The sequence below is a fragment of the Engystomops pustulosus genome, chromosome 5 (assembly GCF_040894005.1).
Source record: "Engystomops pustulosus chromosome 5, aEngPut4.maternal, whole genome shotgun sequence".
Taxonomy (NCBI): Eukaryota; Metazoa; Chordata; class Amphibia; order Anura; family Leptodactylidae; genus Engystomops; species Engystomops pustulosus.
In genome coordinates this window covers 45,782,914-45,927,092 of record NC_092415.1, presented here as the reverse complement: position 1 = coordinate 45,927,092, position 144,179 = coordinate 45,782,914, and the positions used below count along the sequence as shown (strand labels likewise).

Here is a 144,179-nt window from a genome sequence, read left to right as displayed (position 1 = left end):
GGTCAACCCCTTTCGATTGCTCCTAGAGAACTATCAAATAAATTGCAGCCCAGCCTCAATTTAATAACCCATCACGTGGCTTTGGAAATGATTGCATTGACTCTATCAATTTGATAGAGGCAACCAATGGATGGGCCCAGTCACAAGCCCCTACCGGTCATGTAGGAACCAGAGCAGCGTGCAGTGCGAAATGAAAACTTGTCTTAAAAAAGGAGTATTCAAAGATAGATACTTTAAGGTAGATCTTCAGATAATATACAGGCAGTCCCCAGGTTACATACAAGATAGGGTCTGTAGGTTTGTTCTTAAGTTGAGTTTGTATGTAAGTCGGAACTGTATATTTTATCATTGTAATCCCAGACAGAACTTTTTTGGTCTCTGTGACAATTGGATTTTAAAAATGTTGGGTTGTCATAAAAATCAATATTAAGACTAAAGCTTCATTACAGACACCTGTGATAACTGTTACAGCTGATCATTGTAGCTTAGGACTAAAGTACAATTAATTACCAATATCCAGGGGTCCGTTTGTAACTAGGGGTCGTATGTAAGTCGAGTGTTCTTAAGTAGGGGACCGTCTGTAGTCATTTACTAATATTATGTTATCTAGGAGCGTAAAGCATAAACCTCATAAATATTGCATGTCGTAGTGGTCACTGATACCAATGTTTCTGTGTCAAGAATCACCTTAGTCGTTGAGCAGAACCTGCCAGTGTTAGAGGGTAATACTATGGCCGCTGAGGTGATAGACACTGTAAATACAGAGTTTATTCTTAGCCAGAGGTTACAACTTCCGTGTCTTACTGGATAATCTCAACAAGCCTAATCTGGTTCACTATTGAGACAAATTAGTAGCCTTTCTATCCTGAGAAGTAACAGCTTAAAGAGGTATTCCAGGACAAAGAACCACGTAACCTGTAGTATTATGCAGATTGTTCTACCCAGAGGAAGCAGGGAACTCCTTCAGCTGTACATAACAGGATTCTTAGTCCTACAGTAGGAAAGTATGTATTCATCCGACATACAGACATTGACTACTAGGAGGTGTCAGAACAGTAACATTAACAAAATGTACAGTCGTGATCTTAAAAGAACATTGGGAAAACAGAACTGTAAATTTAATAAATGGACTGAAAATTATAGAGATACATGATAAACGTATATAACCTAATATATACAATTCAATATCAAAGGAGTTGAGTTAAATGACATCTACCACCAGGATGCAGCATTGTAAACCAAGCACACTGACATACTGGTGTGTGCATCCTTCTTTAAGCTTCCTATGGAAATAAGCTTGATGGGCTTCAGGCTCCATTAACACCTATGTAGCCCAGATCCCCTTGCAGAATTATAAAAGCATTTTGTTGTAAAAATCAAGGCTTAAGAAGCTAAAAGAGGAGCAGATCCTGCAAGAGGGGGCACACACCAGTATGTCAGTGTGCTTGGTAATCCTTGTTCCTGGTGGTAGATGTCCTTTAAATGATATAAGAAATATAACTGCATTACATAAAACTTAAAGGTGTTGTTCCAAGTTTATAAGGTATCCTGTCCCCAAGAGATGGGGACAACAAGTCAAATGGTGTGGGTCCAACTGCTGGAACTGCCACTGATTACGAAAATGGGACCGTTGAGTTGCGGAGACCTAGGATCCCATTTTAATTGATGGAGCGGCAAAGCGAGAATGTGCACTGCCGCTCCATTCACTGACTATGTGAGTGCCAGAGATAGACTCTGCTATCTCCAGTACTCCAATAGAATAGAGTGAAGGAGCTGGGCACCTGTTAACCAAAGCGGCATCCCTGTTCTCATGATCAAAAACAGCAGTCTGATCTGCTCCTTTGACAGGGTGAGTCTCTGTTCACTGCGAGTGAATGAGGGAGAGACACTCTGTTCCCCCACATCTGTAGACACGAGAGTGGAGCGGTGGTCTATGCCGCCAGGGGTTCATCTACCTCGGCTGCACATATCACCTTCCACCGGTCATACTTCCACACCTGGCTCACCGATCATTCTGTTATGGGAGATGGAGGGCAACTTATAAACTTGGGACAACCCCTTGAGGTCGGACCCTTACTGTTGCCAATTTATACCATCCATTTTGCTACCACTCTTAAGGTCAAAAATTTGTACTGTCACTGTACAAACAGACTTTTCTATAGCTCAGTATTGCCAGTGACTGGTAGTAAGCCATAAAAGGAGAGAACTCCAGCTCACTCTAAGAGAACAAATGGCAGTTTCCATATACAATCTTACACCACTGTGTCCTGCAGTAGAATGTCTGATGGTCAGTGATAAATCTAAATCTCCACAAGAGCACAGTGATCTAAACCTATCACCGAAAAAAAGTCACATCTTATTTTCCAGGTCCATAAGGACGTTTAGTGCCCTAAATAAGCCCGACTGGCTTCTTCAAAGGAACCCCATTCTAAGGCTGAATTCACACGACCGGTGCCCGCCGTACCGTAGCACGGCGGGCACACGGCAGCGCGCGGGGAGAGGAGGAGGGGGAGAGCGCTGCTCATCCCGGCCCCTCTCCATAGGGATACATGGCGCACGGGGCCGTATGCCCTGAGAAAATAGGACATGTCATATTTTTTTACGGGGCACGGGGCGGTACGGTGCCGCGCGCCCATTGCCGTCTATGGGGTACGTATATCGGTCGTATATACGTCGGCCGTATATACGTCCCCCTTGCGGTCGTGTGACTGCAGCCTTACACTGGTCCTCTGTTGTACAGCATACACAGTCTAAATTGCTCTAAAGTATTTAGAAATTGTTTCCTGTTAGCAGGAAAAATATAAAAATATATGTTATATTCCATAATTCCAAGCAAAAAAAAAAAAATAGAATTTGTGGAGATGACCTCATTACAACAAGGAGATGCATTGCTGGCTGAAGTCTCTACAAAACAGAAGTGTATAAAGCAAATACATAGCAGTATTATGTAATTGGTATTACTAGCACATAGAACCTGACACCAGTTTCTACACATGCATTGTATTAGCTGATTATATTGTGCCTTGTTATATAGCCAGTCAGCAAAAATATGATCTTTCGGAGACCTACAATGACTTTGGAAGAGCAAACATCACTATCTTTCGCCATAAATCCAATAACTTTGCTGAAAAACTACATACAAGGCACAAATCATGATGCATCAAGGAGCATGATGTAAGCAAACCACGTCCAGCTCTGCAGTTTTACTGGTTGTAAATAACCTTAACTAAAAATAACGGCAATGTGAAAAGTGTATCCCCCTTCTTTGTCATTGTGTATCTGTATTACTTCTGTATTAATTGTAGAACAGCGTTGTGATACTTAAAGGGATTGTCCAGTCATAACAAGTTATCTCCTATTCACAGGATAGAGGATAACTTGCTAATTGGTGGGGGTCCATAATAATAATAATAATTCTTTATTTATATAGCGCCTACAAATTATGCAGCGCTGCACAAAGCATGTCAAATTGGTCCCTGTCCCCTGGGGGCTCACAATCTAAATGTGGTGGGACCCATGCAGATAACGAGAATGGGGGTCTGTTGTACCCCAAATAAATGGAGTAGTGGGTTGGACATGTGCACTGCTGCTCCATTCATTGTCTATGGTACTGACGGAGATAGTCGAGCACAGCACTGGGCTATCGCAGTCAGCACGTAGAGATGAATAGAGCAGCAGGGCGCATGTGCAATCGGCAACTGTTCATTTGGACTATAATATAATATATTTTTACCAACTTTTTTAAGGTGGTTGTCAGGGGTTAATTTTTTTTTTTTATACTAGGCTGAACTCACATGACAAAATACAAATTTTACACATTTTTTATGTTTTAATCTGTATGTTCATGTCTCCACTGATCTCCCAATCCACAACTTGTAGATAGCTAAAACATGCTGCAATTTTTTTACAAGGGGATCGTGGATATTTGCAGAAACATGGTTGTAAGCATTGAAGAATGCACTATAATTGCAGTCTATTGGACAATTGCAACAGGTTCGAAAGTCTATGTCACCTTTTAGCAAACATTAGTTCTGTCTCTGTCTATGGGGAGTGTCACTACAACTTCTTTTCTTTTTCTTCTGCAGGTTCTGTTAATTTGCCATTTTCTGATAGCTGGTGGATGAAGAACTAGCTGCTTTGACTCTTCTCTGCGTAGAGCTTCTATATTATTTGACACTTCCATGAGCTTTTGTCATCTTCTTAGTAAGTTAGAATTCAGTTGTTTGACTAAAAGCGGATAAGCAAGGAGGGTGATAGGAGCCAACCAAGTGGAGAAAGAAGCTCTTTACTCTGATAAAGATATATTAAGAACTTTCCGTTGTCTACTTGTAATATCGATTTATAAAAACAATTTGTTGAAAAGTTATTGTGTAAACTTTACTGTTGGCAATTTACTTAATGTGTTACTTAGTGTGCTATGATGCTTACCAATTACTACCTACGCTTCAGCTATATCTCAAGATGATATGAATATGATGTGATCGTAAATACATAATGGCATATATACAAATTATCACACAAACAAGCCATGACAATTAAAACGCCAACTTAATTTGCATACATGAATAAATTCTGTTAATTATAGCCTTTATATACATTATCAAATGTAATTCTCCCCTAACAAGTGCAAGAGCAAATTATTTCTCCCCAAGTCATAAATAAGGTACTTCCACAGTTTATCAATTAAAATAATGGGTGAATATGACAACTGGCCTTTAAAAACATCAGTTGTCCTGACCCTTCACTGCCACAGCAAGGTACGGACATATTTATTTCATATCACAAGATTATTGTGTCGTCAACAAACCATATGGCTACTGTATACTTTAGATAGCTATCAATGTCTATACCAACTCCCTTATGCACAATTGACTTGGCCACAGGTCCACGTGTAGAAAGAGGAGAAAGGGTCATGAACACAACAGTATTGTTGATATTTTTTGTAGAATTGTTGTATTTTTTGAATTTATTGATCTGCATAGCTCTTTACTTTACCTTCAAAATAAAAAATCTACCTTCAAAATCAAATACCAAGGACACTGTCTCGTAGAACCAGGTACTATGACTGTGGTAATCTTCTTATATATCTATGGCCTCCTTGTTTCTATAATCATCTTTTAAAATTATGCTAATGAGCCCGAGGAGCTGTGGGGGTTGTTTTCAGAGCCCCTCATGAAGTCTTTTCACAGGCTGTTACAATGGTCAGAGCTCCTTTCCCTGCACTTCCAGCTTCTGCTAGGCTACATAGGCAGAGGGAGCAGGGAGAGTGCATGGGGGGGGGGGGGGGTGAAACCTGTTCTGTTTATTGTAACAACCAGTAAAAAGAAATCACTGAGAGGCTCTGGATACAGCCCCCAGAGCCCCTCAATCTCATAGGCATATTTTTAACTGTTTATTTTACAAGTAAGGAGGCAGTGGATATCAAATCTAAGAAGATTACCACAGTCACGGTGCTTGGATCTATGAGTAAGTGGCCCTGGTTTATTATGATGGATTTTGATGGTAGATTTCCATTCATTGTCTCAAGTTTCATAAAAAAAAAAAAATCTGTCAACAAATTTAATTTGTATGGAAATTAAGGGGGGATGTCTCTATATATGTGACATGATTGAGTCCCTGTGGTAGCACACAAAGGCCATGGGGCTCCATACAATCTGTGTGCATAACCTCTTAGAATATCTCTCTGTAAAGTCATAGATGGAGAATATTGGAATTGTCTTTTGTTTGTAAAACTTTGCAGTCAGTTTAATGCATTTATTCATTTTTCTTCAAAGAAACTATCAAGTAAATTTTTGCTAGATTCTATACCTGCAGTGTTACAACCATGACGCACTAAAGGATCCTCAGGTACTCTGGTGGACCAGTCCTACCCAATATTGGACCTTAATGGACCAGGAAAGGACAACCCATTTGAAGGCTACTAGGATCTGTTATTTTTATGTTAACCCCTTCACGCTCCGTGGCGGATATATCCGCCACGGAGCGCAGTGACTTAGCGCTCAGTGGCGGATATATCCGCCACGGCGCTTATGCCGCCTCGGCTCTGGATCAGAGCCGAACCGGCATCGGGAAACACGGGGTGCCGGCTGTAACTAATAGCCGGCACCCCAGTGTAACACCCGCGGTCGGAGTGGGCTCCGATCGCGGGTGTGTAACCCGTTAAATGCCGCGGTCAGCACGACCGCGGCATCTAACATGTCTCTGGGGGGTCTTTCCCCCACGATCGCCCCTCCCGAACCGTTTTCGGGGGGCACCGATCGCTGCTATGCCTGCAGGCACTGCCAGTAAGATGGCGTCTGTGACGTCATCTTACTGGCATAGTGCCAGCCTATGCAAGCGCATAGGCTAACACTGATGATACCCTGCAATACATGATTATTGCAGAGTATTATCATGAACAAGCAATCAGATGATTGCTTGGTCATTTTCCATGGTGGAAAAAGTGAAAAAGTAAAAAAAATGTTATTCAATAAAAAATAAAGTAATAAATCAATAAAAATGCCCATAAGCCCCATAACATATAAAGAGACATATAACCCCAAAAAAGTCTAAATCATAACAAAAACCCCAAATATATAGTATCACCGCGTCCGTAACAACCCGTAGAATACAAGTAAATCATTATTGAACCCGTACGATGAACGCCGTAAAAAAAAACTATTGAAAACCCACCAAAAATTAACATTTTTACCTATTCAATCTTACAAAAAATGCCATCAAAAGTGATCAAAAAAACATATGTACTCCATAATGATACTGCTGCAAAGTACAGCATGTCCCGCAAAAAACAAGCCATCAACCAGCTCCCAAGTCAAAAAAGTAACAATGTTATGCCACTTGGAAGACGGCAATGCAAAAATTATAGATTTTTTCCCACATTCCGGTTTTATTTGACAAATTTAGTAAAATGTAAGAAAATATATTCAAGTCTGGTATCCCCGTAATCGTATTGTCCCATAGAATAAATCTAACATGATTATTAGGCTAAACGGTGAACACGAAAAAAAAAAAAAGTCAAAAATCCAGTACAGAATTTATGCTTTTCTACTCATACCCTCAAAAACGAGTTCCTAAATTTTCAACAATAGGTGATACCAACCCCAAAATGGCAACACTGGAAAAAGCATCTCATCCCGCAAAAAAAAATGCCAGCACATGGCCCCAATAACGAAAAAGCGAAAATTTATAGCCTACAAAAGGGACCAAAGAGGAAACTAAAATCCTGGCAGCTGCAGGTCCCTCCTTCCATTCTGCGCCTCGCTGTGCCCCCATAACACAAGTAATGTCCACATGTGGGGGGTCTCTGCACTCGGGAGAAATTGCAGAACAAATTGTATGGTGGGTTTTCTATTTTTATCTATTGGAAATGTGTAAATTTTAGGGCTAAATAAGCATATAACCGGAACAATTTGACCAATCTAAATTTCACCTCCATTTTGATTCAATTACTATGAAGATCTCAATGGGTTAACAATCTTCCTAAAAGCTGTTTCTGATGGTTTGAGGGGTGCAGATTTGAAAATGGGTTGATTATATACGGGCGTTTTGATACTAAATATGTAACATTTCATTCAAAACTGTATTTATCCGCAAAAGAGTAAATTCTGAAAATACGGAAAATCGCTATTCGATTTGTAAGCCGAGCGACATCAAAATATATTATCCAGACATTTCAAAAATTATGAAAATGTAAAGTAGACACATGGGAAATGTTATGCAGCAACTTATTTAGGTGGTAAATCTATCTACCTGAAAATTTAATGATTTTGAATTTCAAAAAAGTGAGATTTTTCAAAAAATTCATCATTTTTTCTTTTTTTGGAAAATAAACACAAAAATTATCAGCCAACATTTACCACTAAAATGAAGTACAACATGTGGGGAAAAAACAGTCTCAGAATCGCTTTGATAAGTAACAGTGTTCAAAAGTTATAACCATATAAAGTGACGCAAGTCAGAATCCAAAAAATGGGGCTGAGCCTTAAGCTGTAAAATGGCTGCGTCCTTAAGGGGTTAATGGAGGATATACCCCTGTTATAATTTTATCTATCTGGTGGACCAAATGAACTGTAGTCTGAAATAACAATGGACAGACTATTGCATAATTATAATGCATGTCCCTTACATTTTTGGACCAGTTAGATTGGAATTTTCAAAGCAGACTTCTGTGGGGATGTGTTTATTTATGCATTTTTCAAACAAATAAAACTGAACAGAAAAAAGAAAAAACGCAATACGGAGCATGCTCAATGTGGAGTATCGCCTGTGACATCACAAGGGCAAACAAAAGCACTTAAAGCAAAGATACAGATGATCAAAATAGAAATGGCAACTAATCAAAATGAAAAGAACCAACACAAAGGATGTTATACAGCAGTGATCAAAACAAGATCAAATGAAACTCTTGTGGACATTGTTGATTGGCGTACACCGTCCGGTAGTGGGGCACATACTTGGTAACCAGGAAAACCCAATGCTTTAGGACAGGTGGATCATGATCCTTCTAAGTCATTGCTACAACCTTGCATTGTAAAGGGCAAAGCGATAGCAACTTTTTATCAAAATTCTATGCACTAAATTGTTAATAATACCCAGAGGCATATACATGTCGTGGTTACTCCACGCCCCAGTAGCCTCTTTGAGCCTCCTACCAGAAAGCTGGTTCCGCGAAGCCGGAGTTCTGCGCAGAACGCATGCTCGCAGCTGCATGGTCACTGCTCCGCCTTCGTGGACGAGTGCGCGCAGCTCCTCGAAGCAGCGCACTGAAGCTATCTGGTAGGAGGATCAAACAGGCTACTTCTGGCGTGGAATAGCCGCGATTTGTAGGCTCAGCTCCGGCTACTCCATGCCTTAGTAGCCTCTTTAGAAAATTAGCATATTAGGGGATTTAAAATTTATAAAAGTTGTGGGCCACGCCGGAATTAGCAGTAAAAAGAGCTATACTACTCTACATTAGAGGAACCTGCCACCGGATCTACCTTAATAGGTAGATCCGTGGTGGTAGGTTTCCTTTAAACAAGATTCTTGGGAGTAAAACCAAGTGCAACCACCAATAAATTGTTGACCATTTAGACATACCAAAGGAATGTATGGCTGTCTTAAGTAATAGACACACTTATTGTGAACAGTGCAACATTTGAAGTAAGTAATAGTAATTTTTAGAAAGCAGGTAACTCGTGTTCCTTGTATGGTGACCTTTTGTTTGGTGGGGGGAGGGGGGGTTGTAGAAAACTGAAATATAACAGGGCTTTCTGTCCTCTGCTCAAATGAATGGGGGAATAGTTTTAGGATGCTAAGGTTGAACCCTTTAAAGGTTGGTATGACAATATAATTTTTTGTAGCCCTCCTGAAGCTCCACTTCTATATCCTAGTGAGTCTCCATCCCTCTTTTTAGTGGGTTTAGTGAATGAGAGAAAAGGAAGGCTTATGGGGCGATTGCTAACCTATGTACAGGTTGGTATCATGGTGGTGTGTTGGTATCTGCAAAAGGGGATCCCTGTCCTCTGTGTACCCCCTGCATTGGTTATATATTACCCCTGTTTATTTCCATCTCCATTCATGAGAATGAATGCCTGAGTGTAACCTATTGCTTAAGTAGGCTGATTAAGTAGGTTGTGTATTTTTGAAGTGGACTGAGGTGTTTTAGGCAGCTCCATTTACATCTGTATAAGTACAAGGCTGCCATTAATATGCTAAGTACATGGCCTATTATCATGACAGAGATGTTCCACTTAATGCTTTTGAGATGCTATAAGGCCACTTTTACAATGGAATACTCTAAAATGTAGCTTTGTTCCTACCTCCCCACCCCCCATGTAGAGCTGTAACATATACTGTAAATACATATGCGCTTTGTTTCCTTGCTTCACACTAACACAAGGATAATGCACATGCGGATTTGTTTTGAAATGACTGCTTCCTGCTATATAAATCTCCTTCTTTTAAGACATTAATTAACAGGGACCATGTGTTACATAATATAACACTCAAGGAATCCCATTTACATGTTACCCTGTAATTGTTAAGAAGTGAGAACTACTTATATATTTCTATTTAATCATCACCACAAATCTAAATGCTGGTGTTAAAAGGTTAATTTTCATTTATCTTGGCTGTATCCTATATTAGAACAGTGTGTTCTATGCTAACACCTCAGCTAGATCACATAAATCTATAAATAGTCACTAACACCCGTCACCCACTACCTCATACTGAACATCTTATTTATAGATGATACAGTAGTGTATGCTACACCGTGCACAGAGGAAAGCTACAATCTGCAAAGGTACTGGCTCCACTGCATGTAACGCTGATCAGGACTATTGGTTTCCACTGTCCTACAAGAAAAAATGGTGCAGAGAAATTGATAAGAACATCTGTCGCTATGTCCTGACCTCAAGTTTTGCATTCCGCTAAAATATCTAGAGCTTGTTCTCTTAGGAGAGTGGTGGCGAACCTATGGCACGGGTGCCAGAGGCGGGACTCAGAGCCCTTTCTGTGGGCACCCAGGCCATTGCCCCAGCATACCAGACAGGACTTAAAGAATCTTCCTGCAGTTCCAAGCAACTTAAAAGATGCTGCTTTCAGTCATATATTTAAGTGATATACGAAAGGTGCAGAAACAGAAAATAAGGATGGCACTCACCAGATTGTAGATGTGACTAAAATTCTTCTTTTATTGCATCAAGTATTTATACTCACAGACATAAGTGCAAGGGAGGGAGTGGGAGCTGAATACCCAAAAGAGGGCGACGGCCGTTTCGCGCTGGACTGCGCTTCTTCCGGCCCCAATTGTTAAGTGATACTTACTTCGCTACTTGGGTGTATAGGAAGAGGGAGAATGAGTAGGCAGGACCAAATTATCTTTGGAAGACCTTCTGCTGGCCCCAAAATTCTGTGTACAGAGGAACACTGGAAAGAAGCTAAAATGATGCAAATTTTCCATCTTGTCCTCAGGAGGCCAATTTGATCAAACGTTGTTGAAGAACAGGGAACAATAAGTTACTGCTTTAGTTTTTGGTTGGCACCTCGCAGTAAATAAGGGGGGTTTAGGGTTGCTGTTTGGGCACTCGGCCGCTAAAAGGTTCGCCATCACTGTCTTAGGACTTTGTTGTTGTTTTCCTATTTGAATTTTACTGTGCCTTGACCGCAAGCATTCTAGCGGGCAACATGTGAAAAAAAGGGTTTCCCAATCTGCTTGCGTGTCAGGTTGAGGTGTGGATGCCCTAGCCGGCTGTATTTCTATAGTCTCCACCAGGAAACACTGACCTGGTGGAGATTTCAATCCAGCAGTAGAGCGCACCCCGGATCTACTAAGAGGTGAGTAGATTACCACAGTCATGGTGCCTGGATCTTGTTTGTTGTCTGTTACCATGAAGACGCATTGCATGCTGCAAAACATATTGGTAGGAAATCAGTACATTAGATTCCATTGCAAACTTGCGATGACAACACTTGTTTATAAAGTATTCCTACAATAAGATTTAGTGATTGAAGAATGCAATGTACAAAATTGAAATAATAATTAAATGTCAAGTGCTTTTCCGATACAGGCGGTCCCCTACTTAAGAACACCCGACTTACAGACGAACCCTAGTTACAAACGGTCCTCTGGATGTTGGTAATTTACTGTACTTTAGTCCTAGGCTGCAATAATCAGCTGTAACCGTTATCAAAGGTGTCTGCAATGAAGCTTTATTGTTATTCCTGGTTCTTATGACAACCCAACATTTTTAAAATCCAATTGTCACAGAGACCAAAAAAATTTTGACTGGGGTTGCAATTATAAAATATACAGTTCCGACTTACATACAAATTCAACTTAAGAACAAACCTACCGACCCTATCTTGTACGTAACCCGGGGACTGCCTGTATATGACATTATAAGCTTAGAGCTTCGATCAGCTCTCCCGACATGTATGTTTTAGTCAGGGGCGGAGGATTAAGGCTGCCATGGGCCCTGGGCTGTATAGATATTGCAGTCCCTACAAGACTGGAGTCATTTCCTACATAAGGTGCTAGAATCAAGCTTCTTGGGTAATGGAGAATATGTCTGCCTGCTTTGTCTGTGGTTCCAGGACATTTTAAGTGTATTGAGAACATAAACAGATCTATAAGGATTTCATGGGTGAATGTCCTTCTTGGTATAAAATGTAGTGGGTGGGGCCCCTGGCTGTAGTAGGTATACTACATATAAAATGTAGTAGGTGGGGCCAAACCACCTATATTATAATCCACTCCTGCTTTAAGTAAATACAGGCAGTCCCCAGGTTATGTACAGGATAGGTTCTCCAGGCTCGTTCTTAAGTTAAATTTGTATGTAAGTTGGAACTGTATACTTTATTATTGTAACCCTAGTCAAACATTTTTTGGTCTTTTTGACAATTGGATTTAAATTGGATTGTCATAAGAACCAGGATTAACAATAAAGTTTCATTACAGACACCTTTGAGAACTGTTATAGCTGATTATTGTAGCCTAAGGCAAAAGTACAGTAAATTACCAATTACCAGACATCCGTTCGTAACTAGAGGTCGTCTGTAAGTCAGGTGTTCTTAAGTAGGGGACCGCCTGTCCTCATACGAATGCAGTAAAATCTTTTCTCTAAACTGCTATATGTCATCTCCTGTTATTCTACCTGTTAATGGGGGCAATACATTAGCCATTGGACTTAAATTACCAGCATCAATGATAGTATATTGTCAGAGATATGTAGAGTCTTGGAGAGACTTTCTAAGCTTCGTTGTGTTCCTTCTTTTACCCCTGCTTTTCTTCCTTATTTAAATGGTTTGTGTAAACTAGCTTTCTGTCCTCCACCTACTGACAGAGATAAAGTATATTATTAATGTTCCCAATGATGACTCTTAACAGACATTCCCTGGATATTCTAATCTCCTTACAGAGGGAAATATTTTTGGGGTATGGAAAGAGTTAATTATTAACTTGCTTATCTGTCTGAATTGGACAGACCTCAAGGGCTTTCAAATACATTGCTCACTGCAGGAGAAAAGGGCACAACAAAGGCGAAGAGAAGCAGTGCTTCCTAATGTGAGTAAATTAGAGAGTTTACTATAATCACCTGCAGTAGTCATTTAATATGATTTTTCAAAGGTTTAGTTATGTATTAAGTTAGTTATGTATTAACACAACACAACGTCTGATCTACAACTACAGTTGTCCAATCTAAAGTACAGTTTCACATGTAAAATATTGGTGCACCCTCCTTGTTTTAATCTTCCCTTGAAGAAGGGCTTCTCATTGCTGCAGCTTTCCCATTAGCCGGACATTTCTGACCATAAAATGGCTGCAGATGGAGGGTCATGTGATCTCTAACTTGTCCATGTCCAATCGCCAGTTAGAGATTCATCACATGACTCCCTATCTGTGGCCATTTTATGGTCAGGGATGTCTGGATGATGAGGTAAAAGACAGGAGGCTTCACTTTACATATCAAAGAAAGCAGAGCAGAACCTTTAACAGATGTATATTGGTAAATTACCTAATATCCTGCCCCCACACTTAACCTCATGTTTTTGTAATGTGTGTGTAAGTGGCCAACCCCTTTAAGTTATAGGGGCCACTACTGGTATTGTAGCAATGGATAAAAAGCCACCACTATAGTCCAATTAGGGAAGGATTTCCTAAAGTGTGTTACAGCATGTGAGGTGGCACCAGTGTCAGGCTTTGATCAAATTATATTGGGGGCCCACCAGAGATCAACCCCCATGAAATAGAGCCCACTAGCCTACAAATTAGGTTGCCCTCTGCTATATCTCTGAGGTCAAATATAGGGTTAGAGTCCGGACCAACCAAAGGATTCTCTGGTGGACCAATCCAACACTGGGTGGCACCGTAAATACCTAAACTGGGTCCTAAGTTGACCAAAACCTCACTTCCAGTAGCTGTAAATGTAACAATGGTGCAAAATTTATATAAACATTTATTGAAAAGAAAAAATGTTGCGTAGGATGTAATAAATTTAATTTTAATAATCGGATCACAGTATAATGCATCAGTGAATAAAATGAATCTTAAGCAGAACATTTTTAAAAAATCAGGGAACGTATCCAGCGGGAAAATATTAAGTAAATAATGTATGCATATGCTAAATTTATATATTCTGGGAAATGAAAAGCCTAAACAAACATTATTGTGACTGATTGTGGAAATTGACGTGTTTCAGTACAAATAAATAGTTTACGTTGCTAATATACTAAATAACCAAAATGTGAACTTCCGAACATCCCATCGGTGTGTATAAATAATATATCTGTATATATAGAAATTCATGAACCTACAGTAAAATAAAACTATTAATACCTACTAATTGTATAGAGTGTGCAACTGCAGTAATATCCAATATACTAATGGTATAGAGTGCAATATCCAAACTGTATTGAACCTGTATCTTTTTGTGTTAACAGGTTAAAAGCACTGGAACATGCACAGGTATGCCAAAGTATCAAAATTTACTTAAAATGCCCCGGTCATTAATACCTTTTAAGGCCTGGTCAGAAAGGGGTTAAAATATCTTAAGGGAGGATTGTTGCTGACCTAGAAGTGATGATATCTATTTTATGATTGTAAAAATATATTTTCAAATTATCTGAAAACTCATATGATGTTTTACCATATTGATTTATGTCATGTTTTATACAGACAAAATATTCTGTTATATTATAAAACAAAACGAAAAACAAATGCTGAAAACAACTATAAGCTTCCCTATCCATCTACACTCACCAGCCACTTTATTAGGTACACCATGCTAGTAACGGGTTGGACCCCCTTTTGCCTTCAGAACTGCCTCAATTCTTCGTGGTATAGATTCAACAAGGTGCTGGAAGCATTCCTCAGAGATTTTGGTCCATATTGACATGATGACATCACACAGTTGCCGCAGATTTGTCGGCTGCACATCCATGATGCGAATCTCCCGTTCCACCACATCCCAAAGATGCTCTATTGGATTGAGATCTGGTGACTGTGGAGGCCATTTGAGTACAGTGAACTCATTGTCACGTTCAAGAAACCAGTCTGAGATGACATGGCGCATTATCCTGCTGAAAGTAGCCATCAGATGTTGGGTACATTGTGGCCATAAAGGGATGGACATGGTCAGCAACAATACTCAGGTAGGCTGTGGCGTTGCAACGATGCTCAATTGGTACCAAGGGGCCCAAAGAGTGCCAAGAAAATATTCCCCACACCATGACACCACCACCGCCATCCTGAACCGTTGATACAAGGCAGGATGGATCCATGCTTTCATGTTGTTGACGCCAAATTCTGACCCTACCATACGAATGTCGCAGCAGAAATCGAGACTCATCAGACCAGGCAACGTTTTTCCAATCTTCTACTGTCCAATTTTGATGAGCTTGTGCAAATTGTAGCCCCAGTCTCCTGTTCTTAGCTGTAAGGAGTGGCACGGGGTGTGTGGTCTGCTGCTGTAGTCCATCTGCCTCAAAGTTCGATGTACTGTGCGTTCAGAGATGCTCTTCTGCCTACCTTGGTTGTATCGGGTGGCGATTTGAGTCACTGTTGCCTTTCTATCAGCTCGAACCAGTCTGCCCATTCTCCTCTGACCTCTGGCATCAACAAGGCATTTCTGCCCACAGAACTGCCGCTCACTGGATGTTTTTTCTTTTTCGGACCATTCTCTGTAAACCCTAGAGATGGTTGTGCGTGAAAATCCCAGTAGATCAGCAGTTTCTGAAATACTCAGACCAGCCCTTCTGGCACCAACAACCATGCCACGTTCAAAGGCACACAAATCACCTTTCTTCCCCATACTGATGCTCGGTTTGAACTGCAGGAGATTGTCTTGACCATGTCTACATGCCTAAATGCACTGATTTGCTGCCATGTGATTGGCTGATTAGAAATTAAGTGTTAACAAGCAGTTGGACAGGTGTACCTAATAAAGTGGCCAGAGAGTGTATAATCCAATACAATATCCTAGTAAGCTGAATAGGGATCTGAGCTCCAACCAGGAGCAATTGGAAGTTGCGCTCACAATGCATCAAATCCGTGGTACAGGCGGTCCCCTATTTAAGGACACCCGACTTACAGATGACCCCTAGTTACAGACAGACCCCTCTGCCCACTGTGACCTCTGGTGAAGCTCTCTGGATGCTTTACTATAGTTCCAGATCAGCTGTAAGGTGTCTGTAATGTAGCTTTATTGATAATCCTTAGTCCCATTACAGCAAAACATTTTGAAACTCCAATTGTCATTGGGACAAAAAAAATGTGTCTAGAACTTCAATTTAAAAAAGTACAGTTTCGGCTTATATACAAATTTAACTTTAGAACAAACCGCCGGACCCTATCTTGTACGTAACCCGGAGACTGCCTGTATAGTTGTACACAATAAAGTGGTTCTTTTTTATATGTAGCTACGCGTTTCGGTCCAGAACCAGATGCCTGACGAAGGTCCAGGTTCTGGAACGAAACGCGTAGCTACTAGTAAAAAGAACCACTTTGTTGTGTACAACTATACCGCGGATTTGATTCGTTGTGAGCGCAACTTCCAATTGCTCCTGGCTGGAGCTCAGATCCTTATTCAGCTGACTCATTACCTGTCCGTCTTTCCCTGGACAAAGAAAGGTAGAACTAACGAAGATTGCAGCCGAGAATCTTAATACTACATGCACACTGTACTGTGCTACACGATGAGCACCTAATTGTACGATCATTTTATTCTTTATTTTTTTTAACAATACTACACGAGGAGAGCGCCCCTGTCTTTTTTTGTCTCCCTTCTCTATCTCCTATTGGAGGCATAAGACTTGAAGTAATTTCTCAGGCCTTAATATCAGTATCCTAGTAATGCATTTCATTCATGAGATATAAACTGTCTGCTGATGATTTGGAAGGACCAGTCAAACTCAATATTTCAAATGTTACTCTCACAGGAAGCTATCAATGACTGGAGGTGAGAAAGCTTCACTCAATATCAATATGGCGTTTGGCTAAAACGTCCAATTACACTTTGTTCATCGTTGTTTTAAAGGCAATTCAGATAACATATATAAAGGGATAGCCTTAGGCTCTATTGATATATGTCCATCGTGCTGTAGAAGAGATGTCTTTGTCAAATGTAAGTGATTAGAAGACAAAGAAAGGAATAGTATCTGTGAAAAATAGTATTTACCATACTTGGCAATATGTGTAACATATTTCTATATCATACTGGGTGTGTATGGAGCTTTCATATTAAGGTTCACTTTTCAATTAAAGAAATTTGTATTCTTTTACATGTTAATAGTGATTTACTCCTAAGCAACCCTAACAACACAGTTAGAGGGATTCTCTCCTTTTATCAATTTCCCCCAGAAGATAATTGCAGGGGGCATATTCCTGAAAGATTGGGGCCTCTCTCAGATCAGCCTAAAATAGTAGACATATCTCCCATTAAGATTCCCTTACAGTACATTTTAAAAGAAAAGGTTAACTAAAAAGAAAACCATATGTGAAAGTATTTTACTTGTACATTAATACCGAAATAACAACCTATAATTAATCTATATTAAAGGAGTGCTCCATATGAATCAAGTGCTGGTGTACATGCTCAAACAAAGCTACATTTACTTGTATAGGCCTTCAGCACACCTATCTCCTGCAGCCCCTAGAAGTGAAAGGACTGCTGGTCGAGAGAACACGGAGCACAAGTGAGCCCTTATAGCAGTGATGGTGAACCTTTTGGAGATAGAGTGCCCAAACTACACTCAAACCCCACTTATATGTTGCAAAGTGCCAACATGACAATTTAAGCAGTAACTTATTGATCCCTGCTGTATCACAGATCTTGTTCGTATTGGCGTCCTGAGTTCAATATAGTAGAAAGATGATGTAGCTTCCCTCCAGGGTCCCCTGAAAAGGAAAAATAAGGGGACCCAGAGCAGGAGCTCCAATGATAATCCATCTCTGTCCATACCTTCTTTCTCCTTCTGTAGTCCTGGGAGCCAAGGATGTTGCTTTAAAATAGAGCTGAGCTTGGCACATCCTGGTATGTATTGGACCACAGGAGGAAGCCTGAGTGCCCACAAAAAGGGCTTTGAGTGCCACCTCTGGCACCCATGCCATGGGTTTGCCAACACTGCCTTTATAGGCTCCATTTCTCAGCAGCTGGACATCCACCAAGCATACTTATCAGTACTACCTCCTTTATCCTGATACCTTGCATATCAGGTTAATGGCATGCTGCGGAAGGTCCCATTATGCACAACACCAACATGTATTTGACTAAGATATCTGCTGGTTAATTTTTTTTTTTAATCACATTTAGAAAGGGTACCTATATCTATTCAACTTCTGGAGTCCTAGTCAAGGTCACATGTTTTCAGTCAGGACAATATTGAGATGCATAGAAGCCCCATCATGTGCTCCATTGACCTCTATGCGACTTACGGATCTGCGTACAATGTAGTCAAATACCGAAGTCCACAGCAGATCGGGGGATCTATGATTCTCCATAATGCTGACTGGGCAGGAAGAAGAGGTCCAACAACCGAGACCCACATCATAATATAGTATATTGACCGGTGAATGTTAGGATTACTAGTGGCACAAATCCTAACATTCTCATTATTATAAATGATGGACATGGATCACAATATGGTCTGAGGGGATCCATCTGCCAGGACCTGCATGATTATCAGAATAATTGTTACAGCTCATTCAAGTTCTCAGGCTTTACAGAGCTTCAGAGGTCTGATCCCATCAATTATAACATACACTAGGAAGCTAGTAGTATGCCGAAAGAAGACGACTCCAGGAGGAAATTAAATTCCTCCAAGCAGAATTATATCCTTTGGAATCGATATGCAATCTGGTCTCCAGAGGTTCCAAAATGACTTTCAATATTTAGATGGAGTAAAACCTCTTCGAGACAATCGGACAAAATTTCATTTCAGTGGTCATCTTGTGGGATGGTCTTCTAAAAGATGATGGCCAGAAGGCATAATATATGCTGAAACAGAACAAAAAAAAAATCCTCTGAATTAGCAAATATTTAGAACCTCAGACATTTTTCTTGGTTTCAAACTTTATTTTCCACCGTTATCAAAGAGGAGATTAACTTTATTCACAATTTTTAGTTTTAAAAAGTTCTGTGCGCTCTTAGTGCAGTGATGCACGTTAGCCCTGTAGCTGTCACAGGTCTAGAGTGACAACAGATCTGATATTTGATGTCTGAAATGAAATGTCTTGTTCAAGGTCATAGTCACTGACAAAGGCAGGATGACTCATGCGACTATAACATTAGTTAACAGGTCCACAACAGTCATAACACCTAGTACTTAGAGCACGCATTATGACAGACTTTTCCCACAATAGTGTCAAGCCAAAGCTCAAAATGTGATCCATCAGCCTCAAAGTAAGCTGTCACCAACACGCACCTGAACATTATACAGATAACCAAGGAAGCATATAACTAACACCATTCTATCATTTGCTGTGTCTTATAGATGTACACCTTCTATTGTGGTCTCTCACAATGTAGTTGGCCATCTTGTGATCACTGAGTATCATGTATTGAGTACAGGCAGAGGCAAGCTCACTGAGGGATATATATTTAATACAAGATCTATTTGTTAAAAGACAGGAATTCTTTATAGCAACAAATAATATATTAACAATGGCATACTCAGGAGCTATAACTAGCTGCAGCAAATACTATTATGAGCCAACGACACATCATACTATTAGAGATTGGCACCACATCCACCATGGATCAAAATTAGGGATGAGCAGTTGGTGAAAAGTTATCACCTCAGCGTTTTGCAGACAGATTAATCTCCTATTACAGGATACATTGAAGCTACTGAGAAAAATCTGGAACGTTGTGCCTTCATAAAACTGGTGTCTACCTATCTGGAAGTCTGTGGACCTTTAAATACCAGGTCCTAGTATCAACTGCATTTCCTTTTGCTACACTCCTCTATTAAGGAGCCTCATGTTAAAGGCTTAAAGGAGTATTCTGGGAAAATAAAACTTATGATAGAAAAATCTATACTGCTATAAATAAATGAATACAACAAAACTCAAGATGGCCGCCATCTACAACTACAAGTCCCATGATCCTTAAGTTCTCAGTAACTCCTCCTCCCTGTTATGCATCGCTCCCAGTGAACAAAATAACAGACTGTCCTGCTATGTTACCATAGTAATGGTGAAGGAGTTTTATTATATGGTGGCACTTAATTTCTTGATCCATTAGCCTCTTTTTTTTTTTTTTTTTTTTTGCTATTTCAAGGCCCATTTGCACCCATCAGAGCCTAGTCTATTGACTTATAACTAATCAATGCAAAAACTGTTTCCAACTACTACTACTGTCTTCTACTGTCAACTTTTCCGACTTTTTTGAAAACTTGAGCAAATGTTTCATGGGAAGATATTGAAGTTGAGACTTGCTCCCGTTATTATCTCCGGCTTGTGTAATGAGTGCCCCACAGTGCTTGCATGTTCTGTTATCTCCCTATTAGGAAACATATAAGCCACCTCTACTGCCATGTTTGTTGTGACAGATCTAATAGACCTTGTGATGAGCCAACTTGTCGACTCTGGCTTTGGAATAGATGTACAAACTTCATTTTATATTCTTCCAACCGTCATGGAAGTCACTAAGATGATGCAGTTTTTCAATTTTCTTGGGCAAAAGACCATTATCGATGAGCAGGATGAGGCTGATTCTCTATTGTGAAAAATATGCCAATAAACTGCCTAAGGGTAGTGAAAATTTCTTTACTTCTCATATATTCACATGGATAGGTTATGCTGTTTAAATATAGCCACTTCCAGCAAAATAAATGCCAGGATGGGCAAAACTATTGATTTTGACCATTATGATTATAGTGTCCACAAAATCTACCCTATTTTTGTGAGACCAAAAAGAAGCGACCTGCTGATACAGAAGGATGGTTTTAAATAACTCCAGGCCTTTTCTAGTTTTACACTAGACCTCACTGGCAGTGGCTTCTCCCCTTAAAGGGGTTTGCCCACGAAAGAAAGTTCTAGTATTTTAATCCCTTAGTGATGTTTACAAAATAAAGCTCATTTTAACCCCTTACTTTACTATTTTGCTCAGTCAGAGATGGTCAGTGTAAAATTCCTGAGTGTGGGTGGGGACTCTCTAAGCAGACACTTTATGATCCCTCTGTGCTATGAGATGTTGTGAGCTGACAATGTGCTTAGATTATCAGGTTACAGGGTTTATTTACACTTTTATTTAACTTCTTAACATTCTAATAGTATTTGACACATGGAGACAGAGGAGACAGGTCAGAGATGAGAGATCCATGAGATCCATTGCTCCTGTGACCTACGTCCTGGGTCGCAGGGGCACCCGTGAGATTTTAACATGCTATGTTTTTTCGTGTTTTTATGCTTCTAGATTCTATGGAAACTTCCTCCTTTTGGGTCATCGGAAAGACGCCACCTAATATTCCCACGATCACCGGCTTTTTTCTAATGTTAAGGATAATCACAACTGCGATTGTCCCCTCACGCCTCTATTACGTCTTTCTCGATCTCCCAACAGGACACACCACTGTGTATATTTTACTCTGTTTCCCTAAGTATCTATATGTCTCGGACCCACACAGTCTTTGCTTTGTCTTTTTTATCCTGCCAAATGTAATTTTTGTATATGATGCACTGATAATACTATGCGCTACCTGTACTTACAATTGTGACTGTGTCCTCCCCCATCTCCACCTCCGGATGGAATTCCGGAAACACGTCGCAAATTACATCACCGGGGGAGTGTCCGATACCTATACACCTGTATAAAAGTTTGTCTTTAGCTTGTTCATATTAGCCATGACTAAGGACGGCTAGTCCGTCCGAAACGCGTTGGCGTTTTTTTCCCTGCTGTGGATTTTAAATATGTGCCTCAATAAAGAATTTTGCAGTGTCCCGGAACTAGCTGGATATCGGATCTTTTTTTCATAGTATACCGCCCGCACAGAGGGGCGATCCGTGCCGTACAAGGACACTCATGCTGGAAGGTGAGCTGACCTCCAATTTATATTCTCTGCACTCGTGCCCCTCTCTGCTCCCTGGGACCCCCGCTGTATTCCTTACCTTCCCGCAGACCATTGCTGGCTCCTGTGGCACCAGCTCCTAACTGCACGCGCCAGCTTCCGGAGATTGAATGCATGCTCATAATTGGCGCTGGCCGGCTGCCTTTTCTGTTAAATGTTCAGCCCCTTCCTGTGTCCCTTGCTGGATCTTTTTGCCTCATGCCTCAAAGAAAGCTCATCCCTTATGCCGAGTGCTCGTTTTGTGAATTCCCGTTATGACTACACTCCTTTGCTGCCTGCCCACACCACCTACTTTTCCTTTTTATGTTGATCCTGTGCTGCCTGTCTCGACCTTCTGCCTGTCCCCGACCATGTTTCTGCCTGACGACTCTGTACTTCATCTTGGCCACCACTCCGCACAAAGCCCCACCTGTGGACCGACCTGGTGGTACCACGCCGCAGCAAGTCTTACCCGATTTGCGGTGGGCTTTGGTGAAAACCGGGTGCCACTTTAGACTCTGCTCCCAGGTGGCTTACCTTGTAATAGAGGGGGATGGGCTGGATGCAGAGCACTGCATCGTGCAGACAGGAAAAGAATTGAGAAGAATCTCTCCTGTCTGACCATTGTCAGAAGATCTACGGCTGGATCCCGGGGCAACCAAAATTGTATACACCAGGACTGATACAGACAAGTTGGAATTATATCTGTGAAATGCTGTATTTTTGTTAATAACAGTGAGTTAGAGAATATGTTATTTTGTTATCCTGAGTATATTTAAGAATCTTGTCTTTGTGGGAATACCACTTTAAGAGTCAAAGCGTCGGCTGGGATACTAAAGCTGTCAGTTAAGTGAGTGTTTTTGTCAAAAATTACCAAAACTTGTATGCCTATCGATACTTGTCCACCTTATTTTGTGTGGTTTTAATGTACTGACATTATCTATATATTATACTTTTACTAGCACACTTTTTTTTTTATAAAGGATTGAAAACTAATAGCAATCACAGCTTATAGTGTATTCATCCTATAACAAATAAGAAATTGTGAATGTGTAATTCAGTGCTTGTATTTCCTTTGCTAGTTGAATATCTTTGCAGTCATAAAGAGTTACATGAGCAGAGCAGATTCTCAATTCCTCATTCTAAATCTAGCATAGTCAAAGGGATTAATTGTTGCTGTGAATATCTACTATTGAAATCATCCCACTCCTCATTAAATGACTATTATTGTACTTCTTGGAATTCCCCACCTAAGACCTAGCAAGCCAAGTGTAAGATGTTTAGATCTGAAAGGAGGGTGGGTCTCATACATTTTTTGTCCTGATATTTAGAGCACACATTACTATAAACGGCCTGAAAATATGTATCAGAAATAAGATTTATTTGCAGCAGCGGAAAAACTTAAAGAGGTTGGCCATGTAACCTCATGTTTTTTTTGTAATGTGTGTGTGGGGGCAGGATATTAGGTATTTTATCAATATACATCTATTAAATGTTCTGCTCCACTTTATGATATGTAAAGTGAAGCCTCCTGTCTTTTATCTCATCAGCCAGAGATTCCTGTCCATAAAATGGCCTCAGATGGAGGGTCATGTGATCTCTATCTGTCCATCTGTAAGACAATCAAGCAACTGTGACATCATAAGTGTGCATTAATCTAGAAAGCAGCGATGACATCATAACTGTGTTCTAGGCAGGTAATCTGCCTTGGCATGATTAATAGGTTTTCCTAAGGCAATCTACTATGGCATAACATGTCTATATATGACCAGTAGGCATATGATGCCATAAGTGTGTCTTTATTAGGAAAGCTACTGTGACATCACAACTGTGTTGCATTTAGTATGCTGATGTCAGGGGAACTTCTGAGTACTTCATAGTACGGGCTGTTTCAGACAACGGTGATTGGTCTGTGAATGGCGGAGCGTTCTGTGTCCTGTTTCATGGCCTGACCACAGCGCCAAGGACAGGACTCTGTGAATCATAGCAATATATAATGCAAGGAATAGCAGTACCATACACTAATCTTGATTACAGTTGTTTCACAGGGAAGAAGGGACTACATACATCAATATGATGAGTAATATGAGTCCTGTCCTCGGCACTGTGGTCGGTCCATGACATCACAACACCTGGCCGGTCCTTGGTATCACAACTGCTGGCTGGTTCTTGACATCACAACGGCTTGCCGGTCCTTGACATCACAACTGCTGGCCGGTCCTTGGCATCACAACGGCTGGCCGGTCCTTGGCATCACAACAGCTGGCCGGTCCTTGACATCACAACTGCTGGCCGGTCCTTGACATCACAACGGCTTGCCGGTCCTTGACATCACAACTGCTGGCCGGTCCTTGGCATCACAACGGCTGGCCGGTCCTTGACTTCACAACGGCTTGCCGGCCCATGACATCACAACTGCTGGCCGGTACTTGGCATCACAACTGCTGGCCGGCCCTTGACATCACAACTGCTGGCCGGTCCTTGACATCACAAAGGCTGGCCAGTCCTTGGCATCACAACTGCTGGCCGGTCCTTGGCATCACAACCTTCACATAACAACAGCTGGCAGTCAGTTTATCTCTATGAATATGTCTTGTCAAACTAGTCAGGAGTCAAGGAACCCGCTAACCAGTCTTCTTGATGTCAACCCTTGTTTACAATGTGATATAGTGTTCTGAAAATCCTATATTACATATAAGTAACTTTGTGGGCTTCTGTGTGGATCCATTCTGCATACATTGTTGTAGCATATGCTGGTGCTATATAATTAATACACTGTGGTCTTGACCATTTATGCAAACGTGTTAAGTAACATATGTCCCATGCTCCCAACATCACGATCCCTATTTAAATCATTTTCTTATGATTCATAATACTTCACTCGATGGCATTTAACCATTATCTTTTCATAGATGCATATAATCATATCATTAAGACTCCTAATTGCCCGTAGTGAAATTTCTTACTTCTCTGGCCAGCTTTAGAGCATCACAGTGAAGCACCTGAGACTCTGGCCATTAACTGAATGCAGTTTTCGGTGCTTCATATGCGAAGGAAGCTCTCACTGCTGCAGAGGAGAATGGGCAGGAGAATCAGAACCACGGGAGCTGTAAACTAAATGAAGCATCTGCCAGAAACTGCTGCCATCCAGCCAGGCTCTGCACTTATTTCATGACTATAATCTGAGCAGCCGAAAAGTTCACCAGGTACATTTATCTTCGCTAAAAAGTCTGGCAACCTAAAAATATATAAAAATATAACGATTGCTATTGAATACAACTGTGAAAGATGATTATTTTAAAGCACTAATTGAGATCAAACTTGTGCTGAGAGTCCAAGAGATAAGGGAGACTATGGCACGGTGGTGAACGGGGGGGGGCATTGTTTATAAATATACATATATCAATATGGATACTCATTAGTTGCTATATATTTCCTGCTGATTACAATCCAAAAAGCTTATTTAGACAAAATTCTTCCAGACAAAAATCCCCTAAATTATGCAGATTAGTAGGGGTGTACAACTGTTGTGACCCTCTAAAATGACTACGGCACTGAATAAACTTCATCGTAGTGATTAGTAGAGGAAGCAAAACTTAGAACCCTTAGCTGTCCTAGAAATATTTTACCTTTAAATGTTAATTGAATATCAACATGTTAAGGACTGCCTAACACACAGTAGCCTCACCTCATGTCTCTATCAACCCCTAATATAGATTGTGAGATCTCATGGCAGGGCCTTATAATAATAATTCTATAGCGCAAACAGATTCCACAGCGCTGTACAGAGTTTGCCAAATCAGTCCCTGTTCCCAGTATGTTTTTGGAGTGTGGGAGGAAACCGGAGGAAACCCACACAAACACGGAGAGAACATACAAACTCTTTGCAGAGTTTGACCTGGATGGGACTTGAACCCTGGACCCCAGCTCTGCAAGGCTGAAGTGCTAACCACTGAGCCACTGTGGCCTTCTTTCCACTTGTTTCAGATCTCTGTAGTTTTTGTATTTTTTACTTGTATTTGTTCTTGTTTTACTATAATGTATGTGAACCCCTTATTGAATGTACAGCACCATGGAATAAATGACATAATTAATAAATAATACTGCAAAAAATTTTGAAGTACTAGTAATGGTTCCTTGGCGGTCCTTCCATAAAAATTTCTCAACTTACGGCACCACTGAAAGGCGAGAGGTACAATATATGGATCAAGATAAGAACACTCAGGTTTTAGAATGGACGGCACACGGCTACACTATACAATACCTTTTACTGCATCAGTACCCATGGGCGTTATTTTAACTGATTGTGTGAATGATTTGTTAACAAGTAGAGTGTTTCCTAGCCAGAACTGTTTTTCACTGATCCCTCAAAGGCTATAGTTTATAGGGATATGTGAAAAATGGACACCAGACTAAGACCAATGTAGCAGAATACAAGTTTTTCACGGCCGGATTCACACATTGGTCTGTAGAAAGCGTTAGTCTTATGCACTGAATGGCGCAGGTTTGACTACCATACAGGTTAACAGTATAAACCAATATCCAGGACGTTTAGAGCTTGATGTCTCTTTGGAAATTAGTGCCTTGTATCTGTTTTTATATAAGTGTCCAATTAAGATGTCTTTTTCCTCCAAAACTAGCCCTGTGTGCCCCTGATACTGTAAAGCTTTAGACATGGCTCATTTCTTACTTACCATGAGAACGAATCATACTTCATTTCTTTCATCTGTTTCTCATGCTTTAAATTTCCATTTCTTATGATGTTCAATAGTTTCACAACTTGTATTTCATATGAGGACTTTCCTTCTCCATATCTCACCCTCGTTCTAATTCTGTTTATGACTGTAGATCCCATATGTAGATCCAATGTGTCATCAAGGGCATACAAAAACTAGAAAATGAAACAATGTACATCAGTGCCACAAAAACGATTTTGAACATACTGTAAGCAACGTGTACTGAATAGAAAGATAGTAATGAGTGAAATCAATTAGAAATAAACTGCCAAGATAGATCATATAGATTACATAGATAATGTAAAAAGGTTAGATGGATCAATGGATAGTAATGGACAGATAAAAAAGATTATCTGGATTGGTGGCTAAGAAAATATTTGATAAAAATATTAAAGATAAAAAAGATAGAGTTTCATATAATCGATAGATAGATGGATAGATGGATAGATGGATGGATAGATGGATAGATGGATAGATAGATAGATAGATAGATGGTACCAGATATTGATTATAGATAGATAATAGATGATAGACAAATGATTGAAGATAGATGCTAGATAATTGAGAGATTGATGATAGATGATTGTTAATAGATTATAGATGGATAATAGATTGATAGTCATAATAGACAGACTGACGATAGATAGATCATTGTAAATAGATTATAGATTGATTATAGATTGTAGAGAGATAGTAATGAGATATAAATAGAAAGCAAACGATAGAGAAATGAGAGACAGATAAATAGTTGAACCATCCATTTTAACACTTGTATTGCCGTTATTTCGTAAGGTACTTAATACAAAATAAATTAGATGATCGATATGAGAAAGGGGTTAATAAGATAGAAAATAGATGAACAGAGAGATAAAATACATCATATTTATATTAAAAAATATATATACAGATTGTAATCGTTATGAAATAGAAAGCACGAATATCAAACAACAAATTGTCTGAATTCCTGGTGTTTTAACCCTTTCCTAGACATTTTTTTTTTTAATATAAGAGATGCTAGCGGTAGATTTAAAGCGGATTATACTGTCTCCTGTGCCTGCAGTGTTAAACTTTGCATCCCTGACCATAAATGATTTTTATACCTTCGACCTATTTTACAGCGAAAGGCAATTTACACACACAGCAAAAGGACGGGTACAGTTGAATTGTGGCTGTGTGTAATGGAGAGGAGGAAAGTGCAATGGCACTGGCATCTTTTTATTTTCAGATTACTGCTGCTCAGATAGAATGATAATACCAGGGATGATCTGTATCAGGGATATTTAAAATGAGACTGCGGTCGCTATAAGAAACAAAGATGTCGGACTATAAACCAGCTACATCATAATATCAGCGCAAACCTTTACCACTCCGCTTCTGTCACCTGTATATAAGCATAATACTCAGCTTGCCATTTATATTCCACTGCCCCTGAATTTTAAGAGACAAATGGACCTTGGGGGGGTTATCTGCTTCTCAAATGCCTTATTAAATTAAATATAAAGGTAGTTCTATGGTAATAGGGGCAGTCTCACAAATGCCACCATTACCAATTAGCTGAAGTAGAATATCTGTAAGAAGATCTCTGGGGAACCTGTATATCCATGCATTAAATGATTAATCCATTGATTTCAATAAGCATAACATAATTCTCCATTTTTCCTGTGGAGGCGCTATAAGAGGATTGAACACGTGCGGTCTGGGTTTCTTGCAGGTTACAGTTGATCCCTATAAGTGGGAGGATCTGCATTTTCAGAGAGATACTTACAACAAATAGGGATTGTCAAATACAGATGTCCCTTTAAATAATATGCCTCTTCCCCTAGAAATAGGTAAACATACTCCATTCTGTTCTTATGACTTTTATAGGTCATCCAGGACTACAGAAGATCATTTAGCCCAAATCATATGGAACAAGAAGGCTTTGACCGTGATGCTCATCAATACCCATCATTATCACAGGAAGTCCATGAAATTTAATTTCATGTCATCTATTATCTATCTTTCTCTTTTTATGCAAAAAGATCCTATGTAGATATACATATTATATCTGGGTATCCCAGTTTGTTTTCTTATCCAAACAGCTGAGAATGGTGTAAAATAATGACTTCAGTAACATCTTGGCCTTGTCCTACAATATCTCTGCCAAAAAACATGTTATGCAAGAACCTCTGAGGTCACTACTGTGGCTCATGATTGCCAAAAAGAGACAACTTTACAGGAATCAGGTAGACTTAGACCAGAATAAGAATGGCTCTGGGTTGGTAAAGTCAATTTTTTTGTAGATGTTTGTAACAAAAATTTCATGGGAATGGAAATTCCCTTTAATCCATGTTAGCTATTGGAAGTCTGTAGAGCAACATTATCTTGTACTATATAGTTTTGACAGTCAAGATCCAACCCAGGTTCTGAAATGTGAGAAATTGTATTCCGTTTATATATCTATAGTGACATAGTGTTAATGTCTGGAGGAAGTGTGGTTCTTCAGCTCCCACTCCTGCTCTGGAGATGGACATCCTATAGATAGACACCCCCTGAAGAAGCTAAGATCCGTGGAACGCACGTTGGGGCGCCTGCACTGCAGTCACTAACATGTGCAAGGACTCTGCATTGGTCTAGCTGTACGTATATCCATATATATACTCTATTGTATATAGGGCTATGGGACTTTCAGGCTATTAGACACTTAGAGCTACTATATATCTCATATACCTTTTAGATTGATAGCCTCTGTAAATGATATAGACTGCCAACTTGGTCTAAAGAGGGAGAGATGGTAGAATAACCCTTGCTTTATGTATATGATCCACTTGCTCTTGGCTGTATATGTATTTGAAATCTTATTTATTTTTTATTGATGTATGTTGTATATGGACTTTTTATATAGCATATGAATAAATGTAATGTTTTAATGAGCTATATGCTATTTATGACTCCATTTGTCTATTGTAGACCAGTTTACACCCGTTTATAATGGGAGATCTGTAACTGGCCCTAACACGGGACACACAGGCTTATACGTTGCAATTGTTAATATAATCCTGCCCCAAGACTGCGTTCTTTTGAAAAAACAGCGAACTTTCATTCGCTGGTTTTTAAGCAAAACTATGCCAGGTCATAGCTAAGCCCTCTTGTTTTACCCAGCGAGACAAGGGGTAGTTTGGTGTATGATAAATCTCCCACTATATGTTGGTTTAGTTCAGAACAATGAGACAAAATTTTGTCTCGCAAGGATTTATGTCTCATAGTGTGTCCCACTTAGGGTACACACACGTTTTTACTAAGTAATAATAATAATCTTTATATAGTGCCATCATATTCCATAGCGAATAAGGCGTAAAAGTGCCTTAAAACTGTCTAATTTTTGTTTAGTAAATCTACCCCATGCCTGGGGATGAAGGTTTTTACAACCTGTGTCTATTCCATTGAAAAGTATTGAGTATGAACTCTAAATCCTCAAAGTTTATAATTTATGAGGCTGCAATACGGATGCAACTGGGCCCTGAAAAACAGATGAAAACATGAAAACTGTGCCCACGACTGTTATTCTAGCGGACCATGTGACCCATACTCTAAAAACGAGAGAATGTCCTAGTCAGAACCGTTTTTCAGGGATCACTATTCTATTAGTTATGAGGGTCTGTGAAAAGTATACAAGACTGAGGGTGTGTTCTCATGTGGCGTTTTTGTTGCGTTTTTAAACACATCCAAAACACAAGTGTAATCAGAAACATGACAAAAACATCACGTGTTATTCTTATTAAACAGTGCATATTAGAATTTTTAAAGGAGCTTTTTCACATCAAAATTTGCCAGACAGGACTGAAGAGCTCCAAAGTCACAGAGGGAAAACATGCATATAGTGGTGTGTTGTTTCCCTCAGATTTCTCCTTTCGCGTTACGAAAGGTGAAATCTGTGGTAAAATTCGGCGTTACACATTTTGTCACAGAAAATCCACATCTTTTTTCCTCACGGATGACGAGCAGATATTTTCTGCAGCTTCTGCGATTTCTGAAGTGTCATCTGCTTTGTTAATGAAATAAAATACTTGTGCGCTAAATGTGTTTAAAATTCAGGAAAAATACTGATATTAACCATATTTTGAAGCAATAAAAGCATTTAAAGCAACAACGCTTGATAAAAGTGAGCATGAAGGAAACCCGGAGGCAGAAGCACACGTCAGTGTCTTCCATTCGGCACTAAATGTAATTTTTTTTTTTAACGGATTATTGCCCATGGCCGTTATTGTATCGGAGCAGGCGACCGGTCCGTTAATTAAAGTAGCGCGTGTTCTAGTCAGTACCGTTTTGCGAAATCATTAATTGATTAATTTCTTTATTTATATATGGACTATAGTTTATGAGTATCCACAAAACACAGATTCCAGGCTGATCCTGGACGGTTTTTGCATCGTTCGTGTGCAGGTAGTCTTAATGGCTGTGGAGGAAGCCTCCCTTTCCTCAGTATAGTGATATTTCATATGTGAGACATAAACACTGGCTGTGTAGTCAGAGCCTCGTGTATGAGGTGGTGGTGAGGGCAGTGTATACACAGTAGTAACGTGTGAGGGATACATGGGTCCCTTTAAGAGGAGGGGAGGAGGAGGAAGAGGGGGGGTGAGAGAACTGAATGAAAAGCACTAGTGAATTCTTGCATAAATTATGCCTGGTGGCCGTGTGACGTCACGGGCCGTGTGGCAGGAGGAGGGGGGGATGATGAGCGCGGGAGGGGCGGGCAGCGAAGGGGCGGAGCTTTCTACGAGTGTGTGTGTGAGTGAGAGTTGGCGGGGGCGCGCGCGGTCCTCGGGGAGGGCACATGCACGCGGCTCTGGAGCTGGTGCCCGGAGTGTGAGAGAGGATCCCGAGCAGTGAGTGTCCGGCGGGGCCGCGGGTTCGCCTCCTCCTCGGTGCGGACGCGCTCGTTACACACTATCGGATTAAAAAAAATTGCAAAAAAAACTTGAGGCGAAATTAAAACACAAAGGAAGAAGAAGAGAAGAAGCGACAGCAGCAGCAGCAGGAGTCGGGAGCTCAGGACGGGAATACGGATAAAAGGTGGAGTGTGGGAAAGAAAGCGTAAACTCCAGGCACACACACACGGAGAGAGAGCTTCCCCCTCCTCCCTCACAGCCTGGACAGGAGGAAAGGGGGGGAGATAGCACAGTGTCCCTGTCCTCCCGATGAGACAATAGGGCTCCTGGTGCCGCACTCTGCCCGGGTAAGTTGTGTAGTAGTCCGGGGAGGAGGGAGGGGGCTCCGGCCACAGCATGGCCAACACAATGCTGCCGACACGGCCGCTCATCCCTCCCGCTCCAGCCCGCACCAACTTGCTGCTCCCGGGATCAACTTTGAGTGATGCCAGGATGCCCGGGGGCAGGGGGTGCCCGCGCTGGGGTACGGGATGGATGTAGATGGGGCGGGGGGGATCTGTGGTCGGTGAGAAGGTGGGGGGAGGTCGTGACCGCTTGATATCCCTGTCCCTATCGCGACATCAACTTGTTTAAAGTGTGTAATGCTGAGAAGTCATCGCCCATACTTTGTATCCATAGATGGGCAGCGGATGGGCACTACCAGGGGAACACTATGAGTGTCGGCGGGGGGGAGGGAGGGGGGGAACCCGAAAAAGTGTCCAAGTGGTGACTAATGTGTGCTGGTGGCCTGGTCACCTTGCTGGATGTCCATGTTTGTGTTGCCTTGAGATGGCTGCTCTGTGTGTGCACACGCCCCCATCACCTCCTCAGCTGGGATGCTTCTAATAAAGCCATAATGGGGGGCTGATAAGAGGAGGTGGGTGTGGGTCATTGTCCTCTGCTGGGATGTGATGGGAGAAGACATGGCCTCCTGTTTATTCCCCTGCTGCTGGTGGTGGTGCTGCTGGAGCAAGGGGGGAGGGAAGGATGAGGCTCATGGAGAAGGCGCTGCAGGCTACCAGCAGCCATCATTGCTATGTATTCATCTCCTCCTGATGGCCTTTCACTGGAGGGTACCCTTGGGTAGGAGGAGGCAGCCAGAGTGAGGATGGGAGAGACACCCACCACATAAAACATGGCAGCCTTTCCCCCCTCTACAATACATGGCTCACATCCCCAATTGACTTGGGCACTTCTCAGCCCTCACTCTTGCTTTTTTTTTTCCCCCTCTTAGTATTTTCTTTCACATAACAAACAATAGACAAAGGACACAAAGTAGCAGTTGAGGAGGAGTTTCCTTTTGAATGGGAGAGATCACCGACCCACACCATGCTCTGTCTCCGGGCCCTCCCCAAACTGAGCATGTGGGGCAGGTGCTGGCACTCCAAACTTTTTTTTTTTTTTTAAATCAGGAGTGATTCTCTTCCCAAAATATCTTGCTAATACTTCTTATCACTGTCACAGGACAAATCCATCCTGCCCCAGAGCCTGGTGCTTGTGCATCTATACAGTGGACTATAGTAGTGACCTGATCTAAAAGTCACATTTGTGTCCCTCCCCCCCCTAAAAATTTTTAGCAGTTATTGTTGTTACTTTTGTGGGAGTTTACTTAACTTTTCCAAATCCCTTTTACGAAATAAATAGTATCTTTGTGTCAATGTTGAGATCATCCTGCGACAATTCCCTTCTCCGGTGGTGATTTTATTTTAGGGTGGAAAAGTTCCCTCATTCGGGGCATGGAAGTGCTTTGTCTTCTGGCAGAGTGTTACACAACAGAGGCTCTCCAGTCTCACCTAAAATGGCAGCTTTCATGTAACTGGGACCTAGTCATTGACACTGATAACACCACAAGGGCACGATGGCCTCTTGCAGGCAGGATGGAGATGGCACATGTGCTGCTAAAACCAGATTTTAATCGCCATGAACACATCCATATTTTCAGCTTTATAAATGGACTTTTGCTGGATATTAAAAAGTTTGCCAGATTCTTAAAATTCTGAAATAAGATGGTATGAAGCGTCTCCTGTGTGGGCAAGTGATGCCAAATTGTACCAAAAATTGTAGAATTATTTTTTTTTTGTTTTGTTTTTGCTTAAATATGAGATTAAAAAAGAATAGTGAACACACATTAACGTGACAGTGTGAACACAGGCTAAAAGTTGTGGGATGTAACAGGTTCTGATCTATTGGTGTATTAATACTTTTCATTTTATGGGATTTGTATCTGTTTTAGGCATAGGATTGACAATGGTGATAATACACAGGATGTATTTATGCAATTTTTGTGATATCTTGACCAAGGAGTGTATTTGCTATATAATATATATATTACACATAGCCTTGCCTGGTTTTCCTAGATGACAGTAGTGATCACTGTGTGTTGTAGTTGTGTGAGGTTTTATTTCTTTGTGATTCCCTGTTTTTTGTATAATATTGATTATTATGATTTATATCTGTTTAGTGCAGTTGCTGATGCTTCTAAATCTAAATGTATTTAACACTTTGCTTTCTAGAATATTTTGTATTGTGAGGTTTTTTTGTTTTGCCAGCATTTAATGTATTTATTATGAATAATTCAGACACTTATTTTCTATAAGTCTGTTTTTTTTGTTTATTAAATTTAGTGTCAGTCATATCCTTATGATCGTGCCATGCTTCTACGGACTAGTGGAGGTGTAACACCACATGTTTCCTCTTCTGGAGCGTGAGGTCACTGGCTTGTGTTTATCAGCAGAGGGTGATGGGAATGATGACATCACATGTCGCTGTAGATGGGATATGACGGTGCTTTGGGGGTTAATTTTACCATCCGAGAGGTTTTGCAGAATGATAACTGTAGAGCTCTATGTATGAATTGAGTGTATATAACATACACGTATAGAAATATTTTGTATATTTCTAATGAGTTTTTTTTTTTTTTCCTCTGCAAGGATTTTTATTATTATCCAGCTGTGTTCAGGGACAGAATATATAGAGAATTGTCTGTTTATTGAGGTTTGGGATGAACAATTCCTCTTCCTGTGCAAATAATGTGCTCTTGGCCGGGTGCACCCAGCAACAGAAGGAAATCTCCTTTTAATGCAGCCAATGGTTACTGTCCGTTATCTAGTGACAATGCAATGTAACCAGAGAAGGCAGAGCTGCAACCGGAGCCGTCCGTGGGGTGCTGCTGATACAGTAGAGACGCTGGTCCTGTGGAGCCCATGTATAATTTACTATAGGGAACTTTGCGGCGACACTCTTTCAGATGGTTTCAATAACCGGAGAGCTGATTGTTCCGGGTCTTTCATGTCCTGTCGCAGCCAGTGAGCGTCTATAAAGCCGAGTCCCCCTACTGCTTGTGTCACACCTACCACTAGGACATGGTGTATGACTGGTGACTACGCACATAACCTATTTTTTTTTATTTGCTCAGAATTTCCTTTCCCAAGCCAGCTGAACATGCCGAGGCAGGACCGGCAGATCAGTTCCCTGGGCCTAAATAAAGGCTTTAATAACAATTTATCCTGTCATTTAGATAGAGACACATTGTTTCCAAACCCTTTTATAAAGACGTTGGAAAGTATACTTTATAATTATTGTCTGAGCCGTCGGCTTTTGTGTAATATTCCTTCTGGGGTAATTCTGGCAGGTGGAAACCTTTGCCTGTAACTTTTGGGATTGTTTACGGTGTATGGGACTGAACTTGGGTTCGTATAACTTGTAGTTCTAGGAAAGTTTTACAATTTTCTGCCAATACTTAATGTTTCACAAAAAAGCCTTTGAGCGGCATAGTGAATATTTGAAGAACTTTAATCACCATTTACATCAATGTTTGCATTGACCCGTTCTTGCCTATGAGCCATATGTATACTTTGCTATGGAAGTGTATGAATTCAGGAGTGTGTTCCCTTTTGCATCTGCTAGGAGTTTGTCTCTGGGGAGCAGGTAGGGTTAAATAGCTGTCCTGTAATATAAGTAGGCTACGTATGACACAGGGATCTTAAGGATGTTCTCCGTAAGTATGGGAAAGCTGATTAGACCTGAGATGTAGCCTAGCCTTCTCTCTAAGCTCTTCCTAGGTAAGATTTAACATCTGAGATGCTAACGGGCCATATTGTTTATGGAGCCATCATCAAGCATGTTTCCACGTATAACCTCTTCAAGGATGTATAGTAAGATGGCTTGGTGCATGTACTTTGAGCATGTTGACTACATATTGTTATATGGAGCTCTATCCAATGTTCTAAGGCTTTCTAAAGATTGTCGAGTGTATACTTTGTATCATACTGATGGTGGTAAGTTTCCTGATGAAACAAAACCCTGAAAGGCATAGTCCAGTTTAAAAAATTATGGGCACTGTCATGCCTAATGAGCCCTATAGTGGTGCTGAAGAGAAATTGGAGTAATGCTTACAACTAGGGGGAAACCCCTTCATCACATGTAGATCTTTAGAAAGGAGACCACCAACCTATCGTATGTGAATAGACGTCCTTTGTGTCCCAGCTCCCTCTGATATAGAAAGTAGCTGTTGTCCGATGTCTCATTGATTTAAGTCTAAAATCAGGTACAAACAAAAGTTAAAATCCTTTCTGTTAGAAAAAGTTGCTATACACAAACTCTTGATCACTACAGTAACACTGCCCCATGTGGAATCAATGCAAAATGTAACATGGAAGTTGTTCCAAAAAAAAAAAAAAAAAAAAACGGGATGGCAGACAGATGTAGTCAGGACTAACACCACTCCAAAACCTAAAGACCTCATGATTCCTTTCCTCCATGGGATGTGCGGGCTGAGAAGACATTCAAGCTATTTTTGGATTTTCAGTGTGGAAAATCAGCAGTGTAATACAGTGGCAGAGTAGTGCATGGGAGGATCTTTGAAAATCTCATGTACACTGCGGGGGGAACCACAGCATAAAACTCATCATAAAGCATAAAGCAATCTGTAGAAGTCAAGTTTATAGAAGCCTGTTTTAATCACCCTTACTAGAAAATTCAGAGTTATTAGAGGTGGATTATCTCGGCCAGTCCTGACCGCCGCTACAGAGAGCATCTTTCTGGAGGACCCATTTTGTGCAGATTATAGTGGACACTGTGTAATACCTAATTTCTCCTGCGTGAGTGCTATAGAGCAGGAAATGTTCCATTTGTCTAACTCACAAGAGTATTATCTAGTGTTTCCAGCAGCGTGAAACCTATGATTTGCTTATTGACGTTGGTTTGACGTTCTTATACGTTTGTCCAAAGATGAGGACCTCTTTAAGTACTTAGTTTGTCCTTTGCTTGTAATGGGGCGACCAAAATATCTTGGCGTGTACAATGTAGGTGTTATGTGCTTAACGTTTTCCATGTTGGACTGTAAGCCTTACTTATACAGGTCACAATGCTATAACCGATTTGAGATGATCCCCTATGTAGACATTTTGACTGTGGCCAGTTGGAGAGGATGCATTATATTTACGTGTTGGGTAGCGCCCCCTAACTTCATAATGGTACTGGAGATATTTAGGCGTTGTGTGCCACTTGTAGGATGTAGAGTGAATATCTAGTCCATTGAGAGTCACTGGTAAAGACCAAAGTCTGTATTTTGACTTTGAAATGTTAAAGGGCTTCTATTTGGCCGGGTTAATGCCTTGGTTTGCCATGGGTGTAAGACATAGATGTGTATCCATTACAAATGTGCGATGGTGGAGAAAAGACCTGTTGCACTAGACCTTGGTCTACTGATCTTATATCACATGGTCTGTATTTATCAGTGTTTCTAAAACAAAAATGGCTGTGACGGGGGAATCTGCAAATTTTATTATTTTTTTGTATTCTTTCGATGTGTATGACCTCATGAAAGGGACCATTGTAAAACATGTGAGTGGTGAACAGTCTACCCCACAGATCTCTGTATGTATGGTGCCTGGACTGTACCAAGTGCACACAAGGATGCTTTGCCTTATAAATCCATGTTGGGACAAGCTCGGTTTATGTAAAGCTCCATATAGTGTGCAAATCCTTATTGTAGATTCCATTCACCACGACAAGCTTGGACTCAGCAGCTGTGGTCATGTTTCTTTCTCCAGAAGTGGTGGTAGTGGCTTTAGTGGATGACTGGAAACCACTTATTTTCTAGTTATAGCCGCAAAGACAGAACAGACTCTATAGTTTGGACTTTTTCATACAAATTCATCCAATGATTAGGCCTGAAGTTATGTTCATGGATCAATCTACATATAGATGTTACCATGGCAGAAGGTTGGGTGAACCCTTGATTATGAGCAAGGTTACAAGCTTTTGCTATAAATTCATCGTTCATTGTGTTCATTGAAACACACACGTGTCGCTCCTCTTGTGTAGATTTATTTTAGTCTTGGCAGCTAGGAAACTGCTTACTTGCGACCGATTGGGAAGGGCCATGCTCCTCCATATAATGGCGCAGTGTATTGCTGTAAATTACTTGAGTAGACACTAATGGCCTCCGGTACAGCTGGGTCCTTTCTTACCTTTTCTCTTGGTTTCAGATATTTGTAGATGAGTGACGTGAGACGATCTGCTTTGATAAAGAAAGGAACATTTACTTAGAACAGGGCAGACTGCACTAAAGTGCAGGGTGGGCCAAGTTCAGGACTTGTGGTGCCCCTTGCACTGCCCCAACAGAGTGCACTATTTTTTTTTTTGGCTCACCTTCAACATAGGACGTGCAACTCATTTCTGTCGATCTTTGCATGATAAATCTGGTGCACGGTCTGCGAAATGCCCCCTAATTTTCGTCACATGATGCCTTGTGCAGCTGTGCCACTAAAGGGTCACATGTGACACAATTGTGGTGCCGGCGCTTCTTAAATACCTGTGCAAGCAGTTTGCACCTAAAAGAACGTGCAACGTCAGACAGAAAACTGGTGCGTGCCGCTTAGTAAATGTGTCCCATTATTTAGCATTACCTGCGGTGCTGTCAGGTTAGCGCAGAAGGTTATTTTCTCAAAAAAGTTGCTCTCTGTAGAAAATCTCAAAACAAAAGGCAAGATTAGGAAGGGCCTATCTGAATATTTCACAAAACCCAGATTTTTGCTCACCACAGCCAGTGACGTCCATGGGGAGAGCGCGCTGTAAGCACCATCAGTGACTGAGAGCTACGTCTGCCGTGTACATTCCTGTCTGCGTGTGTCCCCTTTTTAAACAATACCTGCATTGTGCTCCTTTTTATCCTTTGGGTATGTGCTAATAGGTTCCTGGATATTGGTAGCGAAGGTCACGTTTAGCTTGGAGCCTATTTATCACTTTAAGTACATTGGCTATTGATGATCACGTTATCTCTCCTAGATCACAATATTAAGTAATGCGTTTTCTCTTTTTTTTTGAAAAACTTAGGAGGTATAACCTGTCTGACGCTAGTTTTGTTTTTGCCGTGTTTGCATGTTTTTGTAGCTTATTACTAAACATGACTTTCCATGTTTAGTAAATACATGCATTCTTTATAAACTCTTGTAATGTCTTTCTTAGGACTCTGTTTTTTACCATCATCATTTGTTCTTCTATATGAACACATTGACACCTGGGTGTTTCCATTCTCCTTGTTGGTGAGGTGTATCCCTACACAGTCTGCTCTGATTGGACCGTCACTTACTATAAGGGACACCTCGCCCAGTTGTCAGGTGAGATGTAAATATGTTAGAGTCATGGAAGATGTTCAGTACTGAAAGGAAAGATGCTCCTTATTTTGTGGGGAACACTAAATAACCTAAGACGTAAAGAGGTGTAGAAGTGTTACTCTCACCTTATCGGGCAGAAAGAAATTTGTGATCTTTGATCTATAGAGATGGACAAATGTTTTATTTGAAACTTGTGCTATTAGTACTAAAACTCCTACTTCTATGTGTTAGAGGCAGGTAACTAATAGACCTAGGATTTTGCCCCTGTTGAATAACTTTCGGGTTATGTCTTAAGTATCCTGTTATGTCTGATTCCTTGTTTGTATAGATGGCTCTTGAAGTCTATACATTATGTTCTTCCCTCTCCAGGTAGTATAGTGGAGCTTGTCCTGACAATAGGGGTATGAATGGTTTGGCACACTCGCCCTCTATTCATTGTCGGGCTGTTATCAGACAACGTCATTTGTGTTCTGTAAAATCGCTCTGAACGCTCAGACTCCACCCAGTGTTCTTGTTAAATAAACACGTGGACTTGATTTCGCTGCCAGCTCTACCCTTGCTTCCTAGAAGGATGTGTTTAGCGCAGACCACCTTCAACTACATTAGCTGAGCTCTGTTCTTAGATTTTTTTTTTTTTGTGAGCCTCCGGCAGTGTTCCCTTGTTAAGGGAAACAAGGGCTGAATTCATGACGGCTTCTTAAAGAGTTTGCCTAAGGAGTTAAAAATATCAATATTTGTGTCAACAACCTGTTTGAGTGTTTTGTAGACAGAAGGGAAGTCTATATATACAGTCTGGAACAGGTCTTTATCTGTTTTCTAGGTGGAAAGCTTTTTGTGTTTAGTTGCCGCCTTATAATTTTACTTCTTTCTAAGTGTTAGGCGACATGCACGTAGAATGTGTCCGTGTGTTATCCATTCATTCAACGGATAGGAAATGGACAAATCTTTTTCTTTGGCCTCACACAATTGAGGTTTCCACAGTCCCATGTGTGGGCTATCTCTCCAGGTAGCATATCTTCCTGCCCAAGTTTGTGGCTGTCATCGGCGTGTGAGAGGTCAACACTCACCTTGATGACCATGGGTCCATTGTTCGGACACGTTGGTATGCAGGTAGTCTTAGGCAGATCTACACCATGTCAGAGACCGTTCCCTTAGTGGTAGTCCTGTGGTGGTGTTTGAATTCTTTAATCCTTCCATTTGGTCTTTTAGCAAAGTTTTCCTCCATGATGGCGCCAGGGTAGCCACATAACATTTTCCATTTAATCAAAGTCTAAACAAGATTCTTGTGGGTTCAAATGTGGCAGTATTGACTGACAGTCTTATTTGCATGGTGGTGGGGTGGGAAGGAGCTCTTGACGAAGATGTCTCAAAGTGGTGTGTAAGCAACAGCAAGGGTTACCCCTGGAGCAGAGTGGTAGGAGGTTCCTACTTTATACTGCATCCCCTTTATCTATAGAAAACCTCTATCCAGTAGGAGGTCCTAGCTCAGAAAGTTCTCATTTCTTGCACACAATGCTGTACTCTTTGAAATCTGCTGCCATGCTGGAATCATCCACGAGCATTGAGTTGTTTCCTTGCTGTGGCAGTGTTGATGTATGTTCCATTGGTCCTGCTGTGAAGCACAGGTTCTGTCTTGTTGGATCTATTGCTTGCTTCTTGAGTACATGATTGGACAAATCCCAAGAGCGAGGTAACGGTGCACCCTGAATGTTCCCATCACCGGACCTGAGTAGTTTCTATTTTTGTTTGTGAACCATCTTATTACCGGGATGTGAAATTCTCACGTGGACTCTTCGAGCGATCACACTATAGTATAGTCTGTTCCTAAGGAGCAACTGATGAAGTCAGAGACTAGATGTGCACTTACCTGTTACTGGTAATCACTTCTGTCTTATGAGGAAAACCTTTTCTGTGGAGCACAATTGACCTTTGTTGAAATAATTTGATTGTTCTCTGATATTGGGAGATATTGGGACAATAGCGGAGGTTGCTGAATACCTTTTGTCAAGGATTATTTGGCAGAACACCCTGTTAACTTTACCGGGAATCTTGTGCTACGGGAAAGATGTATCTGTGTTTATTAATAAACCGTCATACGTTAAACCATACGTTAGACCTGCTCCTTGCCATTGCGGGCACTGTCAGTTCACATGGGGCAAACTTGACAGGAATTTCGGAAGAGTTGAAATTTTAGGCTGATATTCTGGCGGTTTGTTAAAAAGAAGAAAAAACAAGCTCAATACCACAAATATTTTTTTTATATAAAAATTTTTGGATGGGGTGTCAGAGTCTACATTTGCCCTGAATGCTGAATGTTGGATTTCTTGCTATGCACTTGAGATCAGGAGCAACTCCTGCTCTGATGACCGAGATCAGAGAAACCTCTGATCTCTGTAGTTTAACCTCTTGTATTCCCATCAAAGCAGATGGAGGGGGGGGGGGGGGCGGACAAGGGAAAAGCAAATTGCCTCCGAGAAATAACAGTAACAAAGCATCAAATAATAAATATGTACTGGGAATGACCATAAACTGGAAAGTTCCTGGAATTCTTGTTTACACAATCCGGTTTCATGTAGTTTTTGAAGTCATCTCTCCTGCAGGCGAGCTGCACACAAATGTCTGCCGTGTCTACAGTGTGTAATCTGTTGCTAAGCTGTATGTCCGCAAAAACGGTCCACGCGTCACCTATGTCATCCCACAGCTGATGTCACTAGCTTGGCCCAACCCCTGGAAGGGACACGCATTTGTGTTGCCTAGCAATTGATCCGAAAATATGGACCACATGCAAAATGTCTTTTACGGTAAGGCCTAAGCTGCAAACCAGGACAGGAATAGGACCGGCTCTAAGTTTTCTCCTGCCTCCACATGGATCAGCAAAAACACATTTATATGTGTTAAATTAAAAAAAAAAAATGTGCACAAATATAACATGTGTGTGCATGTACCTTCACCTGGGGCTACATGGCCATTTAGGCCACGCCACAAAAGATCACTCTGTGTCATTGAAACTACTGTTACTGTGATCTGACCACTGCCCACGTTTCGGTTGAATGGACAGATGGTATTCCTCCTGTTATTAATCCACTCCTGGTTTGGCCCCAAAAGTGCATTAAATCAAATTCTCATTTGCCTTGAGAGGTGCCACTGCATCAAAACTACTTGTTGGATGTGTGTGTTGACTTGGATTTAGAACATAGGCCCATGGAGGACTAGACCCCTGTGTGCAGAGAGATTTCTGTATACTGTAGAGCAGTGTATATGGTAATATGCATGTCATTTCCAATTTTCCACTTTATATAGCGAATCGTAATGGGACTGTTGGCCAGAGGGAGACTACAGGGGCCACGCTGTTGTGACGGGACACGTGTAATGACATTTTGTTGCGGGTTCCTTAAGTGTTCCGGGCTTTGTTTACTCCGTGGTACAGTGTAGTCGAGGGAATCTGGCTTTGACAAGCATGTTTTAGTCCAATTCATGACTAGCAAATCACATTGTCTGGTAGTAATTTGTGGTAAATAGTAAAATAGTTTTCCTAAGTGAATGCAGCCGTCTTTCAAAACTTTGGACTGCACTCCTGCTACTGGACATGGTGTAGAAATTGTAACCACTTCCAGGAACTCGGAGGAATGATCTGTGCCTCGTACACTTTGCACTATGACTTTTCCAGGTGTTATGGAACATAAACTGCAGAAAAAACACACACATCGCACATACACTTTGTACACTAGATGAGACCGAGTATTTTACTAATAATTATGCTGTTTTTATACTCCTAGAAAAAAGATTGTATTTTTGTATTTGCTCTACAAGGATGCATTCCCCTTCACTTGCAGTGTAGATTTGGCATATATGACAAATGTAGCTACGACCTACCAAGTATGGTTGGTACAAGAGTACACAGCTTGAAATTGGAGCACTGACTAAAGATCTCTTCTTCCTAAAAAGCCTACAGTGTGTTTTTCTGTGCGAATCATGGACTTCCATGCCAAGCCTGGTCGACTTTTTGTACAGACCATATGCGCTCGTGTCTTATCCAGGCTCCCGCATAAAGTTAGGACTTCCATAGCCCACTCATTCCTGATCTGGTCCAGGGACAGTGGGCGTCTTTTATTCATTTTAATTTATTATTTATTTTTTTGGGTAAATGAGAAATTTCTAAGGGTAGATAGATTTATATACGCACATTCTGTGGAAAACAGAACCTAACTTTTTTTTGTTGGAGCTGTAAAAGTGTCGGACTGCTATGCTGCTGATTTTGTGGTGGAAATCTGTAGAAAATGGATTTTAAAGACGTACAGCAGTGTGTGAATGAGACTTGAAAGTATCCCTCCCCACAAATGTGTACGTAATCCTGCTTTCTGTATAAACATAGTTTGTGCAGATGTGGAATGTCCGCACCAAATCCGCAGTAAAATTCTGTAGCACCTCCGCTTTCAAAAGTGGGTGGATCCAAGTTAAATTTAGAGATCCTCATGTTAATGATCTTTGCACACAAACATATTGGGGCCACTGCTACGGCCGCATCATGGCTCCCATAGATGTCCCGTATCACGACCTAGCCGCTCTGCTTTCAATGGGGAGGGGTGAGGAGCGCTACCCCCTCCCCCACACATCTGTACATTCACGTAGGTGAGCATATGTACGTACCAGTACAAGGAGCCCAAACTTGTGGACTGTGTAGTTAATGGCGTTGCCATGCCATGCACATTCTAGTGCAACGTTTTCTGGCCCCGGTCAGGCCGCCCTCATATGTTGCGTTTTGAAACCCATTTCAAATTCATAAAGACACAGTGCATCCTGGTTATCTGTTTTGCCAAAAACGCTTTTGTTTAGGCCATTTCGTTTGTAATGTGTTTCATAACGAGAGAGAAACGCAGCAAATATGCAACGTGTGAACACCATCTTATGGAGTATGTGGGCTCTGCTACATCATTAACGCAAAATATAACTGGAACTTCTTCTCTCGTTCTCTACGTGAATTGTAGAATTCGTACACTGCAGGAAATTGCATGTGTGGCCGTCGTGTATTCAATGGTCACCATTTTCTGTATGGTACATTGTGCAGTTCACTGCAACCAAATGCTTTCTGTAATTCTGTGTGTGTGTTGTGAGCTGGTGAAATAGGGGGATGGATTGAATGAGCGTAATACCCTCCAGCTCACTAAGGTGACCTTTGCCCCTTTGTATCCTGTGACACTCAGCCAGGCTTTGTGTTGCAGTTTATTCATGATGGTTCTGTTTCCCCCATCACATATGCCACAGCCTTCCAAAGAGAGGAGATAAATTATTTTCAGCTGCAGCTCAGGCAGAAGAAAAGACCTTTGGAGGTGTGGAGAGGGGGGAAGGGTTGACCGCACATTCTCAAGAGGATGGGCAGGTTATTGTAGATGTTTGCCGTTGCCCTTCATTGGCTTACGTTCTCTTTAAGGCCCCGGATCACACACGGTGTTCTAATATGATTTTATTTTTTCTTGGAGCCTTGTTTCATTATAGTAAAAAAAAAAAAAAACAACGCTGGTAGAGAATTGGCCAGAATGGGGTTCTGTAAAAAAACGATTTCTTCTAGGCTTAAAGTTTGCTCTTTGTGCACCTTGTTTACTTGCTTTAGTTTCCATCGTTATTTGCCTTTATATATAAATCTGCACCATATAAGGATTTTTTTTTGTTTATTTCTTGGGTGTGACTGTCTTCAGTGTACAAAACTGCAGATTTTTTTTTTTTATACAAGCAATTCCAAGTTCTACTTAATTAGAAATATTGCAGCGCTAGATGCAAACGACAATGTGAAAGCAGCCATGCGCCACTCACTTTTTTTTGGCGGTCGGCACACGGCCATCGGCACTGATCCACTCGTAGTATAGCATTAAGTGCAACCGGTATTTTAACAGACCATGCAACTGATTGGTGGTAAGGTAGAGCATATCCTCACCAGAACCATTTTATAGCGGTGCATAGAAAACTTATGCCATAATCGGTTGTGAAATGTAGAAGAAAATGTAGATTTTTTTGCATCCGAATTTCTGTTTGATCGTGAGTGAGTGAAAAATGCTGAAAATCGTGAATTTGGGCTGGGCCTCACTGTTTCATGTAGTCCAGGGTTGAAGGTCACATTCACTTACAGTGGCTCGTGACCTGTGTTAATTTTTTTTTTCCTGTAAGGACCTGATCGTGGCCTAGTTTTTGTAGTGTTTGTGCTATTTTTATGAAATTGTAAGAAATTGCATTTTTTGTTACGGTTTTCATGTGTTTCCCTCAATAGTTTAGTTGCATACTGTTTAAAAAATATTCAAATCCTAGTATTAAGAATCTTGATTTTTGTGTAGTTTTCTTAGCTAGATGTAAATGGAAAAGACACGTGTTTCAAAGGTCAGAAACTGCACCAAAAATTTATAAAAGTAAATATTGGAAAAGCCAGGTAAAAATTATACTGTGGCCCATGTGGATTTAATTTGGTTCCTTAATTTCCTAATTTTATTTGTGATTTGACAGATTTCTGTTGATTATCAGGTTTTTTTTTTTGTTTTTTTTTTTTTACTTTAAAGCACCTTTTCCGAATCCCTCTAGTCTATATTGGACACCCACCTCCTGAATCCTTCAGTGGCTGCTTTGTAAGCAAATTTAATTGCCAAGAGATCACTTGACGGGTAATGGCCGTATTATGACTGCTCCGCTCCACACTCCTCCCATCATAATCTATCGAGCAGGGATCCAGTCTGTGCTGACACAGATAAAATCTACGTACGCATGAGCAGCTTCAGATAACCCAAGGATCAGCAAGGACACGGCTTCTATCAGTGGGATCTATAAAAAAAAAAAAAAATGGAGAACGCTCATGTGGCTCGTCTCATGAATTGTGGGGAGGATTCTCCATTATAGATAACATTTACATGGATATTAGATAAAAATTTTAATAGAATGGTAATTCTCTGTAAATCGGAGAACCAAAAATTAACATATCTCTATGATTTTTGCATAGTTGTGTGTGCAGGATAGTAACCTGGCCAGTTATCTGTATCCGGTTATTACGGACCTTTTTAGACGCCATTGAGTACAGTTTTTGCTATGAAATTGAACACAATCTATACTGCATATAGCCATATCCTAAAAAGAAGCTAAACATACAGTCCAGTTTGTTAGATGTTAATTAGATTCTATTGTTCCCTGTTATCAGGCATTTTGGGCCGACTGTAGTGGCCGCCTTCATTGTTGATGGGTAAGGCTTAGTAAAATGACCTGCCATTGGGATCCCGGCTTCACCTTCATTTCTGCTCCTAATGCGCTTATGATTGGCGGTTTTCCTGACTCATCATGATTACCTTTTTTCCTGGTGCCAGGATGATACTCGGCCTCCAGTGTAATGAGGTTAGGCTGGAAACACACATGCAGTTTTTTTTTTTTTTTTTGACCCGACAGGAAGGACAGAGCAAACACGCACAGAGCAAACATTTAAAATCTGCCTTACGTGTGTGTCTGCGCTTATTGCCATTCTTCCTGATCCATATTCCCATCATTTTAATGAACCCTTCACCCTATCTGTTTAAAAGTAGTCCCTGTCCTAGTCGGTAACGTTTTTCATGGATCACTCGGACTATAGTTCTCGAGGATTGGTTAGAGTCCATTTTTCATGGCCGATTTTCTGCAACGTTTATATGCAGGTAGCCTTGGGGTATCCGTCCTGTTGGACTTGTCTTCTAGGCACATTATAGATAATTGTGTATGATCTAGTTCTTTTTTTTTTTTTTACATTGTTTCCAGGTTATTTGCAGACAATTTGCAGCTTTTTGCTCAATTAGCATTTTTTTTTTTTTTTAAATGTCTCCTTGTCCTTCTATAGGGCTTTTGTCATTACGTGATCCAAATGATGACATTCCTTGTAAGGAGCCTCCAGTGACTGCTCCATCTTTAGGCACGGTTCACTGCTGGCAATTTGGGCAGCGAAGGGGTTAATCACCCATCACCCTCGCGCAGCCATCTGTGACGTAGCCTATTCCTGGGGAAAGTTTCAGAGGAGTTATGAATCCAGCTACTTGTTCCCATTGCGTACCGCAGAAGCACCAGCCCACGACCATTAATGCTTGGAAAGAAAAATAAGATTATGCGTTAGAATCATAGTGACAAATTCCGAGCGTGGCGTGGATTCTTCAATGCACTTTTGTTCACTTTGGCCGATTTTGAATTAATCATCTGTAACTTATTTTGCATTTCCACATATTAATACTATAGCCTATTATTAACAGTTACAGGGTGACCTTCCACGTCCCATAATACTGGCAGAGCCATTATGGCCTGGCTTCTGCATTGGTAATGAAAGGGTTACAGGCACTCCCGTGGAAGCCCTGTAATTCCTGAAAGGGTTAAGTGTCTGAAGATTGTAGTAGTCATCAGGGTGTCGTCATAACAATCTGCTTCCTTGGCACATTATGTAATGAACCGGGAGGGGGGGGGGACACGTTTCCTGTCGTCCGCCGTACGAAACAACTGCAACATACAAAAAAATTGCAGCAAAAATTGTCTTGTTAAAATTTTACAGCCTCACCCTCCTCGGTAGCTTAATAGGCAGTCCCCTAATTCCATCTGGTAGGATCACATCGGTGTAACCACACCATGAATCCCATCATTCAGGCAATTTGACCTTGAGTAGAGGTGCTAGAAGTCGTGGATTTTGCGGTTGCTGTCAGAGGTGCAATCTGCACATAGCACGTGGTTTGTAGAAGATGCAGGACAATATTCTACTGTATAAGCCTGAAGAGTGGGGGGTGGTGGAGAGCAAATCCTTCCCCCCGCACCCCCCCAGACCTTGTGTGAAATATATTTTAGGCTGCTTTTAAAGGGTCACTTTCTACCTTCTGGTGTTTGTTAAATGGACTAGCGGATTCTGCTAACTTTAGCTTATCACAGCCCTTGATGCTGCTGCTTGCTCATCTGATTACACTCCTCGGGGGAATAAGGTTAAGGACACGCTGTTGGTAACTAGAGCATTTTCAGGGCTTTAGTTTAGCAGATGGGATGCTTGGCTGTATCCATACATCTGTCCGCCTGCTGTGGCAGCTGATGCTACGGCTGCATTTTGTTCTTTTGTTCTGTTCCACCCAACAAATGAATGTTGTATGGCGTCGGTGGCTTTAAGTTTTTAGAACTTTTTTTTTTCTTTCTGTGCTCTTGAAAGCCCCATTCATTGATGTGTGTTTCTTTTGTAACGGTTCATTTTTGTTTATAACTTACAAGTTGCCTTATTTCTAACAGATTTTTTTTATTTTGTTTTGTAGGAACAGACCTCAGTCTCCCTGACGCTGCATGGTCCGAGAGAATTAAGACAATATGGAATGACATGAAAGAGATTAACTAAGGATTAACGGCTCTGAGGACAAACACCTCTCTTTGTGAGGTGAAGCACAATCTCGCGCTCGTGGCTCCAAAGAGCAGTGTGCGGAAGCAAAATGGCGGATCCCGGCATGATGAGTTTATTTGGGGAAGATGGTAATATGTTCAGCGAAGGATTGGAGGGCCTTGGTGAATGTGGCTATCCTGAAAACTCTGTCAACTCCATGGCTCAGCAGATGCCAATGGATCAGGGTTTTGGTTCTTTGCAGTCTCCACTCCACCATAATCCCAGCAGCCAAAACCAAGCGAAGTTGACCCATTTTGATCACTATAACCAGTATGAGCAACAGAAAATGCACATGATGGACCAGCCGAACAGAATGATGGCTAACACTCCTGGGAATGGGATTGCCTCTCCACATTCACAGTATCACAACACTTCTGTATCTCAGGTCCCCCATGGTGGTGGCCAAATGGGTGTGTATCCTGGTTTGCAGAATGAAAGGCATGGGCCGTCATTTGTAGACAGTGGTTCTATGTGGGGACCCAGGGCAGTGCAGGTGCCTGACCAGATAAGGCCACCTTACCAGCAGCCGCAGTCACAGCAGCAAGCACCCACACCTTCCGGACCTCAAGGTCCTTCTCATCCTCAACATGTTCAACAAATGGGTAACTACATGGTTCGGGGAGATTTCTCAATGCAACAGCACGGTCCACTACAGTCACAGAGGATGAACCAGTTTTCACAAGGACAAGATGGTCTTAATCAAGGAAATCCCTTCATTGGGACTGCAGGACCTGGTCATATGTCTCACGTACCCCAACAAAATCCCAACATGGGCCCCTCGCTACGTCACCCGGTCCAGCAATTTCATCACCATCCCCCCACTACTCTACATGGAGAATCTGTTGCTCACAGTCCTAGATTTTCTCCCAATACTCCTCAGCAGGGTGCAGTTAGGCCACAGTCCCTTAATTTTAATTCTAGAAACCAGACTGTACCTTCTCCTACGTTAAACAACTCAGGGCAGTATTCCCGTTATCCTTATAGTAACCTTAATCAGGGATTAGTTAATAATACAGGGATGAATCAGAATTTAGGCCTTACTAACAACACTCCAATGACTCCGTCTGTACCTAGATACCCAAATGCTGTGGGGTTTCCGTCAAACAATAGTCAAGGACTGATGCACCAGCAACCAATTCATCCTAGCGGCTCGCTTAACCAAATGAACACACAAACTATGCATCCTTCACAGCCTCAGGGAACCTATGCTTCTCCACCTCCCATGTCTCCTTTGAAAGCAATGAGCAATCCAGCTGGCACCCCTCCGCCTCAAGTTAGGCCTGGCAGCGCGGGGATACCTATGGATGTTGGAAGTTACCCAAATATGCCCCATCCACCAAGTCACCAGCCCCCAGGCAGCATGGGTATGGGACAAAGGAACATGGGTCCCAGAAACATGCCGCAGGGTCAGACATTCATAGGTATGTCCTCAACACCAAGGGAGATGGGTGGGCATATGAGACCAAATGGCTGTCCTGGAGTTAGCCATGCAGATCCACAGGCAATACAAGAACGGATGATGTCTGGACAGCAGCATCCGGGTCATCAATCTTTTCAGCAGCAAATGGCAAACTGTCAGCCTCATCCAGCTATGCACCATCAGTCTTCACCGCCGTCACATTCTCATCACCAACCATGGACATCGCTTCACCAGTCACCTCAGAGTACCCCCCAGAAAGTGCCTGTCCATCAGGTAAGTGTTTCTGAGAACACCTTGTACTTTGACTGTTGTGTTTTGTTGCTCTTCTTTTCTCTTGTTCTTGCTGGTATGTGCGGCTTTCACAGAACCCAGCTCCCCAACTTCCTGCTTTGTGCACATTACTCTGATTTTGAGAGGAGACGGAGCCGTATACAACAACAGGAAGCTGTATCGCGATTGTTTTGGTTATGAAACATCTGCAGCTTTTATTTTATAACTTTGATGAACAAAAAAATTAAGAAATTGGGGCACTTTTTTTTTTTTTTTTCTTGCATGTTGTAAAATCTCATTGTTCATTTTGTGTTCAGTAGGTTACTATTTTAGTTGGTATAAAATGAATAGGAAAGTAAAATCTAGCTTTATGTATTACAGCTTCTTGCGCTTGAACTGCTGTTCTTGGGTCACAATCAGCTGATCCATGGTCAGTGTTTTCAGTCGGGATCATCATCAGAAAATCCCCCCCAAAACATAAGGAAGCCAAATGATGTCACTAGTTTGTCCCAACCTCTTCAAGGGTCACGTGATTGTTATCTAGCAAGCGATCTGCAAATTTGGACCTCATGTGGATAGCACTTGTGTCATCTTGGTGACGTCTGTATTTTTCATGTCCCAATAGACTATTATAAGAAGTTTGGATCAGCAAACACGGGCAGCAATTGGACCAGAACTGAATTTCTGGATAGAGAGTCTGACCTTATGTGGCCATTCTTTGGCTTCCTCCCTCATCCCATACAACGTGGCTGTAGTATAGTACTGTAAAGTTGACCATACATGTACAGTTTAGGACTTTCATGGGTATTTTAGGACCGCCTGCTTGTTGAACACAGAATTGTGTGGAGCTACTGGCATGCAAGTTCAGCAGTGACATCGTCTAACTATACACAACAGGCATCTGTTGTGGATGATCTCATCATTTTGGTGACAGTTGTAGACAATGAGAACATTCTTGTTCCGAGTTCGAACTATAGTTTGCATAAAACCAGTCCAATTACTTGTTACACTCAGGGTTTATGGGGTTATCCTGCGCATGGTGGAATATTACTGAAGCTCTCAGACCACATGTGAACCACGCGAAGACATTTTCCCAACATAAATATAACTTTTTGGCTCTGATAGATAATGCAATCAGATGTGTGACACGGCCTCTTAGACTGTTTGTAAATAGCTCCGTTTTTATCAAGTTTCTACGAAATGGTTGTCTGCTTTATTTTTAGCCTGGTTTCCCATTCATATTATCTTGGGATAAGGCCCCAGGAAATTCCAGACATTTTTGTATGACTGAAAGAAAAATGATTTTTTTTTTCTTTTTGAAAGATTTTTTTTTTTTTCCTGTGTAGTGTGTCAAGTTTACAAGGAACAATGGTAGTTGTGTCTTCCTACTCCTTCCTATTTTTTTTTTTGTTCAGAGAAAGCTACATTTTGGATCATAGACAGACATGCTGCAGGCTGCAGGCAGGTGGCTAGTGTGTGAAGGCTCTTGCTACCCCCACTTGGTGGGTTGTGAGTCAGAATGTGAAGTTACACTTGCACCACTCCAAAGTCAGTGATTTTACATAATATTATTTGTTTCCCCTTTTAAAATTGACTGCCTGGTTTAGGGGCTTTCTGGTGGCTCTTACCAATAGTGGGGAAATATGGCTGTGATACATAAACCATAATTTCTTGCTAGTCTACCAGTTTGACAAAAATATTCAATGGTCCTACTTTTTAATCTTCCCCCCGCCCCCAATTTCACAATGAAACTGATACTTGGTCCTGAAACTAGTACTTGTTCATAAGGCCCAGGCTAAAAACATGTCAATATAAATCTAAATGGATGAAAATGTGGGGGACCCCGTTAGGCTCAGTTCACACCTGTGTTCAGCAGGTTCTGTTCCTTTTTCTCTCTCCCCCTGCTATTATAACTGAATTGTAATGGAAGTCTATGGGCACAAAAGACGTATGCAATGTAATTGGGCACATCTCCTCTTCTCAGCTTTTGTATTTTGTAAAACGCAAAGCAAATCCTACGTATGAACGCAGCCTATCAAGACTCAATACCATGTTTTTCTAGAACATAGACCCTGCAAGATGGTTTTACTTTAGCTATAGTAGCGCCTAGAATCGCAGTAGCTTAGTCCTCCACGTGTGAGGTTATGGCTGACCAAGGTAAAAGTGATGACAAGTGGCCAGTTTTCCAGCCTGCTCGGATATAAACCCAGAATCCTAAGATGCTCTCTGCACACATTGCCGCCCATTGAGCTTCTGGAATAAATGATTATTTGTTTTTCCTGGAACATAAATTGCTACTTGATGCTGAAGACTTTTCTGCGACTTTTCTTCCCTTGCCTCAAAACCACAGGATCCCAGTGATGAAAATGTGGAGCGCAGAAATAAAAATGTCTACCATTTATTTATTTATTTTAATCCTTGGGTAAGGAAGCTCTTCAGGTGGTTACCAAACACAAGGTATTTGTGTGAAGTTGTAAGAAATCTTCTGCCTGGTTTTGTAAGGAGGTGGGGCTCGCTGCGCAGCGCTGGGAGACTTGCCCAGACTTCTAAGAGCGGAGAGAGGGGGCTACTACTTCTTTTTATATCGTTTTAACAGACGCTCTGACATCTGTTTTATGTCTAGCACTTGATCACCATTATTTCTGCTGTAAAATGTCAGTGCAACGGAGTCTCTCATTCAGCACAATCTATCGCAGCTTCATTCCAACCAACTGGGTCTGAGGTCGCAAGCCTGGGCCGAGGCCACTTTACTGCCTAAGACATCGATGAAGAGATCATTCTATCATAAGATATTGGTGAAGAAATCTTTCTATGGGAACATTCTGCCTGAAAAAAGAAATTGGGCTCTGCTTTTTTCATGCCCCGGAAGTATTGCCGCTCTTGTTTATAAGTTGTGTTATACTGACGCTTCTTATGTAGCAGAAATTTTACTTTTGATCACATATGAGTCGGGGGGAGTTTTGTGGCATTGTTTCCACCAATGTTGTAAATTTTCACCTCATCAGCATTGTGCCGGACCACGCTGTGCCCATACTACAGAGCTATACTATACTGTACTATACTACAGAGCTATACTATACTGTACTATACTACAGAGCTATACTATACTGTACTATACTACAGAGCTATACTATACTGTACTATACATTATACTATATACTATACTACAGAGCTATACTATACTGTACTATACTACAGAGCTATACTATACTGTACTATACTACAGAGCTATACTATACTGTACTATACATTATACTATATACTATACTACAGAGCTATACTATACTGTACTATACTACAGAGCTATACTATACTGTACTATACTACAGAGCTATACTATACTGTACTATACATTATACTATATACTATACTACAGAGCTATACTATACTGTACTATACATTATACTATACTACAGAGCTATACTATACTACAGAGCTATACTATACTGTACTATACTACAGAGCTATACTATACTATACATTATACTATATACTATACTACAGAGCTATACTATACTACAGAGCTATACTATACTGTACTATACTACAGAGCTATGCTATACTGTACTATACATTATACTATATACTATACTACAGAGCTATACTATACTGTACTATACATTATACTATACTACAGAGCTATACTATACTACAGAGCTATACTATACTACAGAGCTATACTATACTGTACTATACTACAGAGCTATACTATACTATACATTATACTATATACTATACTACAGAGCTATACTATACTGTACTATACATTATACTATACTACAGAGCTATACTATACTACAGAGCTATACTATACTGTACTATACTACAGAGCTATGCTATACTGTACTATACATTATACTATATACTATACTACAGAGCTATACTATACTGTACTATACATTATACTATACTACAGAGCTATACTATACTACAGAGCTATACTATACTGTACTATACTACAGAGCTATACTATACTATACATTATACTATATACTATACTACAGAGCTATACTATACTGTACTATACATTATACTATACTACAGAGCTATACTATACTACAGAGCTATACTATACTGTACTATACTACAGAGCTATGCTATACTGTACTATACATTATACTATATACTATACTACAGAGCTATACTATACTGTACTATACATTATACTATACTACACTAAACTACAGAGCTATACTATACTGTACTATACTACAGAGCTATACTATACTACACTAAACTACAGAGCTATACTATATACTGTACTATATACTATACTACAGAGCTATACTATATACTGTACTATATACTATACTACAGAGCTATACTATATACTGTACTATATACTATACTACAGAGCTATACTATATACTGTACTATATACTATACTACAGAGCTATACTATATACTGTACTATATACTATACTACAGAGCTATACTATATACTGTACTATATACTATACTACAGAGCTATACTATATACTGTACTATATACTATACTACAGAGCTATACTATATACTGTACTATATACTATACTACAGAGCTATACTATATACTGTACTATATACTATACTACAGAGCTATACTATATACTGTACTACAGAGCTATACTATATACTGTACTATATACTATACTACAGAGCTATACTATATACTGTACTATATACTATACTACAGAGCTATACTATATACTGTACTATATACTATACTACAGAGCTATACTATATATACTATACTGTACTATACTACAGAGCTATACTGTACTATACATTATACTATATACTATACTACAGAGCTATACTGTACTATACATTATACTATATACTATACTACAGAGCTATACTGTACTATACATTATACTATATACTATACTACAGAGCTATACTGTACTATACATTATACTATATACTATACTACAGAGCTATACTATATACTGTACTATATACTATAGTACAGAGCTATACTATATACTGTACTATATACTATACTACAGAGCTATACTATATACTGTACTATATACTATACTACAGAGCTATACTATATACTGTACTATATACTATACTACAGAGCTATACTATATACTGTACTATATACTATACTACAGAGCTATACTATATATACTATACTGTACTATACTACAGAGCTATACTGTACTATACATTATACTATATACTATACTACAGAGCTATACTGTACTATACATTATACTATATACTATACTACAGAGCTATACTGTACTATACATTATACTATATACTATACTACAGAGCTATATTATGTATACTATACTACAGAGCTATACTATGTATACTATATATTATACTATAATGCACTGTGAGCATATTATACATGACTCTGATCATTTCTTGGCCCATATTTAAGGGTTTTTGAATGTGACCATTGTCCTGTTTTTTAAAGGGGTTTAAAACTTTTTTTTTAAGTTGTGGGTTGACCTGATAACAACCATTTCTCCTAAGTGAACCAAAAGCTAATATCAAGGTCCCATTCACTTACTGGACCATTGATACATCAAGTCCAAACTAGAAGTTTAATAGTGTTGATCGAGAGGAAGGCCAAAACATCCTATAAGACTGATGCCAATTGGATCATATCAAGTTTCTTCCCGATGCCAAAATGGCATAATAAATCCCTGGTGGGCTGAATTGTTACATAGCCACCCCGATAGGAAGTCTAAACATTGGAACCTTCCATTAGATTTATGTTTTACATCCAACAATAATTCCAATGTAAACATCTCATAGAAGGCTTGGAAATGAACAGAGGGTTGTGATTGGAGGGATACTCTTATAAATATGACTCTATTGACCAGACTGGTTGAGATGTCATAAGCTTGATATATTACATGGGAGCTTTCTTCAACATAAGTCTAAAACCCATTGTGATGAGAGGCAAAATTTTTCATTCTTAAGTGTTTTGCTAACTTTTTTCTGTCTGTGGTGGTCACCTGTTGATGAGCCTGTTATCCCCCCGCTACATGCAAACCTGAATGTTGGAGAACTGGACTGCTAGTTGTCTCATGGAGGACACTTTTTGTCCTCTCTCCAGCTTGTGTTGATGTCTTACGGTTGAGTGTTTCCCTCATACATTATCAGCGTGTCCTGGTTTCCACATGATATATAAACCCTCTGCATCCTCACATGTGGGATTCTTATCTATCTCACTCTTCTTCTCCATTACACATACATAAGGGACTATTTGCCCTTGAGCATGAAGACCTCTGGATGAGTCCTCCATCTCAGGTACTGTGACGGTGTGAGAGTAATTGGTGCCATTCATTATCTGCTCACCAGGCCGGTTATAGCTAGTTCTCCCTATTAGCATCACAATGGAAGTCAACAACTGCATTCTGATTTGGTGGGTGCTGAAGTCACCTGACCTGTTACCAGAGGTTTCAAATTTTGAATGAAGATGGCTCGTTAGAAGGTGGGCGGGAGGGGAGACCACCCTTTCTATGCTGAGGCCTCTGAGAGCAGATTTCGAGCAGGCATCTCGTGTGTCCGTCTATACTGACTCTCCTCCCTCTACGAAGGGCAGATGCACATCTGCCGGAAGAGAATCTGCCTGTAGATAAGTGATAGATCACCAGAATTTATTAGATCAGCAAGTGGCCTCCTCTTATTAGTAGCCCATGAAGCAAAGTTTAATCATAATGCGATACACAGAGATGTCTTTTTAATCTTTTTTTTTATTTTTCAATTATTGGCTCATCCAGGAAATGTAATAAATGATCTTGGACACCCCTATAAAACACATGACCCACAGAAGGTGTTTTTTTTTTTTTTTTTTAATAAATAAAATATTTGATTGGTCCATTGAATGCTGAGACAAGGCAGCAGGTACTACTACTCTGATCCAAGTCTTGTGCACTCGAGTACCTGATGGATTTAAAATTCGGATGTGAAAATCTGACGCAATGCAGATGACACTAGAACCATTAAAACGGATGGCACTAGGACAGAAATGGGGCAAACTCTTACCAAAACGGTACGGTTTGACAGTCTGTCTGTGGACAATCGGCCTTTTGCGATTTAAGATATTTTCACAGTATTTTGCTCCTTTTAATATATCCCATGGATTCCCATGGCACAATTTGTCATTGATCTATAATATTGCCTGGAGTTGCAGCATGTGCATTGGGCAGGATGGCAGCACGTCACGTTCACTGGTGATTCAGCGGTTTTTAATGGGGTCATCACACAACATCACTCAGCAGTAGGGTTTGCCCTATAGCCATTGCCTGGTCGATTGAGTCCTGTAGCCTTCGCTTGTTTCATGTGAATAATCCCTACCTGTGCATTCGATCACATGACCTGCTATCAGGCTGGCGCTGGTAAACAGGATATGTAAACATCCTAATGGTAGGTTGTTCCGCATGATATCTTGTTTTTCTCCACCAAGGAAATAAACAAAAAACAATAACATTTTGAGGACGGCGTTCTCCGCAGAATGCAACACATCCGTGGGTTTGGGCGAACGTTCAACTAATTAACTTCTCGCTGTGTGGTATGTCCACTTTCTTGGCAGCTCGAGATTTTCACATTCTTTTTCAGCTTCCAAACAAACAATTCTTTTCAATTTTAGCAAAATCCCACCAGCCATCTTTCCGTTGCGGCTTCTGGTAGCTTCTTGCAATGTGATATTTCTGCTCGCATATACCCACTCCCTGATATATGGGGGCAGAATAGGCAAATGAGTGCAAACATCCCTTTTGAAGTGAACATTTGGTCTTTATTCCACCCATGTTTACTAAAGCACATGAATCAGCGTTGCATCCTGCCATGTGAGGTGAACATAAAGCACAGGTATGCACATGGCTGCCGCTTGTTAGCTGGAGGATGTTCCTGGTATAGAACTCGATCACCGTGTTGTGTGACGTGTGTGTGAGCTGCCAGTCGTCTTAAATGAATGGCTACAATTAGTCACCGCAAGAGCATGCAATCTATACCTTTTTACATTTTTAATTTGGAGACCATGGTAACATTTTCTGTGTTTCGACAAATCGCTATTAGTCATCGGAGTCCTTTTAAAAGTTAATACCTGTAATTGTCTGAAAATAAAAAAATCTTTACAGGTTGGCGTCCAGCGTTGGCCTCCCCTAGTGCTTTTAGCCCTTGCAGGACAATATACAGAGGGGGTATTTTGCTTTTTAATTGCCCTTTTACTGACGTCAACATTAGAAATGAGCAGGTAGGTAGGTTTTGGGTAGGATTTGTTTTTTATTTTTTTTTAATTAATTAATTTTTTTGCTTAATAAAAAGATCCTGCCTCTCCGTTTTTTTTTTTGGTTTTTTTTTCCCTTTTAAATTTTTTTTTTTTTTTTTTGTCCATGTAAAACAATGGACATGGGTAAAACTGAAATCATCAAAAGTCCATTAAAATTTAGACATTTTAATGGACGTGTTAGACTTTTATGTTTTGTCATTCTATACAAGATTTGTCCAAATCGGATCAGAAAATATTTAGATTCGATGACTGAAAATCTCCACAATTTGTGCCAAACCTACTAATCTGCACATGTACCTGTTCAAGATTTATAAAATATCTTTTATATAGAGTAGTAGTAGGGAGTAGTGTGAGAGGGGTGTGGAGCGTTAAAGATTATCTCCTGACCCGAGGGCAGTATTTCTTGCTATGGGGAACCTGTTTTGCTCAGAGTTATAGGAAGAGCACATTTTGCCTTGAATTGATAAGGTGTAATCCCTCATCTATCCTGAGGGGGTGCTGCAAGGAAGCTAAAAACAAGGGGAGATGTAGCAATATGACACACAGTAGGCCAAGGCAGATTTGGAAAAGACCAATCTAGTCCTGCGGCAGATTTGAAGGGTATATATTCTCATCTAGGCATTGAAATTTTATTCATCTGTCATATAAACATTTCTCCTTTTTTGGTGTTATTAAAAATGTCGTCTTGGCTTCTTCCCATTATTTTGAGGGCCAAATTCAATTACTTTTTATTCTCCGCTTAGAAGTCCATGGGGATGGCAGTCTCTGTATGCAGTGTTATACAGGATATACTTCCCGAGTAGCCCCGCCCCCTGGACTCCCAAAAATTACAAAAAGCAGAGATTTAAATTAAAAACTAGACCAGACATCGAGATTAACACCGCAGGTTCCTTTTTTATTTTTATATTAATTATAGAATTTCCTGTGCTGTTGTGTACAGTACTAATATTAATTAATTAATTAATATTCCCCTGTCTATGAAAAGTGAAAAATGTATCATTTTGATTTATAAAATAAAATCTGGATATAATTGAATCAAATAAAATATTTATTTTTTATATATTTTTACACAAGCACGCACTATATGTTTGTGTGGCCGTATGTATCTCCCTTTTACAAATTTTGGCCATTAAGAAGTTTGAAGGGACGTCGTTGTCATAAAACATGGCTTCTCCTTTATCAAGCTTTGGTTACTTAATCACGTAATCTCATTTTAACATTAAATTCAGGAGCAGCTGTCCCGGCTCAGATAGGATTAACCCTTTCTGGGTTTAACAAGGTGACGAGAGCGCGGTTGTTTGGCACCACTCCTCTCGCCCGTCCATGGGTTAAGGAGAGTCGCTTAGCAAAGACTTCCCCATAATTACATCCGTGCTGACGAGCAGTTGGTGGGAGTAGAAATAATTTAATCCTTGCTGAGCTTCTCCTACTGCAAAGTCATTTACATGGCCGCAGCCATTATTCAAAGGAAAGGTGCGCGCCGGGACGTCGGGGGGAGGACATTTGTCATATGTGGTCGTGGTCACTTTTGGCTGCACCTATGGAACACCATCTTGATATATTGCATTCTCATTGTGGTCTCTATGTCCTTACTGAACTCTGCGCTAGGTCATTGAGCGTCTTGAGGGTTGCACATCTTTCTGATGGCCCCTGTTCTGCTCTTGCTTTTTTTGCTTTTTTTTGTCGTCATCCATGAATGAAGGGTTTGCCGCAGGTCTTGGTGTTTGGTTGGCTAACTCACAAGGTGATATCCTGAAGAGGGGTAATAATGGCGGCCAGGGTGCGCGTTTCCAGAACCGGGCCCTTGCTTGCTATTTTAGAAGAAAGACAGACCATTTTGGTGGAGGTAGAGGAAAGTTGCTGTCCAGCAGGTGGTGGGGCTACACAATGCCAGGCTCAGCAGATGTGGAGCGTCCCTCTTTAGTGTCACTTTCCATTTAGCACTCTGCATGAGACGTCTCTCTAATGCCTTCACAGCTCTTTTGATCCCCATGGAAAATAGGTTAATCTGGACAAGACAGAAGCGCTCCTCTTAGTCTGTGTCCTGGCCGAGAGACATCATTCTTCCAGGTCAGGGGCAGGGAGGCACTAGATAGGAGTCTACTACTTCTCTGGCCTAATGTATATTAATCCTTGATGCCCTATACAGAGTGACTTTCTATGTATTGTACTTTTTTCTTTTCTTGTTTCTCATGTCCCAATTCTGCAACTTAAAGGAAATCTACCACCAGGATGAAGAATTGTAAACCAAGCACATTGACATAGTGGTGTGCGCCTCCTCTGACAGGATCTGCTCTTCTTTTAGTTGCTTATGTCCTAGTTTCTACTTAAAAATGTTTTAAAAACTATACAAATTAGGTGTTCTGAGATCCATAACTCTTAATAAAGCCCAAAGCCCCTCAGGCTCATTAGCATAATTTTTTTGTAAATCTAAGGGTATAAAAAGCTATGAGTGGATCCTACCAGAGGGGGCACACACCAGTTTGGCAGTATGCTTGGTTTACAAACCTTGATCCTGGTTTTCTTCAATTTCATAGAATGTAATTAATACATTCCTCTGTTATTCCTCCTGGAAATCTATAGATACATTGACATCCTGGTGTTACTAGCTGGAGCTGTGTCCATTGACCAATCAATGTGTTGTATGCAGACACGTTACCTTTCACAAATTTCTAGTAGTAACAACTGAAGAATAGAAGATAAGATCTGAAATTCAGAGAATACTAAAAGTATATACTAAAAAAAAAAAAAAAGTTCCATCTGGAGAGGTCTTTAAATTATACAGCAAGGTTGCTTCTTTCCAAAAACAGCTCCTCTCTTGACCACGGGTAGTGTGTGGTATTGCAGCTAAACTTTTCTTATCTACACAGTTGAGACGCAATACCGGCACAAGCCATGGTCGGGTGGGGTGCTGTTTTTGGAAGTTACCAGCCCTGGTTTTTTTTAAACCCCTGGACAACCCCTTGAAGCAGACAATGGTGAGCTGGATGAAGTCCTGCGTCCGAGTTTTCATTGTTGCCATAATTTCTGTCATCCCTTTTCCAAGTGGATTAAACCTGACAAGCGGACAACTCCACTGTGTACAGAAAATACACATTATCCATAGAAAACCTGTACACAGTGTAGGTGCTTATCAAGACCCTTAATAAAAGCGACATATCCACATTGTAGAAAATGGCAGCAGACCGCGAACATCCCATCCTTTATTTCCAGAGTAAACAGAGCTGTGCAAACAATGGCGGATCAGTTCACCATCTGCTATATAACATATCGGACATTTAAAGGGCAACTACACTTTGGATAGAACTAAATACATATCATTGTTGTGATTGCAGCAGAGATCTTCTCTAGTTTCCCCAATCTGTATTGTACAAGACCTTTTGCGGCACGAGCTGAAGGAGGGTGTGAAGTGCAGTGGTTAGGTTATCAGTCCTGTCGGCTTGTGGCTTTAGTCACTGCCTGATCTTTGTCTCTGCCCGATAAATCTGTTCAAGATCCGTAGTAGGATGTTCTGTGTTCCTACACATATTTGCCCCTTTTGTAGTGTTTGGGCATACTGCGTTCTTAATATAGATAATATATAACATTTTAATGTAGAAATCGCTCTAGCCAATCCTATGTGGTGCTATAGTAGCTCGTTGAATTTCTTGAAAACATAGCAGCAGAGTTTAAAGGCTTCTGAGTTGTACCCCTCTTGATTTCCTTATGTACAAGCTATTGGACACATCTCGCAGTTTTCCTCCTGACGCTCTAGTTGCAGCTTGCAGTCCCGGGCTATAATGCATTAGACTCCTATGGGAGCGATAGTTCAGCCTCACTTTATAGCATGTTAATCTGTTTAGGCTCCAGTCCTACATGCGCGGCTATTCGCAGTAAGTGTTTCCGACAGCTCTGATTATAAACTGTCGGTCTACGCTCTCACCTTCTGTCAAGCCGCTCGCTGCAGAGATGCATGGGGGGCTTGTTCAAGGTGACCTTTCCTTGAAGATCCTTTAATGACGGTTTCTAGACCGGCTATTTGGTAATTGTGCAATGTACGTATTCATGTTGTCATGAGCAGGGAAGCGTGCCAGCTCGTCCTGCACTTCATCTGCTGCGCGCAAACACCGTCCTATGTCGCCTCCTGAACTAGATTGAGAAACCACAATTGCATGCTGGGTAAACATATGACCTATAGAGGCATACTGTAGCTGCACCACACTTCTCTATGTACATTTACTATAGCCTTTACTATAGACAACATTCAACTGGGATCACATGTCCTTGATTGCTAAATTAAAAACTTTTCCATCCATTGAGGCTTGGAATCCACAAAACTGCTGGAGATGACCAAGAGTATCTGACGCTAATATATTGGCTACAGACAGATCCTGTCATTTTAAGATCGGGGCACAGTGGATTGGTCTTATTTTCCAGCGTAACCCACAAATTCTCAACACCTACCAATCTAGTATTCCTATAAGAACTCCTGTTTTTACCTTATGGTGAGGGCATCCTGCCATTAGATGAGGCCAGTGTTCGGTAATACCCCTTCCATGAAGAAGGTTACTTGTTTAGTTCGGTGGTTCGTGTTTTCCAAACACATGACCCAAGGCTCCTCACCCTACCATCAACCAGCCCATGCCAGCTTGTTTTTTTAATTCCCATAATGCACCCTGTTGGATTTGGGGAAGACTTCCTGCACCCAAACCTGTGCTTGCCTGGGACTTGGGGTACGTTGTTTCTGGCCCGTTTTTATTGGCATGTGCGCTCTGCTCATGTGCTGATGACGGTAAATAAGAATGTCTGCGCTGCTTCAATTATTACCCGGGTTTGACTTTAAGTTCTGCGTCTTGGACAGTAGCCTTACAATGGGGCATATAAACCCGGTCCGTGTGTATGAGCCTATAGAAAGGCATGGGGACATGGGCTAGCCGTTGAAACCATGGATAACACACCGTCCTAGACATTGGTGTGTGGCCTAAGGGATGCATACACAAAAAGAAAAATACAGATGAGTTATCCTTTTCCCATTGTGTCCAGATACAATTTGTGGTAGGTAGATAAATACCAGCATTCTCGGAGAAGACCGGCTAGCATTCGCTCCCCACTGACCCTCGGTGCCTTGGTCTTTCCTCGGACCACTTCTAGGCACCGGCCACTATATCATAGAGCATCATAAGCAGATGGCGGGGCAATGCCTGCTTCGCCTGACCTTCTTTTCACATATTAGATATTTAGTGTGTACTCCAATTGCTGTCTCCTCTCTCTCCCCATGAGCTGGCTTGCCGACTAAAATATTAATGATCTACTTTCAGGAATACTTCAGCATAAGTGGTTGTGTTTCAAATAACCTACTGTACGCTCTCACAGGAAGGATTTGGCCAGTGGCAAGCAGTCTGATGTAGGGAAACATTCAATAAATATAATCGTCCTTCACTCTCGTAGTGTCGGGCGCTGTCATGGCTTTACTTATTAAAGCCCCCTATAGGTAAATGATGTCAGTGGGGAAGGGTTAAGTAGGGTTATTTGGGTATAATCCGGATTGAAAGCATGCGGCCTTCCCCTAGTTTTACCTTTTGTACCTTTTCATTGGATTAAATCCTCATCCTGCTATCGTTATATAATAGACCCAGTTTGCTGTAAACCCAAAACATTTTTTTTTTTTTTTTTGGTTTGGGAAAAGTTGCCGGTCATTGACCCACTTTGTATCATTGATTTTTCTGCTGATGTACACTAGGCTTTGCTATAGTCCTAAGTTCTCAGTCTCTTGTAATATTTGTGCTCTGTTGTTGTCTAATTATCCGATAGGCTCTTTATATTATTTCGTGGCATTATTTTGTCATTCTGGTCTTCTATCTTATTTGCAAATTCCTTAAGGGTGCGGTCACACATCGTGTTAACGCATCCGTTTGTTAATGCATGGGTTAACATTTGCATTTTGTAAACACAAGTGTTAACAGTTGTTTAATTAGGCAGATCTCTCCAGCTGTTTCAATGCGTTTTTTAACCCATTCGTTAAACACAACGTGACCGCACCCTAAATGAAAAGAAAAATTGCCACTTTGCTTTAGGTTTGGTGGATAACGATTCTTCTTGGAAAATCCTTTTAAGTTGTTTTAGGAATTAATATGAATATATCCATAATAATACATATGTGGCCATAATTTTTCCCCCTTTTTAGTCCCAATGCACATGGATCAGGTTGTATTCACACTCAGAAATACAATTCAAATGCAAAGGGGTGGGTTGCAAGCAGGTGTTTTGCATTGTTTGTATGCTAAACACAAATTGCTCAGTTGTGATCCCCATTGGGTCAAGCCCCCCCCCCTCCGCCCGTTTTGTGTTTCAAGGCACAATTTAACATGTGAATGAAGCCAAAGCCTTGCATGCCATACCTACAGGTGTGTGTGTGTGTGTGTGTGTTTTGTGTGCATGGAGTCTTATTCTCTCTGAATTGATGATGGAGTAACCGGTGTGTGGATTGGAAATGGGATTTTTATTTTTTTCCACCTAATAGCTACAGTAGCATGGATGTTGTTTTCCAGTATGCAGGAGGCCTTAGGACCTCCTCTTAAACTAAATTCCTGTTGCCTCCTTAAAGTGAAGACCAGCATGAAAAATTTGAGTATTAAGAAGTTCCCCATTCATGTGTTTTTGTGGACATTAAAGGAGCCATCTAGATGGGGAATTTTTTTTTCTACGTGATTAGGAGAGACCATCTGTTCTTTGTTAAATGTTTACAGAAACAGCTTTCCCTCGAAGATGATGTGAGACGTTGCTGGTCTACCAAACATTGCTAAACTTCAGCCCTCTTCACCCTCCCCCACTTATCACTGGTTTTTGTTCCAATTTTACATAAACATCTATTAGTAGCTGTGGAGTTGCCCATTTTCATAGCATCGGCTCATTTCATCAATTTTACAAACCTAGCAGGTTTGTGTCTATCTACATGTGAAGTTTTTCATGACAGGGTTGTGTTTACTAAACTTGCAGTTAGGTTAAACGTATGCATTATTTGCTGTTGGGTTCCATAGAGGACGTTTGTGTTGCACTTTAGCGCCGTCCATAGGACCATTTTAGACTTGTTAATCTTCTGTTGTAATAATGGCTACAACAAGATGACCGGGCATGTAAGAGGGAAGTATGGTGATAGTTAAACAACTGGTAGACAAGTGGATTTCTGGTGGTTGATTGCTCTACAACTTCTACCGTACTCCTCTTCTTAAGGTAGTAAGCGATCAGTGACGTTGATGAACAAGAGCGGCCACAATTATTTGGAAATATTTAGAATTCTTTTGGCTAACCAGGATTGTTCTGGAATGAATTCGAAGTCTAGTCTTCAAACCATATCACTGGTCAAGCATGTTTCTAGATTTGTTTTCGGAAAGAGAAATCAGTTTTTTGGAAAGTGTGAACAACTTTAGAAGCCAATATAGACTAAAATATGGAGGTATTTGTCAGAGAAATCTTTCAAAACTGTTTTTAAGCATTTTGTTCAACGATTAACCTTGTTGTATCTTGTTTATGGCCACCTTTAGTCCCTATTGGATTTAACTGTTGTTTTAAAATGGCCATAAATGACCCGGTGGACAATCTTTCTGGGAACATTTTGTCCTGAGAACATTCCTTTTGAGATAAATATTAATAATGAACAAATGATCTTTAGCAGTAATTCAGGATTTTTTTTAGTCCACTATCTAATTAAACAAACAAATTTAGACATGGCCGACTTCTTTCCAAGCCATGTTGCAGTGAAGTTAGTCGACTAAATCAGTTGTGTTGTTGTGTTTCACTCAAATTATTTGTCATTGCTTTAAATTAACTGTTCTTCAAAACTTTTGTTTAATGGAGGGGATACCTTTTGCTGTGAAGGGCTTGTGAATTTCTTGTGGCCCTTCTTAAAGGACAGTAAACTACATGTGATGTGAGCTGACTTCTACCATTGAAGTTTACCTATTAAATTTTTTGTTTTTGTTTCAGCATTCCCCATCGGAACCTTTTCTTGATAATTCTGTGCCGGATATGACTCGAATTGGTGGCCCCAATGCTCCTTTAATGACCACAGAAGACTTTTTGCCATCAATGCAGTCTCAGCCTCAACAGAAAAAAAGGAAGAAAAAAAACAACCACATTACTGCAGATGGTAGCAAAGGTTTTGGTCCGGAAGGTTTCCTGGGAGAGAACCCAGATTTCTCAATTGAGGGGGCCCCAGATGGCAAGAAAAAGAAAAAGCCCAAGGTTAAAAAGGAACCCAAGGAGCCTAAAGAGCCCAAAGCAAAGAAAGAGCCTAAGGAACCTAAGGCTCCTAAACAGCCCAAAACTCCCAAAGAGCCAAAAGAGAAAAAGGTGAAGTCAACTACACCAAAAGCGAAGACCAGCAAGAAGGCAAGGTAAGCACAAACCCTGGTGCTATTTCAATGGTAGTGTGGCAATTTCTTGGCATTTCTCAGAGAATAAAAACGATGATGGTTGGATCCACTTATCGGAAGGTATATCCCGCAAAAGACTTATGGGAAAAAGTCTTTTTTGAGAGAACTTGTTGGTGAATTTAAAATGGCAGGACCACAAAGAGAAGAAAATCGTTAGGAATAAGATGATTGTTAACGGGTAACTAGGCTCCTAGGTAGAGAACACCAGAAAGTGGATATAGGTGCGCTGTGGTTGTAAGTTGACACCAAATTGCTTAAGACTCATAAAATGTTCTAAGGTTGGATCCCATGTTTCACATTTCAGTCTTTTGTCTCGACATGAATCAAGGAGGGGAATCAAACTACTTAAGATGTTTGCTTCTGCAGGTGTACAGAGTCTTCAAGGACATGCATTATCTGCTAGGAATTCTGGGTTAGGGACATACACATACGTTTTCTGGAGTCCCCCCGCCCCCCCCCCCCTTCCTGACCCATGTCTAAGGCCTCCTCCCTAGTCAGTCCAGTTCCCTGTACTGTACCAAAAAGATGCAGGGCAATAAAACAGCGCTATCTAAACCTTCTGAAAGAGTCTCGCTATTACCATAAGGTTTTTTGACAGTCAGACAGTGATCTGCAAATTTGTTTGTTTATATTATGACGTGCTCAGATCTGTTGACCATCTCTTGGTATTTTGCTGAAGAGCGTTTTATCAACTTTGAACAGTTTAATTTGTAATGTGTGTACGTCTCCATCACAACCTACGTTATAGATGTTACCATCGCATTTCCACAGTCTCCAGTATTTTTGTAGCTTATGGTGTTTGTGTTTTTACACAGCGTATTATATTCCTGTAGTAGTAGACGAAAAACCATATGTTCAGGTGTGAGTAGTAGTTGCCAATACAGCATTAGGACGCACAGTTTTAGTCTAATTTGTGTGTTCAGATTTGAAAATGTTTTACTTTTACAACTAGTTTTTTAAACATCTGAACCTGTTTTTCAAGCTGTGGCTAGTGTTTGGAAGTATATAATTTCCAGATGGAGGCACAGTCTAAAGGACCTAATCCAAATCGGCTCTGAAACACGGTTTTCATTAGGATTAAAATATACGTCAGATTAGTGTTAGAATTTACAATGCTTTCCGAGAATTTTACAGTTTTCAGGTTTTGTGGAAAAGCCTTTTACTAAGAAGTGTCTGCTTGTTGCATTTCCTGCCCTTGAAAGAGCAATGCCCCCATGTAGTAATACACTGATGCATTTACTCCACGGGGGGTACACAGTGTATTACGTGGTAACCTGGTTTACCACCAGGTGTGTGTGTGGATAGATATTTGATGACTGGTCTACGACTAGAGGAAATTAAATTAGTTGTTCGAAAGTTATCCCATCTCCAGGGGTAAATGAACGGATTAGTGATGGTCCGAATGCTAGGTCTTCCACTGATGAAGAGAACTGTAGTCCCAGCAGAGGACTGTCATTTACTTCTTACTGTGGGGTAGACGGGCATTCAATAGATTATGGAATGTTGGAAATTGCCAAGGGTATCTCCAGTATCTGTGCAGCTAATGGAGGTGTCGAAGATAGCCGAACCCAAATGTTGACACTCCCATACTATTGAATGGTAGGGTAGGTCAAGCATGCCTCTCCACGCGTTAGTGAGAACAGGACTCCTGTTCTACTGATAGGTGGGGGTCCCGTTTTTGTGATTGTTGTGGGGTCCAGCAGTTGCAAACTCCACTACCAAACGTTAGGGGAACCTTGCAAACTTGGTACAACCTTTTAAAACTGTGGGGTAAACCATTTACACTTCAACCTAGAAGAAAGAGGCTACTGGCAAGTTACGGGGGTCAACAGCCAAATTATTACTGGGTGATACCTTATCCTCCTTCCCATCTTCCTAGATATCACATTTTGTCTTAATGTTAAATAATGGGTTGTTACTGAGATTTTTTTTTTTTTTTTCTAGTCATCAAGTGTCCTTTGGTTAGGTCATCGACATGGGGTTGTTTTAGATCTTGATTGATGTAATTTTGATGGCCTATCCTAGAGAGTATTCATGAACCACATTGATTTCTAATTTACTATGAAAATATTTGTATACAGTGTACGTGTGTGTGTGTGTGTGTGTGTATATATACACTATCGGTAAAAAATATCAGTATTTTTACTGTGACATTATTTTAGGGGTGTTGATTAGTCAGCGGCCTTCTCGTTGTCTCTGATGGTTGGAGCTGCTCATGTTCTCTTCTATAGAGCAATGTCATTAAGGGTTTCTTCACCTCATTTTGTCTGATCAGCTGTCTTGTCTGATCAGTTTAGGAATGACTTATGTGATGTATCAGTCATCCTTCATCTAGGTGAGAACTCGTGTACCGGGTTGAAGCAGGATGATTCTTTACATTTACAATCCGGCATGGCCCATGGGATGGCTGGAGGCATAGATATGTGTAAAAATTACAGTACAAGTCTTTAATAGTCGTCCAGTGTGACAACTCTGGCAGTATAGTTGAAAGCGCAATAATAAAAAGCATTAAAATTATATACATATAGGGCCTAAATATGTGTACATATGTTGAATTGGGTCACGCAATGAAATTGGGGTTTGATATGATTGGGGTTAGATGAATTTTCTTCTATTCCATGGGATCATGGATCTAGTTTATTACACATATTAGGGTGACTTGATACTGCACTATTGGGTGGTTTTATATTGTACTGTGTAGCATAGGATATAAAAAGCTGGTCAAGAAATGTTATTGATGGCCTATCTTCCAGATAAACCCTTCATAGTTGACCGAGTGACTGACGACTCACTGCTACTGTAGCGATGGACTTGGGGGCAGTTTGTAGGTTGAAGCTGGGAGAATATGCAAATAAGTTTTCCAGGATGGCAGCCCCCTTTACACCAAGCATGATTTTCAGGACACCTAATGCAGGATTAAAGCCAAACCAGTATAACTATTCCAGAAGTAACCGATTCCCGACTGTAGACAGCGTTGTTTCGGTGTGGTTGCATCTCTTCAGTACAGTGTAGCAAACTGGTTTGGCACTCTTGATTCCCGAACAATGGTGTAACTATAGCCATAGCTCCCGTTTACTTTCCATGTGATCCATGCCTGGGGTTACATGGAACTTATGACACTAAACGGGTGATTAATGCCGGTCATGGAAGTCTACTCCCTATGGTTGCCTACTGATGGCCTACCTTGCGGATTCGCCATCAATAGTAATTCCTGATTTTTAAAGTGAATAATCTACCTATTAAAGTTATGTGTCAACTAGTGTATCTGAAATGTAGGCCTGCGCTGAACCAATAGGGGGACTGGGGGTGTGTCTCAGACTTCTCCGCACTTCCTGTAGAGACTTTAGCTAAAATGAAGTCAAAGATGACCGCTTTTGTTTAATGGAGCGAAGCTTTAAAGAAAAAAAAAAACACAGCCATGCTGTAAAACCTTGGAAAAAATGAATGACAAGTAAGCATCCCATAAATGTACTGAATTATTTATCATATTTGAGCTCCTGACTAGACAGTCACTTTAATTCTACACTTTATGCTGAGGATTTAGAGCTCTTATACATAGATATACCAAAGAAATTAAGCCGCAAAAAAAAATTGTGTTCCAAGATAGCTACTCACTTTAAAGTTAAATTTTGGATACTTTTCGTTCCATAGATATGCGGATTCTCTGCTATTATGCAATAAGTTCTGTTCGATACTTTACATAAGCTTCATGGTTCACTAGCGGGGTTTTTTGATCTTTGTTGAACCTACACTTAATTAGGTTATGTAGACATAGCAATTTCTGAATACATTATAAGCGTCAGCCCCTATACCAAGGATTGTTATGGATGCAGGGTCCGGTATTGCAGTGTCTACTGACAAGATAATTGTTGGTGGAATACGGGTGACTAATTTCTTATTTCCTGTGGCTTGGCAACTTCGAAGTTGTTGCACGTAAATTCTGCTATACACAATGATTTAAAAAAAAAATTGTCTGGCCATTTTAAAAGCTGCATTTTTTGGGATATGCCTACCCAGTCTAACATAGTATGTAGGTTGCAAAATAAGACCACCGGGACAAAAAACATTGGGTCAGGCCGAGGTAGAAGTCATTGATTTTTATTGGTTATGACCAGGATGATGCGTTTAGCTCAAAATTATATCAAAGTGCCAGCCCTGATAGGATGTCAATTAGCTTCCTAACACGACTGGTAACTATCTGATGGAGAGGGTTAATCGGCTCCATATCGCATTATCCTGCCGATTTAAAAATCGTCAAAGTTTACTTCTCCCTGATGTGACTCTTTTTGATGCCAATCTGTGCTATTTTGTAAACTACAATCCGAATGGAGAACACTCATGTGCGCAGTAGTGGATTATATAACGCAGGAGATTTGGGCGGAAGCCCTGGGTCCCAGCCTTCTAGCGGGCCCTGGGACACCCAAAGAAAATTGTATACAGAGACAGACCTTCACCCAAGAAATCCTTGTACATCCGTTCCTGCTCTCAATACACATGTACACGAGCCATTTCAGGATCTTTTGAAGGTCCTCTAAGGGTCCTGAAACTGCAGATTGGAAACAGGGAAAAGGGAAACATCCTCCATTCTCCAAAAAGCTTGATTCTAGTACCAGATGTAGAAAGTGATTCCAGACTTGTGGGGCCTATAATATTCATACAGCCCAGGACCCATGGCAGTCTTAATCCGCCCCTGCTTGTGCTCCTGTACAGAGATCATAATGCCGAAACTGTCTCTGTTCTGATGCTTCCTGGATTCCCGCTGATGTCTCCTTCCTCGTCCCTCTTAATACAGTGTTCTGGTCTGTGATTGGCTGAGCAATCATTTCCTGTGTTTCGAGAGGGACCAGGAGTTTGAGACCAGTGGAGGGGGCGAGGTGAGAGCAGTGTAGGAATAAACACTTTTAATTCTCTTAAATGGCAATTCTAATCTTTTAGCTTAACGATAAAGCAGGACGAACCCCTTTAACACTATCTGTTTTGCAAATTCTAATAAGTGCTATTTTTTTTTCTGGATCTCGCCAGGATTGCAAAATAAAAAAAAAGTTCTAATAAATAATCTAAGCAGGCTTGTGCTCTGCCCCGCCACATAAGCCGCCACACTCCTGTTTACAGATGAACTGTTTTATAAAATTAAGAACGCCGTTCATGAATATTTATAGAGAATGCTTTGATTCCCCCCCCCCCCTCTCTTTACTGCTTTGTATGTTTGAGAGGGAGCTAGAAGACTGAAAGTTGCCTCTGGTCCTCTTCACTAGTCACTGACGGAAGGGGGGGGGGTGACTTATAGGGTTGGGCATGTTTAACCTTTTAAATACTGGCCACTAAACTACTATCAGCCCTCTACTTTTGACCCTTTAGCGCCATCTTTGACACTGGAATAGAAGGAGTTAAGGTTTTATTTTTTTTTTACTTTTTATCTTGTTTGCTTGTTGTTTTGTTTTTTTTCTTCCTCCCCCTTTTGCATGGATTCACTTGGATACTAATAAAAAAAATATATAAATAAAAGGGGACCACAAAACGCGGCAGCGCAGGTGTTGCCAATGTTTGAAAGCTGATTGAGGGAAGCAGATGGCTTGAGTCAATGGCATCCAGCCAAAAGAGCAGGTGCTGGTCACGTGAGCGCTGGTTACCAGGGTAATGTGATTGCTCTTGGCGTGCAGATGAAAGGAAAGGGGCCCAGCGTTCAGCTGTAGTGTTGTATAATTTGTGGCAGTTAGAGCGGAAATAAAGGCTGGAAATGGAGCCTCATGCTACGGGAGACTTCTGTCCATGTGCACTATAAACACCGGGACAGTTGGGAAGAGTCGTGCATTGCTTTCTCAGAGGCAGCTTAGCAGTTTTTTTCCTCCCCTTCCATTTATTTTTGTTTCAAGTTTAACCTTTTATAGTAAACTTTTTTTTACGCTGTTTGTCTTATGATGCACTCGTGTACTGCTGTATCCGGCAGAAGGCTTTCCTTTACACTTGTATGTGAGCATTGGAGAAACCCTGCAGGACTGTGACGCTCCAGCTGATGCTGAACAAGAAGGTCCAGCATGCCATCAGCATAGCAACTCAGAATAGGGTTACAATAGGATGAAATAATAAAAGTGAATAATATTTAATATAATACAAAGACATTTTTTTTTTAATCTGTATAAATTTCACAATCTATATTTAAATTACTAATAGAAAACTTAATTATAACACTAATGACAATAGAGGTCATAGAAACATTTCTCTCCTCCTCCTCCTCCTCGCATGACCTCTATATATTTAACACTGACCCATCACTAGTGACATTAGATGATGTCACAGCTTATCTCCTCCCCCTCCCTGTACAATGACCTCTATATAGATAACACTGACCCATCATTACATCACTACTGACAATAGATGATGTCACAGCTTATCTCCTCCCCCTCCCTGTACAATGTCATCTATATAGATAACACTGACCCATCATTACATCACTACTGACATTAGATGATGTCACAGCTTATCTCCTCCCCCTCCCTGTACAATGTCATCTATATAGATAACACTGACCCATCATTACATCACTACTGACAATAGATGATGTCACAGCTTATCTCCTCCCTCTCCCTGTACAGTGACCTCTATATAGATAACACTGACCCATCATTACATCACTACTGACAATAGATGATGTCACAGCTTATCTCCTCCCCTCCCTGTACAACGACCTCTATATAGATAACACTGACCCATTATTACATCACTACTGACATTAGATGATGTCACAGCTTATCTCCTCCCCCTCCCTGTACAATGTCATCTATATAGATAACACTGACCCATCATTACATCACTACTGACAATAGATGATGTCACAGCTTATCTCCTTCCCCTCCCTAAACAATGACTTCTATATAGATAACACTGACCCATCATTACATCACTACTGACAGAAAATGGTGTCACAGTTCATCTCCAAAAATATAGAGTATATAATTTTTGCTGCTCGTTACTGCAGAATTTTTTTTTATATTCTATGACCTCCAGGGGTCACAAGGCTTTTGCCAATGTCAGCAGTTATTACATAAGCAGGAGGCAAATAGAGGTATTTCCCAAAGGAAAAGTGTGTATATGGGTCAAACCCAGTGTGTCACACTCATAAAAACAGACAGAAACCACAGGCTTGTTATAAATTAACAGATGATGAAAGAGACGTTGATGTCATCACCTGAGAGGAACTTAATACATATGCAGACATGTCAGATCGGGCCATGAACCCAGAACCTAGCCGGCAGCTAACGCCAAAGAACCTTGACATGAACACCCTAGCCCTCGCCCTCTTCTTTACTACTACAAAGGCCCAGCAGCTGATCTGACCTAATGTCCACTTTAAGCCACTACTTTTAAAGTCAGGATAAAAAAAGAACTTTTGTTCTCCTCAAAACATGAGAACAGACTTGTAGAGAAGACGTATCTGAGCCCATGTGCCCTAGATCTCTTCTACAATTAAGGAAAGTTAAGTTCCCTATTGGAATCCTCTTGTATAAATACGGAATGCAAGTGGAATACTTCGGAGACTCGTGAAAATCTTGTTATATTCTAGTTTGTAGGACATCTCCTGCTGGTGTAAAAAATTAGATATACTTATCTGTCAGATGCTTAATTGAAAAGTTACGCTTATAAGTTAAAGTAGACTTCTTAATATATCGCATACATGGCCACTAGGGGCTCTGCTTCAATGGATGCTGAATGTTTTTTTGTTCTGAAACTTTTTTTCAGTAAGGTTTCAAACAATCATTGGAACCCAAGATTTTTAAGAGTGTTTGTTTGTTTGAAACTTTTGATGGGTTGAAAAACATCAAAAAACAAATTTTTCCCTAGCAATACCCCAGTGCTCCTCTGGTTCTGGTCAGGTCCATTTTTGACCTCCACTTCCTGAGCCGTTTCCACACTCAGCCAATAAGTGGCCGAGTAAGGATTAATTTTTAACCAATGCCTCGGGTTTGGTGGAAAGGGGGCTGCTGTTTGCCTTTAACCCATTTTGAGCCTGTGGGTTATTTATTTATTTTTTAAACACTTTTTCCTATTGGGTAACCACTTAAAAGCCAGAAAATATGGCATATCTACAAGTGCCATGTTACTGGACTGTTGATCACATGTTGCATTGTTTAAGATGATATAGCACAACATATTTTTCATGTTGTTTGTGTGTGTGTTTTTAAGAAGAGACTCTTGCTTTGTCCATGGGTGCATAGTGACTGGAATACACGGGGTGACCTGGTCTGAGGCATCTGTGATGCACTGTATGACATAGAAGGTGGGGGAGGGGGTCAAACGTGCAGTTTTGTGTCCTAACAGAATAGTCCTTCATTGTGCTAGTAGTGGAGCACAGAGAATGTAATCAGATAAGGATGAAAGGGGCTTTATTCAAAATACAAGCAACAAGTTGTGTATTTCTCAGGCTGGTCCCCTGCTGCTGCTGCCCGCACTGCAAATTCTGGCAAGAAATATACTCAATAGTCTCTCTACAGAATCCTCCGTTTCTGTCAAATATGATATATTAAATATGCTTCTACATTTCATGGTTATACAGTACAGGCGGCCCCCTACCTAAGGACACCCGACTTACAGATGCCCCCTAGTTAAAGACGGACCCCTCTGCCCACTGTGATCTCTGTTGAAGCTCTCTGAATACTTTACTATAGTCCCAGACTGCAATGATCAGCTGTAAGGGGTCTGTAAGAAAGTTTTATTGATAATGCTTGGTCCCAGTACAGCAAAAAATATTGTAGCTCCAATTATCACTGGGGCAAAAATAAAATTTGTCTGGAACTACAATTATAAAATATACAAATTCAACTTAAGAACAAGTGTATGGAACCTATCTTGTACGTAACTTCCCAATTCACCCCCCCCCCTTCCCTCCATCCTCACTTGTAGTCAGTAATGTTGGAATGTGGCAAAGTTGATCTAGTTAGATTTGATCATGAATAAATCCCTCCAGCATATTTGGGGGACAAGATAGGGAGGAAATGCTCCCCTGGAAGGCCATTGGGTCACTACAGAGGCTGTAAGAATGGAATGAAATTTTTACCTGAATTTTTGTGAGACTATTGGGTCTAATGTGAAGGATGTTCTACTGATAGTCCAAAAAGTGTGTGTGTCTTTGAGGCTGGGACGTGCAAGATTTTATAAATTGCCATAAGATATTGTGATAAGGAATAGAATAGTAAAGAGCCTAGTAAAATTAATTTCACAGATTTTTTTTTAAGCTACCAGTTAAAAAAAAAAAAAAAAAAAAAAAGGGCAGATCCCGTCACAGTGGGCACACACTATCCTGTAAGTGTGCTTGGTTAACGGTCCTTGCTCCTGGTGGTAGATGACCTGCAAGGGGGTTTTTGAGGAAGTATAGGCCCTAACTTTCTAATCGGAGGGGGTCTTGTGAACAGGGGTCACGTGAACAGGGGTCACGTGAACAGGGGGGTTGGTGTGCCTCCACCGGTCCCCTTCTCCCTCCTTGAGATGAGTGTAGGAGATGGCCCTGCATGTCCGGCCTGCTCCATCCTGGGTCAGCATTATAGAGATAAATGGAGCAGAATGATCATGCGCAGCCGTCTGCTCCGCTCATCTCTGGGAGCGACTATGGGTCCAATGGCGGTATGGCAGACCCCCCCTCTTGTGAACTGTTGGAGTCTCATCACTGAGACCCCCACCAATCAGCAAGTTAGACCCTCTTCTGTGGATAAGGCCTCACTTGTTTCCTAGGAAGCCACAAGGCAGCCACACACATTACAAAAATGAGCAATGTTAACCTCTCGTTTACAACAACGCCCTTTCATCATGCAGCTGCCTCTCCCAAATTTACACTTGCAGGATGGGCATGATTTATTCTACAACAATACAATTATAAAGTAAAGTGCAGCTACTTCTTAAAGGGCTGCTCCAGGGTTTGAAAAACAGTGGTCTTACAGAAAAGGCATCACAACGGTTCAGGAGTTGGATAAAGTTGATCTACAGTATCGCATACAACCTGTGAACATTTGCGATAATCCCTTTAATAGGTCTTTAAAGTTTATCACCTGACCCCAGAGAGGGTTTTTGTTTCTCCTGCTCTCTGGTAATAAGTGGCGCCTGTGCCCATTTCCCTGCCTGTGTTATGATTGTGATTGCAGGCTTTTATGAGAGTTTATATAATAGTTGTCATTTCTACCAGGCGTATAGCTGAAATGGGTTCACCTTCAGTTGAGTTAAATGAGTAATGCTTACAAGTGGTTTGGCTTTTATTTTCTTCTTTTTTTTTTTTTTTTTTTTGTGGGAAAAATAAAGATTAAAAAAAATACAATGTGCTTTGTAATGACCCGATTTACGGCAGAAAAAAATATACCACTTATCATTCTTAACCTTCAGCCTTGAACGCTTACTAGATAATACCGTGTGCCATTACAGCTACACCCTGAGAATTTTTATATATATTTTTTTCTATTCTCATCACAGTGAAATAGTTTTTCATGCCAATGTTACCATTCAATGATTCTTTCCTATAGTTTCTTGTAGAGTGCGCGTCTATTTTATGAATTGTATTTTACTAGTTCGGCATATTTTGTGTTAACACGAGCTCTCAGATTTGCTGTCTACATATTTTATTATATGCTTGACTTCAAATTTAGCACTGCTGGAAGATCTAGGTTCATGGTTAGAGATGAGCGGACAAGTAGTTTTAGTTCAGGATGGGCCTCGTGACCCTGGACGCATTGGCGGATTATTAATCGCCAATCTGGCAATACATCCAGGACACCACTGTTAGAAGGGGCTGTGATGCTCGGTTATAACCCTTATACACATTGCTGAAATGTCCTCATTGAATACATTTTATGGGTTCCACGGTTTATGATTCCAAGAATGGTATAGTCTGAAGCTGGCTGTCTACAAGTTACTTGGGGGCGACGAACTTACATGATTTAGGAGAACGAACCTAGAATCGTTGAACTGAACTCTGCATAGGTTGGATTGGGTTAATCCTGGAAGCATATGGAGTGAGTATGCTTGACTAAACTTGCTTTTGAGCATCAGGTTTTAGAAGTCTCCTACCCCGATGGGAACATAAAGAGCCCATCCAAAGAAGTTGGTTATCTGCCCCAATAACTACTCTAAACAGGGCTTTTATTCCAGCCCTATTCCAATTTGCTGATTCACGTTACTTGACGTAACCGCAATCCGCTGTCCCTAGTGTAGGATCCTAAACAATCTGATATCAAGGACTTGTGTATAGACTCCTTAAAGGGGTAATTCTTAAATGAAAGGTAACTTTGTGCTATGTGACTCTGAAAAAAGCAATAAAGAACTTTTTTTTCCCTCTTTGCAGTAATAAGTCTGATGCTGAGGGAAGTGCACAAAAGAAAAAAGCTGTTAAAGTAAAGCCTGAAGGGGCTGAAGCTTTAGATTTGGACAAAACTACTGCTAGTGCAACTACTACTACTACTACAACTACGAGCCCTCTTCCTCCCTCATCATCCCCGGCACCGCCACCACCAGAAGAGGAGGATGACTCTGGCGTACAGGTAAAAATAGATGTTACATTTCTGCAATAATTGTGAACATGGTCACTTCCTCAGTATATTATAAACCCAACCCTGGGTCTTTCCAGAGAATTTCTTGAGGGTAATATGTGAATTATCTGTACATCCATGTCATGAGACTCCAAATCTGGTGTATGCAGTACACGTCCACTATATACTGTGAATGGCTATACTCCAAAATATGAGCTACTTGGGTACACGGGTTTTCTCCATTTGCAAATTGAGAATAATTTTACTTTCCTTTCCTTTGAATTTTCAGAAGCGACGCTCCAGCAGGCAGGTTAAGAGGAAACGCTACACAGAAGATCTGGAGTTCAAGATTTCTGATGATGAGGCTGATGATGCTGATCTCACCGGGAGATATTCTCCATCAAATACATCACAGTCTGAGCAGCAGGTTAGCCTTTTTTATTTTAGAAACCTTTACTATGATCTCCTGTCTTAACTGGAATATTCCTCATGTTGCATTTTGGATGTTGTATTTTAGACAGTTATAGCCTTAGTCTACTGTACCCATCGTGATTTGAAGGGTCTTATTCCATAGATACATGATAATAGGTATTGAATGCAACCAAACGCAGAAGCATAAATTTCCTAAAACGTGTAATATTGACCTGAAATGTTTGTTGTCTTTGAGTTGTCATGGCCTTAAAATCTCTCCCCTGGCATATGCTGCCAGGGGCAGATGGGACATCTCCATAAAGGTGAGATTATTTTTGTCCGTTCCAGCATAAGTCAAGGGTTGTGACTTATTAATAGCTGAACTTTTCAAGCAGGTGCCACTTTTCAGTTATGGTGCCTCAGAGTCGGCTTTCAAAATTGTTTGAGGTCTTCTTAAAGCCTTTCAGATAGGTGTCGATAAAAGTTGGATCTTTCGTTAGTTGTTGACTGACTCTCTTTGCCATGCACACGTATGTGTTTTGAAGAACAGTAGTATTGAAAAATTTATATCCCCGCCCCCTCCCTCCAATATCTGCCATAGAGGGGTACATTTTGACACCTCCCTACACGTTAGATGTAGAGTTTGATAACGCCAGACATTGTGGTCTATGAAAGCCATGTCATGGCATGTCTCCAACTTCTGTGAAGTACTGGACTTGTCACCAGGTACAGTGATGAGGAGCTAATACTTATTACACCACCTGTTGGGCTCCGCTACTGGCTGTCATGGCTCGTAACTGGATCCAGTGCTGGTTCTCCCTGAGCTGCCAACATTAAGATTATGTATCGCTGGCATCAACCGGTTTGTTTTATCTGCTAGTTTTTCATTGTAGAGTTTTTGTTTTACATAGTTTGTTTTTCTTGTGTTAGGAGGCTCTAGATGCCGAAGGACCCGTTGTGGAGAAAATCATGAGCTGTCGTAAAGCAAAGAAACAGGTAAGCCTGATTTTGGCTCTTAGTTGAGAGGTAATAATTGGAATAGTCTGCATCCAATAGTGAATTCTCCTCTTTTAATCCCCACATGAATCCTCTATAATGAAGTCAACTCTTGTGTAAATAATAGTTATTTTTAATGCGATGCTTTGAGTAATGCTTAGTAACATTAGGCCTTTCCCAGTTTTATAGGAAAATGTATTTTCTGCAGGAAATGATGAGGATTTTCCTAGAAGTGGAGAGGGAGGAGGTTCTCCTTGGCAGATGTGATTTAATCAAGTGCTTGGATAGCACAGCCACAAGCCTCTTATATTTACTTTGTTCCCTTGCATAATATTCATTGCTTATTTAACACCTTTTCAGTGTGCAGATGTTAAGTAATAGGATTTTTCCCAGCCTCATTGCCCCACATAGGCTGCTATATAAGTACTTCTGCCTTGTAGAAGACACCACTAATCTGCTCATGTTCAGTAGATCTGGTAGAGGCAACCAAGTCCTCATAGTGGTTATCCACATGTGCTCTTTAAATGTCTAAGGCCCCATGCACACGACCGTCGTTACGTGTATCTCTATGGAGAGGGGAGGGTTCAACCCTCCTCCTCTCAATGGCGCCGGACGCGTGCCCGCTCGGCACAACTGCAGATGTTTTTTGCTTCTTGTTATGTATGCACAAGAAAGAAGATATCGGTATATTTAAATATATTTAAGCATCAAGGATTTTTTTTTTATAAATTTGGTTTATAAAAGTTGCGCCTTTAAACAGATGGTGGAAATATCCAAGAATGTGGAGTTGATTTATAATTGTGATGTAAAATTGGTAAATTACTAAAATATAAAAAAAAAAACTTGAAAAAGAGACCAAATAATCCAGCAATCCATTCTATAGCGTAGTCGTTCCGCGCCCAGTTGATATGATAGAGCACAGGACTGCGCTTGCTTTCCGTCGCTTTCTGAGCCGTTCATGCGCTGTATTTCCAGCAACAGCGAGAATCCAGTGTAAAATTCAGTTTCGTTTTGCTGTCGAGCCATGACTCTTTCTAATATACGCAGGCTGACAGCATCTTTCCAGGAATTTTCTTACTCGCGTACACATTGGCTTCCTTCAGATTCATTCATCTCTAGTTAAAAACAGCTCAAGAGAAAGTGCAGACTCAGTCCTTCAACATCTCTTAAATGAACGTCTTAACTGGTATCTTAACCGCCGTGGCGAGAGCTTTGTATCAAATCCGACTCAATCATGCACTCGCTGATGTCTTAAGTGCGAACACGAAAGCAATATAAATTGTAGACCACAAGCGTTTTGTAGTCCGTGGTTAGTTTCCTCTCAACACACAAGCACACACCCTGTAGAAGCCAATTGTAAAAATGCAGTAAGACTGTCTTCAGCCAGCCAAAAATAATACATTTGGCATTAGGGAGTGCAGTTGCTAATTGGCTGCTGCCTGAGAAAATGGTACGCTTGGCGTCTACTTAACGCTGTGGGTTTGGCAGCCAGCCAGGTACAGGGTCAGGCTGTTGTGAATGAAAACGGCGTGTGGTGAGGGAGGAGTTAAAAATGATTCATGTCTCAGATATGACAATGCAGAATTGGACAGCTGTGTTTTCACCAGAAACATTTGCTTTTTATTTCTTAAGGGTTTAATGGGTAATATCTGACCATGTGATAAACATTACTCCGTCTGCACAGAGTCTCACGGAGAGCGAAGTCTGCCATCCAGACTACTACAAATAGTTTTATCCCAGCAGACTACAGACGTATGACTTGCAGACCGCATTCCACATTACACACTCTTCTGCATCTTCCTGATCGCTGATTCACTTTCCACAAATGTCCTTCTCTCTTCTAGCTGGAGTCCGGTGAAGAAGTAGAAGTTGAAGAATTTTATGTGAAGTATAAGAACTTGTAAGTAAATGTTGTGTCTTTTTTTTTTCTTTTTGCTTTATACATTTTAAAACTATGACAAGAGAGACTAAGTTTTCCAAGATGCCTTAAAGGGGTTGTAATAATTTAGCAATTTTTCCCCCATCTACAAGATTAAGGATTATAGGGTGATCGGTGAAGATCCAACAGGTGGACCCCTACCAGTCAGTAGAATGGGACGGACCCCTAGTAATCTGGAGAATCCTGTTGTCACTAATTGATGGAGTGGCAGGTTGAGCATATGTCATTCTGCTTGTACATTCAGTTGTATGGGAGTCTTAGGAATTGCTAAGCACAGCGCTCTGCTTTTTATGTCGCTTACACAGTGAATGGTAGTGGTGGAGTACGTATGTATAGGTGGAGCATGTGTGCTGCAGCTTCATCATTTAGTGAGAACGGGTTCTTTTTCTCTGTGTTGCTGGAGGTCCCGCTCTCGTTATCGCTGTGGGGTTCCCTTCTCGTTATTGTGCTATTAATAACAGAATGTGTAACACAACCTGTTGAACAAATGTGTGAACTTAGCCGAAGATGATATATTTCACTTTTAATGAAGCATTTTGGTTGGAGAGCAGTAGGATTATTGCTGTGAAGATATTTAGGCCTATAGGAAGGACATCCACCATGGATCATGGTAGCAAACCAGTGTATGGAATTTAATAAATCATCCAACACATTGTAGATATTTTCTGCACTGAAAGATTTCGCTACGTGTAGGGTAGCAGAGATCAAATCTGCTGTCAGATCTTCTATTCTGGTACGTTTTTGGTTTACCGTGTATGAGGAAAAAATGGTTCCTTTCGATGAATCTTATAAATGTTGAGATATTCAAATAAGAAACTAGAAAACCAAATTGAAGTTTAGAAGTGGACAAGTAAAACATATTATGTAGGTGTGCTGATAATCCATTTGGGTTCATCTTGGATGCGTCTCTTCTTCCCATAGTTCCTATTTGCACTGCCAATGGGCCACCATAGAGGAGCTTGACAAAGACAAGAGGATTCATCAGAAAATCAAGCGTTTCCGAGCGAAGCATGGCCAGAACCCGTTCCTCTCTGAGGTAAGAAACTTGGATATTTCATATGTTTGTAGGTATATTTTTGTTTACGTGCTGATGTCTTCATTCTATTGCATCATCTGCTTTTGAGATTTCATTGTTGCAAACGGGAAGTAGCTTGGCTTCCTGTTAGGATGTATAATAAATATTGTACCATGAATAATGGTGGGATGTACTGATCTTCTTGATTGACAGCTCTCCCCCCCAAGAAGGATTGTTGGCACATAATTTGTAAATGGTTTACAATTGAACCTTTACCCTGAGGAATAATACGGGGGCTTCTCTGTAATTATTTTCCACGAGCAGGTGTTTAAGAAACCACCGTTATCGCATTAGATTCCTATTTATTTGCAGTCTACACTGAATGTTTTGAGGAAAATCAATGCTCGTCTGATCGATCTTGTTTGATTTCACTGCTCTTAAGGGCTGAATTATTTCCCAGTTCACCCTCTTAAAGGGTTGCCTGTTTCTTTGTAAAGTTCCACAGCCAAGCAAATCTGAGCCGTCATTTGTTGTCAAATTGTACTGATGGCTTGAGGAAAATGACACAATTCACCGCCTGGCGTTGGGTGATAAGCGCTTTTTGTGTGGTTCGCAAAACAAAATTTAAGGAAGAACATGAGAATTTCTATTGGACTGTAATAGGAGAATTAGGGTACTGGTATTGTTTTATTATTGCATATAAAGCCCTAGATACATTATTTGCATAGTATAAGCATATAATCTTTGTATAGACTCAATGTGTCGTTTAAGACCACTGTAAAATATTTTGAATGCTCACGTTGTTCACCTTTAATACCCTTTACTGAAGAGAATTGTTGGCCATGTGTTGTAAATAAATTCTGTTTTCAAGGTACTCTAAATCTAAAAATGTCACCAAATTTTAGCCATAAAGAAAAGGGTCTGCAATAGCCTTGTAGAGTCTTATTTTTGTCTTTTTTGGCTTCTGTATCAACACGGTTGGGACATGGTTTGGACTTGATGGACCTGCGGATATTTTCAACCTTATCTACTATGATACTTTTGCTTCTGTTTTGTTCCATTCTTTATCTGAAAGTAAGAAGTGTGTAAAGAAGTCAAAGTTACTTAGATATGTCCCATTCCTTCTCCTCCTATCTTGTAAGACAACTGGCTGGAGCCTTCCCGTTTGCCGTCTATAGAAGGGCAAACAATGTTATGTCAAGCCCACTGACCGAAAATTGAGCTGTAGATAGATGTCGAATGAAGTATATAGCTGGTCTTATCTGAAGGATTTCTACGGGACTGTTCCAACATGATACAGAAAATTCAGCTTTCTAATAGAGATGAGCAGATCCGTAGTTTCGGTTCAGCCATGTGACCTGGACGTATTGCCGAATGGCGTCTCAGCAGCCTTTAGCAACCAGCCAGGGCCGAACCGGAACTAAAACTATGGGTCTGCTCATCTCTACGTTCTACAGTGAGGGAAAAGATTTTTTTTTTCTTGATTATTTTAGCCTTTTTAGGTTCAGTTTTAGTTTAGGATTTACTGTTTAAGAATAAAGTGGCTTTAGAAATAACTATTCATCAATTGCTGAAAACCATTTTCTGTTGTCCTACAAGCCTTTAAGAACACAAGGGTTAATATGGGTGCTCAACGTGAGCGGGAGCCATTCATGCATATTCTGGTCATATCTCTCCAAGAGCTAATTATGCAGAGGATTGTGGCTGTCCTTCTCAGATTTGGACAATTACCCACATGGGAGTAAGCTTCTGATCACCAATTTAATTTCACTTAGATCTGTATGCAGAGCTAGAGCAAGGGTCACACGGATGAAAGTCTGCAATGTTTCCCTCTTGGTCTGTCCAAGAAGTATAATACTTAAGTTTAATAACTTACCAGACTGGGCCTCAAAATGAAGTTTTCAAGTGGGTGAAAAATCTAAATTTAGCCCAGCGGTTTCCATGCTGTCAAAACTTACTGAGATTCATCAACCTGACTAATCCATGACCTGAAGGGATTAACCACTCAAGAAATAAATAAAAAATGAAATAAAATGATATGTATAGGGAGTCCACTACTTTACAAATTAAAGAAAATGTGATTTTAAAATATATAGGTGATGGTGTTTAAAGGCATTGGGTCCATTGTAATTTTCCCTCTATTAAAAAGATTGGCAAAGATCTATAGTTACTGCACGGTCCATAGGTCATTATCTCTAGATTGCTGGATGTTCAACATCTGGGCCCCCACTTGGATTCACTAATATAATGTAATGGGTCACAAACAGGAGGCTCTGTGTAGTGGCCTGACTGTTCTATTGCAAATCATGTGACATGAGCTGTAATAGCACAGTACGGCCACTGCAGAGACCGTGGCGCTATATGTATCCATACACTCTGGTGATATCTGCTCAATGTTGCAAGGCCCGGATGCCCAATTCTCTGATCAATCTCCAACTAATGATCTTTCCTAGATACAGGCCATTACTTGTCAGTCCCATGCAACCCTTTAATAAAGTTACAGAAAATTTAACGGGGTTGTCCACGTTCAGCAAATAATTGTTTGGGCTCGTTATATCCCTAGTCATTCAATGTCTCACTGGAGGGCGGCTCATTATATCAGAGTAATCAGAGCTTTGCATTATAACGAGCTGTACACCTGTGTAACCTCTGATAACAAGGGACTGGTTCCTATCCACCGGAAGTAAACCTAGAAGCTTCCTGTAGAATGACAATAAGCAGACATCTAAAAAACAATGAAGAATTGATACATAAAATATTGGAAAATTGTATAACTTTTTTCTTTATAAAAAAACAAAAATCAATTATTTTCTGAAAGAGGACAGCCCCTTAAAGGGATGTGTTTGCTCCCCTGACATGCTTGTATTGTATTGGTATAGTTGCACGTTCTTTTATTACCTCCTGGAAACGTATGAATAAAACTGACAACAGATTACCATTGTCCATTTCACTAGCCTTATCCTTGACCAATCAGAGCTGACTCGCAGAGATGTCAAACGGAATGGTGATGCTCAGTTGTCAATTTATTGATACATTTTTCAAAATGTTTTGATCTGTTATTAGCCAATAATTCTACTATAACCTTCTGTACTTCCGAAACCTAAACATTCACATCGCTGCCACGTTGCAGATACAAATCGCCACGGTGTGGTTTTTAAATGGTGTCAACTGCGGCTTTTGGTCACACGGTGGCCGCATCTTGCGTGACCCAAAGCTCAGTAGGTTAAATGTAGCGCATCTATTATTATAACTGGCAGGAAAGTGGTTAACCCGGCGGCAGCACTTAAACCGCTCTCACAAGCTGTAGTTTTCGAGAAACGGTGTGAGCTATAAGCCCTTTTCGATTGCTCATTAGTGAATTGTAATTTCACACTTCATTTAAAATATTCTTCAACTTTCTCCTGCTGTAAAAGGTTTCACACAGTAATTAAGAGGCCCGGTTAACAAAGTCTGAGGAGTCTCTTACCCTCATGGGGAGCAATCCTGCTGAATTGTAGTATTTCAATTAGCATGTTTGAGGTTGTTGAGTCGGATTTCCATGTTTCCGTGACCCTATTGGCACAAATATGTCCTTGGTGGAGAAAGGTTTTCCCTTAGGAGCACAGTAAATAAGACTGATTTTCCTGTTTGTCAACAGATTGAAGATGATCTGTTTAATCCTGACTATGTGGAAGTCGATCGGATACTTGACGTCTCCAACAGCACAGATGAGAAGGGAGAGGTAAGTCATTTATTGATTTTATACATATACATGTATATGATTATTTGCCTTCATAAAATTCTTTTAAAAAAATCTTTTAATATGAGCAAAATATATACTATATATATGTGTGAATGTTTATATAAATATATTTATTATATTTCCATAGGACAGCCTTTATCTTTTAATGTTTCTTGAAGTAAATTCCCTAAAAACTCTTAACAGAAAAGGGGATAACAATGTGATCAGTAAGGGTCCAAGCAGAGACCCCCATAGATGGTCTAGTGGTGTGTTTAAATGGAGCCCCATTTTACCAACTGCTGGGGGTCCATATTTTCTGATGGGTAATGGTCTTGGCAATCGGTTCCCCACTAATTACTGTCAATGGGGTATTTGGTACAGCCCCATTAAAGTGGTTGTGCTATGGACAATGATGGGTTCTAAGTGTTATCTAATGGGAGTTCTAGCACTGGCGATAACGGGATTGGGTCAAGGTTGTATTTGTATTCTTAATGCGGCTGCCAAAGAGAAGTAGAAATCAGCACTTGGCTATCTCTCACAGTCCCACCTACCACTTCATTTTGACAGGGAACTTGGGATACTCCCAGTAATCAAAGCACTTATTTTCTAACCTGGAGATCTGTCTTGCTTAAGGGACAAGACGATATTTCACCACCAATGGTTTGCAAGCTTCAGTACTTGTCGCTCCACTGGTTACAGTGCTTTAGGAACCCGGTTTTGAGCTCTTCCTCAGTTGTATTCCCCCCAACATAGTGGCTTCTATGACTTGGGTGAACGGTCAACATGAACTTTACTGCAAAATTGTAGAAGGTCCAAAACGATGTTAGTAAAAAATATGTAATATATTTTTTGTAATATATATAAAATATTTTGTATGAAATCCATAGCAGTTTAATGGATCTGCAAAATGCATTAGAAAATAGAGCTGTCTAGAAAGAGGAGAAAAGAGCCTGTCCGTTAGCTTAAATAATTGTCATGTACGTGGTTTATTTATTTTCTTAACAATCCTTTTGTCTCTTTAAGCCGATGACTCATTACTTGGTGAAGTGGTGTTCCCTTCCATATGAGGACAGTACATGGGAACTGAAGCAGGACTTGGATCCAGCAAAGATTGAAGAATTTGAGAAACTCCAGAGCAGGGAGCCAGAAACAGAACGCGTGGTAAGAATTGGCACAGCCGAGCAGTGTTTTTATTTGAAAATAGCTCAGTTATGTGGTCTTTCGGAAAACCACTAATGGGATTTACTGCATTTGAAACAGGAGCGACCTCCTGCCGACGAGTGGAAGAAATTGGAGAGTTCCAGGGAGTATAAAAACAATAACAGTCTCAGGGAATACCAGTTGGAGGGAGTGAACTGGCTGCTGTTCAATTGGTACAACACGTAAGTATTTTTCCCACTCTCCTAGCAGTAGCTTTACTAAACTTTAATGGCTTTGTTTCATGGCACAGTTTAACCTTGCAGATTTTATTGGCATCTCAGGACTAAAGTTTATACTCTATAAAAAAATAAAAAAAAATTGTGGAAAACCATATTTTACTGCGCTCAGATCTTTTTATAAAGCTCTGGCTTTCTTTTTGCAAATGCTGGTAAATGTTTAGACGCAGCATAATTCCGAGAGAGCGCTATTAACCCCTTCTGAGAAGTTTTATATTTATGAAGGATCTTTATGGTCATGTTCTTCAGCGAAGAGCTCGGCAGCTGCATCGCCAAACTTGTTAGGAATCCCCCAGCCTGTAAACAGGCATGTGATGGGAATTCAGAAACACTGAATCATAGCAACACTACATCATTGCTGGTTTTACTCATACGTCACGTATACTCCGCTCCAGCTGCTGAAGGATGAGACATACTTTCCAAGCTGGGAGGAAAGTTTACCCACTCCTACTTCACAGTAATAAACGGGGCCAATAATATACATGTGGGGTGTGACTGCTTCCTAGAACCGTGTCCTTAATTTGCTTGTTCATATTTTTGCACTGATCATCATGGGAAATATAGTTCAGCAACAGCTGGTGTCCTTAAGCTTGGTAAATGGCTCACACAACCCCTATGCATCAATTATCATTAGTGCATGTGGCACTAATTTGACCATAATATGTGCAGCTCTGCATAGTTTACTGTGTATCCTAAAGTGACAGGCTAAATAAAAATGGGTGCCTGAATATCCTGCAATATGTAAAAGTTCTGCACTATGGACCCCGATTTCTAGTAAGGCCGGTCACACCCAATATTGTAACACCTCTGTGACGTTATTCATATTCAAAAACACTTTATTTTTCACAACGAAGAAAGTTGTGGGCCAAAAATGTTGCATTATAGAAACTACACTTATTTTCTAGAACAGACATGGGATCTTTAAAGGGGTTAGCCGGAGGTTAAAGGAAACCTACCATGAGGAATCAGAAGTAGATGTGATTGTAGGTTCCTCCTGCCTGCCTCTGCCCTAATCTGTTATTTAACAAGTTGGGAAAGGTTCCAGGATTATTAAAAACATTGTTTTAGTATTATGTAAATTAACTGCAGTGTCTACTGGGGGTGTATTATCCTGACCGGGCACTAGGAGCTAAGGCTACTCCACGCCCCAGTAGGCTCTGCAGTTAATTTACATATTACTAAAATAACATTTTTAACAAGTTGGGTTATGTTCCAGGATTATTAATTTACAGATTAGGCCAGAGGCAGACAGGTGGAGTCTTTCATCGGATCTACTTCTAATGGAAGATTCTTCATGGTAGGTTTCCTTTCAAAATAACATGGCTGCTTTCTTACTATAACGGTGCCACACACCGGACCATGGTTTGTGCCAGTATTGCAACTCATCTGCATAGAGGTGAATGGAGCGGAGTTGCATTTATGACACAAACCATAGTCCGGTGTTGTGCTGTTTTTGGAAGAAAGCAGCCATGTTTTTCAACTTCCTGACAACTCCTTTAAGGTCCTTGTGTGGTGCCATGTGCTTAGTCCATTGTGTGTATGCATTGTCTACCATTTTCCTTCCCTCTTTTACCTGTAGACGAAACTGCATCTTGGCTGATGAGATGGGCTTGGGTAAAACCATCCAGTCAATCACTTTCCTGTACGAGATCTACTTAAAGGGTATTCATGGCCCATTCTTGGTCATCGCTCCACTTTCTACAATCCCAAATTGGGAGAGAGAGTTTCGCACATGGACAGAGCTGAATGTGGTAGTTTACCATGGAAGCCAGGCAAGCAGGAAAACCATACAACTCTACGAAATGTACTTCAAAGATGCACAGGTGAGTGTAAGAACAGTAACTAAAAAATGTTCTATGATAATATACTTAAAGGTTGACCTTGAGAAAAGGTCTGCATTGGGACTTATTAATAAGTCACTGGAATCCATTACTCTCTTCAACCTACATAGTCTTCTACCTTTTGTCAAATGTATCCCATACGCTTCTCCACTCTACTACAGAAGGTCGAAAGGACATGGAGGATAATGGTATACTTGTGTTCAGATTATCTGGCTTTGTCAGAGCAAGGCTGCATATGAGTAGAACAAAGCCATAAGAGAATACAACACCAACATCGAGAGTAGATTGTACTGCTCGCCAGACAACGTCTTTAAGGAGATGGATTTCTGAAGAAAAGAACCACAATTTGTGCTTCAGAAATGAGTGGGAACTTGGACTTTGCTGTATTAAATTAATGCCTTGGCCTTGTATATTTTTAGAACGGCCGATTATTACAATGTCTTTGCCATGTTCTCTGCTTCCTAGTCGGTCCCTTTGAATAACTCGATGTATAACTTTCCAGCTGTTCCCAAACTACAACAACCACCTTGCTCAGACTCTCTGCTGCTTGCTTATAGTTAAAAGGCTGTTGCAAAGTAGCAATTTGCCCAAAACGGACTGATCCACAACTTCTAATTTTACTGCAGGTGGTTAGAAGCCATATTTTAGAAATGACTCTTATTTTCTAGCAGCAGTTTTAAGACTTGTCGAACATGTTGATTGTCTCTCTGCTGCAATTTTGCAAAATAAAATCTATTTATCCTGATGAACCTTCTTCTTTGATCTCTCCAGGGACGAGCAATAAAGAATGCCCACCGGTTCCATGCCATCATTACGACGTTTGAAATGATTCTGACAGACTGCCCTGAGCTCAGGAACATTCACTGGCGATGTGTAGTTATTGATGAGGCTCATCGGCTGAAGAATAGGAACTGCAAGCTTTTGGAAGGGCTAAAGATGATGGATCTTGTAAGTTCTTCTTGCCTGTATAGTGGCTATAGTGGTTATCTAGTCGGAGTCCCGGTGCTTCACTAATGTATTCCAGGGGAAAAAACTAAATTGCATACAACATAGAATGGAAATTAAAGAAACTTCTGTCTTATTTGAGTTCCTGTCTCAAAATTGAGCTCTTTATAACCGGCAATAGTGCCTTCAGGAGGCATCCACCAGCAAGGATCTGGACGGGCCCCAGTGCCAAGTCAGTACCAGGCCCCTGACTATAATCTATGATTTATAGTTCTAGTCTTCTCATATGGAAAAGTGACACCTTATGGACCCCCTGAGCCTCCTTGGCCCGTTGCGACCGCACCCTCTGCACTACCTTAAAGGGGTTGTCCGAGTTTTGAAAAAAAATTATATGTGGCCGGGAGCGGGCTGCCTAAAACTATAAAGCTGTACTTACCTTCCGGTGCCCTCCGGTCCGGGCGCCATGTAAACAAACATGGCCACCGGAGCAGCGCTGCATTCAGCTTCTGGCCGGACCCGACAACCTTCCGGCCCCCATACACGCTGGATACCGGAGGGCACCGGAAGGTAAGTACAGCTTTGTTTTAGGCAGCCCGCTCCCGGCCACATGTATATATAATTTTTTTTTTAAAACTCGGACAACCCCTTTAAGTTACGCCCCTGCTGCAATGAGAGCGACTGAAGACCTATAAATTGCCATTTTTTTTTTAACCCATTTAACCCAAAATCCCCTTATTGTATTAGCTCAGTCTCCATGTAATTTCTTAGTATTCCTGAGAATACTAATTCAGATGTTTTCTGCTGCATCAGTCATTTTATACAAGAGCATCTTGTGAGTAAGTGACAGGAGGTGCCACGTGTTACTGCTGAATCAGCACTGCTGGGGCTAAAGTTATAACCAGCATCTGTTCTCAAAGTATTAGACTGGGGAAAAAATGTCTTTTTCCTACCATATATTTGTGGATTTGGATTCTGTGCTGCATTGAGGGTTATGGCAGACCTAAGTAGCTTGTGGCTGCCCGGCTATTTAACGGCACCTCCCAGCTGGCTTTGCTCTGTGCGTGGCTGAATGGAACATGCTTTTCTCATTTATCTAGTTTTCTTTTTGCAGTTGGAGGCTATATGACATACATTTATGTGATTTGCTGTGTAATTTTGTTTAAGGTCTAATGTCATTAGACAGGGTTGTGTGTGTGTGATGGGATTGCAGCTAAAGCTACAGCTGTATAGATGGCCGTGTTTGGTTCTGCTATAAAATCTATTATCAGATACCCGACTCTTATCCTTCTCTTCCAATGCTTTCAGGAACACAAAGTGCTGCTAACAGGGACCCCTTTACAAAACACTGTGGAGGAGCTATTCAGCCTACTGAATTTCCTGGAACCAGAACGCTTCCCGTCAGAGAGCAACTTCATGCAGGAGTTTGGTGATCTGAAAACTGAAGAACAGGTATGTCTTCGGCTATTTACAGCCATTCCTACCATCTCCATTATATACATGCACACCTGCCCAAGCATCATTGGATTTTCAGTGGGGGAGGTGGCAGTAAACCACTTCTCAACTCTGACTCTTTCAAGTAAAGAATAGGACATGATAAAATTCAGTGTACTCTCAAATTCAATAAAGAAATTTGGCCAATCCCAAAATCCATTAGGCTGTTTTTGTTTTGGTTACAATTTTATTTATTTATTTTTTTCTTTTTGCCAGGTACAAAAACTTCAAGGTATCTTGAAGCCAATGATGTTAAGACGTCTTAAAGAAGATGTTGAGAAGAACTTGGCCCCTAAGGAAGAAACAATTATAGAAGTAGAGCTGACAAACATTCAGAAAAAATATTACAGAGCCATTTTGGAGAAAAATTTTGCCTTCCTCTCCAAAGGAGGGGGTGGAGGACATGCAAATGTTCCCAATCTTCTAAACACTATGATGGAGCTGAGAAAATGCTGCAACCATCCCTATCTTATTAATGGTGAGTACTAGGAAAATATGGCTGGTGGTGGCCATCTACGTGTGTCGGTCGGTTGTTGAAGTAGCCCTTGGTTGTGAAGTTGGTTTTTGATTAGTGAATTCCAGTGAACAGTAGAAACTTGTGAAGCATGTTTTTGCTTTGTTTATTACAGCATTTGTCCGACTATTGTTTATTTTTTTTAAATTGACATTTTCATGTTAAGAAGGACTTGGAAGTGGGTTGCATTTGTGGAACAAAAACACCTTTAAGTATTTCACTCTGGACTTTACAAACATTCACCCAAAATAACCGGTTACAAGGAATGACTTTTATGTCTTGTTCCTTTTGCAATTACTCCCCCCACTTGCTAATATAAGGTGAATACGTGTATAGTTGGGCTCATTAATTCCTGTTTTAGCTGACTAAGCGTCGCTGTAATAGCAGAGTTTGACTTTGATGCACAAGAAGGATGCAGATCTTAACACCTTCTGCAAAGCCACAACAATCTTCAGACTTCAATTTTTTCCAGGTCTTGTTTTTATACTGTGACTTTTTCCTATGCAAGACAGAAAAAATATTCTTTAAAAATATACACTATAATGATGCCCAAACAACCCCAATGTTCACCCACGAGTGACGGCCATTTTGTTCCAGGTTTGATTTCACACCAGTCTGTTAAAAGGGAATCTGTCCTCAGTTTTGACCATAAAAAGCTGCCGACAGTGTTGGGTAGCAGTCTTGGGAGAACTGTGAAATCGTACCTTTTTGTATGTTGTTCAAAGTAACAGGACTGTGAAAAGTTAATTATAAAAAGTAAGGCATTTCTTTGGCCTGAAGTGCTTTCTGCACAACAGTCCTTCCCCTTTTTTATGAGTTGGAGTCCTATCAGGATTTTGGTTGGATACTCAAAACAGAGGGGTGGGGCTGTGGAACAGTTTATTGAAAGAGCTGGGAGGTCTTCATGCTACAAGACCCGCCCATAGCACTTGTAGGAGCTGTATACCCCTCTTTCACAGTCGTGCTGCTAACTACACTCACTAAAGGTATGGATGTAGGACTCTACAAGGCCTAGCACTGTTTATTATGGTCAAAACTGATGACGATACTTTTTTAATGGGGGGGGGGGGGGAGGAGAGTTATGTATTATATAGTTGTAGAAAAGATTTGATATAATTAGGAAATGAACCGATTTGGTCCTCCTAATCCTGAAACCATGTAGCAATCTGCTAATTTGCACCTGCCTTCAGACATGTTGTGTGTGGATCAGAAGTGTGCAACACAACAAGTTGTGTAACAGACCATAATACTCAAGGCGTCTATTCCACTATATAACATGAGGGTCATTGTGAATAGATTTGCTCACTGGTTGGCCTTGGTTTCTGTCATTTTTGTGTGGGAAGAAAATAAATGTATTGTGGCGTCTTTATGGTAAATAAATGCATTGTAACCGGCGTACTGTAAAATTTCTATAGATTTCACTGTGCTGGAAAAGAGCTGCTTATAAAGAAATGGGGGATGATGGTGGCTGTCTCTTTAAAGAGCGCATCTGCATTTCCACCTAACTCCCTCATAAAACTGTTTGCAAATTATATTTAATTACAACCTGGTAACCTGCAGTGATTGATGTGCAGCGTCCTCCAGCCCCCTATTTCCTATTCCCTCAGGCGATGACTCTCACTCACAATAACATTTTTAGACAAGGCTGTCACTTGTGGGGGCGGATTTCATCCTGGGCACTTTGCCCCGGGCCCCTCGCTGCTGACTCAGTCCTGAGCTGCATGTGCCGTCTGTTTGGATGTTGTTTGCTGGCTTGCGCTTTCCTCCGGGGCCCCGCTTGCATTTTCTGCCCTTGGACTGTGAGCCCCCCCTTCCCTTAAGCATTTATGATAGGACTTGCCTTTACCATAGTCTCTCGTTTGTCAGACCGATGGCCGACTAATTCTCGTCACATCCTGTTTCCAGACTCATCAATCAATTAGTGGGCTCAGAATGCACTTGCTTCATCAGGAATTTTCTCCTGGCTTAGCGGTGTCCTGTGGTATTAGTTGTGGCATGGAAGAGTTAACAGATCTCTTCAATTTGTACCGTTTTGAATACATATCTGCAGTATTTTATCATTACGACTAATATGATTTAATATTGCCAATGATGAGGGAAAAAAATTGTTTTTTTTTTTGTTTTTAACGGTCTGTTCGCACCATGGTGCCCAATGGTTAGAGGGTAGTTTTGATTCTGCAAATCTCTGAACAGTGGTTCTCCTCATTGATCAATACTCTATGCCAACTTTAGGCAGTGGTCTTCTGAAATTTTTCTCTCCAGACCTGCCTGGAGGCAATTTTTTGGCACATTAAGGCAAAAAGCTTGAGGTAACAATGGGGCTAACCAGAGAACAATCCCCTGGATTTACACAAATGTGTGCAGCCCATGGAAACAGGCCCTTATGTTGGTCTTATTTCACAGACTGCAAATTTCTTGTATTATACAGAAATATAACGCACAGGACCTTCCATCTGGTGGCAGTGCTGGTACTGTAAGGACTGGTACAATTTATTTAACAAAAACCGTATGTATTCAGCATTTTTTGTCTCATGGGGCTGTGTGATTGCCTTACACTCAAGCAACCAACATACAAAAAAAAACAATCTTGGGATGGAGAATCTTATTTTAAATGAGAATATTTTGTGCAAACTGTCTTTGCTTGCAAAACTATCCCTTTAAGTAAGCACCATTTCACTTGTCGTATTGGCGCCTTCTTGTCAAACACCAGTATATGCAATTTGTTTTCTAAATGCAAATACAGGTATTGTGTGATTTCAGCCATTCAAAGGGGATAAGAATTTGCACTACTGAAGGTTCTGCACATCCCACACTTCCATTTACCTTTCGTCTCTAAATCTCCACAGGTGCTGAAGAGAAAATTTTGGAAGAGTTTAAAGAAGCGCACAATGGTGACCTTCCAGATTTTCCGCTCCAGGCTATGATCCAGGCCGCTGGCAAATTAGTTCTGATTGACAAGCTGCTGCCAAAACTGAAGGCTGGTGGCCACAGGGTGCTCATCTTCTCCCAGATGGTGCGTTGCTTGGACATTCTGGAAGACTACCTCATCCAACGCAGGTGAATACATACACAAAAGCGCGGAATGATAAAGCGCATGGTCTGTTTGCACAGTTGTCTCAGTTTGGGCGACTGACTAGAGGGAAAGTGAGGGGTGTGTGCCTCTTCTGTATTGTATCGGTGTCTTGAATTGAAAAGTAGACTTTCGAGCCGTATGGCCTTAAAATTTAAAGCAAACTCGGTTTACTGCCTATTTCATATCACCAACATTTATTGATTTGAGCTTGAATTCCCAATGCAGGTTCAGATTCCTCCTGAATGGGAAATGTGACTTGTAGCAGCAGGGCTAGACTCACCGCAGTGCTGCTGAGCAGGCAGCCACAAGGCGGGCGGGCAAGCGGCAGCCCTCATTTCAATTCCGTTCACAAGTTTGCAGTTGAAATACATCAACCTTTTCAAGGAGGATGCTGTTGGCGTTTGTTTTAAGTAAATAGAATAAATTGAAGTACTGGTCTTGATAATAACCCTTCTTTTTCAGATACCCATATGAGAGAATTGATGGCAGAGTAAGAGGCAACCTGCGTCAGGCTGCTATTGACAGATTCTCCAAGCCTGATTCTGATAGGTTTGTGTTCCTGCTGTGTACAAGGGCAGGAGGTCTGGGCATTAATTTAACTGCTGCTGATACTTGCATTATCTTTGATTCGGACTGGAACCCCCAGAATGACCTTCAGGTAAGAGTCTTTGGTGTTTTTTATTTTTTTTCCTCTTGTAGAGTTAGTCGATTTTTATTTTTGGTGATGCTGAACGTTTTGATGGTGCATGTAATTCCTATTTAGTTATGAAGCCAAATTAGTTTATATTACTGTATTTTTTTTAGCCGCAGTCATGTTCTCATATTTTGAATGTCTATGAACACATTATACCCCAACTGATCAGTGTATAGAGGACAATTGTTGAACCTCAAAGAACCCCATGGACTTCATGAAGTCTATCAAAGTTTGATTGCATATTGTCCCATTCTTGCAGTCAACAATTAATTTTGAAAACTGCAATTGGTTGCTTTGAGCGTGTAATTGATACATCTTGAACAGCAAAATTCTCTACACCATATGTCCTTCTGGACTGCCCCATGCAGACGCAACTTAAAGGGGTATTCCCATTTCAGCAAATTAATGTTAGTTTTTATCATAAAAAGTTATACAATTTTCCAATATTTTCTAGCGATTCCTCATGGTTATCTGATTTTGCGCGCACACACTATAGTGTTTATGCATAGTTATCTGTAGCATAGAGACCTGACGTTCTTTCAAAATCGGATACTATAAAAATTTTAATGCAATGCTATGGAAGCTCATACAATTCTAGATCCTAAGGTCCTTTCCTACTCGTACATTTTTTTTAGGCACAGGCACGATGCCACCGTATTGGGCAAAGTAAATCCGTGAAAATTTATCGGCTGATCACAAGGAATTCTTATGAGCGAGAGATGTTCGATAAGGCCAGTCTTAAACTTGGCTTAGACAAGGCCGTATTGCAGTCAATGAGCGGACGGGAAAATGCAACTAATGGGGTAAGCATTACCTTCTTCTCTGGTCATCCTCCATGGCGGCACCAATGAAACTTTTCCATAGTGACCAACATTTTTTGTTTGTTTCGATGTATTGGCCATAAGTTGTAAAACATATTGTGCATATATTATATCATCTTGTGAGAAGTTAAAAAGCTCTTTATAAGTTTGCTAATAATAATCTTTATTCACATAGGGCCATCATATTCTGTAGCACTCTACAAATAATAAGGGACATGTACAAATAAAATACTGCATTACAGAATACAAACGGTCGTATAGAACAATAGGAGTGAGGGCCCAGCTCACAAGAGCTTACAGTCTATGAAGCAGAATAACTTGCAAAACTAAGGTTTTGCAACGACTAGAAGCCTTACCATTGATGAGCTCATTTACTAATTGTGTACATGAGATGCACAGAGCATAACAAATAAACGTGTTTGCGTATAGAGAATAACTAAATGTTTTCCCGTTACTTCCTGCAGGTACAACAGCTTTCTAAGAAGGAAATAGAAGACCTACTACGGAAGGGGGCATATGGTGCACTGATGGATGAAGAAGACGAAGGCTCCAAGTTCTGTGAAGAGGATATTGATCAAATTCTCTCCAGACGAACTCACACCATCACTATAGAGTCTGAAGGAAAGGGCTCAACCTTTGCCAAGGTACGCTGCGGTTTCAGATGTCCTTGCTTTGGGAGAGGTTATCGTCACAAGATATAATGCCCAATACTAAATAGATTATAGAACAAAAATAAACACACAACAGTTTTTCTTCTTCTTCTTTTTTTTTTTTGTCTGTTTCACAACTTTTTATTCTATTTTTGTTTTCAGGCCAGTTTTGTTGCTTCGGGAAATAGGACAGATATATCTTTAGATGATCCTAATTTCTGGCAAAAATGGGCGAAAAAAGCGGAGCTGGATCTAGATGTATTAAATGGAAGGGTAAGTGTGGTAACATCAGTTAATGTGGAGGGCACATGATGAGATGAAATGCTTCATTTGTGCTTTCATTCGCCTTGCAGAACACTCTGGTAATTGATACCCCACGCGTAAGGAAACAAACCAGGCTTTACAGTGCAGTAAAAGAGGATGAACTCATGGAATTTTCTGACTTGGAGAGTGATTCTGAGGACAAGCCCAACTTCAAACCACGAAGGCCTCAGGACAAGTCTCAGGGCTATGCAAGGAGTGAATGCTTCCGAGTTGAGAAGAATCTACTGGTCTATGGGTACGTTCTTTGCCTCTGATCTGTGCTGGATGTGTTCATGGTATGTTATACGTGACACAGACTAAGCAGAACTGTTGAACACTTGCTTTTCAACACTTGCTTGATGAGCGATGTAATTCTGAGCTCGCATGTCATCACCTATTAGGCATCTGAATGCTTATGGAGCTCTCATTGCCTTTTGTCCCTTGGGACACTGTATGAACCTTTTCAATTTTTTTTGCCATAGGTGGGGCCGTTGGGTGGATATTCTCTCCCATGGACGTTTCAAGCGTCAGCTTTCGGAACATGATGTGGAAACCATCTGCCGTACCATTTTGGTCTACTGTTTGAACCATTACAGAGGGGATGAGAATATTAAAAGTTTCATCTGGGACCTCATTACACCAACAAAGGATGGGCAGACGCGTGCTCTGGTTAACCACTCTGGTAAGTTACATGGAAAAAGTTGAATTACTACATTAAAAAAATGTACACAGCTGTTGTCAATCACAACAAAACCCACAACTTATCTGCAACTTTTTAACAAAAAGTTGTGCCTTACCGATCTCATGAAGGGCTGCAAATTCTAAAAAATTTTGTTTTTTAGGACTCTCGGCCCCGGTGCCCAGAGGACGGAAAGGAAAGAAGGTGAAAAGCCAGAACGCTCAGCCTGTGTTCAAACACGCAGACTGGCTCCAAAGCTGTAACCCTGACGCCTTGTTCCAGGAGGATAGCTACAAAAAGCATCTAAAGCATCACTGTAACAAGTAAGTAGTGAAAGTGGCTTTCTTCTAAGGTGTGACCACACGGGCAAACAGCAGTGATTCACACTATGACCACAAAGAGGTCAGTGTTCAGTGCAGCTCCTGAGTGTGTGAATTTTCACTACTTTTGCTTATACATTTTAGGCAAATGTGTGATTAGTGTTTTTTTCTTTTTTTTTTTTTTTTTTTTTTGTTACACGTTATCCATTTAAGTACACATTCAAAATTATTCTGAATACTTATGTGGACGCTGTTGCTGTAATTTTTAATCCGTGCCTGATGTCATGACCGTATGACCCTCATTTTATCAAATCTACAACCTGGAAAAGTGCTTTATTGTATATGGAAGGCACTCTTCAGCCTTTATTTTTATGATTTGGTTCAGGGTTGTTAAAAATTTGCTCCTTAAGGACTTTATTTTTAACTTATGATATTATTAAAGGGGTTGGTCCCCATGGTTTACTTACCATAACTAACTGTTATCTAGGGCTATGCCCACACATGCCATCCAGAAGGTGGTGGGCAGTGGAAGAGTAACAGGGGGCAGTTGTTGGCATTTGCAATCAAACCCCCCTCCCAAGCTCTCATTTGCATATTTCTTAAGTGAAGTTTTGGCATGGAAAGAGCAATTGTCAGAAATTGTGTTAAGCTTCATCTTTAGAAGTACAGTATATATGGATCATTCAAACCGAGGACCTCGAGCCCTGTAATCAGTCTATGCCCCATTGGTCAGACTCCACCTGCAAATATCAGACATGGCCCCCCTATTCAGTGGATGGGAATAAGTGTTCATATCAAGAAATAAAGGGTCATGTAAAGAGACAATAGGCCATTTCATATCTGGCATTGTGCTATATTGGTTGACTTTGAGTTGGGGTTTAAAGTCAAAAAAGTTGATCACTTGCCTTTAAGAACCTGTCAGAATCCTGATCTTGTGCAAACAACCTGATTTCATTGAATAATTCCGAAGGCTTGTTAAATGTTTGCAGCAATAGTGTTGCACCTTTTAATGGGCTTTCAAATTGAAGAAGTTATATGTTGGCTTCTTAGAGCAGCAGTTCCCTCACCCTATATCTATGTGATATTTACTTTCATTTACAGTAGGTGATTTTGTTTCATCAAGTGCTGCCTGACATTTGCTGAAAATGTCATCAGGGTGTTAACTCCACATATAGTCCATACATGAACCAGAAGGGTTGCAGTTCATTTAGTTATTATTGACTAATTATAGTCCTACATTCACTTCTAGGTTGTGTATTTGATGTATCTTTATGCTTATTTTAAGAGGTATTGAGCACCTCAGCAAGGGTGGCTATGAGCTCATTAACTAGAGCAAGTCCTGTCCAAAGGACTGCCACCTGCCGAGAGATGACGTTTCGGCTCAAGGACCACGGTTGGCTTATGCTGTGCAATACCACCTAGCGAGGCTGCACATCGGCATAGATAAATGAGTCAGCCATAACCCACAGACCTGCATTCAAGCAGAATATCCTAAACATCTGGCTAACCACTAGTCTCTGCAATAATGCATCTAGCTATTAATTATATAGCCAGCAAGCACCAGACTCCAATAACTGTGATTACCCTGTGTGGTGGGGTGTCATCCCGGTCTTTCCTGAAGCACTGTTCATTACTAGGTGCATAAGATGAAGTGTTACCATCTAGTTATTTCCTCGATTTGGGCTCTTGAAACATGTGCAATCCTGTGTCATCGGTATATGCGGTCCTTTTATGCACCAATTACAACAGAAAAGGGCCACCGGATCGTAAACAAGGGCCGGAATTGGACCTGCTCTAAAATTTACAGCCTGGATAGTTGGCTCATACATGGAGCTGTGTGTATGACAATATTAAAATGCCTGAAGCCGCATGCTCGCTGCTGACACAATGGCTAGCACATTGCCAAAAGGCCTTAGTTGTGGAATTGGCCACTTTAACCCAAATACTAGCTTTAATTTTCATGGTTTTGTTACCCCTAAACAGATTAAATCTGTAGCATTGGTGCTGACGTCCTTGACTGACCCTCCTTCATGCATGTACCGTGAACTTGCTCATCCAAGCTCTGGCACGGGTGCAGTTCCTGAAGTTTAGTCTCTAGTTCTGAATGGTTTTGCTTGAAAGAGCGCCTCAAGTTCACCTGCAAAGTGACATTGACGTCTCCCCAGTGCACCGTATAGTTAAAGCCGGCAGGCTCTGCGGGCTTCCTGCAAGGACGGGCTGCAAGTGGTTATAGCTCTATAAAACTGGCTTTTCTTACAGAAAACAAATAGTTATATAATCCGAAAAAAAAAACCCACCATCCCATTGTGAGGGTTTATTGTTCGGTGGTTTAAAAAAAGACGGGAGGAAAAAAAAAAACAGATTATAGATCTCGTTTATCCTTGCAACTTCTGATGTGCTTCCAAAAATGGTATTAAGGCAGCAGCTGAGGAAATTTTATGAGATAATGAAGCAGAACAGTTACTGAAAGCCATCTGCTCAGTTGTTTACAAACTTGCTCCAGTACTTCAGAGGCAGCGGTGCAGTACGTGTCTGAACTTCACAAGCTGCACTAGGTAGGACTAAATGTAATGCGCCTGGGCTGGGCCCAGCCTGCTCCCTCCCTGTGCAGCGTGAGCGGTTGCCAGGCAGGCCCGTTGGAAGCCAGCAGAAAGCACCACACAGAGGTGATTATATGCCACCATCTGTCACGCTTCAAGCCTACCATACAGCATGGCTAATCAGCCTTGGCAGGATGATGGATGAACAGCAGCAGCTGCCAAAAGCCACTGTTGGCAAACAATTCTGAAGTTAAGAATTTCTCCCCTCACCCCCTCTCTTCTCTTCCTCTCCAGGGTCCTGCTGCGTGTCCGCATGCTGTACTATCTCAGGCAAGAAGTGATAGGGGACCAAGCTGACAAAATCTTAGAGGGTGCTGACTCAAGGTTAGTGAATGTACGGCTTGTCCTTGTCACAGAAGAGCAAGGTCTGTACCTGCTGTTACTAATTATGCTCTACGCCTTTTACGTTCTTGATTTTTCTCCTCTACTTTTTATGGACTTTATTTCCCTTTTAACCCTTTTGCCAACTGGGTACTTTATACTTTCTTTTTTATGTAAAATGTTAAATTTATGTCAAGTATTGATTACATTTTATGGCTTTCTGCAATTATTTAACTGCAATAAAAATAGGTTATAGCCCAGCATAAAATTGGATAGTCTAACGTCAAAGTAATGTGCGAAAACTGGTGCACATCCTTGAGGGTGTGTTCACACAGGGCGTTTTTGGATGCATTTTTAACCCCATTGCATCTAAAAACACATTACATATTACCATGTGTTTGGTTAGGCTGTAAGTGTAAGCAGCTGTATTCACATTCCAGCAATATTCAAAGCAGCCGAAGCATTGTAACATGTAAAAACTCTTGCATTTTAGACGCACGCGTTTCTGGGATGTGTTTAATAACGCATCTAAACCGCCATGTGTGAACGCATCCAAAAACGCAATGTGTGAACGCATCCTGAAGGAAAAAAGTTAGACTGTCCATTCTCTTACATGAAAGTCAACATGTCGTTTCCAGTGCAGGGCGCTGCATAATTAATATCCACATGTAAATATTTACTTTAGTTGTATGACGAAAATTTGGGATTGTAAAAATGTTATGACTTTTTCTCATGATTAAAATAAAGTCTAATACACAGATCAGCATAGCCGATTGAGATACCATTTTTATTTGACGTTCCAGCATACTTTATTCAATTATCTGTTTTTCCTGTGCTTGGGTGTCCAGTGGGTCCTACTTGATGATTTACCTAGCTTTACCTGTATGACTCTTCCTACAGTGAAGGCTGCCTATCCCAAGTGGGACTACTCACTAGAACCCTTACACCAGATTGAGTACAGATCTGAACATAAAGTTATGCTGAAATATTTCCAAACACGATCTAATTAATTTACTCTGCTCCACTTGCTCTATAAGGCGCTGTTTATAGCGCTGCATTTTTAATGTGACCGGTTACTTTAGAGACCTTATCCACTGTCTATTTCTGTCTTTCGTTTCCAGTGAAGTAGATATCTGGATACCGGAGCCGTTCCATGCAGAAGTCCCTGCTGACTGGTGGGACAATGAAGCTGATAAGTCCCTCTTAATTGGCGTCTTCAAGCATGGTATGTCCGCTTAAGCTGTTGGCTCAGGGTTCTAGGTTATGGCTTTCTAGATTCTACAGGAATCTTAAATGATGGACGAAGTGGATATTGACCTTCCTCTCAATGATTTGCTCCTCTTCCAAATTTGTAGTACCGATTTTCTTAGAGTCACTTCTTGTCAAGCATTTGGAAATCTGACCAAATGTTTTCAGAATTTCTTTCTGGATTGGCTAAAAAGTTACTAGGGACACTACAGCTCTTCTCTAGCGATTAGTGAAGTTCAGAAAAATTCACTTTTTGTGAGACATCCAAGAGATGTGGGTGGAGAATGAAAATATTTAACATGGATCTATAAATAAAGTAAATCCTTATTTGTAGTAATAATGGCGGAGCGGCGCAATAGATCTCCCATAAACTTAGCTTCTAGCACTGCTTTCTATGCTAACTCTGCCAACCAGTGTCAAAGTGGATGGTGGGCTTAACCTCTGCTATTAATCTGTACAAGTGCCTCCTGGGCTTTGTTCCAAGCAATATTTCACAAATGTCAGCGCCGAGAACTCCCAGCTCCCTTGAGTGGGATGCAGCCTTGTTAACTTTGAAAGGCTCGGGGATGCAGAGCTGGCATGATATATACAGTGAGCGATTCCTGATTATAATCCCAATTCTCTGGAGGTCGCAGGCGTATTCTCAGCAGCATGGCCTGACTAAAGGGGAGAATGATGGCTTATAAAACCTTTCATGATTACAGTTTGGCTCCAGGCTCTACAGCAGTTAGGAGAAGTGTGTTGTAGTACAAATCCTAATTGAATTGTGCTGTTCTGCCTATGTACAGCGGCCTCTTGCTTTTCTCCTAAATGGGGGGCCTCAGCTGAGGCTAGTCAGATCTAAAACCATTCTCCTGCAGTGCACTGTTGGGATGTGCCATTTTCTATCTAGTCACTTCAACCAGTTAGAAAAAAAAAGCAAAAAGCAAAACAAGTGCGTTAAAACCGTAGAGGGAACAGTGTCATCTTTCTGACATACATCACACGAAACCTAATAAGACAGGTTCGATGGCCTTTCATGTAGCCCTTATTTGCGGAGTGATGATGGAAAAAGAACGGTTAAAAATTTAGGCCGGAGCTTGGCCGAACGACCGCAAAACAATGGGTTAGAATAGAGGGCGGGCCACGTAACGTAGACAACCTAAAAAAAGCATTAACTTACTGTTTTCCTGTTGTAGATGAAAATCAAATATATGGACAATGCTTTTCCTGTAACTGGTGGCAACTTATTCCTTTTTCCTTTCTTTGTGTTACTATAATGAGAGGGGGTAATGGTCGAACAGCAGTTTAGGTCAGGTGTAAAACATTTCATCTGAAGTAAGAGACTTTGTCAGAACGTAATGTTTCTCTTTCCTCCTTGTAACTTATGATTATTCTTCCGTAGGGTATGAGAAGTACAATTCTATGCGGGCCGACTCAACTCTATGCTTCCTGGAGAGGGTTGGTATGCCTGATGCTAAAGCGATTGCCGCGGAGCAGAGGGGGACAGATATGCTGGCAGATGGTGGAGACGGGTATGTTACAGTTTAAGCAATATTTTGTAATGTATGTAAATTGTGGCTTTGGTGCTAAAACTTAATTCATTTATTTTGCTTCGACAGAGGAGACTTTGACCGGGAGGATGAAGATCCAGAATACAAACCCACAAGGCTTCAGTTCAAAGATGACATTGATGTAAGGACATACGGCGCTCAACATATGGAATTGTAAAATATTGTGACAACTGGAAAGGAAGCTATGCACCAGCAGACTCATAAATGCTCGATTTTTCCCTAAACTTTTGCTTATTATTCCCTTTAGGAGTATGCTAACTCTCCTCTAGAGGACAAAGAAGAAATCATGGATGTTGATGCACAAGGTAAGAAATACCTATTGACACAAGTCAAGTTTATAGTGTTATGCATATCCTTGCAAATTTTTATGTAACATCGGGGAGGTGTTTTTTCTTTTAATTTTTGTTTGAGGTGAATCTATGGTCCAACTTTCTAAACTCTAAATCCAAAAAGTAAATCTACCATCAATCTGAGGCATGGTAAACCAGGGACATGTACTCAAAGATCCAGGCACCGTGACACTGGTTATAATCTTATATTTGTTATCCATGGCTTGCTTCCTTCAAAAATAAAAATTATGCTAATAAGCCAGAAGGGGTTTGGGGAGTTCCACCGGAGCTCCTTTTGTGCTACAGCTTCACAGGGTGTTCATGTGAAGAAAGGAGGCCATGGATAAAAAAAATATAAGAGGATTCCCACATGGTACCTAGATCTAATAAGTAAGTGTCCCTGGTTTCTCCATGCTTGAGTTTTGATGGTAGATTTCATTAGGCTTCAGTGCACTGAAAGTTGGATACAAACTGTTCCAGATAGTCTACACAAACTTATAATTCAGTATTTTGAGTTCCACAATTGCAGGTTTTTATTATTTTACTGGAAAAACTTCAGCCTCCTCATTATTTTTTTTTTAAATTATGACCACTCCTGCATTTGTGAATATACCCATATACCCATATATTGGAGACCAATGATCTATGCAGTTTCTTTCCATGTTGCAAGTGGGGATGTTGCTCAATATACCAGTGAAAGGATTAAAATCTTATTATGAAAATCACAAAGGTTGACACGATTTTTTTTTTTTTTTTTCAGAAAAAGGCGAGGGCAGTGCAGAGGGCAAACTATACTGGCCCCATACCTCAGCGCTCACTACCCGCCTACGGCGGCTCATCACTGCCTATCAGCGCAGCTATAAGCGACAACAAATGAGACAAGAAGCACAAATGAAGACTGATCGTAGAAGACGAAGACCTCGGGAAGAAGTAAGAGCCCTGGAAGCAGAAAGAGAAGCAATTATCACAGAGAGAAGGCAAAAGTGAGTCCTTAATACTTGTATAGAGCTGTTGTCCATTTTCATGCCGATGGATGCAATCTAAAACCACTTTCATTTTGTGAAGGTGGACAAGGCGTGAAGAGGCGGACTTCTACAGAGTTGTGTCTACTTTTGGAGTGGTGGTTGACACAGCTAAGCAAAAGTTTGACTGGAACCAGTTTAGAGCATTTGCACGCCTCGATAAGAAATCTGATGACAGTTTGGAGAAGTATTTCAACTGCTTTGTGACGATGTGTAGAAGAGTGTGTCGCATGTCAAACAAGCCCGAAGATGGTACGTATGGTACTCTGCAATTTTGGGAATGGTTACTTTTCTAAAGGGTTAGTTTAGCTTTTGATCAATAGTCTTGAATTATTTGAGTTTTTTACAATTTTATTATGTTTCGCTTTATAGATTTATGTGATCTTTCTATGATTGAACCTATAACCGAGGAACGTGCTTCTAGAACACTTTACCGCATTGAACTTCTGCGCAAAATAAGGGAACAAGTTCTTCATCACCCCCATTTGAATGAACGGCTTAAATTATGCCAGCCAAGCCTTGACCTACCAGAGTGGTGGGAGTGTGGGAAGCATGACCGAGACTTACTCATTGGTGCTGCAAAACATGGTGTTAGTAGGACAGACTATCACATCCTCAATGATCCTGAATTATCTTTCCTGGAGGCACATAGAAATTTTGCTCAAAACAGAGGTGGTGCACCTCCAAACATGCCCATTCTTTTACCACCTGGCTCTAGTTATAGTGATACACCACCCATAATGCCCTCCACTCCAGTGAGGGATGAAAAGGCTGTAGAGCAGGAAGAGGTGAAGTCTGAAAAGGCTGAAGATGTTGAAATAAAGGAAGAAGCGGAAGTAAAAGAGGAGGAACAAGTGGAGTCTGATGAGAAGCCTGTAAAACAGGAGAGTGACCCTGACCCTGAATCTGTCCTTGTCAAACATGAAGTTAAAGAAGCCGAAATGACTCCAGACGTTGATCCGAAATCCAATTCGGAGAAGGGCTCGGAAGAAGATGAAGAAAAATTAGATGATGATGATGACAAATCTGAAGAGTCCTCTCAAGCAGAAGGTAAACCTGAAATGTTTCATTGTACTCATGTCTTCAGTGTAAATTAATCTCCTTTCTTCTCTACAAGGCTTGGCTCCGTTTTTATAACGTGGTAATCCTGCCCTACGTAAATAAGGTGTTGGGTGGGATTTAAACTCTTGCTCTTCACCATAAAATTCAATAGTGGAAGAGCTGAATTAATTCAAGAATTAAGAGAGTTAGCCAGGATTAGAAAAAACAATGGTTGCTGTTCACTGTTTGTTTGGTATTTTCAGTTCAGTCTCCCATCTATTTCAGTAGGGCTGAGCTGCTTGATGGTACATAACCTGCAAACAAATCATTACTTTTGCTTTGTGTACTGACTTATGTTTGTTGCATTGCAATATATAGACTTCAACTATTTGACCGATCCAGCCAAGTTAGTTGGGCTCCAAAGAATTGAAGTCAATAGCTCCTACAAAGAATAGTTTTTTAAAAATCTGGTTGAAATCATTACAATGTGCAAATATTTTGTGACGTTTTCCTCTTTTTCCTTATATATTTATTAACCTATTATTATTTCAGCTGGAATAACTTCACAAGACAAGAACTTTGATGAAGAAAGCAATGCATCCCTCAGTACAGCAAGGGACGAAACCCGCGATGCCTTTTACTTGGAAGATTGTGATCAGTCTGGACTTCATATGCTTCGTGAGAGGACATTTTCCTTCTCTTTCTGGCCCAAGGTATGGTTCTCCTTCTAGTTCACAATCTACTATATGGCTGTGATGTGCTCACTGTATGTTTTAGATTATATTAAGGCAAAAAAGCCTCCTAATCACCATGACACGGCCATCTGGTTATAAAAACAAGACACTAATAGGCTTATTCCTGTGGAAAGGAGGCGGTTTGCAGCAGCTGTTGTGCTCTGGTTGTGGTCTTTGAGCAGTGTCTGTTTTCAGGGGTTTTCTAAGAAAAAAAAACATGACAATAGCTCTTGCACAGTAAAAGTTGGCGTGTATTTGTCTTTGTCTTTCAATCAGGGATAAGGGAGGGTCCGAGATGATTTTTAATGTAAAGACACTATATTTTGTTTTAATTGAGAAATGACCTATGGAGTAGATAAAGTGGTCAAGGTTACGGGATGAATATTGACATTCTGTAGATGTGGAGAAGTTTTTCTAATGCTGAACTTTATTAGTATTGACGCTAATGAGGAGCCGCTCAGAAACCCAGGCCGACAAGCTCTGAAGAACTCTGCCGATGGTTAGATACTGGAAGCAGATGTTTCTTTCTTTGCTCACCAGCTGATGATTATAAGAAACAATGCTCTGCAGCCTCAAACAGTAGGAGTTCAGCGTATATGCAGACACTGCCTACTATTTTACCCCCTGCAGTAACTCTTCTTTTGTCTCCTTAATACACAAGGCTGAAAGAGCTTCTTAGACTCACACAGGTTAAATGAATGGTAACAAAAAAGAAAAAGTAGTTAAAGAAAAAGCTTTATCTGAGGACTAGGGAGGAATTACTTTTCTTTGTCAAACCGCAAACAGTGAGGGCAACTTATTTTCCTAATTTCTTGTGTCGTTTGTGCTTTTTTTTTCTGGAATAATGCAGGATCGTGTGATGATCAATCGATTAGACAACATCTGTGAGACTGTACTGAAAGGAAAGTGGCCAGTAAATAGACGCCAGATGTTTGAGTTCCCGGGGCTCATCCCTGGCTACACACCAACTGCTATGGACAGCCCGCTGCAGAAGAGAAGCTTCGCTGAGCTCTCCATGGTGGCCCAGGGCAACTTCAGTGGAAGCGAAGATATCAGTGCTTCTCCACAACTGTCTCAGGCAAGTTATGCTCAATGTGCAGGTGTTTTGTTGTAATGTGCAGTTTGTTTTTTCCCTCTTGACAAGCAAAAATTTAGTAGAGGTTATAGAATAGTGGGATATGTGGCCAACAAAAACAAAATGTGACAATATGCTGCATAATCCTAAACTTGCCACAATGTGTACCTACTTGTGGCAAAAGGGTACTTGACATCACAATCTTTGCATATTGCACAAATGTGGTAAGCCGGTACCTATGCGGACTACCATATCCTACAATATACATTTTACTTTTCTTTGCTTAATATTGAAAATCTTTTGCTCCCTTCCAGGATGCTGCGTTGAGCCTCTCTGTACCACATAGGCGCAGGCGGCGGCGAAGGAAAATTGAGGTTGAAGCAGAAAGGGCTGCCAAGCGGAGAAATCTTATGGAGATGGTTGCTCAGCTGCGTGGATCTCAAGTCGGGGCAGAAAATGGACAAGAGACTGTTGTGGATTTATCAAATGCCTCCAGGGAGGCGACAAGTTCTACCTCAAATTTTGCATCTCTTACTTCTAAGTTTATCTTGCCTAATTCCTCCACCCCCGTCTCTGATGCCTTCAAAACTCAAATGGAGCGACTGCAGGCAGGTCTTTCTTGCACACCTACCAGGCATCTTCTCAACGGTTCCTTAATGGATGGAGAGCCTCCAATGAAGAGGAGAAGGGGAAGAAGGAAAAATGTGGAAGGTCTCGATCTTTTATTTATGAGCAACAAGCGGAGTTCATTATCTGCTGTAAGTAAATATAAAAAAAAAGCTCAATATAAAAAGGGTTACTATAATTTTACCAAAGGTCTAACATGTCCAAAAAAATTGCTTATTGAAAAAAAAAAATGAAAATGACTTCTCAAAAATAATTTTATCCTAATTTTTGTCTCTAAAGGACGATACTGATGTGACCAAAGCATATGAGGAAGATATTGAAACACCACCAGCCAGAAACATTCCATCTCCCGGGCAACTGGAGCCAGAGACCCGGATCCCGGTTATCAACTTGGAGGATGGGACCAGACTTGTGGGGGAGGATGCGCCCAAAAATAAAGATTTGGTTGAATGGTTGAAATTACATCCTACATACACTGTTGATATGCCAAGTTATGTACCAGTAAGTACTATAAAATGCACCACTTTATACATTTTGAACGCTAACTCGAGGAGGACATAACCAGTAACGTTTCATTCTTTTAACCAAACAAACTGTATTTTTAATATCAACAGAAGAGCACAGATATGTTGTTCTCACCATTTCAAAAGCCGAAGCAGAAACGTCATAGATGTCGGAATCCTAACAAACTGGATATTAATACGTTAACGGGAGATGAACGAGTGCCTGTAGTCAATAAACGAAATGGAAAGAAGGTAATGATTTTGATTGTGCAATGATTGTGAATATTGCATTGTTGCTTCACCAGATGTTACACTCCTTCGTTAAGTGACTATATAAGCGAGTTCTCATCAAGAAAGACTTTGAATGAGTAAAAATATAATTCCCTCCTGGGTTTGGAGCTGCAGTACAGGTTGCAGGATGAGATGTCTCTGTTATCCCATTTTAACAACAACACCTATCCACAGGATAAGGGATAAGTAAAAAATTGCTCCTCATAAGAGTGAGGATAAGTAGCGTTAATGGAAAAAATATGGGTTTTTTATATAATGGTATCCTAATTTTTTTTTTTTAAATCCATAATATTGGTTTCACATTTATTTTAATTTTTTTTGTTACAGATGGGCGGTGCAATGGCCCCTCCTATGAGGGATCTTCCTCGCTGGTTGGAAGAGAACCCAGAGTTTGCTGTAGCTCCAGATTGGACAGACATTGTTAAACAGTCTGTAAGTACAGTCTTCTTTTTGATACGATTTCTGATATTTTAATAGTAGGCTCAGTTGTGATCATACTGTTTTTTTTTATCTCTGAACATCTTTGGTCCTCTCGGTAGGGAAGAAAGTCTGTATCTAAAACTCCAGAAACTTCTTTTCTTAAATTTCCGCTCTGGGAAGAGACAGTATGCCCCCATAAACTTTAGATGGTTGGTCTTTCCCACTGAGAACTGTATGTTCAGTAGAAATGCTCTAGTTTGTATCGGCAGCTTGAGCTTTGGAGGGCCAGATGGACACTTTGTTGTCCCTTTTGTTACATTTTTAGTTGATGTCATACTAATGGCTCTTTGCTCCTTTACTAATTGTAATTATTATCTCCTTCAGGGTTTTGTACCAGAGTCAATGTTTGACCGACTTCTGACTGGACCTGTTGTAAGGGAAGAGGGAGCTAGCCGAAGAGGGAGAAGGCCAAAAAGTGAAATTGCCAAAGCAGCTGCGGCAGCCGCTGCTGCTGCTGCAGCCTCAACGTCTGGAATAAACCCGTTGCTGATGAATAGCTTGTTTGCTGGAATGGATCTCGCTAGTCTTCAGAATCTTCAGAATCTGCAGTCTCTCCAGCTCGCTGGTCTTATGGGGTTCCCTCCAGGTCTCGCAACAGCTGCTGCAGCTGGAGGCGATGCTAAAAACCCTGCCGCAATGCTGCCTCTGATGCTGCCAGGCATGGCAGGGCTGCCCAACATGTTTGGGCTTGGTGGACTTCTAAATAACCCCTTAGCAGCTGGCAGTGGTAATTCTACTACTGCTTCCACTCAAGGAGAAACTGAAGATGGCACTTCAAAGTCTGACGAGAAGAAGGCAGAAAATGATGAGGACGGCAAAGACTCTGAGAAAACTACAGACACTGTTAATGCTACTGACTCTGGTGCTGCTACTGCTGCTACGACCACAACTGGGTTAGCTGCAAATCCTCTGGCCTTTAGTCCTTTCCTACTGTCCACCATGGCTCCAGGCCTGTTCTACCCATCCATGTTTCTACCTCCAGGGCTTGGAGGATTGACACTGCCTGGTTTCCCATCACTAGCTGGACTTCAAAGTGCAGTAAGCTCTAGTGAAGACAAGGCCACTGACAAAGGGGAAGCAGAGAGTCAGGAAGCCAGTGACGTAGAGGAGACCCTGGACAAAACTGCAGATTCATCCGTTTTGGAAGATGAAACCGCACATGGAGACGAAATGGACTCGCCCAGTGCCGGGGAAGAAAACGACAAGGACAACGATGAATAACAGTCTGTTACAGTGTTCTATAAAAAAAAAAAATTTTTTTTTCAAGTGGTAGTCCTACTGTTTACACTCACAGTAAATGTCCATAACTAGTTTTTATAAGCTGTTCTGTAAAATAGTGTAGCAAAAAAAAAGGAAAAAAAAAATCCCAGTCATGTCACTCAGATGTGTCAAAAAAGGTATTTTGGTCATTAAGTATTGTGCAGTGCATTATTTATCATTTCTTCGAAAACCGTTTTGGAGGACATTTTTATTTTCTAAAGGAAATTTACATAATGCGCTGCAATGGTTTATTTTTATTTTTTATTTACCGTTGGTATTACGAAAGCAGCAACTTTTTTTTGGAATAATGGTGCAAATCGAAGGACAGGCTGCTTAAGGAATTATGAAGTTATTTATCTTTTTTTTGTTTGTCTATTTTTTTTTCCCCTTTGCTGTGAAGGTCAAGATGAATTTCTTACATATCATTACCTTTTTTGACTGTATATGAGGGTTCCACACACACAACCGTTTCAGACAATCTCCATGATGTAGTGACGTCTCTGTCTAGAGGCACAGCAATACAAGGCAGCTGTTGAATGTGAAAAGTATCCTGTTTATATATATTTTTTTTTGTTTTGGGGATTTTTTCTTTTGGTTTTTAACACACTCACTGCTAAAGTCGTTACAGGACAAAAACTACAGTTAAGTCGTCTCATGAATTTTATAATGCACTGGTTTAAGCATAAAAATTAAAAAAAAAAAAAAATCAGGTACCTTTTTTGTTTTTTCCTTTTTATTTTTAATTTAAAGGACATTGTTACTTTAGCCACAAAGCTAAACAGCATTACCTCAACTCTAAACTAGCCTTGAAGTTTACAGACATGACTTTGTAAATGTTTGTGTTATTTTTTTCTCTTTTTTTGTTGTTTTTTTTTTTTTGTTTTTTTTGAAACTGCTATCATGTAAGATAAACTGTAAATTGCTGCCAACAGTAGTAATGATGCTTTTAATAAAAGTGATCCATGAGATGCAGTGATGTAATTAGAAAACGTAGACGTGTCTAAGGAAACCAAATCAGAACTGGTGTACACCACTTTATATTTTGTATTCACAATAGAAGCAAATACAGTATTATGGCTTTTGTATATTTTTCTTTTGAGATTTGTTTAGTGGGTCGGCTATCTTATTTCATTATTGCAAGTTAACCACTTTAAGGGAGAGGGTGACAAAGGGGTGGGTTGGGGGGCTGGCCGTGCAAAAACTGATCGATCTTGGTTTGGCACAATGACTACACTTTCTTCAAACATTGCTAACCTATAAAAATAAAAATAAAAAAAAACAGAATGGTCTGTACAGGGAGATGTAGAACTCGTAGCAACAAACGGGCATAGGAAAAACGAGGCTTTAATAGGCACAATATGTAGGTCATTTATCTGTGGTTAATGGGTAGAAAAACAATACAATGGTGTCAGCTCGAGACTGACTCAGTGGTATTCTGAGGACTGTACGGCTTACATAGACAGCAAATGCTGTGCCAAGTAAACATGAAACTGACCCAGTTTTCTGAAAACCAGAAGCTGTCCGACATAAAGTATTGATTTTTCAGCATCCACTGACCTCTGACATTATTCCTACAACGTGGTTACAGAACCGTACAAATCCCAAGTGCAACTGCACAACGCAGAAATCGTTCTATCGCCATATGGGCGCTAAAACCTAGTTTGCCATGTGTCCTTTAATATAACCTGCCCATCTCCAGCACTAGCACAAGGACCACTGGTCCTGCTATGCTGCAGTTATAGGATGACCAAACTGCTAACCTGTATTGCTAAAAAAAAAATTGCTGTTTGGAATCTACCTTAAAGTGATATTTTCCATTAGAAAACACCGGATGCAGTCTTAGTCTAGCTAGTTGTGCTGTTCTCATGCCGTAAATAACTCATCCATTTTTGTGCCATTTATGTAACCCGTTGCCGAGCTACATGTCACCTGTATGTCATCCGTTTTTGCAGTTCTGAAGAAAAAAAAACAAAACAGAAGGTTGGTAAATTATGTAACTTGTTTGCCCCAACCCCTTGAAGGTCACATGTTTGTGTTTCTTAGCAACTCATCTGCAAATACAAATGGAACACAGAACATCTGGTTGGCATCTGTATGTTCTTAGCTTCACGTAGACTTCTATAGGAGTGCCCAAGTGCAAAAGCGAGCAGGATTAGGACCTGCTCTGAGTTTTATACAACTATTTTTTGGGCCTATAACGGTTAATACAATACCGGCTCTGTAGTCCAGCCGACAGACGAGAAGTCTTTGCATTATGTTTTGATATAATGCAATTAAAAAAATATGGGTTATATTATATACAGCCTTCCATGGATTCACTATATACAGCCCCCCTTGGCCACCATGGATAAATGTGACCAGTAAAAAAAGTGTTACCTCAGGTGGCTGTTACAGTATTGCCTACCTGTGGCTCCCACTCTCTACCTGGCTCTCCTGTCGGCAACCACACAGCGAATTCAGCGTAGAGACACCGGCACCTCCATCCTGCAGTACACAGAGCATCACTTATTGGTGCCTACCCCCAGGTGCTGTTAGGCTTGGGCCCTGACACTTGCCTGGGAATACCGGCAGCTGGTACCGCTTATATGCAAGGACTTCTGTCCTCTGCAAGGTGTGACGTTCTTGGGGGCAAGCCAATTGAAAAATTGTACAAAGTGTGTTAATCATGAAGACTATGTTGGAGTTTTCTGTAGAGGTAATATCTTCTATAGTAAATCTATATGTTAATGAGAGGATTGAGGATTGCTATTTGAAAAAAAAGTTCCTAAGGAAAACCATAGAAGCTTGTTTAAAAATAATATGAAGTTATCTGGTGACACCATTACAAGGTTAGCTGGCAATATACCCCATTGTGTTTGTAAGACTGAAGAAGCCATAGCATATGTTTAATCACTGATCTATCTAATTGGGGGTGCTGGGTGTTATACAACCACCAGTCCTAATCCTATCAATTGGTGGTACCTACTTAATGCTATAGGTGTTTAATGCGGAACCTCTTTAATGTTGGACTATGGGCACCTGCACATTCACAGAGATTGACGCATGATTACTTTTATCTGGCATAAATAGTTCAAAGACAATTGGTTGGCTATCTGTAATTTTTTGGGGGGGATTTTGAACATTGTATCAAAGTTTCCATTTGCAGGAATAGTCTCTATCATAGGAAAGTGGTCGAACCCTCCTGACCATCTCTAAAAGGGACATGAAAGATGGCAAATCTGCTCAACATAGTGCAGGAAGTGCAGATGTTGCTATGGTAGAGCAATGTAATTATCTTCGTGGATGCAATGTATATAATATCCTGCATTATCTCATATATATTCAGCCGCAGGATGCCGGGGGAGATGAGTAAAGCTTTATTTATTCTTTTTAAAGCCCTCCCCAGCCCACCCGCTAAATTTTTATAATCGTCATACAACCCCTTTTCAAACCATTTGTGCTCCATCTTTCACTACTGCTGTTTCATGTTGTGCCACAATATAACCTATATAGACCTACCTCTATAAATGGAGGGAGCTGCAATTGTAAATTCTAGATCTATGCTCAATTTATGACTGATGTATTTCTACATGTTCATCACTGCACTACAATGTTCTCCTTGAATCACTGTGATTTCGGAAAATTCTGATCTACTTCGAAATGCTACATGACGACCTTTCCATTGGAGTCTTTGGTCCTTGTGCCAAGATGGTGACCATGTTCCTTCCAGTCATAGTCTAAAAAGATGGCACCCTTCTCCTATTACTGGTGGTGTCGGTGGTAAGCTGGTATTTCATTAAAGGGTGTCCATTTGACTTCGGCCTCATGCACACCAGCATGTAATGGGGTCCTTGTGCTTAGTCAGTGTTTTGCAGCTAACAAAAGAAGGCCCTGTTACTGTCTATTGGCTCATTCCCACAACCGGTGCAGGCACCACACTGTGGGCGGGCTGACTACCAGTGCCATAAATTATAGAGCGTATTCTTGCTTGTCGTCGTGGCCTTGGGCAGTTATTTTCTATAGACTTCATCAGAGGGATCACATTCCCCAGTTTGCATCCTGCAAAGTGCGCTGGGCATACAAAAAAGTTCCGATCCAGTCTTGCAGCTGCATAATATCTGCACTTGCTGTCTAGCAGAGTTTTTTACTTTTTTTTTTTTTTTTTTTTTTCACGACTCTTGTAAGTTTCCACTGCTTCCCACTGCTGTAGTTAATGGGATCACATGCAGGAAGCCTAATGAATGCCAGAATAATCTCATACCCTCCCTAATCTGTTTTTCAATGGCGAGTGATATTTGTTAATGTTTTTGTGCTTCCTTTCTATAAAGCAGTTTGTCTTTTAAGTTTGTGTTCTTTTAGTGCCTAACAGTGTCATAAAATATATGTAAGGTTTGACCTGTGATGATAATTACCGGCTAATGGATTCCATTTATAGGCTGGGCCACTGCTGCCACCCGACTGACACCTTCTTAGGATATTTAAGGTGCTTTCTCCATAAATTTATTGTGATTGTTGGAAACGTGTACTGTATATTACTGTCAATCAGAACGGTGTCCACAGCAGAACATAGTGCTAAGTGTTCAATCCTAAAGGTGGCTGTAGGCATGGCCGTGATCCTAAATTATCATCGTGGTTAAGTGGTCTTAGTGCTGCAGGGCATGATGGCTTACTAAATAACACGAATGTATTTACACAATGTTCTTGGGTTCATCCATGTGCTTAAAATCTACATGTCCTTGAGTACTAAATAACGAAAAGAAGGCCACCTACTGCATTATGGTGCTGGAATGTGCCACCCATCGACCTGGTGGTTGTTTTGAACACATTTCCTACTAGGCTGTTTCCATGACCTCTTATCAACTGCCCTCTAACCTTCCTTACTAACAATGCCGTTCCTGTGAAGAGGGGGGCCTTGTATGGGTTCTTCCCACCTAGTAGTAAAAGGGAAGGGACCAGCCTTGGTTTCCTCTTAATGCATTGTTCAATATAGTTGTTAGAATATTCGCTGTCCTTATGTGTGACTTAGGGAAATTATTTTACATAGAAACAACTACTGCCAATAATTTTATTTATTTATTTATACCATGTCCACAGGATAGGGGATACATGTCTGATGGGGGTGTACAGTTGCAGTTATTTCTTGACTGTCCTGTGGTGCAGAATCCGGCACTGACTCGTCCTGTGATAGAAGTCTGCAAGAAAAAAGAAAAATAAGGGGTGGGATTGATTGACCCGCTACATCCAAAGTTTTATATTTATTTATTAGTAATTATTTTTGACAATGCGTTTCAACACAGTATCGGTGTCTTCATCCGGTCAGAATCTATAATCACAGTAAAATGAGAGAAATGAAACAAAGTGAAATGACACATATAGAAGGCTAATTAGTAAAAAAGGATAATTAGCGAATAGGTTAGTAGGTATTAGCAAAACCCCCTTTAATTATCAGAGCATGTTCTATCCCTACTGACAGTAGAAATTCTTAAAGTATCATATGATTAACAAAATCAGATGGTTTCTGGTGCGTATAATGGTGCGGTTTTTTTCCACAGTTGGGGGAGGAGCTCAATTTTTGCATTGCAAGGGTTGATCTCCACACTAAGTGCAACATGAATCAGAAATTTGCACTCTTTTTTTTTTTTTTTTTTTTTCTTCCACCTCCAAAAAGCTTTTCAGCAGAGGGTAGCATGAATGCTCTAAAATATCCTGGTAAACTGCTGCACTGACTTGATAAAACAGTGGATCTACACCAGCGGCTGACATGGCTCCCCAAACCGTTGCTGATTGTGAAAACTTCACACTAGACCTCAAGCAACTTGGATTGTGTCTCTCCACTCTTCCTCTGACTTCTGGACATCTGTCAGCATTCTTCTGCATGATTTTGTCGTCCGTTTAACCAGACTAAAATGCTTAGGAAGCCTTTGTGGGTGTTTTTGGTTAATTCTTCTAATTTTCTAAAATATATATATACAAACATAGGAAAAAATGATGTTGCATTGATAAAATAAGGATATGTGTAATGTGTGTGAGAAGTGCAAGTTTATGGTCAAGTTCACTTGAGGTGCAGGACTATCATGTACATGGTGACTGGCTAAGATTCTTGATGGTTTATTCTGGTAGCTCAAACCTTGGATATTCATACTTTTTCTAGCCAAAAATGTGAATGCAACCACAACAAGAAAATTTCTACAATCGTACAGTACGCTGCCTCCCCCCTGGCCCACATATTGTGACAGCACATATACCTGTGTCTGTATTTTATTCATGGATGGGTTTTAAGGTTTCTGACAATTGTTAAAGGAAACCTACCATTTAGAATGGTCGGTGTAAGCTGTAAGTACCGAGCACCAGCTCAGGGTGAGCTGGTGCCGGTACTTACTTTCGTTAGTGTTATAAACGCAGTGTTATATCGCGGTTTTAACACTTTTTAAACTCTAGACCAGAACAGGCTTCGGCGCTGCGTGCGCACGATTGTGCGCGCGCCTACATAGGAAATAGCGGAGATGTTGCGTGCGCACGGTCGCACGCAGCGCCGAAGCCTCTCCTGCTCTAAAGTTTAAAAAGTGTTAAAACCGCGATACCGCGGTTTATAACACTAACAAAAGTAAGTACCGGCACCAGCTCACCCTGAGCTGGTGCTCAGTACTTACAGCTTACCCCTGCCATTCTAAATGGTAGGTTTCCTTTAAGTATTTTCATGATTGTAGTAGTGTTTGAGATCCAGCAAACTTGAGGGAAAATGAAAAATCTATCCTTATGCCACAATACTTTCCCCCTCCTCTCAAGCAAAAAAACATCCATGACAAAATAACCTTGTGATGATTCAATGATTATTCAGTTCTATCGGGATGTTGGACAATTGACTGTGACATCCTCCAGTTGCTTTCTCAAGTCGTCATCCAAAGCCCATACACTGTATACAATGGTGTGTTAGATATCTGCCAAGCAAGGCCTGGAGGTGGTGAGATTGAGCCCTGCAGACCGCTCCAAGCATCTTTTCTTATTGGTTTGGCGCCATCCGTCTGCCGTGTTGCTGTGCCTGCTGAGAAAATGTGCATTCAAACAAAGTCAGAAGCCAAATTCGCCCAAAGAGAAGGTGCAGCTGCCTTCCTCCTGATAACACAGCATGGCTCTTATCTTCCTGCACTCGCTAACCTAGGTTGGAGGAGAAGAAGAATGGAAAGGATTATGATGGCTGTCGGAGGAGTGGAAATCGGAAAGGTGAGATGATTCAGAGGGTGCTAGTAGTGATAGGAGAAAATACATGCAGGAGAAGGACCAAAAGAGAAAGAAAATCAGAGCATAATAAGGTATAATTGTTATAGGAACAATCACCAAAGATTCTGCTTAATTCGAACAAAAGCCTCAACACTGGTTAATCATTGAAGGTGCCTATACAAGACAATTTGTATATGTGAGAATCCTAGAAATTAATATTAAAATTCTAAACTTGCTTTATTTCACAACAAAGTTAGTTTTTTTTTTTTTTTTACCAAGGAAAACTCATCAATCATTTTCTATGAACATCCAATCCCAAACATTGACTCGCCCTTTCAGCTTGTAAAAATGGGCCCATTTTTTTTTTACGCGTAGCACCTATAGGGGGGACTTCCTAGTACTTTTAGAGACTTCGGCTTATTTCACAACGTTTCTTACCTCTGTAAAGTCAAAAAATGAGGTTTAACATATCCATTAAAAATCTCATTGACAGCAATGTAAATTTTGTGTCATCCATTATGGTCAGTTTGGCAAGGATCCGTTATCCATGCGGTTTTTGAGGAAAAGTACTGCAGGCTCCGTCATTTTTTCTGCCCAAAAGAACGCCTAAACAGAACATAACGGATGACATAAAATTTACATTGATGTCAATTCGATTTTCAATCGATACATAAAAACCTCAGTTCTTTACTTTTTTTTTTTTTTAACAGAGGTAAGGAACGGTAGTGTGAAATGAGCCTTACTGAGCATAAATTAATATCTGTCTGAGAATATTTTAAAACTAAGTTTTACTCTAACACAATGGGGCACATTTACTTACCTGTCCCGTTGTGTCCGCCGATCCGGACTGTTCGACGAGGATTCTGAGCTGCCACGATTCACATCGTGCGTCCAATTTCCTGCATGTGTCTCTTCCTCGCTCAGGTCTGCCGGAGTTTACCATCTTCTTCCCGATGCATGTAAATGCGTGTCTTGTGACACAATTTTGAAAGTTAAATTCTGCGGTTTGTCCGAATCAGTTGGATTGTCCGACGGCCACGCCCCCGATTTGTGTTGCATGAAAGCCGGCACTGATGCGCCACAATCCGCTCGCATGCGACAAAAACCCCTCTGCGATTCAGGGCAAATCAGAAATATTCAGGAAACCCAACGGACCCTTCGTAAATGTGCCCCAATGTGTTTAGTTCTAGTCCATTAGCGTTCAGCCAAGATGTGTACAGTAAGCTGTAAGTGGGGGAAAAGTTGCGTAGTAGCAGCAGTAGATTTGGCAAGAATTGAGCATAAGACGTGATAAATCCAACCTAAAGACATAAAAAAAGAAAAACCCTTAGTTCAATGAGATGCTAGATAACTACCATTTATTACCATATGCAAATATTACTGTGCATCTACTTCTAAATGTGTGCATGGAATGTGATGGCACCATTGTAAGTTGGTCCAGTTATGCATATTACATATCAGATACAATCCATGCACAATGCAGCTACTGTACACTGTACTTTGTCCACATGGGTAATGCAGCAATGTGCTTAGTGAATCCGCTACATTGTGTAGTAGTATATGAGAGTGATTGCCATAACTCCTCTAATATTTCCCTATAAGTTTCCGAACCTCTTATAATTATTACAGCTTTTTTTCTTTTCAAATGAAATATGATTTGATAGTGTATTTTACAAAAATCGTGCCATCTTTTTATTTTACAAACGAAGTGGGGTACCCGCCAGGCATTACAGAAGTGCTAATCTGATGGAAAATAATGAATTTCAAGTTGTATCTCTGTAAGGAATATGCAGATACGTTTTCCAGGATAGAAGGAAATCTATTCGTCCAGTGGAACCTTAACCCCTTAAGGACGCAGCCATTTTGTAGCTTAAGGCTCAGCCCGATTTTTTGGATTCTGACTTGCTTCGCTTTATATGGTTATAACTTTTGAACACTGTTACTTATCAAAACGATTCTGAGATTGTTTTTTCCCCACATGTTGTACTTCATTTTAGTGGTAAATTTTGGCTGATAAGTTTTGCGTTTATTTACAAAAAAAAAGAAAATATGATAAATTTTTTGAAAAATGTGCCATTTTCGAAATTCTAAATCATTGCGTTTTCAGGCAGATCGATTTACCACCTAAATAAGTTGCTGAATAACATTTCCCATTTGTCTACTTTACATTTTCATAATTTTTGAAATGTCTGGATAATTTATTTTGATGTCACGCGGCTTACAAATAGAATATCGCTTTTCCGGATTTTCAGAATTGACTATTTTGGGGATAAATACAGTTTTGAATGAAATTTTACATATTTAGCATCAAAACCCCCTATATAATCTACCCATTTTCAAATCTGCACCCCTCAAACTATCAGAAACAGCTTTTACGAAGATTGTTAACCCCTTGAGATCTTCATAGTAATTGAATCAAAATGGAGGTGAAATTTAGAATGGTCATATTGTTCCCTTATACGTTCATTTAGCACTAAAATTTACACATTTCCAAAATATAAAAAAAGAAAACCCACCATACAATTTGTTCTGCAATTTCTCCTGAGTACAAAGACCCCCCACATGTGGCTGTGACTTGTTTTATGGGGGCACAGCGAGGCGCAGAAGGGAAGGAGGGCGCTGCAGCTGCCAGGATTTTAGTTTCCTCATTGGCCCCTATAAAATTTTCGCTTTTTCGTTATTGGGGCCATGTGACGGCATTTTTTTTGCGGGACGAGATGCTTTTTCCATTGTTACCATTTTGGGGTTGGTATCACCTATTGTTGAAAATTTAGGAACTTTTTTTGAGGGCAGGAGTAGAAAAGCATCAATTCTGTACTGGATTTTTAACTTTTTTTTTTTTGGTGTTCACCGTATAGACTAATAATCATGTTATCTTTATTCTATTATTTATTCTTGAGTACATATGGTTTTTTGATCGCATTTTATAGCATTTTTTGTGGGATTGAAAAGGTAAAAATCATAATTTTTGGAGGGTTTATAACAGTTTTTTTTTTTACGGCGTTTATCGTGGGGGTTCAATAATGATTTACTTTTATTCTACGGGTTGTTACGGACGCGGTGATACTATATATGTGGGGTTTGTGTTATGATTTAGACTTTTTTTTTGAGTTATATGTCTCTTTATATGTTTTGGGGGTTTGGGGCATTTTTAGTGATTTATGACTATTTTTTTATTGAATAACTTTTTTTTTTTTTAACTTTTTCACTTTTATACCATGGGACATGAACAAGCAATCATCTGATTGCTTCTTCATGATAATATTCTGCAATACTGATGTATTGCAGAGTATTATCAGTGTCAGCCTATACACTTGCATAGGCTGGCACTGTGCCAGTAAGATGACGTCACAGACGCCATCTTACCGGCAATTCTTGCAAGTAACTCTGGAGTCCAGATCGGACCCCAGAGTTGCTATAGCAACGATCGGCGCCCCCCGAAAACGGTTCGGGGGGGCCGATCGTGGGGGAAAGATCCCCCAGATGCATGTTAGATGCCGCGGTCGCGCTGACCGCAGCATTTAACGGGTTAAGCACCCGCGATCGGAGACCACTCCGATCGCGGGTGTTACACTGGGGTGCCGGCTATTAGTTACAGCCGGCACCCCGTGTTTCCCGATGCCGGTTCGGCTCTGATCCAGAGCCGAGCCGGCATAAGCGCCGTGGCGGATATATCCGCCACTGAGCGCTAAGTCACTGCGCTCCGTGGCGGATATATCCGCCACGGAGCGTGAAGGGGTTAAACAACAACATCAATAGCATCAATATCTGACTTTCAAGCAGCCTTGAGATAGAAAGTCTCTGCCGACACCCAACTGTAGACAGTTTAGGAATTATTGCTTCTCATTAGTACCGTGAGGAAAATTGGTTTGGCTAGGTAAGAAGCCATAGATGTGGGTCAGGAAGGGGAATTTTTCTTCTTAAGAAGACTGCTTTTGCTGGCCATCCTGTGTTTTTCTTCTGGAAGTGACTTACTGGTTTTATTATTATACCAAGTTTTGTGACACGGCTTGAAAGTCAGGAATTGGTTGAAAGGTCCACTCTCCAAAAACATAATGATAGTTAACTTTGGAACTGCACATGACCATGTGTTTCCTCTGGACCAGAACCAAAACAAGCATACAGTTGGGTGGCGAAGGGAGGGTGTGAGTGCTCCTTACCTGTCCCACCTCCATGAGAAGCCCCCCAGCTTGGTCACATTGCAGTGAAACGCTGTGTGTTCACCACACCATGACCGGTGTAATAGACCTTTATAGGGGGCCGTGATCTGGCTGCACATATTGAGGCCAATAAAGTTGTGTGCACGTAGCCTTAGACTGTGAGTGATGATAGACTCTGTATAGCGCTGTTGAATATGTTGCCACTATATAAATGCATAATTTATTCTATCACATACCCACATAACAAGGAAACTAGTTGTAGAATTGATTCATTCTGCCTCTGGTGGCCAACTTTGCATTCAGAACCTTTGATCTACATAATCTATACCACTGTAGCAAGAGACTGGGTTTGTCCAACTGGCATCTGCTTGTGACAAATTGTGACACATATTGATAAAATTGTGCTTATTGTGCTTCCCTAAACGTCAGACATGAAGTCTGTTTGCTCCCCCCAAAAATATATACCGTTCCACTCGCCATGGTGTGATGTACAGCACATGATGCTTATGGGGTCAGTGCTATGTAGTTGAGTATCTCTAAATCCACATCACTGAATGTACATTGAGACAAGATAAGAAGACATAAAAAGAAGCTTCCTACAGGCACACATCTTGACATAAGTACTGATAACATATATTACCACTTAGCTGAAGTTACCCCTTCATCCACAAACAATGAGGTCAGTTCTGATAGTAGAAGTACATACATATATATGGTGATGATGGACTCAAGATGGGGATATATCAAGGCTTGTGTGCCATACAACCAATATTCACAATTCAATTTAAACCTCCAGGAATCGCAATTATTTTACCCTTTATGCCACATCCTTGCCAAATGAGTGTAGAGGGTGTGAAGGGGGGTGCAACAAGCCTGAACAGTTGCTAGTAGTAGCGCAATTCTGGAATTGTACATCAACATATGCGATGGCACGGGTCTTTCATCTTATGCCAGCCCACAATATGTTGGCCTGTGATAAATCTCCCTCAAGTAGTGTATCAATGGTGGAAGCTTAAAGGGGTATTCTCATCTGGGCATTGACATATTATTGAATTCATCTGCCATATATATACATTTCTTCAGTTGAATGTTACTTTAAGAAATGTCCCAGTGTGAAGATCATTTCCTATAGATGTAGCCATGTTGTCCCTTAGTTATGAAAAAGCTGTCCTTGGATACGATCAACGCTGCTGGAGAAAAAACCAATAGGTTTTGTATAGGAAATGTCTGGATTACTGCATGTCCCACAGTGTACAGTGGTAATGAAAGCTGAATCCAGGTGCTCAGGGAGGGGTCAATAGCGTATGTGTGACCATTACTGCCAAAGTGCAGGGGTGGTTGTATCCAGGGTCAGCAATCTCTTTTCTAAGGGCCAATGTTGCTACATTCATGGGAAATTATCATCACACAGGAACATCAAACACACACAGGAAGAAATGTATGTATATGGCAGATGACTTGAATTAAATGTGAAAGTCCAGATTGGAGTAGCCCTATAAATAGAAGCAGACAGTGATACATTCATTCCTCATTCCATTGCTCGGGTTTGTTCATAGTCCTTCGCTAAACTATAGGTTAAATAAATGTGTCCGCTGCTTTATGGCCTATCCACAGCTTATTAAAACGTGAAGCTTCGCCATCCTGCATGATACCCCCTATGCAATAACAAATCTAATATCTGCATTACTACATTTAGACAGGCAGTGGATCAACTAAAATCACTGGAAAAGTAAATCTACACTTTTTGATTATATTTGGCGCAAGTTATTGTAAAACTGTGGGTTTAAAGAAGCCCCGTGCCTTCTGCTAAGCTCCACCAATTCTTCTCATCGCTCTTGAAAGGCAAGAAGAGTAAATTTGTAGTGGGGGCAAAATTTGAGAATTTTAGATAAACTGATGTAGATTGCTTTTGGCTTTTGAGGTCCTAATAAAGGGAACTATGAAGGTAGGTAGAGGACTTATGACGCCAAATGAGATTGGGTCATTTAGTGGTAACAATGTTCCCAAACCTTGTGGTAAGGCAGGAACAAATTGGGCCAAACAGGTGAAATACTACTACACCAGTGCACTCTGGGTAACTAAAAGGTGAGTCCATCTGGATCTTGAATTGATGTATAGTCTGAACAAGATCAGAGTTTTTTCTTTTACGATGACATATATACTGTGGGTGATATATGATCTTTAAGCTCTGATGAGCAAATCTGGCTGATTAATCGCAGTGACATTTTTTTTGCTGGGCTTGAGGAGCAGGATCTTCTGGTAGCACGGAGACATTTATGAATAAGCAATCAAATTGATCAGGATTCAGGGACAGGCAAAACATTAAGGGATGAAGGGAGGGATAGCACAATGTATGGCGTCTCACTCACATATAATGTCCCCAATCATCGCTATGGCTGACTTCTGACTCCATAACCTTCTCACTGGTGAAGGTCAGACTCATATTGTCTGCGGCAGAGGAGCCTTGTGCCTCATCCTCTCTTAAATTGCAACAATAATTTTTGTAGTGTTTTAATTTCATGCATGTCTATTCTGCTCGCACTCCCACCAGAATGTGGGAAGAGATAAATCAACATGGCTACACAAAGAAATGTCCTCTCCTGAAAGGATGCCATGGATGTTCTCTGCTGCCTGGCTGCATTCAGTCAGGCTACATGTCTGTGATTTCAGAAGGAGCTTTCCACTCCACTTCATTTGCCAGCTGTGATATCAAGCATTTCAGGCACATGTGAGAATGCTGAGCTCATCCCTCCTTTGTGCCGTGTTATCCTTTATCAGTAATTCCACTGAGAGTGATGTGCTCTTTTCCTCATTGGGAATGATTTAGATATCACAGGCAGACAGGCGGAGAGATAACGCCCTGGGCTTTAAAGTTGGAGACCAGAGATCAAAGTAAACTACTGACCTTCATTTATAGGTGTGTGGACTGGCACATTATGGATCTAGGGGGGTATACTATATACAATACAGTCATAGATCAGTATAGTGAAGTCCAGGTTAATATTCAGACCATATTTGGCTGGTTTATTTAGACCCATTTCCAAACCTTCGCTCTTAATTTTGGAACACCATAATGGAGACCTCCTGAGTGTCCTACTGACCCGTTCCTCTACCTTTAACTAAACAATGTGAAGCATAATCTCATGCACAGAGATGAGTATCACAATGGCCAACACACTTTTAAACAAGATAAGGCAAAAACAAGAAGAAAAGAGCAAGTGTGTAAAGGCTAGAAAAATCTATTAATTTTATTGTGCCATATAGGCAAACAGGTTCCCACATACAAGATAAAAACATTTAAAAGTGTACAAACACACATATAAGCACAACAAGGTGGGTCACGGTTATATATGCGAGACCCACCACAGGTAGGAAGCCTTGCCCGTTACGAGTTCCTTCCCAACTCACACCCAACTTGGGCCTTATTCCGGCCCTTCAACTGTTTTATAATAGGGTTTCACACGACATTGCAAAGCTTGCACCCAAACCGTATTCACAACAAAATCTTAGTAGGGAGGAAAGACAGGCTATCCAAACCCTAAGCTCTAACCCTGACTTTTTGATAAAGGAGGCGGATTAAGGGGGGAATGTGGTACTCTGGCCTCGTGATTTTTACTTGAGGGAAGCAAGACGACAACTGAGTAACCGCACTTATTATTCCCCCCTCCCCTCAGATCCGACACTCCTCTTTAAGAGGAAACTTGATCACCTCCTCAGGGCGGCCAACAATTATGGCATCATCACAAACAAAGAGCACAAATTTCTTACAGTGGAACATCCAGTTGTGCCCACACTGTATATGCTTCCCAAGGTCCACAAATCCCTGACCTGTCCTCCAGGGAGGCCTATAGTGTCAGGGATAGGTGGACTGTACGAAAAAGCATGTATGTATATTGACTACTTTCTACAACCCCTGGTAGTCGACCTAAAATCATACATACGGGATTCAACTGATTTAATCCACAAAATCAAGGACCTGACTGTTCCCCCCAGTGCATGGCTTATTACGTTAGATGTCGAATCCCTTTATACCAACATCGCACACAGTGACAGAATCAATGCAGTATCGACCTTCTTGGATGCCAAGTCAACGGGGGACCGACGCCATGACTCGTTTCTCATCGAACTCCTTGACTTTGTTTTATGTCAAAGCTATTTTACATTCGATGGGACATTTTACAGACAGGTTTCCGGCACAGCAATGGGTGCACGATGCGCGCCCTCCTACGCCAACCTATTTTTGGGTTGGTGGGAGGGCGCGCACATGTACCCATCCCCCATCTATCGTCAACATGTCATCGGGTGGTTTCGTTTCATCGACGATATTTTGCTAGTATGGGATGGACCACTGGAGCTCTGTGAATCATTCATAGCAGAGCTTAACAACAACCCCTTTAACATTATACTTACCCACCATGTCTCGCAGGTTACAGTGGAGTTCCTGGATCTCAACATCTCGATTCGGGATCATCAGTTGGACACGGATCTCTTTCGCAAGAGTACTGCAACGAATAGCTTATTACACCACTCCATCTTCCACCCGGACCATCTTAAAAGGGGTATCCCCATAGGACAATTTATCAGAATCAAGAGGAATTGTTCAACATCTATGGATTTTCGGAGAAATGCCCTGGATTTAACACAACGTTTTAAGGAACGTGGGTATCCAAAGAGGTCCATCTCTAGGGCCTACAGGAGGGCTCATGACACACAGAGAGACACACTTCTGCAACCAAAGAAACGGGATACCAACTTCAAGGGAGGCATTATTACCTCCTTCAATAATCAATGGAATGATATCCGGGCTATATTAAATAGAAACTGGAACATACTCCTTGCAGAACCCAAAGTGTCCAACTTGATAAACGAGAAACCGTGTCTAATTGCTAAAAGGGCTAGAAATTTGAGAGACAAACTCACAGCTAGCCACTACCAGAGACCGAAGAAATCTTTGGGGAGAGGATCAAAACTGATTGGCTCATACCCTTGTGGGGATTGTTCAGTCTGCCCACTCATGAAGATCTGCAAATCAATCAGGGACTCCACAGACCAAAAGACCCTTACCTTGCGTCACTACATCAACTGTAAATCTAAAAATGTAATTTATGCCCTCATCTGCCCCTGTCAGAAAATATATGTGGGCCAGACATCACAAGAATTACGGAAAAGGGTCCAACAACACCTTTCAAGTATCCTCCACACAGATTCTCACTTTAGCCAGGGCAAGACTCTTTCAACAGTTGCCACGCACTTTCGACGAGAACATGCAGGTAAGACTCGGGGCATTAAAGTGGTTGGCCTAGATCTCATACGGCCTACCATTAGGGGTGGCAACCTGACTCCTGAACTTCTAAGGAGGGAGGCTCGTTGGATCTACAACCTGGGCAGTTTGGCCCCCAGGGGGTTAATGAGGATCTTCTCTTCTCAGGGTTTTACAAACAGAGGTGACTCTCCTATACCTTTCTGTTGCTTCAATCAAATATAGAGGTAAGTACCCTATTACTTATATGAACTTGTACAATTATATTCTCTAGCTCACTCACACACTCCTCACTCCACACACTCCCATGTCTCTGGTTTCTGTATTCTGGCTTTTGCAATATACAAGGTCCCATTTTTTATTATTAGCCCTTGCCCACATTGGTTTTGTGTTCACACGATCACTCCCCTTGGACCACACTCTTCACCTATCCACCAATACTTCTCATTCACTCACCCACCTCCCTTGATGCCTGCACTTCACCTACCTGGGACCTTATATCCCCTTGTATTATTGGGACCCTTCCGGCCCCCCTCTTTAGTCACTTTTTGCACTACTCATTTTTGATTTTTTCCCTTGGTTCACCTTTCTCTCTCTCACATACTTCACCGCACTCTCACATACCCTACTTACTTTTGGATCACTGTTTACGTGATTATACAATTATGACTTTGTACCTTCTTGACTATTCCGTTTTTTCAGTCTTTTTCATTTATGGAGACCACCTGGGATTGTAGATCCATACCTCCTCACCTCCTCGATATTTTTCAACATGACCTACGGTCTCCAATTCATGGGGACACTTTGGAAGCCACCCGAATCACCCTGACCTGTGGACCATTGATGGGGACACCCTGGAAACCACTCCACCTCAACTTGTGGATTGTTATCTGGATGTCATCCAAACTACCCTAATCTGAGGATCATCATCTGGCTTGGTCAACTGGGTCTTCACCAAAGTGATATCTTTTGATGTCTGTAAATCATAAAAAATTGTCTTGTATCCTCCCCAGACATCTGTGCCGCATTTGGGTTCATCCTGTGGCCTAGCTCACTAACTCTGTTCCAGTCTTTTGGACCAATATTTATTTGACTGAATACCTACCTGTATATTGCAGCAATATTCACTTGTATATTGTCACTTGACGTTAATTTGTGGGTTCGTACATATACAATTGTTTGTTAATTATTTTAATCTTTTGTCTGCCAACTTGACCCGTGGAGCCTTCCTTTACCCTAGGTTGTTATAGCATAGGAGTCCCAGCCAACCATTACCAGCCATTTTTTTTTTTTAGGGTGCTGTGCTCAAAAAAGATCTATACGGCTTGTGAAGTTTATGTTTAGGGTATTATTAGGCAGGATTTTCACATTTTCTCTAGAACGCGCTACGTTATTATAAGGAACACTTGTTTTTAGATGCACGATTTCTTACTTATGCCTGTTATACCTAACTCTTGAATTTTGATTTAGTATAGATGTTTTGTTGTCCTTTAATAATCTTTTTATATTATGGTCACTCGGCACGTTTTATATTTTGTAAACTCGTTTTCTGATATGTGCGCATAAACTCGCTATCTCTTACCCTGCCACGACACTTGCAGATTGGGCACGTTAGCGCTTTGTAACGCTTCCTAAAAACTTTCATATTTACTGCACGCATGCGCATACCTCGCTGCCTGACATAGCCTGTATTTTCGCGTGCGCCAAAACTGGCGCTTGATTTAGTCGCACTTGCGCATGACTTAGTACGCAGGCGCATATTCTCCGCTGTTGTCAGTCATTACCTATTATGCGCATGCGCGGGATTTGGCTGTTCTCGCGATAATTTCGCCATGTTGGTGAGCACACATACAGGTGCTCATACTAAATACATGGCAGCGATTGGAGGCTGGTTATCTCCTGGAGACATATAAGGTAGGCTCCACGGGCCAGAAGGCACTTACCCCTGAGGAAGTCGCAATCCAGCGACGGAACGCGTGGGGTGCCTTCAGCCACGGTCTCTGACCCAGCTCTCTCTCTTCCCACTTGGGCTCATTAGACTAGTAATCCTTATGACTTAGGCTCTGTTTTTGTCTACATCCTAGGGGACTTTCCCTGTCATTGGTCTTTTCACTGTGCTCTGTTTGATTGATCTATTCCAGTCTTGTCCTGGACCTTGTGCAATATTGTTATGCCATTATTTTGGACGTTTGGATTTGACCTACCATATCCTCTCAGGACGGGGATCAGGCACAGTTTTTAGGGCTTTAGTCTTATTTTGCTATTGTGAGGGCATTGCATTCACGTATTTTTGTATTGACCTGTGGCTGTGTGTGGGTCTCGCATATATAACCGTGACCCACCTTGTTGTGCTTGTATGTGTGTTTGTACACTTTTAAATGTTTTTATCTTGTATGTGGGAACCTGTTTGCCTATATGGCACAATAAAATTAATTGATTTTTCTAGCCTTTACACACTTGCTCTTTTCTTCTTGTTTTTGCCGTTCCTCTACCTTGTCACAGTTATCACAACTGACTTGTCTTCCCTTTTGTAAATGTAGCAGTCTTTCAAAATATGGTCGCACCCTAGACTAAAAAACTTACAGAAACATTTGCAACCCACATCTTTTTTGGTCAGCCTGTTGCAGTGGCCACTATAAATAGAAAGGTGGCCACGCAAGCACAGCTATATCACAGCTTTCTTTTATAGCAGGGGAGGCTAATACGGGACCATATTTGGCTGGTATAGACCTATTTCCAAACCGTAGCTCTTCATATTGGAACACCACAATGTAGACCAATTGAGTTTCCTACTGACCCATTCCTCTACATCACTTATTAGGGTAATGGGGGGACTAGAACATAATGATAGATTACTAAACCTGGGGTTATTAAGTTTAAGTTACCATTGCGGCCAATTTGAAGTCGGCCATTTTGGATCCAACTTTTTTTCTCTAATGGTAAGAGGGTCATGTAACACATCAAACTTATTGAGAATTTCACACAAAACAATGGTGTACTTGGTTTTAAGGTAACTATTTTTTCTTGAGTTATTTACAAGTTTATGACCACTTATAAAAGTGTTGCCCATTGTGTTGGATTGTCAATGTAACCCTGTTCTCCCACTCTTGACACACTGATAGCAACACTGGAGAGAAAATGCTAGCACAGGCTTCCAGTATTAGTTATTTCAGATGCTGCACATCTCATATCTTCACAGCATAGACAAATGCCTTTAGATGACCCAAAGGTCTGACATGAACAGTTCCCTGGAAAGTGGATTGATCGTCGTGGGCCAGTTGAATGGCCACCAAGGTCTCCCGATCTGACCCCCTTAGACTTTTAACTTTGTGGTCATCTTATAAATAACTAGACAGATAGATCATAAGCATCTTTACCTGGACATTTAACCAAGGAGCAATACATCCTCTGCACGTAATAGTTCATGTACAAGGGGCCCTGTATGCCACGCCTGCCAACACCGGCCCTGGTTGGTGGAGTGATGTTTTAGGCCGGAATCATGGGGGGAGAGCTGGTAGGCCCCTTAAGGGTTCCTGAAGGGTGAAAATGGCCTTGGCAAAGTATGAAGAGTTTCTGAGTGACAACTGTCTTCCAAAAAAAGAAGAATTATGCCTCTCAGAGCAAAATCATCTTTATGCAGGACAGTGCACCATCTCATGCAGGACAATGCATCATCTCATGCAGGACAGTACACCATCTCGTGCAGGACAGTGCACCATCTCATGCAGGACAGTGCATCATCTCATGCAGGACAATGCATCATCTCATGCAGGACAGTGCACCATCTCATGCAGGACAGTGCATCATCTCATGCAGGACAATGCATCATCTCATGCAGGACAGTGCATCATCTCATACAGGACAGTGCACCATCTCATGCAGGACAATGCACCATCTCATGCAGGACAGTGCACCATCTCATGCAGGACAGTGCATCATCTCATACAGGACAGTGCACCATCTCATGCAGGACAATGCACCATCTCATGCAGGACAGTGCACCATCTCATGCAGGACAGTGCATCATCTCATGCAGGACAATGCACCATCTCATGCAGGACAATGCTCCATCTCATGCAGGACATTGCTCCATCTCATACAGGACAGTGCACCATCTCATGCAGGACAGTGCATCATCGCATGCAGGACAGTGCACCATCTCATGCAGGACAGTGCATCATCTCATGCAGGACAATGCACCATCTCATGCAGGACAGTGCACCATCTCATGTAGGATAATGCTCCATCTCATGCAGGACAGTGCATCATCTCATGCAGGACAATGCATCATCTCATACAGGACAGTGCACCATCTCATGCAGGACAATGCATCATCTCATACAGGACAGTGCACCATCTCATGCAGGACAGTGCATCATCTCATGCAGGACAATGCACCATCTCATTGGCTGATATGGACATAAAAGGAGAAAATCTCATGATGTGGCCACCATCTTCCCCTGACCTCAACTCTATAGAGAACCCTTGGAGTATCATCAAGCAAAAGATCTATGAGGGTGAGAGGTCGTTCACATCAACCCAACAGCTCTGAGAGGTGATTCTGACATCATGCAAAGAAATTCAAGCAGAAACTCTCCAAAAACTCAGAAGTTCAATGGATGCAAGAATTGTGCAGGTGATATCACAGAAGGTTCCTTTGTTACAAGTAACTTGGCCTGTTAGGATGTTTTGGATAGAAATAGCTTTTGATTTCAGTGAATGTGACCTCCTTATGCTGCAAATACAACAAATGACTATTTTCAGTTCTTTACTAGAGATGAGCGAGCACTAAAATGCTTGGGTACTCGTTATTCGAGACGAACTTTTCCCGATGCTCGAGTGCTCGTCTCGAATAACGAACCCCATTGAAGTCAATGGGAGACTCGAGCATTTTTCAAGGGGACCAAGGCTCTGCACAGGGAAGCTTGGCCAAACACCTGGGAACCTCAGAAAAGGATGGAAACACCACGGAAATGGACAGGAAACAGCAGGGGCAGCATGCATGGATGCCTCTGAGGCTGCATAATCGCACCATTATGCCAAAATTATGGGCAACAGCATGGCCATGACAGAGTGACAGAATGAAGCTAGATAGCATCTAAAACATGCAATAATTGACCCTGACACTTTAGGGAAAGGCATGCAGAGGCAGCGGCAGCAGGCTAGAGAGTGGCATGGCGACATACCCTAAATGGACTCAGGCTTCAAACCAATGGGTGGCAGAGAGGAACCAAAGGAGGTGAGCAAGAAGCGCTCAAATAATATCGGTACATGATAAAAGTTTGCCAGTATATTTTGTGGATTACACAGCAGGGTGGCGACAAAGTTAACATGGAAGCCATGAAAACAACCCAAAATTCTGCCTGACACAGCTCGTTTGATAAGGGGACCATGTATGGAGGCAGTGAACTAGTAGTAGATTAAAGGTGCTGCAGTTAAAACTATGTTAGTTGGATCTTGGCATGGAGCTGGCGCTCCGCTGCCAGGCGAGCTTTCGCCAATCCAAGCCCCTGTCTCTAGGCTACTCCCCAAACAGCACTTCTAAGAACCTTTTGTATAAGATCAAGTGTAGTAGCGTTCTTATAAGTTTAGGATATGCCGGGTGAGGGGAATGTAAACAGATGCGCAAGAAGCGCTGAAATAATATCGGTAAATGATAAAAGTTTGCAAGTATATTTTGTGGATTACACAGCAGGGTGGCGACAAAGTTAACAAGTTTGATGTGGAATGCCCTGTAATAGCTCTTGGGCGGTGTGCCTTTTATCGCCTAGGCTCAGCAGTTTGAGCACCGCCTGCTGTCGCTTAGCGACGGCACTGCTGCTGTGCCTAGAGCTACCGACTGATGGCGCCATGCCCACGGATGGTAATTCGGAGGAGGAGGAGGTGGAGGAGGGTTGGGAGGAGGTATAGTAGGCCTTTGAGACCTGGACCGAGGTAGGCCACGCAATTCTCTGCGTCGGCAGTATATGACCAGCCCCAGGGTCAGACTCGGTCCCAGCCTGCACCAAGTTAAGTGTAGTAGCGTTCTTATAAGTTTAGGATATGCCGGGTGAGGGGAATGTAAACAGATGCGCAAGAAGCGCTGAAATAATATCGGTAAATGATAAAAGTTTGCAAGTATATTTTGTGGATTACACAGCAGGGTGGCGACAAAGTTAACAAGTTTGATGTGGAATGCCCTGTAATAGCTCTTGGGCGGTGTGCCTTTTATCGCCTAGGCTCAGCAGTTTGAGCACCGCCTGCTGTCGCTTAGCGACGGCACTGCTGCTGTGCCTAGAGCTACCGACTGATGGCGCCATGCCCACGGATGGTAATTCGGAGGAGGAGGAGGTGGAGGAGGGTTGGGAGGAGGTATAGTAGGCCTTTGAGACCTGGACCGAGGTAGGCCCCGCAATTCTCTGCGTCGGCAGTATATGACCAGCCCCAGGGTCAGACTTGGTCCCAGCCTGCACCAAGTTAAGTGTAGTAGCGTTCTTATAAGTTTGGGATATGGCGGGTGAGGGGAATGTAAACAGATGCGCAAGAAGCGGCTGATGCGCATGGAGCTGGCGCTCCGCTGCCAGGCGAGCTTTCGCCAATCCAAGCCCCTGTCTCTAGGCTACTCCCCAAACAGCACTTCTAAGAACCTTTTGTATAAGATCAAGTGTAGTAGCGTTCTTATAAGTTTAGGATATGGCGGGTGAGGGGAATGTAAACAGATGCGCAAGAAGCGCTGAAATAATATTGGTAAATGATAAAAGTTTGCCAGTATATTTTGTGGATAACACAGCAGGGTGGCGACAAAGTTAACAACTTTGATGTGGAATCCATGAAAACAACCAAAATTTCTGCCTGACACACCTCGTTTGATAAAGGGACGATGTATGGAGACAGCTATATGGACTTTTGGAGGTAGCAATGGAGACAACGTGTGGAGGCTGCTATGGAGACAATTTAATTTGGATAGTGCCTGTATGTGGCAGTCCCAAAAATTTTTCAAACCAGAGGAGCAGGTAGGTGGCCCTCCAGTAAAATGGAATAGATTGAGTGCCTGTATGTGGCAGTCCAAAAAAATTTTCAAACCAGAGGAGCAGGTAGGTGGCCCTCCAGAAAAATTGAATAGATTGAGTGCCTGTATGTGGCACTCCCAAAAATTGTTTAAAACAGAGGACCGGGTAGGTGGCCCTCCAGAAAAATTGAATAGATTGAGTGCCTGTATGTGGCACTCCCAAAAATTGTTTAAAACAGAGGACCGGGTAGGTGGCCCTCCAGAAAAATTAAATGCATAAAGTACTATAGCTAGAGCCAGTGGGCCCTGTCAAAAAATAGCCAGTTTCCTCTGCTTTACTGTACAAAGAGGAGGAGAAGGAGGAAAATGAGGAGGAGGAGGAGTGGATCAATTATTCAGGTTGAGCTTCCTTCACCTGGTGGAGATTGGAAATTATGAGAAATCCAGGCTTTATTCATCTTAATAAGCGTCAGCCTGTCAGCGCTGTCAGTCGACAGGCGTGTACGCTTATCGGTGATGATGCCACCAGCTGCACTGAAAACCCGCTCGGACAACACGCTAGCGGCAGGGCAGGCAAGAACCTCCAAGGCGTACAGCGCCAGTTCGTGCCACATGTCCAGCTTTGAAACCCAGTAGTTGTAGGGAGCTGTGTGATCATTTAGGACGATGGTATGGTCAGCTACGTACTCCCTCACCATCTTTCTGTAAAGATCAGCCCTACTCTGCCGAGACTGGGGACAGGTGACAGTGTCTTGCTGGGGTGACATAAAGCTGGCAAAAGCCTTGTAAAGCGTACCCTTGCCAGTGCTGGACAAGCTGCCTGCTCGCCTACTCTCCCTCGCTACTTGTCCCGCAGAACTACGCACTCTGCCGCTAGCGCTGTCAGAAGGGAAATACTGTTTCAGCTTGTGCACCAGGGCCTGCTGGTATTCATGCATTCTCACACTCCTTTCCTCTGCAGGGATGAGAGTGGAAAGATTTTGCTTGTACCGTGGGTCCAGGAGAGTGAACACCCAGTAATCGGTGCTGGAATAAATTCTTTGAACGCGAGGGTCACGGGATAGGCAGCCTAGCATGAAATCTGCCATATGCGCCAGAGTACCAACGCGTAAGAATTCACTCCCCTCACTGGCCTGACTGTCCATTTCCTCCTCCTCCAACTCCTCCAACTCCTCTTCTTCTGCCCATACACGCTGAACAGTGAAGGACTCAACAATGGTCCCCTCTTGTGTCTCGCCAACATTCTCCTCCTCTTCCTCCTCATCCTCCTCCACCTCCACCTCCTCCGATATGCGCTGAGAAACAGACCTGAGGGTGCTTTGGCTATCAACAAGGGAATCTTCTTCCCCCATCTCTTGTGACGAGCGCAAAGCTTCCGACTTCATGCTGATCAGAGAGTTTTTCAACAGGCCAAGCAGCGGGATGGTGAGGGTGATGATGGCGGCATCGCCACTGACCATCTGTGTTGACTCCTCAAAGTTACTCAGCACCTGACAGATATCAGACATCCACGTCCACTCCTCATTGTAGACTTGAGGAAGCTGACTGACCTGACTACCAGTTCTGGTGGAAGTTGACATCTGGCAGTCTACAATGGCTCGGCGCTGCTGGTAAACTCTGGATAACATGGTCAGTGTTGAATTCCACCTCGTGGGCACGTCGCACAACAGTCGGTGAGCGGGCAGTTGGAGGCGGCGCTGCGCTGCCCTGAGAGTGGCAGCATCTGTGCTGGACTTCCTGAAATGCGCACAGATGCGGCGCACCTTCGTGAGCAAATCTGACAGATTGGGGTATGTCTTGAGGAAACGCTGAACTATCAGATTTAACACATGGGCCAGGCATGGCACATGTGTCAGTCTGCCGAGTTGCAGAGCCGCCACCAGGTTACGGCCGTTGTCACACACAACCATGCCTGGCTTCAGGTTCAGCGGTGCCAGCCACAGATCAGTCTGCGCCGTGATGCCCTGTAATAGCTCTTGGACGGTGTGCCTTTTATCGCCTAGGCTCAGCAGTTTGAGCACCGCCTGCTGTCGCTTAGCGACGGCACTGCTGCTGTGCCTAGAGCTACCGACTGATGGCGCCGTGCCCACGGATGGTAGTTCGGAGGAGGAGGTGGAGGAGGGGTGGGAGGAGGAGGAGGCATAGTAGGCCTGAAACACCTGGACCGAGGTAGGCCCCGCAATCCTCGGCGTCGGCAGTATATGACCAGCCGCAGGGTCAGACTCGCTCCCAGCCTCCACCAAGTTAACCCAATGTGCCGTCAGCGATATATAGTGGCCCTGCCCGGCAGCACTCGTCCACGTGTCCGTGGTCAGGTGGACCTTGTCAGAAACGGCGTTGGTCAGGGCACGGATGATGTTGTCTGACACGTGCTGGTGCAGGGCTGGGACGGCACATCGGGAAAAGTAGTGGCGGCTGGGGACCGAATACCGAGGGGCGGCCGCCGCCATGAGGTTGCGAAAGGCCTCGGTCTCTACTAGCCTATAGGGCAGCATCTCCAGGCTAAGCAATCTGGAGATGTGCACATTAAGGGCTTGGGCGTGCGGGTGGGTTGCACTATATTTGCGTTTCCGCTCCAGCGTCTGGGGTATGGAGAGCTGAACGCTGGTGGATGCTGTGGAGGATCGTGGAGGCGACGATGGGGTTTTTGTGGCAGGGTCCTGGGCAGGGGGCTGACTATCAGCTGACACAGGGGAAGGAGCAGTGGTGTGCACGGCCGGAGGTGAACGGGCTTGTTGCCACTGAGTGGGGTGTTTAGCATTCATATGCCTGCGCATACTGGTGGTAGTTAAGCTAGTAGTGGTGGAACCCCTGCTGAGCCTGGTTTGGCAAATGTTGCACACCACAGTCCGTCGGTCATCCGGTGTTTCCTTAAAGAGCCTCCAGACTTCTGAAGATCTAGCCCTCGCCGCAAGAGCCCTCGCCACGGGATCTTCACTAGTTGACACATTTGGCGCTGATGCACCAGCTCTGGCCCTGCCTCTCCGTCTGGCCCCACCACTGCCTCTTCCAACCTGTTCTGGTCGAGGACTCTCCTCCGTCTCAGAAGCGTGTTCACCCGGCCTCTCAACCCAGCTTGGGTCTGTCACCTCATCATCCTCCGATCCCTCAGTCTGCTCCCCCCTCGGACTTCCTGCCCTGACAACAACTTCCCCACTGTCTGACAACCGTGTCTCCTCATCGTCGGACACCTCTTTACACACTTCCACTACGTCAAGAAGGTCATCCTCACCCACAGACTGTGACTGGTGGAAAACCTGGGCATCGGAAAATTGCTCAGCAGCAACCGGACAAGTGGTTTGTGACTGTGGGAAGGGTCCAGAAAACAGTTCCTCAGAGTATGCCGGTTCAAATGCCAAATTTTCCTGGGAGGGGGCAGACTGGGGGGGAGGAGGCTGAGGTGCAGGAGCTGGAGGAGTGGCGATTTCGGTGACATGGGTGGACTGCGTGGAAGACTGACTGGTGGACAAATTGCTCGAAGCATTGTCAGCAATCCACGACATCACCTGTTCGCACTGTTCTGGCCTCAACAGTGCTCTACCACGAGTCCCAGTAACTTCAGACATGAACCTAGGGAGTGTAGCTCTGCGGCGTTCCCCTGCTCCCTCATAAGCAGGTTGTGTCTCACTCCGGCCAGGACCACGGCCTCTGACCCCTGCAATAGTTGGACGCCCACGTCCCCGCCCTCGTCCTCTACCCCTAGCCCTCGGGTTAAACATTTTTAAAATGAGAGTTATAGCTTTAATTTTTTTTTAACTTTTTTTTGTGTTTTTTTTTTTGTGTTTTTGAGTTTTTAAAACCAAACGATGCTATCCTATTGCTATGGCTATTTTCTAGCCAAGTATGAAAGCACACTACTATGCCAGATGAGATGACACTGAGTTATTAAACAAAATAAACGTAAAATAAAAAAGGACAAATGGCAGACTGTGCCTAATTGAAATCCAACCCCTACTAAATTTTCCCACTTCGGTCTTTGCAATGGATATGTGCGTCACTAAGCGCAAAACACAGCGGTCGCAAGTCTCACTACAAATTGCTCACAATTGGCTAGTAGATGCACTGCAGCAAGTACAGCCACCAGCAGATCAACCAGAAATCAAATATATAACGCTACTGTAGGCGTAAGTAAGCCGTTTGGATTCTCCTATGGCTATTTTCTAGCCAAGTATGAAAGCACACTACTATGCCAGATGAGATGACGCTGAGTTATTAAACAAAATAAACGTAAAATAAAAAAGGACAAATGGCAGACTGTGCCTAATTGAAATCCAACCCCTACTAAATTTTCCCACTTCGGTCTTTGCAATGGATATGTGCGTCACTAAGCGCAAAACACAGCGGTCGCAAGTCTCACTACAAATTGCTCACAATTGGCTAGTAGATGCACTGCAGCAAGTACAGCCACCAGCAGATCAACCAGAAATCAAATATATAACGCTACTGTAGGCGTAAGTAAGCCGTTTGGATTCTCCTATGGCTATTTTCTAGCCAAGTATGAAAGCACACTACTATGCCAGATGAGATGACGCTGAGTTATTAAACAAAATAAACGTAAAATAAAAAAGGACAAATGGCAGACTGTGCCTAATTGAAATCCAACCCCTACTAAATTTTCCCACTTTGGTCTTTGCAATGGATATGTGCGTCACTAAGCGCAAAACACAGCGGTCGCAAGTCTCACTACAAATTGCTCACAATTGGCTAGTAGATGCACTGCAGCAAGTACAGCCACCAGCAGATCAACAAGAAATCAAATATATAACGCTACTGTAGGCGTAAGTAAGCCGTTTGGATTCTCCTATGGCTATTTTCTAGCCAAGTATGAAAGCACACTACTATGCCAGATGAGATGACGCTGAGTTATTAAACAAAATAAACGTAAAATAAAAAAGGACAAATGGCAGACTGTGCCTAATTGAAATCCAACCCCTACTAAATTTTCCCACTTCGGTCTTTGCAATGGATATGTGCGTCACTAAGCGCAAAACACAGCGGTCGCAAGTCTCACTACAAATTGCTCACAATTGGCTAGTAGATGCACTGCAGCAAGTACAGCCACCAGCAGATCAACCAGAAATCAAATATATAACGCTACTGTAGGCGTAAGTAAGCCGTTTGGATTCTCCTATGGCTATTTTCTAGCCAAGTGCCTAATTGAAATCCAACCCCTACTAAATTTTCCCACTTTGGTGTTTGAGGTGGATATGTGTGCCACTAAGAGCTAAACACAACGGTAGCAAGTCCCCCTGCTAATTCCTCACAAAATGGTACTAGATGCAAATAATAAAAAAAAAAAGTAGAACGTTATTGTAGCCCTAAGAAGGGCTGTTGGGTTCTTGGAGAATCACTCCTGCCTAACAGTAAGCTAATAGAACACCCTAACGCTTTCCCTGACCAGCAGCAGCTCTCTCCCTAGCGGCATCCAGACACAGAATGATCCGAGCAGCGCGGGCAGCGGCTAGTCTATCCCAGGGTCACCTGATCTGGCCAGCCAACCACTGCTATCGACGTGTAAGGGTACCACGTCATGCTGGGTGGAGTGCAGAGTCTCCTGGCTTGTGATTGGCTCTGTTTCTGGCCGCCAAAAAGCAAAACGGCGGGAGCTGCCATTTTCTCGAGCGGGCGAAGTATTCGTCCGAGCAACGAGCAGTTTCGAGTACGCTAATGCTCGAACGAGCATCAAGCTCGGACGAGCATATTCGCTCATCTCTATTCTTTACCTATAAAAATGTTTGGAAACTCTGCTGTGCATAATAATTTGGAATTGTGCATTTTGAGGTTATTTTTACTGTTATCATTGGGAGGTTTGTTCAATAAAATCAGAGATAATATCATTTGGATTGTGGTGTAGATACCCAATGCTTATGAGGCTTATTACTCTCTATTTCCAGTGACAACATATGGGCATGGAGCGGTTAAAGGGGCTGTACCAACTATTTAATTTAACCCTATCAGGAGGTTAGGGGATTACAAGTTTATGGGTGGAGGTTACATACCCTCTTACTTACGTTCAATCGGTCAATCGTAAGGGAGTGTTGAAAATTGCAGAGCATAGCGCCCGGCTATCACTAAGTGCTGTGCGCGGCAAGTTCTGACACTTCTATAGAATTGAATGGAGCAACATTGTGCACGCTTGACCTTCCACTCCATCAATTAATGAGATCCGGACCCCCTTTCTCCAGTTCTCGGTCCTGATTGTTATCCTGTGGATAGGGGGTAACATAAATCGTTCGTACAGCCCCTCTAATGGGAGTAACCCTTGTCTGAATGAGTGTCCGGATGCCAACTATTGACGGTGTAAGGGAACATTTAAAAGAATAAAATAAGTACTTATTTAGTGTACATGTAATTCCACCCATCCCCCTCTCATTGCTGTCCAGATCCCCCACAGATAACTGTCTACGCAGCAATGTGGTGATGTATCATGTAACCACAGTGGTGAATCACTGCTTACCACAATGACGTGTCATGTCTGTGTGGAAGATGTCTGACCCGGCTTTTGTGAAAGTGGCGGAGGTGAAGGAGGTACAGCAGAGAATGGCTATTTCATTACATTGTGCACATGGCTGTATTATGTCACTGTACAAGCTCGGAATCTACGCAGCCATGATGTATAACTGTGACGTCATACAGAAGAATTACATGTACTGGATGTCATAGTGTAGACATATTCATCAATGACACTATATGCTGACATATACCTTCTCTATGCTCCTGTTTTCCCATTTGATGGATTTTACCCAAAAAAACCCTTCTAGGATGAAGACTTATGGGATTATGCAGCGATATTTGACAACCTGTGATACCAACCACTGTGTCCTGCAGTTTGTTTTTAATGCAGCATATATCAGGTATTAATTAAAGGGATTGGCCACTTTACCTCATGTTTTTTGTAATGTGTGTGTAAGTGTGGGGGGCAGGATATTAGCTAATTTACCATTATACATCTATTAACCCCTTAACGACTTGGCCCTTTTTTGTTTTTTCATTTCCATTTTTCACTCCCCCACCTTCAAAAATCTATAACTTTTTTATTTTTACATGTAAAGAGCTGTGTGATGGCTTGTTTTCTGTGTAACAAATTGCACTTCATAGTGATAGTATTGAATATCCTATGTCGTGTACTGGGAAGCGGTAAAAAAATTCAGAATGCAGTCAAAATGGTGAAAAAACGCATTTGCGCCATTTTCTTGTGGGTTTGGAAATTACGGCTTTCACTGTGCACCCCAAATTACATGTCTAGTTTATTCCTTGGGTCGATAGCAAATTTGTATAGGTTTTATAATGTTTTCATACATTTACAAAAATTAAAACCTCTTTTGTACTAATTTTTTTTTTATTTTGCCTTCTTCTGGCGCCAATAACTTTTTCATACTTTGGTGTACGGAGCTGTGGGTGGTGTCATTTTGTGCAACTTTTGATGACCTTTTCAATGCTACAATTTTTAGGACTGTACGACCTTTTGATCACTTTGTATAGATTTGGAAATTTTTCGGACGCGGCTATACCTAATGTGTTTATGATTTTTACTGTTTATTTATATTTATATCAGTTCTAGGGAAAGGGGGGCGATTTGAATGTTTAGGTTTTTTAATTATCATTTTTTTATTTTAACCTTTTTAAAATTTTTACTTTTACTGTTTATTAGACCCTCTAGGGTACTTTAACCCTAGGTTGTCTGATTGATCCTATCGTATACTGCAATACTACAGTATATGGGGATTTTCCTCCTAATTCATTACAATGTGGAAAATGCACAAAATGGTTAAAACAAGACAGCCTTGGGTCTTCGGAAAACCCGAGGCTGTCATGGCGACCGATCTCTGCTCCCCGATGACGTCACATGGAGCTACGATCGTCACCAAATTGGCGGCGCCCATGTGCAGCAAGGACTTACCGGCTATAGAGAGGGCTCAGCTTGTGAGCTCTCTCCATGTACCCGCACCCATCGTTAAGGGGTCAATAGTTGTGCGCTGCTTTCTTGATATGTAAAGGGAAATCTTAGGTCTTTTACCTCATCAGCCAGACATTCCTGTCCATAAACAGCTGCAGATGGAGGGTCATGTGATCTTATCTGTCCATGAGCAATCTCCCTGCCAGGACCTTATTATA

General features: G+C 41.4%; 1 protein-coding gene across 1 annotated transcript; it reads left to right on the top strand.

The window, feature by feature from the left end:
* The first annotated feature begins 31,525 nt into the window (after positions 1–31,525).
* CHD7 (chromodomain helicase DNA binding protein 7) lies at positions 31,526–113,427 on the top strand. Its single transcript, XM_072151840.1, has 38 exons — positions 31,526–31,980; positions 48,558–50,372; positions 66,574–66,983; positions 78,343–78,538; positions 78,816–78,953; positions 79,868–79,933; positions 81,778–81,833; positions 82,794–82,908; positions 86,525–86,608; positions 87,632–87,769; positions 87,869–87,990; positions 89,624–89,867; positions 90,657–90,833; positions 92,136–92,279; positions 92,538–92,799; positions 95,682–95,892; positions 96,371–96,566; positions 97,238–97,405; positions 97,888–98,067; positions 98,236–98,346; positions 98,427–98,632; positions 98,859–99,058; positions 99,219–99,378; positions 102,210–102,299; positions 103,418–103,521; positions 104,929–105,058; positions 105,146–105,218; positions 105,345–105,402; positions 106,187–106,409; positions 106,492–106,700; positions 106,821–107,498; positions 108,042–108,202; positions 109,074–109,301; positions 109,613–110,056; positions 110,205–110,426; positions 110,540–110,680; positions 111,047–111,151; positions 111,524–113,427. Exons 2-38 carry the CDS (start codon positions 48,729–48,731, stop codon positions 112,418–112,420), a joined length of 8,991 nt encoding a protein of 2,996 aa, XP_072007941.1. The 5' UTR covers positions 31,526–31,980; positions 48,558–48,728; the 3' UTR covers positions 112,421–113,427.
* The last annotated feature ends 30,752 nt before the right edge of the window (positions 113,428–144,179 follow it).

Excerpts from the sequence above, each read along its gene's own strand:
- CHD7 (XM_072151840.1), top strand. The coding sequence starts at position 48,729 with ATGGCGGATCCCGGCATGATGAGTTTATTTGGGGAAGATGGTAATATG. Across the intron at positions 82,909-86,524 it reads AGAACCCGTTCCTCTCTGAG|ATTGAAGATGATCTGTTTAA; the intron begins GTAAGAAACTTG and ends GTTTGTCAACAG. Across the intron at positions 90,834-92,135 it reads GGCTAAAGATGATGGATCTT|GAACACAAAGTGCTGCTAAC; the intron begins GTAAGTTCTTCT and ends CAATGCTTTCAG.